This window comes from Schistocerca cancellata, chromosome 2 (genome assembly GCF_023864275.1).
Source record: "Schistocerca cancellata isolate TAMUIC-IGC-003103 chromosome 2, iqSchCanc2.1, whole genome shotgun sequence".
Classification (NCBI taxonomy): Eukaryota; Metazoa; Arthropoda; class Insecta; order Orthoptera; family Acrididae; genus Schistocerca; species Schistocerca cancellata.
This window is the reverse complement of record NC_064627.1, coordinates 1151297755-1151428538: the sequence shown is the minus strand read 5'-3', so window position 1 is coordinate 1151428538 and position 130784 is coordinate 1151297755. Positions and strand designations below refer to the sequence as shown.

At 43.6% G+C, this 130784-nt stretch overlaps 1 protein-coding gene across 1 annotated transcript; it reads right to left on the bottom strand.

Annotated features, from left to right (window-relative positions):
* Positions 1-31637: 31637 nt before the first annotated feature.
* LOC126163196 (cytochrome P450 9e2-like) lies at positions 31638-122172 on the bottom strand. Its single transcript, XM_049920149.1, has 8 exons — positions 122086-122172; positions 112592-112964; positions 104626-104763; positions 97881-98089; positions 97600-97792; positions 48927-49148; positions 38034-38297; positions 31638-32733 (listed from the first exon to the last, which is right to left on the bottom strand). The coding sequence occupies exons 2-8, from the start codon at positions 112962-112964 to the stop codon at positions 32561-32563; spliced, it is 1572 nt and encodes a 523-aa protein (XP_049776106.1). The 5' UTR covers positions 122086-122172; the 3' UTR covers positions 31638-32560.
* Positions 122173-130784: the final 8612 nt, after the last annotated feature.

Sequence of the window (130784 nt, the reverse complement as noted above, 5' to 3'; positions counted from 1 at the left end):
TGCCTCGGTTTCGGAAGCACCAACAATCTGCCCCCGTCCGGATGCACTGGGCTCCGACATAGTACACTGACAAACTACACGGGACCACGGCTGACACGTGCATAGTGCTGACGACGTTTAAATGGCTCTGAGCACTATGGGACTTAACAGCTGTGGTCATCAGTCCCCTAGACCTTAGAACTACTTAAACCCAACTAACTTGAGGACATCAAACACATCCATGCCCGAGGCAGGATTGGAATCTGCGACCGTAGTGGTCGCGTGGTTCCAGACTGTAGCGCCTAGAACCGCTCGGCCACCCCGGCCGGCACTGACGACGTTGTACAGGTGCCGTTCGTTGTCACATACAGCACCGGAACCTGCACGCTTGGCTAGCATTTGCATTTACGCTCATGCATCATTTTTCGCTGTGTTACCATATTTTTGTACATCGGCTGTATATGCAACATGCCGCGTACGGCTCATGTATTTTCGTGAAGACCTCAAACGCATAGATTATTTTTTTACTAGCCCTGATACAATGAAAGGTATCTTCCAATACGCTACTCCAGGTGGGTGTAACATGAACGTGCGCAACGGAAAATAATGAACGCTAAAATGATGATTTGGCCCTGTCTGACTATCCCCCTGAAGCAGTTCTTAGGATCTCTTAATGCTCTTTTATAACATGTAAATTACATTCTAAACATAAATGAATGATGAAGGCAACTAATACTACTAAATTATAAACGTTTTTGTTCAATATACATTTATTATAGATTAAAATAACCCTTTAAGTACAATTGTCTATATTTCCTAACTAAAGTTATTAATCAGTTGCCCAACTCTGCCCCTTGTTGTGACTGCGCGAACTAATATCAATAATCCGAAATGAGTGACATAATCTAGGCGCGCAGTCAATAACCGCGCGACTGCTACGGTCGCAGGTTCGAATCCTGCCTCGGGCATGGATATTTGTGATGTCCTTAGGTTAGTTAGGTTTAAGTAGTTCTAAGTTCTAGGGGACTAATGACCACAGCTGTTAAGTCCCATAGTGCTCAGAGCCATGTGAACCATTTGACTGACATAATCTACGTACCAAACACTAGAAGACACTACTTTCAAAGATAATCTACGGTGGTGTGGAACCTCAGTGGAAATAAAGTAACGTGATCACAGCTGTTCAGCTTTATAGCCCTAACAGGCCGAAGCAATGTGCGATATCACCGTATGTACTGCGTCCGGTGTGTCGAAGTGATGGTTCGTCGGCAACGAAGGAAGAACTCCAGCCACAAAAAACTCTTTCAAACACTAGGACTGCAGAAGGCGGTCCTCTGACTAATATGCTGTAATACTGTCTTCTTCTCTCTGTGTTCTACAGACGAGAAACGCGAAATTCCAGTCACAAGGACGGAGTTCAGGTAACGTCTCAACGTAAGTAAATGCAGAAGTGCTCTCAATAACTGAACGCTGCTTGCTCAATGACGAATTCCAACCCAGAAGTGAAGTCCAGAATCGTATAGGTTCGCAACAGTACAGTGCCTAACTGTTCTAAGTATAAACTGTCTGCACAGGATGGGCGTATGGGCAGGCGGTGGGTGTTGTGGAATGAATAGGGTGATTTTTAGATAAAGGCCATTTATTGGCTAAAGCATGTTGAAATGGGCTGCATAGGCCTAGGGAGCTGAGGGTGAGCCAGAGCTTAGAATTTGGCGAACATTGTTCGCGAGGCTAACGAAAGTTGTTGTCTGCCAAAACTAAGTCCACAGTGCCGCAGCACCGGGAGAAGCGGGAGATGTTCGGTGCTGCAGGGCGCGCATCCGACTCGCGGGTGAGCAAGAATACAAGAGAGCGGGCCCGGCGACGGGCGGCCGGGTATATTCGACGCACCACGCGGCTTCCTCCGCCCTGATTGGTCGGGATCGAGAAAACCGTGCGGGTGGCATGGAACTTTCCAGAGCGTCGCCTGCTAAGCCGCGCCTGGGGCGGCGTCACCTCGTAAGCAAGTGAGGGAGGCGCGTGGCCGAGATGCCCTTCTTCGGCACTGACTTCCTGTTGCTAAACCGTGGGACGAAAGAATTTATAGGCAGCTAACACTGCCGGCCGTGGCTTGGCCGTAATGGAAAAATTAAGTTACCGTTTGAAAGCTCATACAATAAAGTAAAACCTCCTACTGTCTGGGTCATCCTTTACATCTCCACAGAGCAAAGACAGCAAATCCGTCTGTACCAACAAAGCTGATACCGAGCGACCGTCACACACGGGCGCTCACAATGGAAGACCTCGTCTCTCCACTGCTGGCTTCCCAGCAAGACTCGGCTCGCCACCCTCGTAATTCCGAAAACTAATCATATTCCCAAAACCACGGAGTATTCTCCCTCTGTACAGATTCTTCCGAACGGCGACCAATCATATTTTAGTCCTTTGTCGCCCAGTATTGCGAGGAAAAACCTATACTCTCAGCTGTGTCCAAGACTTTCAGCGTTCAAAAGTATTATCCAGTTATCCTTTGGCCCCTACTACAACAGCGGCCAGCCGTCACCATATTGTGGTGTCCCAGTGCTCAGGTGTAACTGCGTCCGTCTGGCTACTTCCTGTGTTTAAGCAGGACCAACACACCTGTGTGGGCCTTCCACCCAGAGCCTGAGTTCTGCCTGCCGTTTCGTCTCCACTGGCGTTGGAACCTCTACCAGTATAGGCAATCATTCATTACTCCGTTTTTATAATAAAGACACTCCGTCACCTTTCGTGCAATTATTTACAAGGCAATACGTGACAATGTCAGTGTCCTTTACATATTTACATATATGATATACAACCTATCACATGATACGTAATTATGTTTGTAGATCATGGCAAACTATGTGGATGAGTTCTTGTAAGGTGCGAAATTATAGCCACCTTACAATACCCGCTCCTGGCGAATTATTTTGTACTAGGATGGGGTAATTCTTATAGCATAATCTCATCCAATACAAAATCATATAACCATCAATTGTCTGTACTAGCGAGCTAGTAAGAATACGAGGACAGAGAAACACTTGAATCATGATATGTTCTTCTACAGTCATTCTGCATTCATTCATGGGTTTACTGCAATAAATTTGCTTATTACATGTTTATTATAATCTGTCTACACCTTATGTTTGGAACATTGTTCTGAGACATGACAACTGGAATATACAGTATCAAAAAAAATTTAACTAACATTACAAAATTTTTAGTCTCCTTCAAAAGAATGGCAGTTTCCATCTTTCTTTAGACTTAAGACCCACGATCTCTGTCATTCATCCATCCCTAAGACATAGGTTGATGCAAGAAATATTAAATAAAGTATCCTAATCTTTTAAAAGTGGTCGTCCAATAAATTACATGTGCTTCATTTAGCCATTACTTCACAAAACAAGCAGTTATGTCAATTATTCAAGAGGTTATGTATTGGTCATTATACAATTATATAAAATTCTGTGAAACATCGTGCGTAATTTGACTTGGTTATATTTATGCTCGTGGCGCTTACATAAAAAAACCGTCATTTCAGAGTTCGGATCGACCACCAATTTTATCTAGTGTGTTTGTTTACAATGTCTAAAATGTAATACATAAAAAACATTAAAAACCCATAGCATCATTAACAAAGAAAATGAAAACAATAATTTTACATAAATACATACACAAATAAAATTCTGTAAATACATAAATATATAAAAACAGTGAATGTCATCACATCATTATCAAAGATATGTCAAACAATACTTTTACATGAATACACACACAAATATTTTCTTAAGACTAACCTGAAAAATAAGTACAAAATGCTTACACAGTGATGTATATGAGAAACTACTAGTTTTTTGGTGTAACTGTTCAGTGTGCACTACATTATACACTTTTTTTTACCAAGAGTCACACACTGATTCAGGTTGTACAACACACTTTCATCTTCATTTGTGTACGGGCATGGAAGCTACAGTTTTTTTTTTTTAAGTTTAGGACAGGAAGATTGTTCGAGATTGACATGTTGCCTTTACAAGTCAGTCTTTGGACCCATAGCCCATCGTTGATCCTGTCAGCTTACCAGCCTCTCGCAGAGCGCAGAGTTGATGATGTGGAAGGGTCCTCACAATATATAGCCAGGTAAGTGGGTGTATGTTTTGAAACAGCTAAGTTTCTTGTCGAATTTGCACACAGTATGGGGGAGGTACAGTCAAGCAGGATCTTTATAGGTCACGTAGAATTTATGAAACGTCCCCTTTGAACAATTATACATGACTGTGCTCAAACTGACACACAATATTTTTTAGCGCAACGCAATCTGACTTTCAGAAATCCCTACAAAAGACTGGCCCTGACTAACATTAACCTATGCGTTTCACAAATCGCTTACCTCACCAAAAATCTTGGTTACTCGAAGTACTGCAATACAGCGAGCGCCACTACTGCCAGCTAAATAAAAGATTCAAACTACTGAAGGCACTAACTACTGATAGGCATAGTTAGCAAATGAAAGATTTTAATAGATAACAAACAATGTATTTACCTTAATAATCATAATATATATGCCATCCAGTCTTACAAATTTCAAATCTCCGCCATTTCTCTCCCCACATCCACCACTGCTGGCGGCTCACCTCCTACTGCGCAACGCTACGCGCTGTTCACATCCAGCTGCCCAACACTACAATGGCAGACAACAATGCAAACTAGCCACAGACTGCACACAGCACAGCCAGCGATTTTCATACAGAGAGCGCTACGTGGCGGCGACGTTACCAATATAAGAACCTAAACAGCCTACTTACATAGCCTACTTACAAATTGTTCTGCGTCAGCTAAGAGAAGTGTAACTGTATCTAGTCTTCAGTTCTTCGTGTTCCTTCTTTAAGTATGTTTGTGTTACTACTCTTCTGTTCTTCATGTCGCTTCTTTCTCTTGTTATAACTATTGTATTTTGGATAAGGATATCGGTAATTGTGGACAGGTAGGTTATCTGTTTGGTGACATTTGTTTGGTGACATTATACATGGAACTTGAGTCGTTGTGTGTGAGGTCAGATTCCTCAGAAGTCAGTGCGAGGTGACTGACTGCTTCAGATTATGATGTTTATCAGTCTGTGTCTGGCGGAGGACCGCAGAAGAAAAACAAACATAGTTGACAGTTCCGTACAACTATTAGCAGTTGCTGTAGGTTTAATTGACTGTATTGTATGTGCAATTGGTTTATCTCATCTCCATCGTGTAGTACAACAGTGGAGACAAGTCATTAGTGGCCGTTTAAGCACCACCTCTGCTGCGCTGGCCTCGTTACCTGGTCCAGTGGTACACCACTGTCTGCCGCCAGAGGGTCTCCAGGCAGCTTATGAACAGCCCACGTCCACATGCTGCTCGACAGCGTCCCTTGCTTCCGGTCCATTCCTCACGTTGTTGCTTCAAGTGTGTCTCACAAAGCTTTTGTTTGTGCGTCCTGTGGCCACTAATGCCCACAACTAGTTTCCAATTTAGAACAAATACTATAAAATACATAACACAAAATTATGAAATACAATTTTTTATGCATTCACTAGTGAGGTCATTTACCTTTACATTTGTTATTGTTTGAGTTGTACCATCAGCCAAGATGCTCACGTATTTACTATTATTATTATGATCAAAATATCACGTACAAAGTTAATGTTAATTATAAAAGAACATTCCTCAACCTATATACTTTATTTATCAAACATCTGTTGGTACCTGTATACCTATGAAAAATACATGTTCGTTAGTTGTCCATACCACAGTAATATTATAATCATCACCAGACCCAATCTTAATACTTGCAAACTACTTCTTAAACTATTTGTTACTACTTGTTAACTACTGGCTAGTAGGATGTTTATATAAGTCTAACTACCACACTATCTAAAGAAACTACTCTGTCGTTGGGTATCACAAGATTGTCCGATCTCATGGGTCTTGGTTTCGTTGTGGATGTCGTCATGAATATCTGTGAGCAATAAAGTGCACGTGTGCACACACAAACATACACAAATGAGTGAGTAGGTGGGCCTCTTCTTCATTTGATGATTCTGGCATGCTTCCTGTGGACAGTGATACTACATAGCAAGTTTGGTGCAATTACCGGTAGATTCTTTAATCACACATTCACGTATCTTTTCTCATGATTTTACTCAGTAATACCTTCTCTGTCACTGCCCTTTCTCTTACAGCTGCTGCTATTACCTTTCTCTGGTGTTCTTCCTATTTCGTTACTAAAGTTACTTTCTTTTGACTAGTGGTACCTGCAAATATAAAGATTTTAGTACATTATGTAAATCGCTGCTCATCAGCAAAACTGCCATGTCCTTATGTATTACCCTCTGCTTCATGTGCTTTGAACGTAGAGTTCGCATTTTCCTTTATTACATTTTACGTGTCTATCCCCTCATTACACTTCCATTTCATGTCGCTCTAACACACAAATAATATATCGGTGCGCTCATATGGAATACCGCAGAACTGGCCACCATGTACACAATTTGAACAGCATAAATAACAACATTCCCATACAAATAACGGTGCGCTCTCACGTAGACACGTGGAGCTGGCCACCTGTCGAACTCCCGTTTCTCTGAATGGAGACAAAACACACTTGGACGGCACTCCTGCGTGTCACTGCAAACCCTATTAGCAAGTCACTCATTTATGATCCCATTGCTAAACATGTAAAATATACATTCATTTCTACAATTACTGACGTTCTCTGCTATTACGTTCCACATCAGTTGGTTAACAATTATTTTTTATCTATTCACACATATTTACAACATTTTTGCAGTACCACACGTTTCTAAATTTTACTTTATTCCTTCATGGACAGATAGCACATCTTGAAATCTAAACACCTTCTAAAATTGTACACTCAGCTTGCTGTGTACATAGTTCAAATGGTTCAAATGCCTCTGAGCACTATGGGACTTAACATCTGTGGTCATCAGTCCCCTAGAACTTAGAACTACTTAAACCTAACTAACCTAAGGACATCACACACATCCATGCCCGAGGCAGGATTCGAACCTGCACATAGTTAAAGCCTACACAAAGAAACATACCCATTCCAGAGAATTATCGCAAATGTACTGTAGAGCGACTCAAGAGTAACTAACTAACTGAACATTTCCATATCCGACTTGGACTGTAGTCGCATTGAATTTCCTTTTCGATGCGGCTACAACTCTCTTCCATGGTAAATGTTATCTTTGACTGAATTAATTTCTTGGATTTCACATTCGTTCGTATGATTTTGAATTTATTCTATAGATGTTTGATAAAGAATCTGTGATAATCCTTTCCTTTTATCTTCACTTTTTGTATGCTATTCTCAGTATTTGAGTGATATACGTGTTAATCAAAATATTAACAATGTAGATTCTATCATCAATAGTTGTCGTCACTGTCAAAATGATTCACTTCCCTAGTTTAAGTTTCCACAAAGTTTGTTAATTGGAGTTTTCTCTCCTTCGAGCATTACAACACTCAGGGTGTTCCTTTTCCTGTCACTTGGCAGAGTCGGGGACTAGGTAATGTTTACACCTAGATAAACTTCTTATAAAAATCTATTATTCCTAGAAACCCCCTCAGTATTTTTCTGGTTGTAGGAGTGGTAAACTTTGCAATTGGGGCCAACCTCTCTGGGTCGAGACTAATTCCTTCTCCTGTTATCACGTGTCCAATAAAGCTAACCCTACTGCTCCCAAAACAAGGCTTCTCAATGTTTGCGGTGACCCCATACCTTTTGAAACTGCTTAACACTTCCTCTAAGAGTTTGTTATGTCTCTCCCAGATATTTTATGCTATCAATATATCGTCTACATAACACGTGAGATTCTTTTTTAACTCTTCACTCAGTGTTTCTCTAACACCCCTGATAAATGCAACTGAAGATATATTCAAACCAAAAAGCAGCTTTTTGAATTGAAAACACCTTCCGAAGGCAATCAAGGCCGTGTATTTTCGGCATTCAGGATCGAGCTCTATCTGCCAAAAGCTCTGCCGCAAATCAAGTGAGCAAAACACCGAAACCCCGTGAAATCTGTGAAGCACCTCCTCAAGCCGTTCGGGGGCGATCTGTCTCTGGCACAATAACTGTATTTATTTGCTGTGAGTCTAACATCAGTCTAATTGCACCGTCCTTTTTGTCTACTATGCGTAGTGGGCTACTACACTCAGATCTCGCGGCCTCAATTACACCTTCGTCCTCCATTCTTCGTAGTTCACTTAGAACCCTTTCCCGGTATGACCGTGGGATGGGGTAAGGGGGTACCCGAAACGGTCTATGTTTCTTTACGACAAATGTATATCGATACCCCTTAATGCATCCGGTTTTGGATACGAAGATCTCTGCGTTATTTTTGAGTCCAAGCTCCAACCCTTTTCTATCCTTATTATCTATGTTATCCAGCTTCTCGAGTTTCGAATTAATTCTACTGTTAATTTCATTAATATGTTCACGTTCTGACTTGAACTCTGCTCTACTCTCATTATCTTTTTTACACTCTTCCCTCTGAACTGAATGTTCGCCGTGAATTGTAGTTTTAAACAGTTCGACGGAATTTGAACTTTTATTGCCTACTCATCAAATCTGATTTTTCTTTTATTCTCTTTCCCTAACGTTAACTCCCCTCTTCCTAGATCGATGATAGCTTTCTGCACTGAAAGAAAATCTACACGGATTATTATATCAGCTGTTAGTTTTGGTATTATGAACAGATTAGCAGTCATATTTTGTCCTTGGTAATCAAAGTCTAGACGTGTTTGTTGCGATAATTCCATATCCTTTCCAACTAACGCATCTCTTACCTTTGTTTTCTGTACTGTGAGCATAGTGGGTTAACTGAATCCTTGCATTTAGCGAACAGCCTATCTGAAATAGCTGAGAGTTCGCTTCCACTATCTATTACAGCAGTACCCATAATTCCGCCAATTTGTACTTTTACCACCGGATAGATCGCCTGTTTGGGTAACGTTTCCTTTCCATCAAGTAATATCTCCCTCATGTCCTCATATTCTATAATATTTATATTATTACTTCCAAGACGGTTTACGGGAGCATTTTCTCTAGTGCCTGTCGTCTGGCCTAGTCACTGTTCATTTCCCATGTTATTTTGGCGTACTCTCCCAGCGTTGGGTGGTCTAATTTCAATCGATTGTTCCCAATTCCTTTTGTTGTTCATTCCACCCCATCCTTGGCCAGACCGTTGACGATTTTCTCTATTGTCGTCCCATGACGCTTCACTATTTTGTGGCTCCCAACTCCGGTCATTTTGTTGCGTATATTCTCTGCCGTAGTTCCTCCACTGTCCATTATTCCCACTACGATCTTTCTGGTCCATGTTTTGGTGAGGCGGACGATTTAAATTGTTTTGCCAATTATGACCTCTGATATTCCCTCTGTTGTTCTCCCTTCTTTCACCTTGCGCGTCTCTCTGCCTACGTTCTTCTCGCGCCTGCTGCTCATTGAAAGCGAACTCCAACTCTCTGAGGGTACCTTTGGACCCTTATACATCACTTCCACATTGGCTGACGAGCGTTTGCTGGTAGGAAGTTGGCAACTTCATGTAACATAATCTTTTGATCTCAGCCGGTGTGCATGGGTCGTGCAAATACTGATTTTTCTTGGTCAAGTTTTCGAAAAATTTCACTGGACTACGGAACACTGAACTTTCCAAGTCTCTGCTCATCATTATTTCCTGCTTGATCATCCTATCCTGCGTCTCCTTGGACCAGTATTTGTTTAAAAATGCGTCGCGAAACTCTTCGTATGACGTGCACGTTTTTGGAATGTTCCGCGTGCATTCGGCCGTTGTTCCCTCGATATGTGAACATACGAAGTCCAGCTTGTACATCAGAGGCCAGTGAGGACGTAATGATAAATCAAATTGACCAATAAAAGTTTTCGGCTATAAAACATTACCCTCGTCTTTGTAATGCTGAAATTTTCGTACAGAGATAAATTGCTTAAAATGGAAAATTTGGCGCTAACGTTTCCGGTCTACCATTACTTTTGGCATCCTCTCTTCTACTCGCTGTTACGTTCTCATCAGTAGAAAAATGTTTCGTGGTGCGCATTATTGGATAACAACTATCCATATGACATATTTCGTTGCTGCTCTCCGTATTCACTATTTGCGACCTAGTTGTGCCCTATGTAGACTCGGGGCCCATGACTTTAGCGATATTTCGTTGCTCTGCAGATACGCTCTTTTTTCAGTCTGTAGTTGACGAGCAACTGTTATATTCGAGCACATTCTAATATCGTCTGGACTTGGATATGATCGTGAAGAGTTTGAACTGGCTCTTTCGGTTTCTGTTGTTTCAAAATCGCCTATCATTTCTTTTCTGAGAGGTGATATTTGCCTTGGTTGCGACCTGACTTCCTGAGATAATTACTTAATTTCGCTTCCTATGTTCTGTTTAAATTGGGAGAACTCCGCGGCCAATGCCTTATTTGGTGCAATTTTTGCCTTTTGCAGCTGCGTTGTTACTACTTGTTTCACGCGCCTCTGCAACTTCGTTAATGCGCTTCTACCTATCTTTGTCGTCTTTTCTGTCTTCTCCAACGTTTCAATAGCAATTCGCTTTGCGCCCCTCGCTAGTAATCATGCCTCGTTCGCGGTTCTTCTGACCTCCGCAACCTCTCGTTCTAGTTTTGTTCGGAGCTTCACTACCTCATTTTTCACTTCTCTCGTCTAATTTTTTATTGACTGAATTTCGGCACTAACGTACTGAATTTTACTTCCCATTTCAGCAATAACGTTTTGAATTTTACTTCCCATTTCATAGCGTACTTCATCATTCCCCCTTTTTATTTGCTATCCCAATTCAGAGCTGACGTTCTGCATTTCATCACTAACGTTTTGAATTTTATTTCACATTTCACTTCCCATTGCTTTTAGGTATGAAAGGATGTCCAACACACCTGTGTTATCTAAATCTTATCTTCCTCTACTCTTAGGTGATCGTCTCCCCTTTTCCCTTTCCATTTCTTGGTATACAAGAAAGTCATCACCGCGTGCCCCTGATATGCTGCCTCGTGACTATGCCACTGACGGTGATCTACGACAATTCTTAGTTGTTCTGCGTACACTTGGACTCCCTACATTATATTCCCGTATCTTTACGATTGCCCCATTCCTCACAGTTCCTCATCTTCGCTATGAGGTTGCGCACCACGGGCTTGACTCTGTCTATCATCCTAATAAAACTCCCTTGGATCGGTATTCCCCTCACCAGTGCCTTGTGCTGTTAACATAGTTGACTCTTTCTCATACCATAGGCTTTCTTGACTGCCCCGTGTATCTGCCGTTTCTATATTGTTACAACTAGTGCTCTGTTGTGCTACTAAGCGCTCTTTCGCTCTAGTTAACAGGGACTGATCCCTGATAACAACTCTCTCTTAAAGGTATATAATCTACACTACCCACATTTATTATGTAATGGGCACGTAACATAAAACATCTACAACAAAGAAGCTAAACTAATGGCAACGTCGTGATCCCTTCATACCATGTAACTGTTTACAAGTTCCTCAGCAGCTGCACACTTTTAGAACAGTTGGATGAAAATCTTCTTGGATTTGCTGTAGGACAATTCCCCCCTCCCTCCCCCCTCTGCCCCATAGTAAGAGAACACATTGAGTTCTCTCTGCAGATTTTTCCTGATCATGCTTTTTGTGAGGAGAGAAATGATCAGTTTTAGACATTATAAATATTTAATCAATGTTATTTCATATCTCTTATTTATTTTTTTAATCATATTTATTTGTTTTATTAGATTTATTTCTTATTTTTATAAATTTTTAATTCCAGTTGCAGGAATTTCTCCCTCTGTAATTCCATACGAAAGACCATAAATTATTATTTTAGTCGACACATCCTTCTCTTCAAATAAAATAACTCAACAATTTTAATGTATTTCTTGCTAAAAATTGTATGTCAATAAATTCATTACTTTATTTTTATGATTCTTCATTCGCTTGTATCTTAGATTAATACTTCCATCTTCAAAGAACTGAATATCCCAGCAAGTGATTCATTTATAATATGTGTTTGGCAAAACAATTTTAAAATTGTTATTGAGCACCATACAAATTTTTGTCACCTTATCTAGTATTCGAATATTCACATCCAGTAATGCTATACCAAACACTTACCTATAACTCCCTAATTCTTTTAAACAACTTTCACTTGCTTTCATTTTTAGTTTCTTGGGTAGAGTATCTACAAAGTTTTTATTAAGATTAAAAAAATGTAACAAATGGATAACAGAGATAGCAAAAACGATGTAATTCAAGCTATCGAATTATTTGAGCCATAAATATATTTTTAAAAGTGAACAAAACTAGTTAAATGAAAAAGAGAGAATATTTTCAACTAGAGGTTGTTTAAAAAAATAATTATGCTGGTGTAAAAACAGAAATAGAAAAATTCTCGTAACAAGCAGAAAAGACACTTAAAAGCATTAATATATAAATCTAAGAATAACCAAACAAAATCTACATACAAATACAAAAATTTATATGATTATTATAACTTTGTTAAAAATATTAGATAAAGAAGAAAGGGAGGATTACTTACATTTAGTAAAGGATGATATCATGAAAAAATATTTTTCAGATTTGTTATTTGCTGACCCTGATTTTCAGATTTTTCATGATTCTCAGAAATATGAATTAAGAAGAAAGCTAGATATGAAATAGATTTACATAAAAAGGAGAATAAGAATCAGTTATTGCATTTATATAATTGTTTTAAAGAAATTCATGTACAAGTTTTAATTTTATATTAGGACGTATAGAAAATTTATTTTATTTTTAGTATCCATATGGCACTGTACCATAATATTCTAGAACTATTCTTTTATCATACTGAAGTGAGAATTCTTTTTAATTATGTTGTTGATAAAATTTTTTCTGTTAACAGCTCTTGTTATCTGGCTGTATGCAAATTATATTTTTTTCTTTCACTTCATTCTCAATTAATGTTATCATAGATTTGTAATCCAGCTTTTCAATATTCTTATAGTTTAAAGTAAACTCCTTTATCTTCATCACAGTGTTTTATCAGTTTTCTAAAATCAGTAACTTTTATGTCTAGTTGATTAACAATTTTTTAATCTAGTTGTTGCCTTTTATGTAATGATTAGTGCTATAAAAATATTTGTAGATGTTTCACTTCCAACATAATAATCTTTGAAGCTGCATGTCATGTGAACCATATTCCCATCAACAGAGTTGATATCAATATTATCTAATTGATCATCCACATGTATGTCATAAACATGTTGTAAATCTGTAACATATTGTGTTTAACTCATATTTTGTCGTTTCCCCATTTTTCCCCCTAATGAATTCAGACATATCTTAGAAACAGCTCGTTTTCTTGGATTTTCCTTCGTCTTATAATCCAATTCAGTACTCTTTTTTTCTTTCACTCTTTTGATATATAACATCTTGGATTCAAAAGGATGAGGATTGTTTCTTAACTTTATTTTCATCTTTTACATAATTTTTAAACATGTGGCTTTTATTTCCAAAACCCCACACTTCATTAATATCTAAAATTTTATATCCTTTCTCAACAGTTTTTTTTATATCTGTTGTCCAAATTCCAATGAAACTTCTTTTGTGATTGTTGTGACTACATCTGTTTATTTTTTTTCTTCTGCATATTTGATTTACAAAGAAACCAACAGTTTTTTCATGTTTATCTCTCAGTGTACATACTGGCAAAACAGTATCATACATTCCTTACAGTGCTGATACTTTACAAATCCATACTACTTTTTTGAATAGTTTCTTCATCTGTATATTTTTGTTGGTTACCTGCATAACAATCATAACATTGTATGGTTGGATGGAGACTATCCATGTCAGTGTATTTTATTTTTGCCTTAATGCCATCTCCTTTGGCTCTTAATTTCATAGTATTTGTGTGACTGCTATAAAGAAACATCTCTTAGATTCAATGGTTCAACAACTTTGAATAACTGTCTTAAGTTTTTTATATGCTGCTGACTTAATCCAGTCACATTCCCAAATTCCATTCCATTAAATTATATCCAGAAATTCGTGTCTCAATACTTCTTGTTAGAGTCTTTTGATATACATCACCCACTGTAACATTTCCAATAATTTTTTACAACTGTGCCAAATCAGCAATGGCATTCATCAAAACCACCTACTCTCTCTTTCAATCTATATATACTTCACCACTATTAAGAGCATGTGGAATGCTATCTTCACAAAAATCTTCTTTTTGTTCTTTATCCAATACAGCAATTCTTCCACCAGGAAAATAATTAGACCTGTATGTATATTCAAAAAACCTCCAGCAATTTTTCAGTAACAGAATGAATGTGTAGTATCTATTTCTAGGAACTGTTTTCTAGTCTGAAACAACATCTTGTCAATATACCTTCAGAAGAAATACAGTGTTCATTAATTCCTCATATTGAGTGCGTAATTTTCTTTAACTTCTTGACTGTGCCATTTGAGAAATATTTCTCTTTGTTTGGGTTTCATAGCATCAACACAATAATGTTTGACATCTGGTATAGGTCCTACATACTTTTCATCTTCTGTGTTATTGACAGATGTGAAAAGCAAACTTTCTTCAATTCTTTCAAATCAAATGCTGTTGGGAACGTGCTAATTGGGTCTTGTGCAAAATTAGTGCCATCTATAATTTTTAGTTCGAAATGCTTCATCTCCAAGAACATTCGTTTACTTCCTGTACAGATGCTATATGGTTTTATTGTATTTTCAACACAATTTGTAACAATTCTGATGTTTATCAAGTACACTCATTGACAAAATTCATCATTTGACTGAAATTAATGAACAATATTACCATTAAAATTGTGAACTGTTATTGGATAGGGAATACGTATACCAGTTACTTATTGAGCTATATAATCAAACCACAGGTATCTCTTAGTGTAAGTGAAAAGAATTCCCATGGGATTCACTTTGCACATTTGAATTGTTTATCTGTAAATAATTTTTCTTTCATTTACAGCTTTGGAGAACACAATAATCTTGCTATTCTTCATTAATATAACAACTACGTTCACTACAATTTTGGCATTCTTTCAAAGTAATTTCCTCACCAAACTTTCTTTTTCATATACCAGTCTTTTGCATCCTGTATCGAATGTAACTATGAATATTTTTAATATTAACTCTTGCTGACAGTTTATACATTTTTCAGAGCCACAATTATGTCCAGATGTCAAACAAATCCGTTTATGTTATTCATATTCAACAGACTTCCTGGTAATTGTTTAACAATTCTTCATTGTAACAATGTTTAATGCAGTTTTTTCAATGTATTGTTTCTACAGTATTGTGTTCTTCCCTTTTGCATAGTATACTGACTTTTCTTTGAGCTTCACAATATGTTTGTTCTTGTTGTTATATCACTCGTTACATTTGTTACAGAAATACGATGATCCTAAGAAAATTGACATACTTTATTTACATCAAAACAGTTTTCATTATTATACAGATATATTTCATTGCTTTCTCAGATCTTCTATAGATAACCGAACTGAAATTCTCAGCACATACAACATTTATTTGGATATCTAGCAGCTGCTCAACATATTTAATATCATGAAGACTAAATCTTCCGTTATATTCTCCTAAATGTTTACATAATATGCTGCTTAACTTTTTCTGTAATTTGTTTATATCTCCTTCAGTAATTTCCTTAATCTAACCTGTAGTTACCCCCAACCCAATATACTATTTCTGTGATGTTAGAACAACTATTATTGTTCTAGAGCAACACAGATTATCATTATTATTAATTCTTGTAATACATCTATTGGTCTTTTTGTCATTAGCTAAATTTGTTATTTTCTTACTTCTACTGCCTCTAGGAATTGCTGACATCCGAATATTAAATGTAGTATCTGGTATATAAATAGCAAATTTGACAAAACATTTATGTTTCGATTTTTATAGTTAACTTGTCTGCTTTTCTGAAATTAATTCTCTTTTTAGCCACTTCTACCACAGAACTGAGTGCCTTCATTACATAACCTGTTTTTTCATTAATGGTATCGAGTTTCATAATATTGGTATCATTAAATACAATTTTGTAGTCACCATACCATGCCATAAATTTTTTATTAATTCTTGATATTATTTCATTAATTTAAAATACTTTTTTGGTTTACCCTCTTTCTTTTGCTCGAATACTTGCTGCTGAAGGGAAATATTTAATCCTTTACCATTATTTCTCTTATTTGTGGTTGAGCTTTCTCAAAAATATTGTCATCAAATTTGTAAATGTACTATGTATTAGACACACATTTTCATCCTCATTTAGTGTTTGGAATAGTTCAGTATGAAATGCAGATTCCTAAAACATAACGAAATTAACTATTTCTAAGTTTATAAATTTGCTGTAGCCTCTAATGGCAAGATTTTTAGCCATAGCTTTTAGCTTAATCACCTTCATTTAATTGACATCTGAAGCATGGTTAGTAGAGATAGACAAATTATGTAATATAATTAAATTGAACTATCTTTTCCTAAGCTGCTGTAGTCAAATTATTTCTCTCTCAAACATCATAAAGTTGACTGACAGTCACACCCCTTGCCCTGCATTTAATAGAGAAAATTTTTTATTGCATTTGAGAAAAATAAAAAGATAAAAGAATATAGGATTAATTTAAGAAACTCTACACAGTTAAAAAAATAGCAAATGTAGTGATTACTTAAATTTCATTTTCTGTTAATTTTCTACATCTGGCTGACAGTAAATGTTTTTGAGATCTCATTTAGTTATTTTTTCCCATATTTAGATACCACTTTTCAGTTTTTTATATCTTCTCATTGACCAATCTTTGATCTACTTGAATGCTTTCCCTAGATGTAAGACTGAAGTAAAAACAACAAAAATATTTAATTTCTTGACATTTAATACATTTTTCATATTAGTTTATTATCACCAATGACACTTTTTACCGAAAATCATTTTTAGAATGTTCACCACTCGGAATTCATTTTAAATGATTCTTATAATATTTAGATGTAATACATATTCTAACTACATAAAGCATTTTATTATACTTCTTTTATGGTATTTGATAACATTCTTCACAAATATATGAATCCTTATTCTCAGTATATTTATGTGAGTCAATTATCAGTTTTATTGTTGTGGTCTTCAGTCCTGAGATTGGTTTGATGCAGCTCTCCATGCTGCTCTATCATGTGCAAGCTTCTTCATCTCCTGTAACTACTTCAGCCTACACCCATCTGCATCTGTTTAGTGTATTCATCTCTTGGTCTCCCTCTACGATTTTTACCCTCCACTTTGCCCTCCAATACTAAACTGGTGATCCCTTGATGCCTCAGAACATGTCCTACCAATTGATCTTCTAGTCAAGTTGTGCCACAAATTTCTCTTCTCTCCAATTCTATTCAATACCTCCTCATTAGTTATGCAATCTACCCATCTAACCTTCAGCATTCTTCTGTAGCACCACATTTCGAAACCTTCTATTCTCTTCCTGTCCAAACTATTTATCGTTCATGTTTCACTTCCATACATGGCTACACTCCATACAAATACTTTCAGAAACGACTTCCTGACACTTAAATCTATACTCGATGTTAACAAATTTATCTTCTTCAGAAATGCTTTCCTTGCCATTGTCAGTCTACATTTTATATCCTCTCTACTTCGACCATCATCAGTTATTTTGCTCCCAAAATAGCAAAACTCATTTACTACTTTAAGTGTCTCATTTTATAATCTAATTCCCTCAGCATCACCCGACTTAATTCGACTACATTCCATTATCCTCGTTTTGCTTTTGTTGGTGTTCATCTTATCTCCTCCTTTCAAGGCACTGCCCAATCCGTTCAACTGCTCTTCCAAGTCCTTTGCTGTCTCTGGCAGTGTTTCAATGTCATCAGCGAACTTCAAAATTTTTATTTCTTCTCCATGGATTTTAATACCTACTCCGAATTTTTCTTTTGTTTCCTTTACTGCTTGCTCAATATACAGATTGATGAACATTGGGGATAGGCTACAACCCTGTTTCACTCCCTTGCCAACCACTGCTTCCCTTTCATGTCCCTCGACTCTTATTACTGCCATCTGGTTCCTGTACAAATTGTAAATAGCCTTTCGCTCCTTGTATTTTACCCCTGGCACCATCAGAATTTGAAGGAGAGTATTCCAGTCAACATTGTCAAAAGCTTTCTCTATGTCTACAAATGCTAGAAACATAGGTTTGCCTTTCCTTAATCTATTTTCTAAGATAGGTCGCAGGGTCCGTATTGCCTCACGTTTTCCAACATGTATACGGAATCTAAACTGATCTTCCCTGAGGTCGGCTTCTACCAGTTTTCCATTCGTCTGTAAGGAATTCACGTTAGTATTTTGCAGCTGTGACTTATTAAACTGACAGATTGGTAATTTTCACATCTGTCAACACCTACTTTCTTTGGGATTGGAATTATTATATTCTTCTTGAAGTCTGAGGGCGTTTCGCCTGTATCATACATCTGGCTCGCCAGATGGTAGAGTTCTGTCAGGACTGGCTCTCCCAAGGCTGTCAGTAGTTCTAATCGAATGTTGGCTACTCCCCAGGCCTTGTTTCGACTCAGGTGGTGGATAGTGTTACTAAATCCTTCGTTTATAGATTAATGAACAATAATCTTTCTTTTGAGAGGAATTTCGCACTTAGGATCACAAGGTAATGTCAGTCTAACAGGTTTCTAACCTTCACTGAACTCCCAATTTTAAGACCAACGTAGTTCCTTTATGAATGTAAGAAGCGATTATTTAACGTTTGCGTGTGATTATTTGTGTCCACTACAACAGACGTCATCCTAGGAGCCTTGTTGGAGTGAGTTTCATAGTAAGATCTCACACTGTCGCAGGACCTTTAACAGGCTCTATTACAGATTGTGATTTGGGAGAAGAACCGCCGGTGTGCAGTCTGCAGTTACACGTCGCTATGCAATGCCCATTATGTTAGAAAGCAAGGCAAAATGTTTCACTGCCGCTCGTCTCTCCTACATTTTCCACTAATTTAAACGTATCCATAGTGGATGTTGTAGAACAAAGTGACTGCAGTAATCTAATATAAAAAAGTTAATATTTATTTGTTTCTTTGCTCGTCTTCTGAGCGTTCCTGTACCATTTACCCAATTACAATGAAACTTGGATGAACTGTGTTCCTTGCACCCGAAGGTTTCTGAACTAGTACAAATGTACTCCTGTCGCCAGTCTAAAGGTGGGGTGGGTTCAGGACGAGAACCTATTATAATATGTAAAAATATTCGGTAACCACCGATTTTGCTATCAAGTCTGTAGTTTCCGGGGACGCTAGGAACATTGGTGACAGCACCGATTGTGTTCCACTGCAAGAGAGGCGGGAGATTGGGGAGGGGAGGATTAAAGAAGATTATGACAGTGGCATATCTCTGTGAGTCATGAGGCCATTTCTACCAAACGTCGCACAGACATCACTTGCTACATGGAAATAATTACTGTGACAGACACTCCAAGCAGCCACATGGCTGAGGGCAGAGAGAAGAAAGTGTGACAGTAGCACAACTCAGGAATGTCTGGAGCAATTTCATTCAACTTTTGTGTATATATGACTCACTATTTGCATAAAAATACTGTGGGGCAGGGAACCTCTGCTACCCATAGGGATGGAGATGGGGAGTAGACTAATGACATGGAAAATGTTTGACATCAATCTGTTGGTATGTCTTTCCTTTACCTGGTATATTAAAAGAATGAAGCACAATATTAATCCACCTCAGTTGTGCAATGGAACCTGGCTCGCTAACAAAAACCGAGCCAATCAAGACAACGTTTTTGTATGGTAGGTCAAAAGGAGAGTCAAGATGTGCTGATTTCACATATTCCAGTCATTCCAATCGACATACAATTTAATTTCAGCCGACTGTAGTTTCCCGTTTGCATTGAATTCTCCGCAGCTATCAAAAGGCACAAATTAAACCACTTCAAGTGTGTGGATTATATCGAAGTACTTTGTTTTCTCTGACAGAATTACCATGTCATCGGCGAACCTCAAAGTTTTTATTTGTTCTCCATGGATTGTAATACCTACTCCGAATTTTTCTTTTGTTTCCTTTACTGCTTGCTCAATATACAGATTGATTAACATTGGGGAGAGGCTACAATCCTGTCTCACTCCCTTCCCAGCCACTGCTTCCCTTTCATGCACGTCGACTCTTATAACTGCCATCTGGTTCCTGTACAAATTGTAAATAGCCTTTCGCTCCCTGTATTTTACCCCTGCCACCTTCAGAATTTGAGAGAGAGTTTTCAGCCAACATTGTCAAAAGTTTTCTCTAAGTCTACAAATTCTAGAAACGTAGGTTTGCCTTTCCTTAATCTATTTTCTAAGATAAGTTGTAGCGTCAGTATTGCCTCACGTGTTCCAACATTTCTACGGAATCCAAACTGATCTTCCCTGAGGTCGGCTTCTACCAGTTTTTCCATTCGTCTGTAAAGAATTTGCGTTAGTATTTTGCAGCTGTGACTTATTAAACTGATAGTTCGGTGACTTTCACATCTGTCAACACCTGCTTTCTTTGGAATTGGAATTATTATATTCTTCTTTAAGTCTGAGGGTATTTCGCCTGTCTCATACATCTTGCTCACCAGATGGTAGAGTTTTGAAAGGACTGTCTATCCCAAGGCTGTCAGTAGTTCTAATGGAATGTTGTCTACTCCTGGGGCCTTGTTTTGACTCAGGACTTTGAGTGTTCTGTCGAACTCTTCACGCAGTATCATATCTGGCATTTCATCTTCATTTACACCCTCTTCCATTTCCGTAACATTGTCCTCAAGTACATCGACACTTGTCTAATAATAATAATAAGAAGAAGAAGAAGAAGAAGAAGGAGTAGTCTGCAGAAGAAGAAGAATGAGAGTCAGTTCACACATTAATTGCATGGAATTTTGCCTACAGTTCTGCAAGCACTGGTCCGTGGGGACAGGCAACCTGTGATTATAGTCACATCCATAGACGTATCGAAAGACTTAAGCAAAATCGTACCACCTGCTCTTGTTGAATATCATAGAAGTCATATGGAGTAAATTTCTTGGAAAAGATTTTTTGTTGGTACTGTATTTCGGAACAAAGATGTGTTAATTACATCAAGAGATGGAGCTAATGGTAAACGTCGGGAATCAGCAATAGCCGTTAGTCCCAAAGCATTTGAACAGTATAAGACTGTGAAGGTCGTAAAAGTAGTCTCTTCGACATGGCAGCAGCTGAACTGTGAAGGCTCTGTCATTGCAAATGCATAAACTATTGAAGCTCTCTCTTCAACATCTGAACTCTTAAGTCTCATGGTATTCGTGTTTGAAGGATTAAAACATATTACAAGTTGAAAAATAAGTATTACATAGAATGAGGTTCTCACTCTGCAGCGGAGTTTGCGGTGATATGAAACTTCCTGGCAGATTAAAACTGTGTTCTGGACCAAGACTCGAACTAGGAATCTTTGCCTTTCGTGGGCAAGTGTTCTACCATATTTTCTTTTCCGTTGTTGATCGCTGTTGCTGGTCGTTGCGGACGTCACATGACATCCCGTCAAGTTCGTTTGTTGATCCTTCCACTCAGCTTTTTATTACAGAGGCCAACCAGCTCTCTGACCGAACACGCTGAGCTACCGTGCCGGCAATACTTTCCATGTAACCGTTTCTTATAAGCTTTAAATTGAGCATATATTTCACACAAATCAATTTGAGCACTAAGACGTGGGAATACCATGTGTAAACTCCTCTTACGTGGAATATCTCTTTATAGGAGTATTGCTAACAGACGTACGTATAGTACACACACACACACACGCCTAGACACACACTTAAGTCCGCCTCAGAAACTCCATGTTATGATAGATAGATCATCGAAGACTGGCTTAACATACCAATCTCTTCAGGGCGAGCCATGTTGCACTGTACAAGAGAAGCATGTTAGTGACACATGGACACTTTAAATATACACTCTTTGCTGGTTCCTGAGAGGTTACCTTCATCATATCACCCTTAAACATGTTGTCAGTGAATGCACTGTTGGTGCAAAAGATACTGATGTCTCAAGGGAATGGACTGTACACGGCTGTTATGCAATCCTCGATGTATTTCAGTTTGCTGGACAGTTAAACCCTCTCCATGTCGCTGAAAAGCACCCTTGTATCCCGCCAGATATTCTCTATTTCTACTACAACTTCGAAGTCTACGTCAGCTGCTGAACGCTTCAGTCCGCTAGCTACTGACTGAAGCTCGATGAGTGATGCAGCAACTGGATGTAGATGGAGCACAAAGTGTTGAAACAATTCCGTGTCCGGCTCTGATGTATCAGGAGTTGCATCAGAGATAGCTGTACAGTGGCTTTGATATCGTAAAGTATGGAAGTAGTCGATGGAACAGCTGGAATTGCTGGAAAGGTTCTCTGAACGTGACATGTACTGTAAGGGAGGATGGTAGTGTTATCAGTTCAAGAGCACATGACCAAAGATATCGAAAGGAATCAGAGATATCCTGCTAGGACCACAACAGTTATGTGTTGCTCAGCCGGAAGTATAGGGGTAAGACGCAAAAATTAATTCTCTAGGTTCCAGTTTCATTGACTTCAGCACATAGCTGGCTAATTTACACGCACATTCAACGATTATTGTATGTAAGATGTCTGCACTTGGATATCCTATGGGGACATCCGATGCTGCGTGTACAACTTAAAACTCGTTGTGAGGTGGGGGATCCCTTAGTCAGATCCGAAATTCTGCTATGTGATTATTATTTCTATAGTTAATTTGATGATTTAAATGCAATATTCAGTGTTGATAGTACAATATTCATGATGATTTAAACGTAAAATTCAGTGTTGATGGTATAATATTCATTTTAAAAGCATAAAACGATACCTAGCGTTGGACTTGACATTTACTTAGCAAAAAAATTTTCGTTGATTTCGATACTGTATTCACCGTTTTGAACGCAGAGTTCAGTGTTGCCGGTACAATATTCGTTGATTTCTGCATAAAATGGGAGTGAAAATTCAGTTATTTGTTGTTTAGTCCAATTTTCTTGTTAGAAAGCATTGCATTGTGGTAGAAGAAGAAACTGTTGCCTGGTTCATTGCTTCAATTTCCGAGAACATTCATTGTAACAAACAATAACAAGCTATTATATCACTGCATTTTCTCAACTTTTATCAGCCCCCTAGATACTATCCACTCACAGATAGTTATAAAGAGGTGTAGGATGTCTGAGCATATTAGTTGTCGATGCAGAGGATCCTGTATAGGACCGAGCACATGTCCCGCCCCCGCATGCAGTAGATCTCTGCTGTGGCAATGACGCATGATACATCCACGTGATGTCCCGTTAGGCCTCTGATTGCCCTCTCGAGGTGTAACGTTCGCATTCCTTCCACCAGATGGAGGCAGTGCCTTGCAGTAGCACCGCCAGCCACCATGGCGTCGTCTGTCGTAATGTTCCGCATGCACACAGTATACACCACGTGAGTAGGTAGACTGAGGCTGTTCAGACATATGATAAATACCACGTAGGCGTAATAGTGGAAATGTAATACCCCCACACAAGGAAACGACGGAGAAACGAAATCATCAAGGGCTGCCCACAGGGCACACTGTGTGGCCCAATTTCATAATACGTGAAACACCAGAGGCTGCAGATGATCTGCGAGTAACACTGGCTGTCAACTTGAGAGAAAGTACTCAAAACGCTTAACGATAAGAGCACACATAACAGTTTATACGTTGCTAAAAGTAAAACGAATAACTCCACAACCTGAATAATCGGCCAGGCATGAAGTCAAAAGTTTACAGAATTGATTATCAGCATGCGGTGCTGACTTCAGATAATACGTTGGGCAAATTGCTTAGTTTCTTAATTGTTTAAAAGGTCCTTCGATGATGTCAATTGCTAATCTCATTTTCTCGTTAATATTCGACAAGCTGTTAAATTTCTTATTGGTTTTTAGAAGCTATTTTATTGATGTAACAAGGTTGTTGACTTTTATTTAAATAGAAAGTTATGCACGTTTTCAGCTGTGAACGCTGCTTTCTTGTTTTCCGTATCAGCAGCGAATTCGAATGCTTTAGGCTAACTGCAGCCAGTTCACCACTATTTCACCATAATACAAGACGAGCTACTCTCCTTTGAACTTTTTCGATGCCTTACGTCAGTTCTATCTGATGCGGACCCCACTGCAATAATCCAGAAGAGGGCGGACAAGCGTAGTGTAAGCAGTCTCTTTAGTAAACCTCTCACATCTTCTAAGTGTTCTGCCGCTAAATCGCAGTTTGTGGTTTGTTTTCCCCACGACACTGTGTATGTGATCGTTCCAGCTAAAGTTATTCGTAGCTGTAATCGCTAATTATTTAGCTGAGTTTACGGATTTGTGTGAGTTATCGTGTAGCTGAGATGTGGCGGATTCGTTTTAGTGGTCATTTGGATGACTTCACACTTTTCATTATTTAGAGTTACTTGACAATTTTCACACAATACATATACCATCTCTAAATCATTTTGCAATTAGTTTTGATCATCTGATGACATTACGTGACGGTAATATTTTTAATCCTGTCGTGCAATAAAACTTAAAATGACGCTAAAACATCAGTCAGACACTTAAAACGAGTTAAAAGGTAAGGAATAAATAAGGTATCGTCACACTCACAATAAAAGCTGGGCTGGGCTGTGTGGGTGCCATAATAGCGTAATAAGACTGGTTTCTGTTAATCAGTTGATCGTTCATAAAATATGTTTCTCTGTACCGGAGTGTTTCACAATTTGGCTGTCCTCTACAAGATCACAAGATTCAGCCTTTTCCACATGCTGGCCCTGTGGAGTACATACAAACTGCTCAAGGTCGGGGAGCGGTGCCCACTAGATTTTACGTGCCCTGCAAAGCCCGAATCCTGATTAATTTTCTCATACTTGTTAAGCGAATGTTCACTAAAACTGGTTCAAAATTTTCTACCAGATTGCCCCACGAGTGAAGCTTCACATTCGACGCACTCTATTCTGTAAACACCGGATTCAGCGTATTAGATATTTCATTATGGGTGTACTGATGCTCTACTTTGTCGACGAAAAGGCGACGACGTCCACATCGTATTTTCTAAATAGATTTGCAAGGCTATAGGATTAGGTGCGTACAAAGAGGATTTTAACAAATGTCGTACTCTTGGTTAACAGACCTAATGCGAGTTTAGATACATCAAGACTGGTATACTGAAGCGCCAAAGAAACTGCTATAGGCATGCGTATTCAAAACAGAGATACGTAAAGAGGCAGAATATGGCGCTGCGGTCGGCAACGCCTATAAGACAACAAGTGTCTGGCGCGGTTACTGCTACTACAATGGCAGGGTATCAAGAGTTAAGTGTGTTTGAACGCGGTGTTATAGTCGGCGCACGAGCTATTTCACGCAGCATCTCCGAGGTACCGATGAAGTGGGGATTTTCTCGTACGATCATTTCACGAGTGTATCTTGAAAGTCAGGAATACGGTAAAACATCAACTCTCCGACATCGCTGCGGCCGGAAAAAGATCCTGCAAGAACGGGACAACGACCACTCAAGAGACTCGTTCAAGAAGTGTAACACTTCCGCAGAAAATTCTGCGTATTTCAATGCTGGACCATCAACAAGTGTCAGCGTGAGAACCATACAACGAAACATCACCGATACGGGCTTTCGGAGCCGAAGGCTCTCTCGTGTACCCTTGATGAGTGCACAACACAAAGCTTTACGCCTCGCCTGGCCCGTCAAAGCCGACGTTAGACTGTTGATGGCTGGAAACATGTTGCCTGGTTGGACTAGTCTCGTTTCAACTTATATCGAGCGGATGGACGTGTACGAGTATGGATACAACCTCATGAATCCATGGTCCCTGCACGTCAGCAGGGAACAGTTCAAGCTGGTGGAAGCTCTGTAATGGTGTGGGGCGTCTGCAGTTGGAGTGATATGAGACCCCTGTTACGTCTAGATATTCCTCTGACAGGTAACACGAACGTAAGCATCCTGTCTGATCACCTGGATCCATTCATGTCCATTATGCATTCCGACGGACTTGGGTAGTTCCAGCAGGACAATGCGACACCCCACACGTCCAGAATTGCAACAGCGTGGCTCCAGGAACACTTTTCTGAGTGTAAACACTTCGCTGGCCACCAAACTCCCCAGACATGAACATTATTTTGGGCATATCTCGGATGCCTTGCAACGTGTTGTTCAGAAGAGATCTCCAGTCCCTCGTACACTTGCAGATTTATGGATAGCCCTGCAGGATTCATGGTGTTAATTCGCTCCAGCACTACTTCAGACATTAACCGAGTCCATGGCACGTCTTGTTGCTGTACTTCTGTGTGCGCTTGTGGGTGCGCTATACGGTATTAGGCAGGTGTACCAGTTTCTTTGGCTCTTCAGCGTATAATGCTAGTTGTAGGAACCTAACTCAGCCGACTATGGCACTGGAGTCATCATGGCTCCATAAACCTGTCGGAACCTTCCAGAACCTCACCAACTCTCCCCCTGCACATCTCGCAATGGCCCGTGCCGCAACAGATGTTTGTTCACGCTTCTGACAGATGGTGACGTCAAAGTGTATTTTGCAGAATATTAGAATGTGTTTTCCTTTTTATTTTTCTCATTTGTTCTGCATTGTTGGCCTTGTTGCGCTCAGCTACAGCTCAAGAATCACAGCGATTGCTTTGCAGTGGCACTTCTATTCACCTTTCTCCTTCTGCAGATTGCAGAGATTAAGAGCAGGGGGGCGGTATCAGGGAAAAGGAAGTTGTTCCTGTCCTCACTGAGGCTCATCTCTTCGCTCGTACCAGAATGAAGCTGAGGTTCGTCGTGATGCGCTGCATGGGGGCTTAATTAAAAAAAATATGAATGCAATGCAAATACTTTTAGTAGCTGTATGTCCGATTACGCAAGTCTCGTAAACGGCTGGCCCTGACTAGTATTATTACGCAATCTGACTGCATGAAACAACAACAAAGAATGAAATGAAAATTTTCATTAACACAATTAATTAATTAAGTCCCCAGCAACTATAAAATCTACGAAACCAACAAAGCACAAGTGTAGCTGTTCTGTATGTGGTAGTATGACTCAACGCACATCTGGCACGGTTCTTCTTCGACAAGACAAGAATTTTTAAATACCAATTATACTGACGTGATAAAAAAAATTAGAAATACTATAATTGCGCAAGAAAACCAAAATTACACTCTAATACAAGAACACAAGCCAGATGCTTTGTTGACTGAACCTGTAATGACACATTATTCAGGACACTGAAAGAATAAAAGAACATAGTGTTGTATTACCTTCATATATATTGACGAAAAGCACTCAAATCATTACAATATCTCCATTAGAATAACATCTGCTATCTCTCCCATCAAATAACTGCATAAAATATGGAACAACACTCTCCACTATCACATCTCACTCCGACTTCACGACAAGCAGTGTCCGCCACAACTTCTCGGCAAGAACTGCTTGCCGCTACGTCTCAATAATCACTGCCAGTGGAGGCGGCGGAACAATACTCTCTGGTGCGATCTCTGGCGCTGTGGCTCAGTGTAGCCACCTTTCAGCGCCTGACTGTCACGACGCAGGGCTCTCTCCAGTTTGTCTCTCGGCGATACCAGCTGGCAGTTTGTAGCCCGATCTTCTGCCCGTCATTGTGTTTGGATTGCACCGCAGAGCCTTCTCACGCCCAGTTGTGCTGTAGATTATTGTCAAATGCGCTCTACACTTTCCTATTAACACTTGTCTACTGGCACACTTGCGGATGGCGTAGTGTGGCGTCCTGGGTTCTTCACAATCACAGGTTAACATGGCGAGTTGTGTAATTTTAGTAAGTGGGTTACGGCCCATGTCCCGTGAGGTAGCGCATTACTCCCTTCGCAGGTGAAAAGTATGACAATCTTGGTCTTCCCTTTACATTGTTTCTGCTCTCACATTTGACGTCATTCCAAGTAGATATTCTCATTTTCTTCTTTGATGTGACTCTGCCAATATGTCTTACTAACTTTCCATATTTTGTCGCACTGCCACTGCTAGATCTAAAGGTCGTATGTCTGATATGAGTAGAAATACTTTAGTCAGTGTAGTTCAGTCCACGCTCTGCAGGTGCACGTGTGTACCCTTTGGCGCTTGCCTAAGGGTGCGTGCAGTCTTTAGCTTTCTGTTTCTGTGATGCCATACTCCCAACCCATAACCCACACAAAACGGTGAGTATTTTTATGATATAATGTATCTTTGGCAAACCATTCATTAAATGTGTTCATTGAATTTCAGAATCTCTACGATTAAATTACACTAACTCCACTGACGTGTCTTGCAAACGCTTAACTTATAAAAGATTAAAGTGAAAAGGCACTCTGATTAAGTGAAACTCGACGGTATTTAAAAGGAAGGACAACAACACTTCAGCTCTCAACATGGTCCACAGTAAGCCACACGAAATATGACCAATTTAAACAGGCAGTTTAACTCCACTAGCTCTGTAACACAGACGTCGCATCTTTTACGCATTTCACATACAGCTGCTATTGAAGTCTGTAATGAAACACAATATCTGCTTCCATTAAGGTAAACTTCAGTTCTTTCGGAGCGAACCTCCACAAATAGCAAACACACCAGACCTTCTCGGAAGGAGAAACTAGGCACAGCCCTACTACTTTAACAAAACAAGGCTCAGAAGCCACAGAAAGAGTCCCACCAAAATAGTTGAATCGATAGCGAAGTAGCACTCAGTGTCTCCACGTGCTCGGCGCAGGCAAATTTCCAGAGTCTCGTCGCCACCACAGCCAACCCGGAACACCGTCATCGCGGGATGAGGTCTGTGCTCCGCAAAAGCCTTCTACTGTCGCCTCTCCACAGCGGAGGTCAACCCGCCTCGCGGCCTGCAGGAACTGCTTCCAGATCGGAGGGCAAATTCCAGCTGTCAACAAAGCCACGGAGCCACCAAAGATAGTGCTCCGTTACCGCAATCGATTGATCAAAGCGAACCGGTACAGCTCAAGTGGAGAGAGAGAGAGAGAGCCAAGATATAAAACACGCATTGGTGTCGCAGTCATTACAACAAAGGCGTTCTCGCTGAGGCAGGTCCTTCTTATAAAACTGCAATCGCCAACTTTCTCCCAAAAATGTGAAAATATTTTGTTATGGGCGACCTTCGTAGGCGGAAATGATGGCCATAATTAACTACGAGAAAACAGAGCTCGCACGGAAAGATTTAAGTGTTCGTTTACCTTTGCGCTTTTCGCCAGTGGAACTGTACAGAAGTAGCTTAAAGTTGGTTCAATGAACCCTCTGCCAGACACTCAAGTTATGAATTGCAGAGTAATCATCTAGATGTAGATGTAGACAAAAGCTACTAAAGCAATCTCCATGAGCTCAAAATAGTCCTGGCACAGTTAAATAAAGGATTCTTACTGATTCACATTGATATGGTACTACAGCCAACTGAACAGTAATTTGTAATAAGTATGTCACTAATCCTCCATTGAGGATCCAAAAAACTGATAACTAGTGTCACATGAAACAAAAAAAGGAATTGTAGTATGTAATTAATATTTTCAGTTATAATTCTCCTTGGAAAATTATATTAATCGTACCAATAACAATATTTACCATACAAGTTTTCATAAAGAACGCAATCAGTCACATTTTATGATGTTTCAGTTTTTATTACACTATGACCGGCACGCGCCACTGTTACACGACTCCTCGACCTCTCCCCCAATGCTAACGAATAACCACAAAAAAGGTGTACCACCTGAAGACGAGTCGCTAGACGATTAGGAACCGGTCATGGTGTGACAAAAACTGAACCATCACAAAACGTGACTAGTTAGAGTTATTTCCGAAAAGTTTAGTCATCACAGTCACACTTTTCCACATCTATAACGAATTAAAGTTTTATAATTACCATAAGTAAAATTAGTTCTCTGTAATCTGAAAAACACAGCTGACATTTTAAAAGTATTCCAGGTACTTCCATGTCTAATTTAAATCACTGAGTAAACGCATCAGGACGATGGCTCATTGCATACACGACAAAAGCCGTAAATTGCTCGATAAGGAACTTTCCTTTGAGCGCTGTTTGAACACAGGAACTCTGGAAGTGCTCATATTGTTATACTAAGATGCAGGAAGAGAAAGAACCAGTCAGAGATGTGATGGGCATGTCACAAGCAGACACTTGTTTATTACGAACAAAATATACTTTATTGCTAAACAGCAGAGCATATGTTATAGAAAGGAAAATACAAATTCTTAGCAATAGTTATTAGCATACGCGCAAAAGCAGTTGGCCTGTAAAAACTACGTCTAACTAAACTTTATCTCCTTTCTCATTCTGTATGTGAAGATATTGCAGCAAGAAAGGCAGTCCTATACCTTTATGAATAGCGCTTTTAATTTCTTTTTGTTATCTATCTGACTTGATCTTGTTTACAACTACCATTGTATTTAAAAAATGTTAGAGGTAACACGTTTAGAGAGTTGTAAAGGACTTACTTGGCTTACGTCGTTATATGTTGCAGCTAATGCTACTGATCTTTGTCGTTCTGGAACATTAATGAAGTCTGTATGTAATTTTTTTCCGTAGTTTTGTGTTTGCTTGTATTGCATTATAATGATTTTATATACACAGATGCAACGTAAAGTATTATTTAGAACTAATATTGTTATTTATAATGTAATTTTGTTCCCATATAATAGTTAATTTCGTTGTAATTCGAGAAGCTTCGGCCCGCTTGGAAGATTAATATCTGTGGAGAGTGCTGCAAAGAGACAGTTGAGGAGCGGCAGTGAGTGATAGTATGAATGGCGTCATTTCAGGCGGTGAACTGTGTATTATCAGGTTCTTCATGCTCACAACTGTTTCTCAAATTTATGTCAGCGACGAGATCCTAAACAATTTAATTCTGGCCTTCTGAAAAATAAACGTTCAGGCTGCACGTAAGGGCCAGCCGTCCACTACTGTGTTCTTAATATCGAATTTACTCGATCGGCCTGTCCCGTCCTGAAACACAAAAGTTTTGTATGGAGTATTTCGGTGGGACAGCGAACAACGAGGCAACGTAGCATCGACGTCACAGATCCTGCAGAAGTCGTCTCAGGTAGGAAGCAGGTGTACGCACATCTCTGTAAACGTGTTGCCGATTTTCAACCGACATTGCATTACTGCGAGCCATCAGTATGATTCCCATCGATTAACATTACTGAAGTGCATTAGTAAATTCAAGTCCGTTTCCAGTTTAGTGTTCAACAGTTCTTGTCGAATAACACCTCAGATTAAACTTCTCTGTAGTAAAAGGCTATTTCAAATGCCATAATTTTACCTATTTGGCTCATAAAGAAGTGTGTTAAGGTAATTTTTATGCCTAAGCGTTTACAATCAGTTAAGTACGACTATTCTCTAATGCTGACATTAGCTTTATTGCAATCTGGGCTCATTTATTTGTTTGTTTGTTACTGTATCAGTAATTAAAATTTCTCACCAATGATATTCTGGAATCTAAAAGATCTAAATTGCCAGCATTAATAATTATTTACTTTGATGAAAGGACATTTCCGTATAACAAACTGGCACTGCCTACATACATTTTCAGAGTTGTTTATTGTTACAGTAGCTCTTGCTAAATAGTATTTTATCTGTTTTTGTGTCCCACTAACATGTATTTATATTGTGTGTGATTGAAATGTGTATGTGTTCCATGTCTGGTATCTCAGCCAGTCATTCTTAGAGACAGACCTAGACCTAACTGATGATTAGAAATATTAGGCTAATTCAGGACAGAAGCAGTCTGCTTAAGAGTTGGATTGCATGAACAGGTGTGTGACGTTTTAAGCACAACATTTCACGAGGTGTTTTGGTGAACGTCTTATTACAGAAACTTTACGTGCTACGTACAAGAAGGCTCTTTGAAATCTTACAAGTTAATTGACAAGGTGGGGGAAAGTATTAGCTGAGTATTTGCTTGTAGGACATTGTGGATATCGTTATAGAACACACAGCCGAGCGAGAGTGCGTGCAACTTTTCATAGACTGTCTTAACCGAAAAACAGTACCGAGGAGAAGTTATGACCGTTTTAGTGTGATGAACGATGTATTTGGGTAGAGTCTGTCAATACTGAACGCTAGGAATAATGAATGGTAACTCTCTGAAATGTGTATTAATAATGCAACATAATGCCTGTAACAGAGAGAAAGAATCCGACAGTATTTGACTACAAGATTAGTGGCGAACATATTGTAGATGGTACATTGTTTAAATATTTGGGAGTAGTTCTAAGAAGCGATATGATGTGTTGCCTAACGGTTGGTTATCAAGTATATCGATCCCGAGCGGGTTTGGTGCGTTGTGCACCTTGCTGCAGATGGAAACGGATTAGATTATCTTTCGACGTGGCGGATTTGCCCAGTGACAGACTCGACAGAGGCGCCTACGACTGGTCAGAGCAGCTGTGTCTCCTACACAGCCGCCCTGCGTCGTACGCCGAGCCAGGCGCCCCCCTGGATGGAGAGCGTGACGCTGCTGGGCTCGATCTGGAGCGGCACCGGCGTCCTCTCCACCGCCTGGAGGCTGAACCTGGACAGCAGGTGCACCAGCACCACCTTCGCTTCCATCAGCGCGAACCTCTGGCCTGGAACAAAAGAACTCTGAGGTAAACACAACGCATGACCGTGTTAATGGCTCCTTCCTTCACTTCGTGCAGGGGAAGCTGCCCCCATCGCACCTCCCTCAGGTTTAGTGGTAAGAGGACCCAGCGGACAGCCCATCCGAAACTGAAGAAAGTGTACTGGACTCTGAAAATAAAAAAGCAAAATAGAAATTGTCAACGGTCGAAGGGCAAGAAGTGCAATATAGAGCAATCTGGTTGAGAAACAGCGTCGTTGTTAAGTGGTTGCGGTGTTGGACTGCCACGCGCGCGAGCCGTGTTTAAACCTCCCTTGTGCCAATTTGCTTTGGCCCTTTTTCCCTCGGCCCTTTATTCAAATTGGTGTCCGTGACATGGTGTAACGTCAGTTTGCAAGGACGAGGTGTAAGGTAGGGACCTATTAAGGTAGTTCATTCTGCCCAGTTAGCAGCCGAAAGGTTTTGAATGGGAACCGCAAACATTTGATGACAAGGCGACAAGTCAACCGAATCCGCCACCGGAAAACACGTCTGCCGTATCAAAAAATAAATGAAATGATCGTATGGCATTGTTGGCCGGAGGTCCCATTCGGGTTCGGCTGCCAAGTACGAGTCTTATTTCAGTCGGCGCCACATTGGACGACTTCCGTGCGGACGATGAGGATAAACATATCACCCCGTTCACGAGAGGAGAAAATCTCCAGCGCGGCCGGCAATCGAATCCGGGTCCACTGCGGGGGAACCAAGCACGTTACCTCTGAGCTAATGAGGCTTACTGCTGTGTCAGCCACGGCATTAGTGACAGTACGTTTGTCACGTGACAGGAATCTCTTATCGACGCTCCTAACTGTACGACTGTTAAGTGAGTGAGATATGCCTCCTCGTGCGACACAGGTGTTCGTATGAATGTGAATGTGCTCAGTCCCTAGGAAATGATGAAAACGTAATAGCTTGTCACATAAGCTGCAACAAATGAACGCAACAGTTTCACAATCACACATTTTGTCTGTGCTCTGTCAAAACATATGTCTTTAACGTTTTCGAAGTTTCTTTTCGTTTTGGAAGTCTTGACCCTTGAGTTCCTTTGTTGTAACATAGTTCACACCCGTTTACTCGTTGGTTTCATTTCTGTGAGACGTCTATGTGGTCTGCTCCCATTGTTCACAACATTTACTTGCGACGGCAACGTATTCTTACCACATGATTCATATTCTATAACCAGTGTATAGTATGACACTGCAGAGACTACAGAAAGAGAATAAACATTCCAATGACCAGACGACGGTTCGTAATGTTGTAAAAAAAAAAAAAAAAAAAAAGCACGAGGCAGCTTTGAACACAGCTGGCCCGCACGGTAGTCCAACACCATAATCAATTAATCACGACACCATTGCTGATCTCACGCTACTCTTTATTAAACTTCTCGTTCTTGGGCTGTTCACTGTTTCTATTTTGCTTTTTATTTTTCACACCTCAGTACACCTCCTTCCTGTTTTCATGCTTGATCTGTGTCCAGTTTTTGTCGGGCCGTCCACTTGCCCATCTCACCATGAACTCTGAGAGGGGAGCGGTGGGGAGTCTCCCTTGTTAGCAGAACCATTCCACACTCAAGAATTAAAAGCAAACAACTTGCGTATTTATACACTAATATTTGATTGTTACTAAAATGTTTTCGATTTATTAGGCCATCATAAGGTAAGGATGTAAACTTTGCATTATTTGGATGTTAGAAACTGTTCGAAATATTTGATCATGACATTAGGCATTAAGCGTGAAATGTGTAAATCAACCCTTGCGTGCCACACTTTTACAATAATTTGTAGCTTTATCTTACTATACTGAACAACTGCATAGAGGAAGGTTGTGAATGTTCATAAATTACAAAGTAAATACAGGCCATTACAGGCGACACAATTTTCAAATAAATATGACATGGTCGTTAATTTCTAATACAACTCACAAACTTAGACAAAGTTAGAATGGTTTTGCACTAGGGAGACACAGGTACAAGGTGAATATTCACTGAATTAAAGGACGCAGCTTGTATGGAAATAGCATCTAGAAAGTCGAGACGTTGTTGTAGAAAGGAAGAGTACAAGGTGAATCAATTATGCTGCCGAGAATATGTGTGTTCTAGTTCCAACATTACCAAAAACTACAGAATGTATGAAAACAAATTTCTAATGATGGAGGTCTCAGCATTCCAATAGGAGGAACAGTATAGCAGTACCACAAAATTAAATGAAGAATGGTGTGTGTGTGTGTGTGTGTGTGTGTGTGTGTGTGTGTGTGTGTGGCTAGATAGCTGGTTCACGTGAACGTTGTGAGAGAGGAAGTTCTCATTTGCATCTGCTCATTTAGAACCTGATGAGGCTTTTGCGCCTAATGTTCATCGACATCAAGTCTAAGTTTTCTTTCTTTGTTCGCTGTATATAGTAAGGGAAATAGTTCCTTACTACTTAACACCTAACAAAGCATTATAAGAAAGTTCCTGGTGAAAGCGATATACGGCAGCATACATCGTGATATGAACGAGTACACGCTCGGTAACAGTACAAACTCAAAATTTCCTGCAGACTTCTACAGATGTGTGCTAAATTTGGTAAAACTACAATCATGTGGCTAATGCTGCCTCGGTGGGTGCGCTAAGAAGCGTAGAGAAAAGACGTCACCCATGGGAACTGTAGCTTCTCTTATTGGTTATAAATGGAGGCAAGGATAAGAGTTCGTCGCCAGTGTTGCAAATGTCAAATACATATTCTATCTACATAAATTCCCCGAAAAATCAGTGTTGATAAGTAAACCTAACAATAACCTACTGTAAAGAATCACGTTCGTCAAACGTTAAACCTGTTGTCATACAATCTCTTAGTCAGTTCGTGTGCTAAGATAGGAAGCGGTATCTAGGTGGTAGCGTTAGCCGTTGCCGGTTTTGCCAATGTGTCTGTTGATATGAAGTGTTAATTGTATGTTAGTTGTTCAAATAAGAGTCTAATTCCTATTGTATTTCTCTATTTCATTTGCATGAAGTACTCTCGAAGTCAAAGTCAAAATTACTGCGTAAGCTATTCACAGAGGAAAATATGTATTTATTTACAGCCACTGTATGAATGGAAATCGGAAAGTCACCAGCAATGGGGTTACGAAAACAATAGTTGTACTTTTGTTTGATAATCGTTCATCCTGTAATTTTTATATTTATTATATCGTTAGTATTTGCAGTAATCTTGCACAGTTAGTTCATCAGTGCGGTTTACCTTGCAGATAGGAGCAACTATTACTTGGCATAAAATCTTGCCTAAAATCTTGACAGGTGTCGCAAATGTAAACCACCCTAAGCGGCAGACTATCCTCCATCCTATGTAGTCTCCGTCAATTGGGCCTGTAAACACTGAGAAGAGGCTTATAATTGGTCCATGGGGATGGTGCATCATCCATTTATCGAAAATTTAGGGTGTTCCAAAATCATCTTTACGCCTTTTTTGTTATTTCAGAAATGGGGATAAGTAGAAAAGTGCGTATTGCAGCATAAAATGTTCAGACGTGTGTGAATTCCTAAGGGACCAAACTTCTGAGGTCATCGGTCCCTACACTTACGCACTACTTAAACTAAGATATGCTAAGGAAACACACACACCGATGCCCGACGGAGGACCCGAACCTCCGAAGGGATAGGCCGCGCAATCCTTGACATTGCGCCTCAAACCGCGCGGCCACACAGCGTGGCGTATTGCAGCATAGAGGCGACAGCCACAGAAAGGTTCAGTGGCCTTATAACAGAGTCCAACACGTGCGCCATCTGTGGTACGCAGGAAATCTAGCCGATACTCTAGTCCCACCCGTGGCCAGGCTAGCATGTCGTTAAGGCGTGTCGTTGCCGTTCTGATGCAACCTTGCAGATCCAGGAGGTCCTGCATCGCGATCTGCTAGACAGCATCCCTCACAAAGCCACAGAGGAAAAAAAATCTAATGGCTTTGTGTCTGAAGGCCTCGGGGGGCCAGGAGATGGGCCCTCCTCTGCCAAGCCAGCGACACGGGAATGTGTTGAGAGCCTTCCCAACGACAGAGCCCTAGTGAGAAGGGGCACCATCTGGCTGCAGCACGGGATCAGCTTGCAGTTCTTCGACCTGTGAAAGTCTAAACTGATCCAACATGTTCAGCAGCGGTTACTGACTCGTCTGCGAAGAAAAACGACTGTGAAGCAGATCACACCACACGTTTACCTTTGGAAATTTTGGAAATTTGTAATAAGATCGTGTGGGACCAAACTGCTGAGGTCATCGGTTCCTACGCTTATACAATACTTAATTTAACTTAAACTAACTTACGATAAGCACAACACACACCAACCCATGCCCAAGGGAGGACTCGATCCTCCGACGGGGGAGTGTACCTTTGGACTGTCGCGCACAGTTTTCACGTAAAGCGGGATTTCATAGTCCCACACCTTCAAATTGTGTCAGCGGACCATCCTGGACAGCGGACCATCCTGGACACATGAAAGCAGGCTTGTTCCGAGAGCATAACATTTCTCAGGTGGTCTGGGTCGTTGTCAATGCGACTCGGCATCCCAGTTTCAAACGCTTTGCGCTTTGGTCTGTCATCAGGTTGAAGCGCAGGCAGCGGCTGCATCTTGTAGGCATGGAGGTTCAGCCCCTCGTGTAGCGCGCCGTGATTGGCGGTAGCTGCAGCTGTTGAGATAATTGACAGACTGACTTGGTTGGGCTGCAGATAAATGCCTGTTGCTCCCGCGCCACATCTGCTTCGCTCGTCCTTGGCACGGCCAACAGTCATCCTTTGCACACCACTTCCGGCTTCCTTCAACCTCGAGTACCACAGTCTGACGGTCGGAAGCCACGATGATGTGCTTCTGTAACCTATCCGGAATTTCCGCTGGGCCTGGGTGTCAGATTTGGTCTCTATCAAATACTCCCGACACTGTACCATATGATGGGGAGTGGTCATTCTCGTCAATAACTGTGCTGCAGAAACAAAAAACAAACAAAATTTTATGTGTGTGTGTGTGGACAATATGCCGGAAACCATATCTTTATATCTATCCCCGTTTCTGAAACATACGTGATCAAAGTTGTAAAGAGCATTTTGAAACACGCTGTAAATGTTCAGGTTTCTACTTCTCCTCCTCTTGGCCAAATCCGGAGGCTAAATCTTCGGCATCAGTATGATTTGCGCCAGATACCGCCATCGTGTCATATCGTCGCGGTAATGCGACTTCGCTTTTGGCCGTGACGGCAAGTAACATGATAAAAATATTAAAAAAAGGTAAGTATATTGCTCATTCCTTACCAATACAGATGCGAGGTCCAGACCCGAACGGAAAGTAAGTGAATGGCTTGATGAGGTGCTTGTTCTCTGGACTGAACCTCTCCGGGTCGAAACGCTCAGGCTCGGGAAAGTAGTTGGGGTCGCGGTGGATGGCGTGCACGGGCACCCAGATGACGTCACCAGGGTGCAGCCAGACGCCGGCGCCGCCGCCTGCGGCCGGCAGCTGGTAGGAGCGCACGCACACGCGGTCCAGCGCTGTGCCCGGCACGTACATCCTCAGCGTTTCTGTGGACGTAGAAGGAACTCTGTAGAAAACACAAGTGTGGTGCAAAAAGGTAAATTTCTCGATAATTCACTGTCAACGTACGAAGAAGGAAGGAAGTTTTGGGTCAGACGTCCTGTCAATATCATTGTTAATACACCGTCGGAAAAAAATAATTAGTACACCTGGAAAGCCGATGACAATTTTGATCTGATGACACCCTATGCTACCTGGGGAACAGTAGATGCACTGAAAATGGTTTCAATGTCGTCCGCCAACAGATAGCGTAGTGGCGTAGCTACCAGAGCGCCGTCTGTGACTGTCCTTTAATAGGGAGAGCTCACAACCAGAAATCTCAGTGTGGGGTAAGTGTTTGAAGCAAGCGGGAAACCGTGCCGCGGGGGCGCACTCGCCCTCCCTGCAGCCAACCGAGCGAGTTTGAAAGGGGTCAAGTTGTGACCTTCCGAGTGGCGGGCGGGATGATCCTTTCGGAAAATTGCCACACGGATTGTACGTTCAAAAAAAATGGTTCAAATGGCTCTGAGCACTATGGGACTTAACTTCTGTGGTCATCAGTCCCCTAGAACTTAGAACTACTTAAACCTAACTAACCTAAGGACACCACACACAGCCATGCCCGAGGCAGGATTCGAACCTGCGACCGTAGCAGTCCCGCGGTTCCGGACAGCGCGACTAGAACCACTAGACCACCGCGGCCGGCGGATTGTACGTGCTGCGGCAGATGTGCAAAGATGCTGGTATCAGTGGTCACGTGAACATTCCCACACCCGTAGACGATGTTCTGGATGTCCACGCAGTACAGATGCGCACCAGAATCGTCGTATTGTAAGGGCAGCAGTGACAGATCGTACGGCTGCCACGGCACGGTTAAGGGGGGTAGGGTAGAATTTTCCAAATCTATTAAAAACTATGGTAAAAATTGAGGCAATTAACTATAAAATTTGTGTTTTTGTAAACATGAAGTTTAAAATATAAGAGTTCATTCGTTTTTTCATAAATTAAACAAATTCTAGAGTTTTATACACCTGTGAGTATGGTATGTATGCTGTGCAAAATTCATCGAAGAATCTAACTTATGAAGAAAAGTGTACTTATGGCAACAAATGCAGCCATTAGTAAGTGGAAAAATGATGAAATTTCGCACGTAAAAATATTATTTTGTTATCTGTTCGAACTTCTACTGCAATGAGTGTGAATCCTGAATCGTCCCTGGTGATGCTGACAAAGTTTAATGAATTTATTTGTAAAAGTACAGACACTGGAAATTAAAATGTCCTGAGATGCCTCTCCTGCTCCAAGTCGGCCCGTTTGGCGTCCTGCCCCTCCCCCCCTTAAAGGGACTCGTGAGCCAAGACGCGTCAACACGAACCGTTGTGGACCGGTTATTAGCAGTGAGACTGCGGGCACGCACATCTCCAGCGCCTCTTCCAGCAGCGTCACAGCAACGCCGGACACGGCTCGACTGGCGCCGTCCGAGGGTCACTCGGGAGATGGAATGGCGCGACGTCATCTTCAGCTACGATAGCAGATTCTGCTCGCGTGTACGTGATGGTTGTTTGCGCGAACGATGTAGGACTGGTGAGGGCTGCCTCGTACAGTGCATTCGTCCGAGACATACTGACCCCACCCCGCGCCCTAAGGTTTGGGTTGCGGTGAGCTGCAGCTGTCGTTCACCTTTGGTGTTTCTGGAGCGGACACTAACGTGCTCTCGGTACGTGCAGAATGTTGTTAACTCGTTTTTTTTTGCCGTTCTCGCGACAGGAAGGCGATGAGTTGTTCCAACACTATTACGCTAGCCTACACACTGCCCGTGAAACACAAAGTGCTCTGCAACACGTGCAGCGACTGCCCTGGCCGGGGCGATCTCCAATAGAGCACGCGTGGGGTAGGATAGGACGAGAAGTGGCTCGTGCTGCAGCAGCTCTCACAGAACTCCGTGAACAGGTCGAGCAGGCGTTGCATAACGTGTCCCGGGAGAGTATTCGCCTTCTGTACGATCGACTGGGTGCTAACGTTAGCACCTGCATTGTCGTCCATACTGATATGAGTGTTTCAGCATAGGTCGATTCCTGGTACCTCGGGACTGCTCGTGCCATTGATCTGTAAACGTAATCATTCCACGCACTCCTCACGCAATGCTCTAATAACGAGCCTTGAGACACACTGGGGCACTCAGATGTTCAGGACGGGTGGCAGGGACAGAGCGTCGAGTGGCATTATACTGAGTGCACTATCCGAAAATTACCTCGAGCAATTAAACAGAGAACCGACTCGTGGAGATAACATGACTCTGTAAGCGCAGAACAGGGAATCAGCATCCCTGAATATGGAAGTAAATAGGAATATAAAAAAAGGGAGGAAGGTTTATCTGTTTAGCAAGAGTAATAGGAGGCAGGTTTCAGACTACCTAACAGAGCAAAATGAAAATTTCTGTTCCTACACTGACAATGGTGAGTGTTTATGGAAAAAGTTCAAGGCAATCGTAAAATGCGTTCTAGACAGGTACGCGCCGAGTAAAACTGTGAGGGACGGGAAAAACCCACCGTGGTTTTGGTCTTACGTTAAATCAGTAAGTGGATCGAAACATCATATCCATACATTGTGGGATGATAATGGTATTGAAACACAGGATAACACGCGTAAAGCTGAAATACTAAACACCTTTTTCCAAAGCTGTTTCACAGAGGAAGACCGCACTGCAGTTCCTTCTCTAAATCCTCGCACAAACGAAAAAATGGCTGACATCGAAATAAGTGTCCAAGGAATAGAAAAGCAACTGGAATCACTCAACAGAGGAAAGTCCACTGGACCTGACGGGATACCAATTCGATTCTACACAGAGTACACGAAAGAACTTGCCCCCCTTCTAACAGCCGTGTACCGCAAGTCTCTAGAGGAACGGAAGGATCCAGATGATTGGAAAAGAGCACAGGTAGTTCCAGTTTTCAAGAAGGGTCGTCGAGCAGATGCGCAAAACAGTATGCCTATATCTCTGACTTCGATCTGTTGTAGAATTTTAGAACATGTTTTTTGCTCGCGTATCATGTCATTTCTCGAAACCCAGAATCTACTATGTAGGAATCAACATGGATTCCGGAAACAGCGATTGTGTGAGACCCAACTCGCTTTATTTGTTCATGAAACCCAGAAAATATTAGATACAGGCTCCCAGGTAGATGCCATTTTCCTTGACTTCCGGAAGGCGTTCGATATAGTTCCGCACTGTCGCCTGATAAAGTAAGAGCCTACGGAATATCAGACCAGATGTGTGGCTGGATTGACGTGTTTTTAGCAAACAGAACACAGCATGTTGTTCTCAATGGAGAGACGTCTACAGACGTTAAAGTAACCTCTGGCGTGCCATAGGGGAGTGTTATGGGACCATTGATTTTCACAATATATATAAATGACCAAGTAGATAGTGTCGGAAGTTCCATGCGACTTTTCGCGGATGATGCTGTAGTATACAGAGAAGTTGCAGCATTAGAAAATTGCAGCGAAATGCAGGAAGATCTGCAGCGGATACGCACTTGGTGCAGGGAGTGGCAACTGACCCTTAACATAGACAAATGTAATGTATTGCGAATACATAGAAAGAAGGATACTTTATTGCATGATTATATGATAGCGGAACAAAAACTGGTAGCAGTTGCTTCTGTAAAATATCTGGGACTATGCGTACGGAACGATTTGAAGTGAAATGATCATATAAAATTAATTGTTGGTAAGACCGGTGCCAGGTTCAGATTCATTGGGAGAGTCCTTAGAAAATGTAGTCCATCAACAAAGGAGGTGGCTTACAAAACACTCGTTCGACCTATACTTGAGTATTGCTCATCAGTGTGGGGTCCGTACCAGGTCGGGTTGACGGAGGAGGTAGAGAAGATCCAAAGAAGAGCGGCGCGTTTCGTCACAGGGTTATTTGGTAAGCATGATAGTGTTACGGAGATGTTTAGCAAACTCAAGTGGCAGACTCTGCAAGAGAGGTGCTCTGCGTCGCGGTGTAGCTTTCTGTCCAGGTTTCGAGAGGGTGCGTTTCTGGATGAGGTATCGAATATATTGCTTCCCCCTACTTATACCTCCCAGGGAGATCACGAATGTAAAATTAGAGAGATTCGAGCGCGCACAGATTCTTTCCGGCGGTCGTTCCTCCCACGAACCAAACGCGACTGGAACAGGAAAGGGAGGTAATGACAGTGGCACCTAAAGTGCCCTCCACCACACACCGTTGGGTGGCTTGCGGAGTATAAATGTAGATGTAGATGTAGATAGAGTAAGTTGGCAAGCTCTGAGTGGATGTGCAATTTTTTTCTCAATCAGTGTAGGAGGAGAGCAGCAGCTTTTGGTGGATCAGGATGGGAGGAGAATCGAGCAGTGTAACCCCTCTCCGAAGGGTGTTGTAGTGCTTCACGGAAAACACGGATGCCTAAATGAGGATGGCGTCACGCCCAAAAAAGTAGAGTAGTGTCACTTAACATTATAGATACATATTAATAATCGAATGCCGGCCGGAGTGGCCGCGCGGTTAAAGGCGCTACCGTCTGGAACCGCACGACCGCTACGGTCGCAGGTTCGAATCCTGCCTCGGGCATGGATGTGTGTGATGTCCTTAGGTTAGTTAGGTTTAAGTAGTTCTAAGTTCTAGGGGACTTATGACCACAGCAGTTGAGTCCCATAGTGCTCAGAGCCATTAATAATTGAAATAAATTTCCTAAATTAATCTGATTTTTCCGAATGAAGCTGTCTATATTGCTTAATATAATTCTTTATTTACAAAGACGTTTATGCGGCCCCGCTTAGGAATAGCTTTTATTGCAATTGATACTGAACATTTTTCAGAAATTATTAGTTTTGTTCTGATGATGACAGTAGCCGAAACTTGGTTGTAAGTAGGTATGTATATTAGGCGATTTAGATTACTTTATTAACAATGATTATCGATACATCTTACATTCGCAAAATACCCAATTTCTTGTGATGTATGGGGAAACTTATCCGCAGCGAATAGTTTTCGTTTGTTTTAATCTTAGACAGAGTCCATAGTTGTTAGGAGGTTTTTTTGTTGTTATGTTTGATTGAATGATGTTTGAAGTTATATGAAACGTGCCTTGAAATGGACAAAGCCAGTTGGTGCACTGACTGAGACGTTGGACTTGTATTTGAGAGGAGAAAGTTGAAATCTTTTCCCGGACAGATCCCAGTAGGTTTCCAACATATCGCCTATATCGCTTCGGGCGAAAGCTGAAGTTTAGATTCAAACTTTGTTTGCTCTGCTGCTCTGTGATTGGTGCTGGTCCGTACAATCGGGTGTTTAATTATGCTATATTTCAAACTAATCTGAAAATTTACAAAACTTTGACTAGCCGACTTCATTCACAATTTCATTTAAAGTGGCGATTCACAAAACTGGTTTGTGATTACTGCATACAATAACAAAGGGCCGCCGAAGATAAATCCTAGACTTCGGTGTATCTTTGCTTGCTAATTAACGGTTTGCTCACGAATGTTTTCTACAGTTCTTGTCCAGAATTATTAGTGGTCCGTTGGTGCCATTTGTGAGTGTAAGAAAGAATTGTATAGTTAAACTGTAAGAGAAGTGAATACCGTGCAGATTTTCCTGGAAACCGGGAGACTTGCACCAGTAAAAGAGTGAGACTATTTTTTTCGCCGCTTTTGTGTAGGTAAGTGGATAAGTTGAGTACAACAAGTGCAAGAAACTTCTTATGGCAGAAGAATCTAAACGTAGCTGTAGAACCCATAAAATGAAATTGATGCTCAAAACAGCTCGGAGTATACGCAAGGCGAAAACAGAAATTGAGTGGATGGGACGTATGGAGGGAAACAGCAACATTTTGAACGAATCCATAACATGCAGTAAAGATCTGTCTTTTTAGCTACTGCAATGGTGAGAAAGAAACTGACTCTGTTGGCAATTACCTAGGCCTATAGCAAGTGAAGGTATTCAGTATGCAATGAAGAAAATAAAGAACAGTGAAAGTCCTGACCCGGGGGGAATAACATCTAGGATAATGAAAATGGGTCATACTGCACTACCTGACCACATCAAAGTACTAAACAAGATAGAAAAGACAAAAATATTGTTCTTTCAGGAACTCCTGTACACCAAGTACAGAAAAGGCGCAAAACTGGAATTAATAACAACCACCCAATTGGTCGGACATAGCAGAATTATCAACTATTAATCAAACTAGTCCAGAAGAGTGTTTTAGTAAATCTACAACAACATCAACCACAGAACATGTGCTTCTCAGGAATGGCTCTTCTGGTAGTGCTCTTCTGCAGGTGGTGCTTCTTCCAGCAGAGGAATTAACTAAGTACTACGCCGGTGCTCGTCAGACCACGAAAAGAATATTAAAAATGAAACTTGCGAAGTAACAGAGTCCCCACGACCGTATAACACCATGTTTACCCATATTTTTGGTATTTCAAAGGAATTCACTTCTCTGTACTATAAAAATGTACTCGAAGCCTCAACAAATATAGCTGTAGGTTATAAAATGAGGTGACAAAGTCACGGGATACCTCCTAGTATCGTGTCGGACCACCTTCTTGTCCGGCGTAGTGGGACAGCTCGACGTCGCATAGACTCTACAAGTCGTTGGTTGGAAGTCCCCTGCAGAAATACTGAGCCACGATCCTTCTATAGCCGTGTTGGCAGTACGGGATATTTTCTCTAACTGACCTCCCAGTTTTGTCCCATAAATGTTGGATGGGATTCATCTGGGGCGGTCTGGGTGGCCAAATCATTCGCCCCAACTGTGTAGAATATTCTTCAAACCAATCGCGAGCAACTCTCACCTGGTACCATGGCGAATTTTCGTCCATAAAAATTACATGCTTTTTTGGGAACATGAAGTCCATGAATGGCTGCAAATGGTCCTCAAGTAGCTAAATATTACCATTTCCAGTCAATGATCGGTTCACTTGGACCAGAGGACGCAGTCTGTTCCATGCAAACTTGGGCTGCACCACTATGGAGTGGCTTGTTGACAACTTGGTTCTGTGGTTTCGTGGGGTCTGCGCCAAACTCGAAGCCTACCATCAACAGAAACTGGGACTCACCTGACCAGGCCACGCTCTTCCGTGCGTCTAGGGTCCAACCGATACGGTCAACAGCCCAGGAGAGCCGCCGTGGGCGACGCCGTGCTGTAAGAAAAGCCTCTCTCCTCGGCCGCTTGCTGCCACAGCCCATCAACGACAAGTTTCGCCGCACTGGCCTAGCAGACACGGTCGTCGTACGCCCCACACTGATTTCTGCGGTTACTCCACGCAGTGTTACCTGTCTGTCAGCACTGACATCTCTGCGCAAACGCCGCTGCTCTCGGTCGTTCAGTGAAGGTCGTCGGCCACTTCGTTGTCCGCGGTGAGAGGTGACGTGCCTGAAATTGGGTTTTCTCGGCACACTACGGATCTCGGAAAGAATTACGTCGGATATCTTTTCATATGAATCATGTGGGTATAAATGATAGTCCCGCCAATCCACTGCCGCTTCACAACTTGTGTACGCGATGTTACTGCCATCTGTGTATGTGGATACCGCTATGCCATGACTTTCGTCTCTTCAGTGTATTAGTGTAATAAAGTATGTGTATTCCAGCATCACAGTGCAGGAACAACTGTAATCCTTTCATCATAAGAATAAACGTGATGTAAAGAAACACAAACGCGATAATTGGTCGTAGCACACGTACACCGGCGTTGTTGCGCTCTTGGAAGTAGGTCCTACGTATGTATTAGATATCTTGTTACTAAGTTACCTTAAATGAAACTGTTGTGGATTGGCAAGACAGCCAACCCACTATGACAGGAAGCCGAAAGGCACGCGTTTTACCTCACGCAGGCTGGCGTGAGGTCTGGAACAGTTAAAGGAATTGAGACTAATAAAAAAAGTACGTAGCTGCTGGAATACTTAACTTTAATCCATAATTGGTGAACATCACTCTTGACGGTACATGTTTTACAACATCAATAGTAACTGGTAATGGCGCCTTGCTAGGTCGCAGCAAATGACGTAGCTGAAGGCTATGCTAACTATCGTCTCGGCAAATGAGAGCGAAATTTGTCAGTGTAGCTTCGCTAGCAAAGTCGGCTGTACAACTGGGGCGAGTGCTAGGAAGTGTCTCCAGACCTGCCGTGTGCCGGCGCTCGGTCTGCAATCACTGATAGTGGCGACACGCGGGTCCGACGTATACTAACGGACCGCGGCCGATTTAAAGGCTACCACCTAGCAAGTGTGGTGTCTGGCGGTGACACCACAGAAACTTTCAGATATTCAAATGTATTAACAGCCATTGACGTTTATCTTAATCAAGCTTTAGCTGCGTAGTTTTTATTTCAAAAATCGTGTACAGTCATAGCCTCAGCAACGTTGTGCTCTGATGAAACTTTCAGATATTCAGATGTAATAACGGCCATAAACGTTTATCTTAATCAAGCTTTAGCTACGTAGTTTTTATTTCAAAAATCGTATACAGTCATAGCCTCAGCAACGTTGTGCTGTGATTTGTTAATGCCTAGTATAAAACTGGGTGAGGCTGGTTTCTGTTCGGCAGCGAAACACGCGTGTGGAATACGGTTAAAAAGCGCCGAGAAATAGGCTGTTTTTAATGTTTTTCATGAATTTACTGAGATAATCGGCTTTGAAAATTTCCCAGCGACTGTATGTAATACAGCTGACACACAAACACACATCGTACGTACAACGCAGTCAGTAGCGTAGTAGAACGGTAACCAGGTAATGGTTCGTTGCTTCAAATATCTCCAGTATCATTTTTTCCTCGTTCAATTTGAAACACCTACATCTCGTACTTATAAAACTCATCACCATTTTTTATGAATAAAGCACATCTTCTTGTTCCCAATTACATATTGGACGCGAAATTCCTGTTTTCATTTCAAGTACAAATTCTTAATTATAGATGTTTTATGAAAGACTGTTCATAACAGTTGCTTAAGTTAAGAAAACGTAACAGTTCTTAAGGCAAAAATGAAAAACCAAATCCTCTTTATTTGGAATGTGTCCATCGTTTTATGCCACAGAGGTAGATAACTATCGTACTCGTAGACACATGAGAAACAATAATTTTCACATCATAGTGCACGTCATTCAGATGCTGCATTTCTTAATTTTTCTACTGTACCATTACATTATGAACCCAATGGAACTCATCTGGAGCTAAGTTGCGGGATTTGGCCCGAGAAGTAACAAGACTGTTAAACTGCCAGATGTACTGGAACTAACGCACGCAGCTTTTTCACGTGTCAGTGGGAACGCTAGCTGGATATAGAACGGCTCTTTATAAAAGAAGCACAGAAAATGTGGGGCCTGGTTGGCTTCGTGGCTAGTTATCAACGTAGCAGGCGACACTTCCAGAACTGAAATGTAATGCTCGGATTCGGATAAGGAAGGAGATAAGAGATTGTCAGACGACTGACTGTAATTAAAACTTCAATGGCTTCAGTATTCGACAGTACGGTGAAATCCCTGCAGTATGCTTTTGCATTAAACACAGCTCTCTCAGAAAAATTGCCCTATGTTTAAGCTGGAAATTTTCACCACTCTTGTTTGTAATTAGAATACTATGTCAGGTGAGAACGAGTGCATTTTATGCTTTCCGTCTGGTCATCTAAGAAGCGCGCTGTAGTGCTGGAGTTTCTGGGAATATAATTTCATTCTCTTTAAACGTTGAATGACTTTCGAAGCTACACTGCTTCTCTGCTCTTCTGTTTTTACGTCTGAACTGCAACTGCTCATATCATGGCAGGTTATTTGGACAGCTGGTTGGCGAGTGGTGTGCAACTTTAATGCGACGGTAAAGCTGATTGTGCCGCATTATCACTCGGCCTACGTGCGTGGGACACAGCATAAAACGAATCCTTATGGTCCTACTTGACTGTACTGGTCACAGCTTGGGTTCCGCTTCAAGTGAAACGAAATCCAATGAGATTCAAGCAAGGGCGAAAGAATACATGGCGTAATGTTTACATCAGGTTTACTCTTATGATGAACAGAGTATAGGCAAGGGAATTAACAAGTGAAGAGGAGTCAAACACAGGATGTAACTTCACCAAAGTTATTCATATCAGTTTTGGAGGCTGGCTTTAGAGAAAGCACTGGCGCTTGTGGTTTATATAAAAGACCTTGGGATTACACACAAATAGAAAAGAAAATCAGAGTGACACGCACGGGGACGGCAATCAGCAGGCCGAGTGTAAAAATAAAAGGTAGATTCATAAAGTAAATTCATACAAAATAAAAACGGTATGAAAGACTCCTTGACGTGAACCAGATAGTTAAAAGGAAGTGGAGAGGTCAGTCAAACAGGTTGACAAATGGAGCAGAATAACGACAGCATGGACTCCTGTAGAAGGGAAGAGGAGGAGGGGAAGACAGATGGGCTGAACACCTGCCCAATCTAACCACACAGGAGAGACCAATGGTGGGAATTCAGAGAGGCTTTTGAGCAACAGTAGGACGCTAGTGATTAGCAAGAGCAGTAATAACAAGTACATAGCATCGACGGATGTGAAGTTCTTTGTTTTCTGGAAAGTGTTAAGCAGAGCATTTCTGGCAAAAACTTTCATAAATCCAAGAACGTGAGAGCACGCACCAGAGAGCACCATGTCGAGGTACTGGCAGCTCGTGACCTGCTCGTAGCCGGGCTGCCCCCCGCTCTTCTGCATGACCTCGTCCACCTCCCTCTGCAGCCGCTTCTGCACGTCCTGGTGCGTGGCCAGCAGGTAGCTGCAGAACGTCAGCAGTGTGGCTACTGACTCGAAGCCGGCGAAGAAGAAGAGTATCGCCTGTGCGGCCACGTCCTCATCGCTGAGACCTGCGTCAGGGGAGAATGTTTCGTATTAAAGCATTCGGAAATAAATGCCGGCCCCTCAAAATGTCGATGGCCCCTTAGCTTCCGTACCAATCTCGTAAATACTCTCAAACTTAGGCACTCTGGCAAAAATATTCAGTTCTATAGCAAACGCTTATTGCTACATTGCAAACTTGTAACGCCATTTCTGGCCCGTTTACTTTGAACAGCAAAAACACTGTACGAAATAAAAAGTCGCGCATCACGAAGGAGTTGCACGAATTGGTCCCAAATTGATATTCACACAGGTATCGACGGTAAATGCAAAATTGTGAACTTCGGTCGCCGATTGCTGAAAGCGTGATGCAGCTGAAGAATTCCACCGGCCAACTGCCTGGGACAGTAGCCAGGGGACATGAGATACCAGGATATAAAGTGTTTGCGAATTTCATTCCGCGTAATGAGTCGGGCAGTAACTGTGTCTCGGAGACTGGCGCGTTAACACTGTACGCTGATGTCAGCGTTTGAGACAGGCGGACTTGTAACTGGGCTCAAAGAAGCCGGTTCGCGTCATCAGCGGATCGCTCGACATTTGAGTGAGAGCGATGCCACTGGCTGGACACTGGCTGGACTGAGTGCACTGTGGCCGAACATAACGTCAAGAAGGAACCGGCCGAGCTAGAGAAAAGACACAACGAGAGGACAGAGGAACGTCAAAGAAGTACTCATAGCCCCGGATTCATCATTATCATCGATCCGACGTGCAACTGGTGCTTGAGTGACGGCAAGGACCGCTAATGGAGGGGTTTGAGGCCTCGGCGCCCCTTGCACCGGCTACCATTGACCTCTGTACACCAGTATGCCCCATTTAGAGTGGTGTCGTACACATCCGCCCTGTAATTTCATTGACTGGCGGAGAATCGCCTTCAGTGGTCAGTCCCTGTCCGAGCTGAGCCCCCAGTGACCAGCAAAGACGCCCCAGACATCAGCGGCAGAGCGACGTGACTGTCGCCCTGCAAATGGACCGAAAACAGGTAGTGGTGGTCTGGGACGGCACTTCTTTTCACAGCAGAACTCCACTTGTCGTCACCCGCGGCGGACTTGCGGCACAGCAGTACGCAGATGACACTTTACGCTCCGTTTTGTTGCCCCTCATGCCAAGCCATCCTGGACTTACATTTCAGGAAGACAACACCCATTCGCACACGGCAAGAGTTTGTGCTGTTAGTCTTCGTGCCCTACTTCGGGCAGCAAGATTGGCAGATCTCTTCCCAATTGGGGACTCTTGGAGCATTAAGGGCAGCGCCCTCCCGCCAGCTTGCGATTTTGACGATCTAACTCGCTTATTGGACAGAATTTGACGCGCTATCTCTCGGGAGGACATCCAACATCAATCAATCAATGCAAAGCCTAATAACTACTTGAATAAGGGCCACAGGTGGACCAATGCGTTATTGACTTGGTGAATTTTAAAGCTCTTTCCCCTAAATCAATCAAAAAATTTTTCTGAACTGGTAATTATTACTTTGTCTGTACATGTGCAGCCTATCTACCGATTTTCGTCTCATTCGGATAATTCCTTCGTGATGTGCGTTTTTTTTGCCTTAGAGTGGATTTCCAAGGCACATAAAAAAAACTTTGATTCTCTGCATTTCAAAGATGAGCGACATATACTGATATACACAACCTTCATTATCTCTCTATTATGACATAAAAATTTTCGCATAGTTGCTGAAAACTGCAAGCTGTACATATTTGTACCTGCCGTGTGGCACTGGAGATTACATAAGTAACTGGCTTACAACTAAAACCGCTCCAAAGTGGAAGATATCTGGATGTAAACAGATGTTTGTGAGATCCTAGAGAGGTTACGCTCTTCTAACAGTAGTTTATCGAAGATCGCGATTGGTAAAAGTGAATTCATTTTCTTTTTCGAGACCGATCCTCGCTGAGATTGCTCATACTTACAGGTTTACATCACTGATGTGTAGTTGTGGAATACATTCTATGCTCACGCGTTGTAACCTTTCTAGAGATCGAAGGCCTCATCTATAAATATCGACAGGGATTCCATAAAGAGAGATCTTGCGAAACGCAGCTCGCTCTGCGCTTCCATGAAATTCAGAGCACTGCGTACAGACGTCTTCAGATTGACGCTGTGTTCCTTGACTTGCGGAAGGCATCCGACACTGTTCAGGACTATCGATTAGTGGACAAAATACGAGCATATCGATAATCGAACAATAACCAGAATGTGTTTTTGATTGTCAAACGGAAGGAGGGTAGCTTCGAGAGGGTTTCTCCCTTTTCCATCCACAAGGGTCTTGAGGGAATTGCAGGAACACTGAAATTTGTGAAGCGACAGCGCAATGGGACTCTGTTAGTTGAGACTTCTAGTTCCCGTCAAGTCACTTCTCTTAGGAAAGCAACCTGTCTCGGAGAGTTGTAACGCTGGAAATGCATATCCTCTTATTTCCATCTAGTGTACTGTAATTTTTTTCCTTGTTTTGTTACCTCAAGATATGACATTTCTGTCTCTTTATATATTGTAATTGTTTTACTGTTTATATATATATATATATATATATATATATATATATATATATATATATATATATATACACTCCTGGAAATGGAAAAAAGAACACATTGACACCGGTGTGTCAGACCCACCATACTTGCTCCGGACACTGCGAGAGGGCTGTACAAGCAATGATCACACGCACGGCACAGCGGACACACCAGGAACCGCGGTGTTGGCCGTCGAATGGCGCTAGCTGCGCAGCATTTGCGCACCGCCGCCGTCAGTGTCAGCCAGTTTGCCGTGGCATACAGAGCTCCATCGCAGTCTTTAACACTGGTAGCATGCCGCGACAGCGTGGACGTGAACCGTATGTGCAGTTGACGGACTTTGAGCGAGGGCGTATAGTGGGCACGCGGGAGGCCGGGTGGACGTACCACCAAATTGCTCAAAACGTGGGGCGTGAGGTCTCCACAGTACATCGATGTTGTCGCCAGTGGTCGGCGGAAGGTGCACGTGCCCGTCGACCTGGGACCGGACCGCAGCGACGCACGGATGCACGCCAAGACCGTAGGATCCTGCGCAGTGCCGTAGGGGACCGCACCGCCACTTCCCAGCAAATTAGGGACACTGTTGCTCCTGGGGTATCGGCGAGGACCATTCGCAACCGTCTCCATGAAGCTGGGCTACGGTCCCGCACACCGTTAGGCCGTCTTCCGCTCACGCCCCAACATCGTGCAGCCCGCCTCCAGTGGTGTCGCGACAGGCGTGAATGGAGGGACGAATGGAGACGTGTCGTCTTCAGCGATGAGAGTCGCTTCTGCCTTGGTGCCAATGATGGTCGTATGCGTGTTTGGCGCCGTGCAGGTGAGCGCCACAATCAGGACTGCATACGACCGAGGCACACAGGGCCAACACCCGGCATCATGGTGTGGGGAGCGATCTCCTACACTGGCCGTACACCACTGGTGATCGTCGAGGGGACACTGAATAGTGCACGGTACATCCAAACCGTCATCGAACCCATCGTTCTACCATTCCTAGACCGGCAAGGGAACTTGCTGTTCCAAGAGGACAATGCACGTCCGCATGTATCCCGTGCCACCCAACGTGCTCTAGAAGTTGTAAGTCAACTACCCTGGCCAGCAAGATCTCCGGATCTGTCCCCCATTGAGCATGTTTGGGACTGGATGAAGCGTCGTCTCACGCGGTCTGCACGTCCAGCACGAACGCTGGTCCAACTGAGGCGCCAGGTGGAAATGGCATGGGAAGCCGTTCCACGGGACTACATCCAGCATCTCTACGATCGTCTCCATGGGAGAATAGCAGCCTGCATTGCTGCGAAAGGTGGATATACACTGTACTAGTGCCGACATTGTGCATGCTCTGTTGCCTGTGTCTATGTGCCTGTGGTTCTGTCAGTGTGATCATGTGATGTATCTGACCCCAGGAATGTGTCAATAAAGTTTCCCCTTCCTGGGACAATGAATTCACGGTGTTCTTATTTCAATTTCCAGGAGTATATATATATATATATATATATATATATATATATATATATATATATATATATAGGGTGTTTCAAAAATGACCGGTATATTTGAAACGGCAATAAAAACTAAACGAGCAGCGATAGAAGTACACCGTTTGTTGCAATATGCTTGGGACAACAGTACATTTTCAGGCAGACAAACTTTTTGTTACAATTTTCAACAACAGATGGCGCTGCGGTCTGGGAAACTCTATAGTACGATATTTTTCACATATCCACCATGCGTAGCAATAATATGGCGTAGTCTCTGAATGAAATTACCCGAAACCTTTGACAACGTGTCTGACGGAATGGCTTCACATGCAGATGAGATGTACTGCTTCAGCTATTCAATTGTTTCTGGATTCTGGCGGTACACCTGGTCTTCCAAGTGTCCCCACAGAAAGAAGTCACAGGGGTTCATGTCTGGCGATTAGGGAGGCCAATCCACGCCGCCTCCTGTATGTTTCGGATAGCCCAAAGCAATCACACGATCATCGAAATATTCATTCAGGAAATTAAAGACGTCGGCCGTGCGATGTGGCCGGGCACCATCTTGCATAAACCACGAGGTGTTCGCAGTGTCGTCTAAGGCAGTTTGTACCGCCACAAATTCACGAAGAATGTCCAGATAGCTTGATGCAGTAATCGTTTCGGATCTGAAAAATGGGCCAATGATTCCTTTGGAATAAATGGCGGCCCAGACCAGTACTTTTTGAGGATGCAGGGACGATGGGACTGCAACATGAGGCTTTTCGGTTCCCCATATGCGCCAGTTCTGTTTATTGACGAAGCCGTCCAGGTAAAAATAAGCTTCGTCAGTAAACCAAATGCTGCCCACATGCATATCGCCGTCATCAATCCTGTGCACTACACCGTTAGCGAATGTCTCTCGTGCAGCAATGGTAGTGGCACTGAGGGATTGCCGCATTTGAATTTTGTACGGATAGAGGTGTAAACTCTGGCGCATGAGACGATACGTGGACGTTGGCGTCATTTGGACCGCATCTGCAACACGGCGAACGGAAACCCGAGGCCGCTGTTGGATCACCTGCTGCACTAGCTGCGCGTTGCCCTCTGTTGTTGCCGTACGCGGTCGCCCTACCTTTCCAACACGTTCATCTGTCACGTTCCCAGTCCGTTGAAATTTTTCAAACAGATCCTTTATTGTATCGCTTTTCGGTCCTTTGGTTACATTAAACCTCCGTTGAAAACTTCATCTTGTTGCAACAACACTGTGTTCTAGGCGGTGGAATTCCAACACCAGAAAAATCCTCTGTTCTAAGGAATAAACCATGTTGTCTACAGCACACTTGCACGTTGTGAACAGCACACGCTTACAGCAGAAAGACGACGTACAGAATGGCGCACCCACAGACTGCGTTGTCTTCTATATCTTTCACATCACTTGCAGCGCCATCTGTTGTTGAAAATTGTAACTACTGTAATTTCGAAAGTTTGTCGGCCTGAAAATGTACTGTTGTCCCAAGCATATTGCAACAAACGGTGTATTTCTATCGCTGCTCGTTTAGTTTTTATTGCCGTTTCAAATATACCGGTCATTTTTGAAACACCCTGTATATATATATATATATATATATATATATATATATATGCATTTATGTCGATGTATAATTGGTTTGTTTTGTGAATATTATTTGTATTTACACGCTGGGTCTGGCCTAGGGAAAACTATACTATCGAACGACTACATCGATAGGTCGTGTGGAGAACGAAAGTGTTTAGGATCTTTGGTAGTGTTAACTCTGCCGCGTGGAGCGCGGGCAGAGGGAGAGTCTGGCTGGAGTAGCGAGTGGAGCAGGTGTGTTGTGTGAAGCTCCCGCGAGTTGCCGCGCTTTCGGGGTTTGGCAGCGTGTAATTGCGCTCGACTTGCGATGATAGTTTCTGACATGGTGTCGCGGACGGGAAACATTAGCTAGCGCACATCAAGAGCCCGTTTCGTCTGGTGACCGTGTCGAGAAGAAGGCGCGCCAACATCCAGCTTCTACAACAGCGACGGCCGACAATGAGTGACTGTCGCCACCTCCTCGATCGACGGCTTCAAACCTTCAATCAACTGACAAGGAAGACTGGAAGCACGTGAAGTTTTAGAACTGTATGGCAGACCTCAACTTTTAAAACTGTTCAAATCACAAAATTACAGCAACGTAGCATGAACCTTTGTTGCTCATTGTCCCAATTGCATTACCAAGCAGGGTCCCTTCCTTTTCCGGAATGAACCCGAGTGTCGTTGAAATTCAAACGCCAGCATTAAAGTAACATTATCCTATTTCACTGCTTTAATTTCAAAGTTCAGTTAAGGTATTCATAGCTGGCTACAATATTCAGATTACACAAGCACAAATTAAGAGTGCGAGTTTTGTTACCGTATTTTAGCTTACCTGTGACTTCAGCTCAGCTTGGTACGTACTAAATTTTACTATTGTTAATTGTTCAGAATCGTTTAATTCAAGTTCAAAGTTAAATCCCTTATTTCTAAATTGCGTAGATTCAAGTAGCTTTTGAAATGATTGTTGAGGTAGTCCAAGACTAACCGTATTTGACTGAATTTCGATGTGCTTCAGAAAGAAAGCTCACTATTAACTTCAGTCACTAAATTAACTTTCGATTTTCCTGTTTTATTAATTCTTTTGCTAAATTAAGTCAGAGTGTAGAGAAATTTATTACTTCTGACAAACTTTCAGTTTTCACACTACACGTGTCAGTGTACAGTTGCCACGCTTCTAGTGCTAATTATATGTGTAATAACCTTTCTTTTTCAGTTACTATAGTAATTGTCCTTAGGACTGGCGACCGTAATTTCCCCCAAATCTCAAATATCTAATTACCGCTAGTTAATTGTTAACGTAACGGCCGCACATTTACTTTCTTTATTAACTTTACCGCTTTTCAAAATTAATTTCCACCAGTTTCATTTGCATTTTTCCTTTAATTTAGATGTAACCCTTTCCTCCCTCTTTACCGACAGTTTAACTTCGGTGACGATTGCTTTTCCCAAATTTCCATTAGGTACACGCGGTTTAATTTTTCACTGTCATTAAGGTCGATAAGTGAGGGGGAGGTTACAGAGTACGCTATCGAGAGCGAGCTCCACTCCACTTTGAACTATAGTAAGGGTGTTGTGACATGTAGGGACTTGGTGGATATCCCCAAAGACGAGCTGAAATCTGAGTGGGCTGACGAAGGTATTGTTGATGTGCAGCATATTATGAAACGAGTCGATGGGGACCTAGTCAAATCCGACTCGTTTATTCTCACGTTCAATTGCCCGAGACTCCCAGAGCATGTTAAAGCAGGTTTCTTACTTTTGCCAGTACGGCCATATTTCCCCAACCCAATACGCTGTTTCAAATGTCAGCGCTTTGGGCATACTACGTTGGGGTGCAATGGGATAGCCACTTGTGGTAAATGTGGTCAGCCTGCCCATGAAGGAGCCGATTGTTCATCGCCTGTGAAGTGTGTGAATTGCTCTGGGAGTCACCCCATCTGGAGCCGGGTCTGCCCCATCTATCTCAAGGAATGGAAGACACAGGATACCAAAACATCTAAGCGCATCCCCTATGTTGAGGCCAAGAAGCTCTTTAAGGCCATGCAGCCTGCTGTGTTTACAACATCTTTCGCTGCCACTCTGCAGAAACCGGTACAGTTGGCCACTGTTGCTACACAAACGGATGTTGCTAGTGTCAGCACTAATACCTGCGTTTGCCAGTGCACTTGTGCTGCTGCGGTTGTTTTGCAACCTGCAGCTCTCCCCACAACGTCGGACAAGGCCGTGGTTACTGATATTGGGGTACTTCCTGCCCCTCACAATATGACACCTTCTGCCCAGGCGAGTAAAGCTCCAACTGTTGACAAGGTTCTGCATTCTAAGCCCCCCAAGACAAAGACTCCGAAGGTGAAGGTTTGGCCACCTGAGGAGACCAGTCAGGGTCAGTCCAATGGCAAGGCCATCGTACTGTCTGACATCACCCTTGGGTCGCCATCGGAGCTGATGGACATTGATGTCGACCGGGGGCGATATTCTCGCCCCAGGAATAAATCTCCGGCCAGTACGGGCTCTCCTCCAAAGCAGAGAGGCAGGGTGAAAATTCAGCCACCCTGATCACTGGCTCCCATATTACAGTGGAACCTGAATGGGTTCAGGACGCATGTGGCCGAATTACAACTCCTTGTACGAGAGCGCCCGTTGTGCTTATGTCTCCAAGAGACACATTTTCGGGCCACTGATGCTCCTTCTTTACAGGGCTATACCGTATATCGAAAAGATGATCTGATGGGGGAAAGGGCAAAGGGTGGTGTTGCGGTTTTCGTCCGTGACACGCACCACTCATCTGAGCTCCCTCTCGTTACGGACTTGCAAGCAGTTGCAGTTGACCTTCTTGTGGGGTGGAGGCTCACAGTCTGTTCCGTTTACTTACCACCTCAGGATGCAATAGACTCTGAGGCTCTCACAGACCTTATTAGCCAACTCCCCCACCCATTTCTCCTTCTGGGGGACTTCAACGCTCATAATGTCTTATGAGGCTCTACGACTACTTGCCCCAGGGGTCGCATTCTGTAAAGCCTCGTGGCGTCCGAAGAACTGTGCATCCTCAACTCTGGTGCTCCCACTCATTTCTGTACTGCTTCTGGGTCGTTGTCAGCTATTGACCTTTCCTTTTGCTCTCCAGCACTCGCGGATTCTGCTCTGTGGGAGGTTGCCGCTGACCTCCATTATAGTGACCACTTCCCCCTTTGGATTCGCCTCCTGGATGAGACTGTGGCATTACCAGTGCCGCCCCGGTGGCACCTCTGCAGAGCTGACTGGACACTTCTCAGCCATTTAGCTGTTTTGGAACACCGTGCCAGCGTCCACGAATGGGTCGACCATGTTACAGCCGTGATCTCCCATGTTGCTGAATTGTCGATCCCACGGTCCTCATCCCAAGAGGCGTCCTGTCCCTTGGTGGACCACTGAGTGCCGCTCAGCCATCCGAGCCCGCCGTGCAGCTCTGCGCTGCTTCAAGTGCCGTCCCTCAGCTGACAATCTTGCGGTCTTTCGGGTGGCAAGGGCCAAGGCGTGGCGAGTGATTAAAGAGAGCAAACGACGGTCATGGCAATCGTTCCTGAACTCCATCTCCCGCTCCACTAGTTCTACAAAAGTATGGGAGGATTTCCGGGAAACGCAGCCAACTACCTGTCACGGCATTGCTGCATCAGGGTTGTCTACTCACGGCGCCGAGAGACATTGCCCAGACACTGGCCATGCATTTAGCGGAATCTACTGCCACTATTAACTGTGATCCAGATTTCTGCCGCTACCGCACTACCATCGAGAGGGATCACTTAGACTTCCGGTCTCCAAATTCTGAACCCTACAACTGCCCCTTCACAATGTGGGAACTGGATTCGGCGCTGTCTGTGGCTCATGATACTGCGTCAGGTGATGATCAAATCCTGTACAGCATTCTGCAGCACTTGTTGCTGCCATCCAAGGAAGTTCTCCTGAATTGTTTTAATATGATACGGTCATCTGGCACGTTCCCTGACTCGTGGAGGGAGGCGATTTTGATTCCCCTCCTCAAACCGGGGAAGGGCCGAATGCATCCCAGTAGTTATCGGAGTATTGCTTTGACGAGCTGTGTCGGGAAGACATTGGAACGCATGGTCAACCGTCGCCTGGTTTGGCTGCTCGAGACCAGGCAGCTCCTTAGCCACTCTCAGTGTGGCTTTCGGAGATGTCGTTCAACTATAGACAACTTGACCCTGCTTGAGGCGGCCATCCAGCAGGCCTTCCTACGTACCCAGCATTGTCTAGGTGTATTCTTTGACATTAATAAGGCGTATGACACTACTTGGCGCCGCCTTATCCTCAATCAACTCCATCAATGGGGCTTTCGTGGCCATCTCCCCATCTTTATTCGGTCCTTTCTTTCCCGCCTCCTCTTTCGATATTGGGTTGGTAATGTGCTATCTGATTTGTACGTGCAGGAGCATGGTGTTCCTCAGGGAAGCGTTTCAAGTGTCACCCTCTTTGCCATCGCCATTAACAGTATCACGTCCACTATCCGGAGTTCTGCCTGGTGCTCCTTGTTTGTGGACGATTTTGCTGTTTTCTGTTCTTCCTCCAATCTTGTCACTGCTAGTCGGCAGCTGCAGCTTACGATAAAGCGATTAGAGACATGGACTGCGAAGACAGGTTTTACCTTTCTGCAGACAAATGTGTGTGTGTTCATTTTAATGAGGTTCCTGGGCCTCACTTTTGATTCCAAGTTGTCGTGGTTGCCGCACCTTAAAGACCTCAAGGTGCGGGCCCTGAAGGCACTGCATATTTTGAAGTGTCTGAGCCATCGGTCCTGGGGAGCAGATCGGGCGCGTCTGCTGCAGTTCTATAGGGCTTTCGTCCGGTCGCGTCTTGACTATGGATGCACCGTGTATGGGTCAGCGAGGCCTGCGTATCTGAAGATTCTTGACGCAGTACATCATGAGGGTATCAGGCTGGCCACTGGTGCCTTCCGTAGCAGTCCCATCCCCAGACTGTGTGCTGAGGCAGGGGAACCGCCGCTGGCCATCCCGCGGAAACTCCTCATGGTGCGACGGGTGTGTCAATTCCTTGCCTGTCCTACCTCCACTGCGTACCCTACTGTTGCCCGACCGCCTATGGAACGTCTCTTTTCCAGTCGCCCCAGGGCAACGAGACCTTTTGGGATTCGTGCCAAGCATTTGCTTGAGTCCCTTGGTGTGGAGCGTGTGGCACCCCAACTCCAGGGTTTTACCCGCCTGCCTCCCTGGTTGCTCCAGAGGACCAGCGTCGTTTTAGACTTGTCAGAGTACCGGAGGAGCTGCACTCCTGCGTTTGTTTTTACCTCCTACTTTTACGATATTTTAAACCGGCATCCCGACCATGTACCAGTATTTACGGATGGCTCTAAACAGGGGGACTCTGTTGGTTGTGCTGTTGTTTTCCCTGATCGAGTCGTCAAGTTACGGCTTCCTGCGGCGTTTACCATCTTTGATGCCGAATTGTTTGCGATCTTGCAGGCATTGGAGCGGATGAGATGTGTTTCCAGTCTTAAGTTTCTCATCTGTTCTGACTCCCTGAGTGCCCTTCAGACCATGAAACACTTGTACCCAGCGGATACGGTCGTCCAGAACATCCACGATGCCCTACTCCACCTGCAACGGCAGGGGAAGGAGGTTTCTTTGTGCTGGGTGCCGGGGCACGTGGGTATTAGGAGAAACGAACTGGCGGATGTGGCTGCCAAAGATGCATGTTCCCTCCCTCACGTTGTTGAATGTGCCGTCCCCCTCCATGCTGTTACCTCCCTCCTGCGTTTTCGTGTTATGCGTCAATGGGAAGAGGAGTGGCTGGCAGTCGGTGAAAATAAGCTGCGCCTGGTCAAGGCCACCACGCGGCCATAGCGTACGTCCTACCAGCCGTGCAGGCGGGATGAGGTTCTCCTCACTCGCCTCCGCATCGGGCACACTCCCTTAACGCACGGTTTTTTAATCCGGCGGGAGGACCCCCCAATCTGCAGTGCTTGTGGCGTCCAGATTACTGTCCGCCACATTTTGCTTGACTGTCCTTTATTCTCTGACCAGAGGGAGGTGGTTTCCTTGCCACCGGATTTGCCCTCTATTTTGCAAGACGACGCAACGATTGTGACTAAGGTCTTACGGTTTTGTGTCCTGTCCAATTTGTTGCCTCGGATTTTAGGGAGAGGATTTTAATGTGCTGCTTGGTGACTGGTTCACCCAGGTTTTAGGTAAGAGGTCCGCCAGTCACCATTACCTACTTGTTTCACTTCGATTTCTGTTCTCTTTTCCTTGTGTTTCCTTTCCTTTCTTAGTGTGTTCCTTCTCCTATTGTTTTGCCTCCGTATGTGAGGATTTGGAACTGCGTCAGGTCTGTGTCTTTTAGCCGTTCTCCTTGTTCGCTGTCCGTCTTCGTCCCTTCACTGCATGTGTTCCTGTTTATATGCTTTTGGGCGCTGATGACCACGCTGTTTAGCGCCCGTAAGCCTCAAACCACACACACAATATTTGTCACCTTCTAGCAGGTAGAACTCAATACGTTGTTCGTCACAAGACGGAATCGACGTGCGTAAAGGCTACTTCAGGAGTGCAGTAGAGACTCAGAGTTGACCGTAAATAAATTTAACGTACTGCGCACAACTAGGTGAGGAGATTCACTACTATTCGGATTACAATACTACTGAAAAAACACTGGATACTTCCTCTATAGTAAAGTGTGTGGGAATAACCATCCGAAGCAACGTAAAGTGGAATGAGCACACCAAAAAATGCTAGGAAAAGCAAACGCCAGTCTGTAATCAAATGACAGAATCTCAAATAAACGTAATTGTTCCACAAAAGAAATGACTCACAGAAGACTTCTAAGACTGGGTCTTGAGTACTGTTCATCAGGCTGGGACACTTACTAGGTTGGATTAACAGAAGAGAGAGGGAAGATGCAGCGAAGAGCAGCGCCTTTCGTCACGGGGTCCTTTGGTCACCGCGAGAGCGTCACGGAAATGTTCGATAAGCTCCTGTGGGGGTCGCTACACGACAGGCGTTAGCGAAGAAAGCAGACAGATTAGAACTGACAGGGAAGTTTATCACGGATGCAACACAGAAATGGGAAACGACAGCAGTGCCAAAAATACTATCCGGTTAGCATCGTCAAGTGGTCTGTGCAACAGACGTGTTGATGTAAGTCATAGGCTACAAATTTTCTGAGTAATTGTTTGTTTTAAGCATGTGACATATTTAAGGATTTGTTAATTGTGACAGGATGTCGAAGACAGCTAGTGTGGGCTGTGGTTTTCTGCTGAAGAAGGAAGACATGTGCAGCTGAAGAAGGTCCGATTGAGTTCAGTAACTTCGTTAGTGCTGCTTGTTTACAATCATTGGCTCGGAAGTGCAAGAAAAGGTGTGTGGGCGAGGTGAATACGAAGTATGGCTATAAAATAACGAAACAGATGCTGTCACAGAGTAAGTACGCTTGCACCAAACATGAACGACCAGTAGCTGTGAAGCGTAAAGCCTTCTCAGTCTAATATGGTGTCTCTGATGTCTGTAGAGCAATCAGTGTTGCCGTTGCCTTCATTTGTTTAAAAGTTGTTATTTTTTGTAGAAAAAACGGTAAGTGTAATGATACAGCAACAAATTGTCGTTACGTTTCATAAGAATCTCGAAAAAACAGCTACTGAAAACTGTCTTTTGGTCGAACAAATGTTTATAACGTACGCGGGTCTCTGAGTGGTTCAAGACTTTCCAAGACGGCCGAGAAGACATTGAGGACGACTCACGCCCGGGACGACCTTCAACATCAGAAACTGATGAAAATATCTACAAAGTTGGTAATCTGATTCGATTCGACCGACGACTGAGTATTCGATCGATGGGTTAAACTATAAGAATAGACAAAGAATGCGTTAGCAAATTGTACATAGCCAGTTTAACGTGAAAAAAGTGAATGCGAACTGTTGTGGAAAATTCTCACAATCGAACAGACAGAAACTCGTGAAAATGTTTGTACTGACACTGTACTGAATACCTGAAATGTACTCACAGTTGCCCAAACGAACAGCCCTCGCATATATGAGGCAATGACGATAGTGCAAATATGTTCCGTATCGGGACTCGAACCCGGATTCCCCACTTTCCGCGAGCGGTCGTGTTTTCTGCTTTGTACCCAAACTTCCACACTTCGTCGATCCTGCGTCACACCCTGTACACCTTCAAACGTTATGTACACAACTGGCCATTAAAATTGCTACATCAAGAAGAAATGCAGATGATAAACGGGTATTCATTGGACAAATATATTATACTGGAACTGACATGTGATTATATTTTCACGCAATTTGGGTGCATAGAACCTGAGAGATCACTACCCAGAACAACCACCTCTGGCCGTAATAACGGCCTTGATACGCCTGGGCATTGAGTCAAACAGAGCTTGGATGGCGTGTACAGGTACAGCTCCCTATGCATCTTCAACTAGATACCACAGTTCATCAAGAATAGTGACTGGCGTATTGTGACGAGTCAGTTGCTCGGCCACCATTGACCAGACGTTTTAAATTGGTGAGAGATCTGGAGAATGTGCTGGCCAGGGCAGCAGTCGAACATTTTCTGTATCCAGAAAGGCCCGTACAGGACCTGCAACATGCGGTCGTGCATTATCGTGCTGAAATGTAGGGTTTCGCAGGGATCGAATGAAGGGTAGAGCCACGGGTCGTAATACATCTGAAATGTAACGTCCACTGTTCAAAGTGCCGTCAATGCGAACAACAGGTGACCGAGACGTGTAACCAATGGCACCCCATAGCATGACGCCGGCTGTTACGCCAGTATTGCGATGACGAATACACGCTTCCAATGTGCGTTCATCGCGATGTCGCCAAACACGGATACGACCATCATGATGCTGTAAACAGAACCTGTATTCATCCGAAAAAATGAAGTTTTGCCATTCGTGCACCCAGGTTCGTCGTTCAGTACACCATCGAAGGCGATCCTGTTTGTGATGCAGCGTGAAGGGTAACCGCAGCCATGGTCTCCGAGCTGATAGTTCATGCTGCTGCAAATGTCGTGGAACTGTTCGTACAGATGGTTGTTGTCTTGAAAACGTCCACGTCAGCTGACTCAGGGATCGAGACGTAGCTGCACGATCCGTTACAGCCATGCGGATAAGATACCTGTCATCTCGACTGCTGGTGATACGAGGCCGTTGGGATGCAGCACGGCGTTCCGTATTACCCTCGTGAACACACCGATTCCATATTCTGCTAACAGTCATTGGATCTCGACCAACGCGAGCAGCAATGTAGCGATACGATAAACCGCAATCGCTTTAGGCTACAATCCGACCTTTATCAAAGTCGGAAACGTGATGGTACGCATTTCTCCTCCTTACACGAGGCATCAGAACAACGTTTCACCAGGCAACGCCGGTCGACTGCTGTTTGTGTATGAGAAATCGGTTGGAAACTTTCCTCATGTCAGCACGTTGTAGGTGTCGCCAGCGGCGCCAATCTTGTGTGAATGGTCTGAAAAGCTAATCATTTGCATATCAGAGCATCTTCTTCCTGTCGGTTAATCGTGTCTGTAGCACGTCATTTCCGTGGTGCAGCAATTTTAATGGCCAGTAGTGTAATTTCCATGCAGTGCAGTACATTTTTAACTGAAAGTAGCTGCCTGGTATCGGCGGATACATACAACACTACAGTGCCCGTGTTGTTAAGGAGAACGATGCAACTTTCCTTCGAACATGAATGCGTGTCCGGAGGAGCAGAGCATCGTTCTCCTTAACAACACGGGCACTGCGATTCGTACTTTGTACACCACTTAAAATGATTTTAATTTTTTGGAAAGTTTAATAACATGTAACGAATGTTGGTGTATCACTTATGATGCAGAAACTAAGCGCCAATTCATGTACTGGGACCGTCCAGCTTCACCGAGAGCAAAAAAGCTCGAATTAGCAAACCAAGATTCAGTCATGGAGTTGTGTATCATCACTTGGTTCCTGAAGGTCAAAGTATTAATCAATATAACTATCTTGAGGTTCTTGCTCAACTCCATGAACAAATAAGAAAGAAAAAGACCCATACTGTTGAAGAACAACTCACAGGTTCTGCATCAAGATGCGCACTGGCTCGTACAGGTTTCTAGTGGGCTAGAGCACTCTAGTGTTAGCCGACCCACCTTATTCGGCTGACCTAGCAACATGTGGCTTTCATATAGTAGTAGTAGTAGTAGCAGTAGTAGTAGTAGCTTCATCCATCCGTACATCTCTTTTTACAAGCCAATTGGACATGTCAAAGTATTAACCAATTTAGAATAAGCTAATTCGAATATACATACATTTACAGATTTCTAGTTAGAGACAATCATTAGATTTACTCCTGGTATACAATACTTTTTTTACAAATAACTTATTCAATAATGTAATGCCACACCGTTCACTCATATCTCACTATCAGTCACTGCACACACTATACAAACATTGTTTCATAACAATTCACTCACTACACACACAAATACGCACACACACTGGTGATCTCTGGGCCATTTTCGGTACCGCAACTTCCCATTTGCTATCCTGAAGAACTGAGTGAGCATTCGTCTATAATGAGTGAGATGTTGAGCTCAGAAATAGGAAGAGGTGCTAGTATTGTGCTTTGCATAGCTTGGGGGTAAGTTTTTCTAGAAAAGGAAGAAAAAAAAACATAATGTGAAGGTGTTATGTGCAATATTGGATGTTGTGTAATCGTTATTATTATTTATTTGTATAACATTCTTTTTACCAAACCCCTACTCTGTTTTATCTAAGTAATCTTTCAATGTATAAAATGTATTGCATAATAGATACTTCTTTAGCTGCCTTTTTAAATAAGTGTATTTTTGCAATTTCTTTAATCTCATTTGGTAATTTATTGTACAGTATTATTTATTGGTAGAAAATGCTGTTTTGAGTGTCATGTTTATTTTTTCTTCGTAAATGTAAGTCTTGTTCCATGGCCATGGACAGAGCTGTTTCGGAGTAATTACCGATGACATTTTTGACGTGTACAACTGACTGTTAAATGTATTCTCACGGAGCAGTTAAAATCCCCCAAGTTTTGAACAGCTCCTTACAATGAGCTCGACTATTATTCTTATGGCTCTTTTCTGGAGTTTGAAAATTGTGTCCAGATTTTACGCATTTGTTCCGTGAATTCTACTATGGCTGACTCCGTATTTTTGCCACTTCGGAAACCAAACTGTGATTTGCTTAAAAGATTTTATTTATTCAGGTAATTCATTAATCTGTCTTTATAGGCTTAACAATGTTACACGGCAGGTAAAATACGAAAACATCACAGACATATTATATAAAATTAACGAACGAAAATAAAAAAAAGTTGTCAGTGGAGAGACTCTATTCCACGTCAGTATAAAACTATAATATGAAGCTAATGCGATGCCCTTGCACCACTTTTTTTTCTTTTCTTTTTCTTTTTTTTAACACGAAGGTGGGCTAAATGAAACAGCTTTATTCGTACAACGGTGGCGTTCTATGGGTAAAGAAAGTAACTAAAGATCAAAATATTAAGGTATAAATATAATGTAAAGACCGGCCTTCCGGTGGAATCAGGCTTACAAGGGGAGGCCGCCAATTGTGAAATTCAGATTCGATTCAAACTGCGCATAATAAAAGCTCATGGCCAGAGGTGTAATGTGGCAAAGCACGAAGATGCACTTCTCAGCCGTTGTCGAGAAAGTCGACAGTTAAAAGAAACGGTTACGGTGAAATACTCTCTACGATTAACAGTTTTCTACAGCATCGTGGCAAGGCGGTAAGCGCTCGAGTTCGTATTCCGAAGGTTGCCGGATCGAATCTCGCGCCAAGCAACTTTTTTTTAATTATTTGTCTTTTTGTAATTCAAATGTATATACACACACACACACACACACACACGGCAATCAGTTGCAATATAATAAGTTGTTGAATGTCGTTTGCCGTGGAAAAATAATACTTGAAATAAAACACAATATCACAAATAATATTCAAGTGGATACAATTTATTGATAAGTTCGGTATACACTCGCACATAATTAACAATTAGTGACCAGAAGTAGCTGGAGTATCGCACGAACCAGAGTGATAGTTATCATAGAAACATGGAGAGCAGAAAACAGCACGACATCGAGCACATCTGATAAACGATGCATTTTTACAAGAACAATTGTTTCTTAAATTATCTGTTCGGAAACACACGTGATTGACATTCTGAAAAATTGTTCTATCGTTCGTTAGGTTTGATGCATACCACGCGTATCGCATCATATCGGCAAAAATCGGAGAAGACAATTGGTGGTGGACGATGGATTGAATATATTTCGTGTGTGTGTATATACATTTGAATTACAAAAAAACAAATAATAAAAAAAAGTTGCATGGTGCGCGATTCGATCCGGGGACCTTCGGATTACGAATCCGAGCGCTTACCACTGCGCCACGACGCTGTAGAAAACTAATAAGCGTAGAGAGTATTTCACCGCAACGGTTTCTTTTAACTGTCGATTTTCTCGACAACGGCTGAGAAGTGCATCTTGGTGCTTTGCCACATTACACCTCTGGCCATGAGCTTTTATTATGCGCAGTATGAATCGAATCTGAATTTCACAATTGGCGGCCTCCCCTTGTTAGTGTAAGAACAGAAAGGAAGCCGGCAGTCAGCGTGGCGACTCGCTGCGGTACACGGAGCAGCTACACGCACCTAGGGGTGCACACAGAGGACGCCGGTTCGTCGCGCAGCAGTGCCGTTACGGGCAGAACGTCATGCGCTCTCCGTTAGTTCTGTAGTCTTTCTCATACGCTATTAGAGGAACTATTGACCTGAAAAGTTTTATTTTTACTTTACGTATAGCTTTACATGTCTGCTTCGTGATGAAGTGCCCAACATCTCGCCAATGCTCATACTTATTATGATTATTGCATTTAAGTATGGCGCTTCGCCGAATTCGAAAACGTTTGCAATGAAAAATATGGGTCGCTATGATTTTCCATTTGGTGCAAATTACACCGTATGTGCCTGCGAATGAAATTTAGCTAACATACTGAATCATTCTTTCGACTGGGGAAGAGGTCTATGTCTCCGGTCTCGCTACAAACTGCATCCGTGAGAGAATGAAATATGCATAACATCATCATATCTCCTAAACCATTCGAGATATGGAAACGAGATTTTGGTAAATAATAGCACACGATGAGGAGAGCATCTTTCCATATGGATAAGATACGGAACTTCCCTATCTACATCTATACAGCCGAAGCTATAATTTTTATTTACTTTTTTTCAATCTAGTACTGTAGTTTTTTTAAAGGTCATTGACAGTTAATGAAAAGAGAATTTGCTGCTACGAAAATAAACGGGCAAGTTCTTCTTGTATGTCACAGCAAACGGACACAATGAGTTTTTCCGTAAGGTATTGACCTCTCTGATCGCCAATTGTTTGTTTAACAAGACACTCCATTTCAAGATTATGCCGCACAAGCTACTACAAGGCAAGTTTGTCCAAATGATTCTCTATTATGGTAAAAGAAGCAAAATTAAAGCTTCCAATAAGAGAAGATGAGGAAAGCGTTTCTGAAGAAGAGAAATTTGTTAACATCGAGTATAGATATAAGCGTTAGGAAGTCGTTTCTGAAAGTATTTGTATGGAGTGTAGCCATTTATGGAAGTGAAAAATGGACGATAAATAGTTTGGACAAGAAGAGAATAGAAACTTTCGAAATGTGGTGCTACAGAAGAATGCTGAAGATTAGATGGGTAGATCACATAAATAATGAGGAGGTATTGAATAGAATTGGGGAGAAGAGGAGTTTGTGGCACAACTTGACAAGTAGAAGGGACAGGTTGGTAGGACATGTTCTGAGGCATCAAAAGATGACAAATTTAGCATTGGAGGGCAGCTTGGAGGGTAAAAATCATAGAGGGAGACCAAGAGATGAATACACTAAGCAGATTCAGAAGAATGTAGGTTGCAGTAAGTACTGGGAGATGAAGAAGCTTGCACAGGATAGAGTAGCATGGAGACCTGCATCAAACCAGTCTCAGGACTGAAGACAACAACAACAAGAGAAAGGTAGCCGTTACTCATAACTGATGATCCTTTTTAAATGAGAAAAGCTTAACAATGATGACAAAGATAGCTCGTCACTTCTGTTGCAATTCTGGCAATAGAAACTTACGAAAACGGTTTTCTCCTTGTTCTTCATCTGCGAAACAGGGATATAATTCGCAACAAATAGCGTACCCATCTTTTTTTTTAGTTCCTACCCCAATTCAGATTAAAGTGGTGATGTTCTTCACCTTAATTGTCTTTTGATGTGTTAGAGGTGGATTACGTGAATTTGTAATCTATTTCAACCTTAAGGAATAGTCTCAACCGGTTTTTAAGGTAACGATTATCATATTTTTGTAACCTAGTTAGCCGCTGTTACACAGGCATCAGATTTGTCATTTCTAATAAACCAATGCTACATTTTTACTTGAGAGAAGAACTGACCGAATAAAACCCTTTCGTCACTCTGAATCTGTGATCACATTGATGACTTGCAGAACCTAGTCAGTTATTCGTTAAGGTCAGTCTCTCTTATGTAGTAAGAAGATTCACTTCCTCACTCCGCACAGAGACAGGAATGGATAGATTGTACGCTGTTTGCTGTGCTTTCTCATATGTGAAATATAACTGAATTGCAGAAAGAAACTCCTTTGGTAAGTTTCATTCCCAGATGTTCATTCTTAAAGATACACTGGCTTACAAGACTTCCCTGAAAGTGTAACAGAGTTGGTGATTTCTTTTTATCTGAGTTCTTAAACTTTTTCGTTAAGATACGAATCATCAGTGACGAGTGTGAAGAAATGCGTACATTTCTCTGACTGCCACGTTAAATTATGCTTTTTTGCCGAAACGCAACATAAACTGCACAAACTAACAACCTTGCCATTGCGAAAGTTTGCTAACCAGGCAATAGGCGACCAGAGAGTTCGATACCATACGGAAAACTTCATTGTGTCTGTTTGTTTCAACATACGAGAAGAAATTGCGTTTATTTTCATACTAGCAAATTCACTTTTCACTACCTATCAATGACTTTTTAAAAACTACAGTGTTGAATTGAAAAAAAAAATCTGTAGCTTCGGCTATACCGACGTAGATAAGAATGTTCCGGTAAGTCAACTATGCGACAAAATACTTTTCTCGTTGTGTGCTATCAGTCATCAAAATCTCGTTTCGATATCTCGAACGGTTTCGAAGATATAAGGGATGTTATGAATATTTCATCCTCGCACGCGTTCTGCGGAAGTGAACGTGCTACATAAATTGCATTTTATCGAGACTGGACACAAATACAGAGCTTCTGCGACGTCTAAAGAAAAATTGCACCAAACGCAAAATCGTAGATCCCTCTGTTTTCCATTGCAAGCTTTCCGAATTTTGCGCAATGTCGTACTTGGGTGTGAATATCACTTTAATTATCACCATTATCCAATTTATTAGGACTTCGCCATGAAACTGACATATAAAGCTATAAGTACTGTGAAAATGAATTTTTTAACGATTATTTTCTGAAAAACAATTGAGAAAGATTGCAGACCGTGCTCCTCGATTCTCTCAGCACAGGGTCGTGAACCGGGACGCCAAAAGCGGGTAAGGAAAGTCTCGCACATTCCGGCTCGCCGCCAGCCGCCTGCCACGGACTGCTGCCTCAGTGGATAACAGGGGGCTATTTTCGGGTCTGGATGAGGCCACCTCGCACAGGGCCCCCCTGCGCAGGGAACCCGCTTTCCTTCTGTGGGCACCTTTAGACACGACACCCCCCGCTACAATCGGGCAACACGGCCGTAGACTCCTCCAACCTGCCTTTGAGGCCGGGTACGTCTTCACAATGGAGGGGTCCAGATGGTTCTGTCACTTGTTCCGGTTCCTTTCCCAAAATGTACGTGTATGTGAAGTTAACTTCTCATACCTGACACGTGTCAACTGTGTGGAAGACCCAAGAAGACACTATGCATATAATTAGCAGACTATTGGAGGTAGCGCAGGTGGTGTTAGAGACGAGTGAATCGTCCCAATAAGAAGGACCAAAAAGTCACCATCCCAGTGAAGATACCGTATGATCAAACCCTTGATCCAGATTAGATTAGATTAATACTAGTTCCATGGATCATGAATACGATATTTCGTAATGATGTGGAACGAGTCGAATTTTCCAATACATGACATAATTAGGTTAATTTAACAACATACTTAAGTTAATATAACAACTTTATTTTTTTGAGTTTTTTGTTTTTCTTTATTTTTATTTTTATTTTTATTTTACTTTTTTAATATTTTTGTTGTTTTTTTTCTTTTTTTTCTTAATTTATATCTAAAAATTCCTCTATGGAGTAGAAGGAGTTGTCATTCAGAAATTCTTTTAATTCCTTCTTAAATATTTGTTGGTTATCTGTCAGACTTTTGATACTATTTGGTAAGTGACCAAAGACTTTAGTGTCAGTATAATTCACCCCTTTCTGTGCCAAAGTTAGATTTAATCTTGAATAGTGAAGCTCATCCTTTCTCCTAGTATTGTAGTTATGCACACTGCTATTACTTTTGAATTGGGTTTGGTTGTTAATAACAAATTTCATAAGAGAGTATATATACTGAGAAGCTACTGTGAATATCCCTAGATCCTTAAACAAATGTCTGCAGGATGATCTTGGGCGGACTCCAGCTATTATTCTGATTACACGCTTTTGTGCAATAAATACTTTATTCCTCAGTGATGAATTACCCCAAAATATGATGCCATATGCAAGCAATGAGTGAAAATAGGCGTAGTAAGCTAATTTACTAAGATGTTTATCACCAAAATTTGCAACGACCCTTATTGCATAAGTAGCTGAACTCAAACGTTTCAGCAGATCATCAATGTGTTTCTTCCAATTTAATCTCTCATCAATGGACACACCTAAAAATCTGGAACACTCTACCTTAGCTATATGCTTCTGATTAAGGTCTATATTTATTAATTGCATCATACCATTCACTGTATGGAACTGTATGTACTGTGTCTTATCAAACTTCAGTGAGAGTCCGTTTACAAGGAACCACTTAGTAATTTTCTGAAAGACAGTATTGACAATTTCATCAGTTAATTCTTGTTTGTCAGGTGTGATTACTATACTTGTATCATCAGCAAAGAGAACTAACTTTGCCTCTTCATGAATATAGAATGGCAAGTCATTAATATATAATAAGAACAACAAAGGACCCAAGACTGACCCTTGTGGAACCCCATTCTTGATAGTTCCCAGTTTGAGGAATGTGCTGATCTTTGCATGTTATGAGAACTACTTATTTCAACTTTCTGCACTCTTCCAGTTAGGTACGAATTAAACCATTTGTGCACTGTCCCACTCATGCCACAATACTTGAGCTTGTCTAGCAGAATTTCATGATTTACACAATCAAAAGCCTTTGAGAGATCACAAAAAATCCCAATGGGTGGTGTTCGGTTATTCAGATCATTCAAAATTTGACTGGTGAAAGCATATATGGCATTTTCTGTTGAAAAACCTTTCTGGAAACCAAACTGACATTTTGTTAGTACTTCATTTTTACAGATATGTGAAGCTACTCTTGAATACATTATTTTCTCAAAAATTTTGGATAAAGCTGTTAGAAGGGAGATTGGATGGTAATTGTTGACATCAGATCTATCCCCCTTTTTATGCAAAGGTATAACAATAGCATATTTCAGTCTATCAGGGAAAATGCCCTGTTCCAGAGAGCTATTACACAGGTGGCTGAGAATCTTACTTATCTGTTGAGTTCAAGCTTTTAGTATTTTGCTGGAAATGCCATCAATTCCATGTGAGTTTTTGCTTTTAAGCAAGTTTATTATTTTCCTAATTTCAGAGGGAGAAGTGGGTGAGATTTCAATTGTATCAAATTACATAGGTATGGCCTCTTCCATTAACAGCCTAGCATATTCTAATGAACACCTGGATCCTACTATATCCACAACATTTAGAAAATGATTATTAAAAATATTTTCAACTTATGACTTTTTGTTCGTAAAGTTTTCATTCAATTTGATGGTAATACTGTCTTCCTCTGCTCTTGGTTGACCTGTTTCTCTTTTAATAATATTCCAAATTGTTTTAATTTTATTATCAGAGTTGCTGATTTCAGACATGATACACATACTCCTGGATTTTTTAATAACTTTTCTTAATATAACACAGTAGTTTTTATAATGTTTGATAGTTTCTGGGTCACTACTCTTTCTTGCTGTCAGATACATTTCCCTTTTCCGGTTACAAGATATTTTTATACCCTTAGTAAGCCATGGTTTGTTACAAGGTTTCTTACGACTATATTTAACTATTTTCTTGGGGAAGCAGTTTTCAAATGCATTTACAGAAATGTCATGAAATAAATTATATTTTACATTGGCATCAGGTTCATGGTACACCTCATCCCAGTCTAACTGCCGTAGGCTTTCCCTGAAATATGCAATTGTTAAATTGTTGACTGAACGTACTACTTTGGAGGACTGTTTAGTATTGCTGAATGGAGCTATGTCATATATTGTAACTAGCTGTGCACCATGATCAGAAAGACCATTCTCAACAGGCTGAGCATTTATCTGGTTAAACTTACCTTGGTCTATAAAGAAGTTATCTATCAGTGAGCTGCTATCCTTTACCACCCGAGTAGGAAAATCAATAACGGGTGTCAAATTGAAAGAACCGAGTAATACTTCAAGGTCATTTTTCCTATTACCCTCTTTCAGAGAATCTACATTGAAGTCCCCACAAATAATAATTTGCTTCCCCCTGTCTGACAGATAGCACAACAAGGAGTCCAAATTTTTCAGAAATAGATGAAAATTTCCTGATGGGGACCTATATACAGTTACAATTATAAATGTGCCTTTATTTAATTTAAGCTCACAGGCACATGCTTCTATATGTTTCTCTACACAAAACTGTTTTGTTTCTATACTTTTTGCACAATGATAACTGCATTCATCTTAGTGCATGGATAGAATGCATATTTCAGGTAGGAAAGGATGTCGTAGTCACTGATGTTATGGTCGTTCACTGAATGAGGGCCAACATCAGATGCATCAACCTCCACCCACCACGTTAGACCCACATTCCAGACCATCCATATAGGAAGATGGCAAGGGACACAATGGAAAATCTGTCATACGCATGGAATGGAATCTGGCGATTCATATATTTGTCGTTGAGCACCAAATACTACTCATCTCTGTCAGTGAATCGAGAAAAGCACTGTGCACTGAACGCCAGGCCACCGACTGGTAACTAAGGGTACATGGCTTTTGGTTGGATTTTGGGGATGGCCTCACATCATCCTGCAATAAACATCGCGTACCGTCTGCAGCCGCTCGCTTGGCAGGTCAGCTTCGACAAAACTGAAGACCACAAATAAACTCCTTAAGGTGAGACAGTGTTGGGGAAATATGCGCCACTGCAACTCGTGGTTCGTGAGAGGTGGGGGGTCAGTTCTTCAATCAGAGTTCCCGAGAAGCTGCACTGGTGGCGAGTCTACGTCTCCATCATGATGATGGCACGTAGAGCAGCTGCTCTAACCCGCACACTGGCCAGCCTAAGGGGTAGGGGGAGTGAGTGTAACTTATTGCACTTTGATAATCATCCCCACACTGATGAAGTACCAAAGTGTATGATGTTGTCATCAGCATCGGTATCCTGAACGAGATAGACGTTGACTTAAGCCACTTGCTAGACCACATTCGAAGATTGCAGGAAATTGCTATGGACATCCATAGATATGCTTTGTAAGAGACAAGTAAAGAATGCTGTCCGTTGACTGTCATGCGTAAAAACAATGCCCAAGCATGTAATCCTGTTCTGAAGTGGGTGTGGAGCCAAGTGCCCTTCTGGGAGGCCGCTGCCGATGACCATTTCCTCAGATTGCTTAATTTTTAAGTGGCTCCTGGCTGTGGCACCGTATTGGGCAATCCAATCCAGTGATCTTTGGTCTTTGTCTGGTACATGCACTAAAAAACACCACATCGTATGCATATGCATGGCAGACAAAGGTAAGATCTCTCAACGTAAACACCTGCAGTCGGCATCATAGTCAATGTAACAGTGGCTCCATGGCAAGTGCATGCATAACCACCGACAGGGGCAACATTGCCTCACAGAGTGAGTGATTGTGAACTTGCCCTCTATATGCCCATTGATCGTAAGTGTTCTTGAAGGAGTGGGAGAAGGTCAGCTGCCGCAGTACCCTCTCATGGCAATCGTGACATACCCTATTGAAAGCGTGGTCAAAGTCCACTGACGGTAAGACCATATGCATGCAACATGACTCCACAAGTGTGATGACGTGATGGTAATCACCAAGAGCCATCTGGATGCTGCTGTTACCACCAAGACACTTCCGGTCTATAGAGACGACTTAGAACAGAACACTCAGAATGCAAGTAGCCAGAATGCTTGTAAGCATTTTGAAATTACCGCTGAGCGGCGTAACTGGCCGTAATGGTCAACTCTCATTCTGGCAGATGGCTTGGGAACCGATACAAGGATGCCGTCGACAAAGGCAGCTGGCATCAACAGGGATCATCAGTCACTGATACATCATAACCCATCAGGGCATCATAACTACATGGAACGTAGGCTAGAACTCTATAGAGAGACCGTCTTCGCCCGGCGATTGGTTGGTCGCCCTTCGCAGAGGGCGTCGGCGACTTCGTCCACTGTTGTTGGGACCGTGAGTGTAGGTATCGCGTCTCCATCGAGGGTCCGAGGCAACGAGAAGAGGACTTCATCCATCTGCATAACATCATGGTCTTCTGTAGTGTAGAACCACCAGTAATGACGATATCCTTTTTGGGCCGTCAGGTGCTGGCAATCTGTTCTATCCAGCACAGGGATCAACGCACTTCGACATCGGCAAAGTTTCCGGATAATGTGATGCATGGCCGGCAGTTCACCCCCATCTGGTCCTGACTACAAGCGCGCACAAGCGTGCCCTAGAGATGGTGTTGTGTACGCGTAGTGACCTTTGCTTGCAAACCGCTGAACCTCGGCCTGACGCTCTGGCGACGGTGGTTGGGAGGATATCTCGCCCAGTAGCGTAAAATTTTATTGCGTGGTGTGCCGTTGCCAACACAGAGCCTCTCGACCACAGTGCATCATCCTGAGCTGCAGAGCAGATTTTGCGCACTCGATCCACGACCGGATCGTGGAAGGAAACGTTGGATGCCTCGTTTCAGAGTTCCTCCAGTTCTCGACCATCCTCTGGCGGCACTCCGGATCCTCGAGGAGCGCGACACTCACCTTCCACACTAGGTCCCGCTTTGCCACACCCTCTGTCTTAGATGTGCAGAGCCAGGCATCATGATCGATAAAGGCCGTCGGCCATATCTCAGCATCAGGCATCTCCTTTGTATGTCTCTGCGAGAGACAAAGTCGGTCAAGCTGACTTGCCAAATGTCCGGTAACATATGTGTATCCCTCTCTGCTGCTGGGAATGTTCCGCCATGTAACGTCAAGCCAAACGTCTTGTATCAGCTGTTGCAGTTCCATGTACGTGCTAGAGTGTGGTATTTGATCCTGTGGTGACAGGATACAGTTGAAAGCGCTCCCTAGGAAGATACGATCGTAGCGTCCCTCGAATAAGGGTGCGACCTCCTCCGCATAAAAGCTCGAATGGTCTCTCCTCTTGTCCGTACCCTCTGTCTTGGGAGAAATACAGCGCAGAGCCGGGCATCGTGATCGATAAAGGCCGCCTGCCTCCACACGAATGGCCGCACTGCCGCCACTATCCGTGCTCGTTGCTAGTAAACATCGCATCCATAAACAGACGGGAAATGGCGGGGGAGCACTTTTTGTAGAAGTGCGACGGCGAGAGCCGCCACCCACAACATGTCACAAAACATCTGCAGCGGATCTTGGAGCAGGAGGTGTTGAGGTTGACGGTGCCAATGTGATATGCTTGGCATGGGATTTCAACACTGCAGTAAGTCGTTTTATGAAATCGTACCAGCAGTGGCGGGACAGTTGAGACTGTTGCCATTGATACGGGTTGTGAATGAATGTCAGCGAAATGTAGGCAAAAAAGTGGTGAAGAAAGAGGCCAGGAAGTGAACTGCGGACGAAGTTGTGCATTTACGAGTAACTAGTTTGTAGGAGGAAAGGCCATCACTACGGAATGTAGAGATACTGGACTACTGGACTACAGCAGCTGAGATGAGAAGTAAACTTCATTGCCTGAAGGGGCTACTGTTTCCAACACCTAAACAGAAGAAATTTAGCAGAGTATCCACAGTTCAAAGAATTAGGCAAAGCAGTTTTGTAACATGGATTAATTGACATAGAGGAACAAGTGAAGTTTTGTTATTTTGGAACTCGTAAAATTGCCATTTAACTTCAAACAATAGAGCTGTACCTGTAGTTTTGTATGATGTGGTATTTATTGATTATATTGTTATATTGGATATTAAAAAAACAGACCTTCAGAAATTGACGAGTGGTTCCTTAACTCAGTACAAGTAAAAACACTCAAATAAATGAATGTCCGCAAATGCTCCCTTTACCAGACATCTGCCCTATTAGGCCTTTGAATCTTCTATGGCTATCAAGATAAAACTGATAGATGGGCGTATGGCGACGGCAAAATGCCAGTAATAATAAAAAAAGTGATGAAATTAGTGTAATGTTATTGCAACGCAATTGTTATTTTACCCAACATTAAAGAGAATGAATGTAGTTGAGGCTACAAACATTACTGTCACCAGCAGTCGTCTTTAACACTAATGTATTTATCCATAATGGGACCTAGATTGGCAGTTTTGGGCCAGTAAGAAAGAGTATTTCTTCCATGTCCATTACTATCGTTCCCGTAAAATTTCAATACTGTTGTGAATTTTCCATCACGAGTTCTTCTATGAGATTCCAGCATGCTCCAAAATCATCCCACCGCTTAATCCGCTCCCTTATCCAACACGATCACGGTCGTTTACGTTTTTCCTTTGAAACTTAAAGCAGTAAATCTGCAGCTGCAGCCCGGCGCTCTTCCATCGCAACCTCTTCTTTCACGCACGTAGCGACGACAGAAAAATCTCGAGAGTGACCTGTCAGCTCACAGACATTCTCACCCTGCTATTCGTAAACGCTTCCGATACAGAATGCCCTCGTACGGAACTATCAGGTAGTAAATGTCAGCGAGAATTCGCCCCTAGTACGAACAATTGTACGAATACTGTCTCAAACTACCTAACTCTCCGAGAACAAAAAGCTCTCACGTGCACCCCAGTCCTTAGGCGACAGGCAGTGGTTCGTGTCCGGGTGGTGTAAGATGCATCTGCGCCATCGGCACGGCACTGAGCAGCACAGGCTCCACATCACGTAACTGGCCAGCTCTCCGAGTGATGGCAGGCTGCTTCGAGTGGGCTTAACTGCTGCTGCTCACTGCTGAATTCGTGGCAGTCAGGGCGTTTGTGTATCACGCCGAATTGTGTGGAAAAGAGGCAATGATTGACTCGCCAGCAGGTCAGGTGTAGTTATTGTCGGTGATTGGTCTGGTTTCGTCACGTTGAAGACTGTGATACAGAAGAGGTGTCGGTTCACTCAGCACGAGGGTCGCTGACCAACCATTGGCTGACTCCAGTGTGACCTGATTACCGTTCCGGTGGTCCATTGCTTGCCCCAAGTTCCATCATTACTTTTTCCCCAAATTACTGTAATGTTAAACTCGTATTGCCCTCAAGTGAAAACCTCTAATAATTGTACTTTAGGAGTGAGGGCTCAGACTGAGCACTATTATGAAGTGCGACAACTAGTGTCAGAAGATGGGTGCCAGACCTGACACGAAAGAAGATTAAGGCCTGACGTCCCCTTGCTGACGAGATCATTACAGACGGAGCATAAGCTCGGAATGGAGAAGGATGGGAAAAGAAAATGGCCGCGCCCTTCCAAAGATACCGCCTAGGGAATCACAAAGAATTCTTCTAATGAGGCAACTGTGTAAGTCCATGTTTTAAAATGAAGAAACCGCACAACAGTTGGTTAATCCACAATCTTTTATTGTGTACACGCCTGGTTTCGCAACATCTGGTGTAAACTGTAATAATGAAAATATCGTATAACACAATAATGGGAGGGGATCCTCAATGCTGAAACGTCAGATAAGGAGCAACGCGACTAAATTCTCTGAAATGCATTAAAATAAATTGAAAGAGAGAACAGGGCATTACTTACAAATAAAATGACTGAACCATCCGAGATTATCCTCACCCCTTTGGTTGCATGGCAACACTGGAATGGGGATACAGAGTTCACAGGTGTAGAGAATAGTGAAAATTAGGTGTTACATTTCCTAAATATGTTATATAGAACATTAGTTACGTCGTTAGATCAATACAAACTGAACGGCAGGGATGTGTGCTATAGGCCTATCTACATACAGCGAGAATAATAGAATCCATGTTTAAATCTCTTAAGCATCACTGATACTGGACTCTTAAATGAGTAGAATATGCATTCGATGCACTTCAGTTTTAGAAATCATGAATTCAAGTTAATCTGGTGTGTGGTTCCACATATGCACTGATTTTCGTATTTACATACGGTATCACATGCGGCATGTTGCTAAGAGATATGTATGTGAGTACTAAACGGTTGCGCATATAGAATCCACGACTCTGTTATTTATTATAATTTTTGAGATTTTTTGGATATGTTACACAGTTTGCGTGTTTTACTCTTACGCAGTTCGCATGTTTTTGATAGTTGAGATTGACCAATAAAAAGAAGTAAAGAAAAATTTTACAGCCTACAAGGAACAATATTTTCTTTCATAGAATATGTCGAGACTGTAAACACACATACAAAAAAGACTGTCAGTTCTAGAAATGAGAGATGACGACAACAGACATCTCTACAGCGTAACAGATGTAACGCAGAAGGCCGGTATTGCTGTCGAAATGGTCCAACTGGCTATGTGTCTAACTAAGCAGGTCAGTTACTTCTAAAGACAGAATAAGAATGTCTCATAATCTTTATTTGTGCTCTTCAAGCGTGTAATTAGTCAAGAATTGCTCTCTTGTTCCTCATATTGCGATGTCATCAAATTGAATAGTTGTTTTGAACGCTGAGTTTAAAACGATAAGTTAATCTGTCCCCGTTGAGATATGTCAACGCCTGTAAGCAGCTAACGGTGTTCATTTCATTGTAATTTCATTCTAACGAGCTGCATGGTCACCGACGTGCATTTTAGTATATATAGTTAAGGCTCACTCGCCATTTGACCATCTTCTTCTTCTGTGCGAATGCACAGTGCCCGAACTCTTACGGGAATCGGCAACGCGCCGCGAGTAATGAGTATAATGGGCGGGGGCACTACGAATGTAGTGCGGGAGAATACGTTGAGAATGTGGGTTTCGCGGGAGGCGTGCCAGAGATAAATCCCTGCAGTCACGCTATCCTCTGTGTCCTCGGTGGCTCAGATGGATAGCCGGCACGGTAGCTCAGCGTGTTCGGTAAGAGGGTTAGCTGACCTCTGTAATAAAAAAACTGAGTTAATGGATCAACGACGAACTGAAACGGGTGTATTGCGACGTCCGCCCCGAGCAGATACAACGAACAAACACGAACAAAATGAGATTAAAAAAAAATGGATGGAGCGTCTGCCATGCAAGCAGGAGATCCCGGGTTCAAGTCCCGGTCGGGGCACACATTTTCATCTGTCCCCGTTGACGTATGTCAAAGCCTGTAAGCAGCTAACGGTGTTCATTTCATTGTGATTTCAAGTTAAGAATTATTTCTCCAGCAATATTATGAAATGATCATTTCCATAGTTGGTTACAACTTATGCAGCATTTTTAACTATTATGTTTTTGCACACATCTGCCACAATTCATCACACTGGTCAGTCAGTTAATTAACGCCAACTGAAGTTACTTAAACATCCATGTCGACAAAAACGATACTTTATGTACCGCACACTGAAATGACAAAAGTCAAGGCATGCGATACGCACGTGAACAGATGCGGTAGTATCGGGTGCACAAGGTGTAAACGGGCAGTTCATTGGCGGAGCTCTCATTTGCACTCACGTGGAAACCACGTGTGTCCCACGTGATCATGGACGCACGACGGGCATCAACAGACTTCGAACGCGAAATGGTAGTTGGTGCTAGACGTATGGGATATTCTATTTCCGAAATTGTTAGTGAATTCAATATTCCGAGATCCGTTGTGTGTCGAGATTACCGAACCGAATTTGAAGCACTACTTCTCGCCACGGACAAAGCAGTGGCTGATGGCCTTCACTTAACGACCGAGAGCAGCGGCGTTGATGTACACTCCTGGAAATTGAAGTAAGAACACCGTGAATTCATTGTCCCAGGAAGGGGAAACTTTATTCCACATTCCTGGGGTCAGATACATCACATGATCACACTGACAGAACCACAGGCACATAGACACAGGCAACAGAGCATGCACAATGTCGGCACTAGTACAGTGTATATCCACCTTTCGCAGCAATGCAGGCTGCTATTCTCCCATGGAGACGATCGTAGAGATGCTGGATGTAGTCCTGTGGAACGGCTTGCCATGCCATTTCCACCTGGCGCCTCAGTTGGACCAGCGTTCGTGCTGGACGTGCAGACCGCGTGAGACGACGCTTCATCCAGTCCCAAACATGCTCAATGGGGGACAGATCCGGAGATCTTGCTGGCCAGGGTAGTTGACTTACACCTTCTAGAGCACGTTGGGTGGCACGGGATACATGCGGACGTGCATTGTCCTGTTGGAACAGCAAGTTCCCTTGCCGGTCTAGGAATGGTAGAACGATGGGTTCGATGACGGTTTGGATGTACCGTGCACTATTCAGTGTCCCCTCGACGATCACCAGTGGTGTACGGCCAGTGTAGGAGATCGCTCCCCACACCATGATGCCGGGTGTTGGCCCTGTGTGCCTCGGTCGTATGCAGTCCTGATTGTGGCGCTCACCTGCACGGCGCCAAACACGCATACGACCATCATTGGCACCAAGGCAGAAGCGACTCTCGTCACTGAAGACGACACGTCTCCATTCGTCCCTCCATTCACGCCTGTCGCGACACCACTGCAGGCGGGCTGCACGATGTTGGGGCGTGAGCGGAAGAAGGCCTAACGGTGTGCGGGACCGTAGCCCAGCTTCATGGAGACGGTTGCGAATGGTCCTCGCCGATACCACAGGAGCGACAGTGTCCCTAATTTGCTGGGAAGTGGCGGTGCGGTCCCCTACGGCACTGCGTAGGATCCTACGGTCTTGGTGTGCATCCGTGCGTCGCTGCGGTCCGGTCCCATGTCGACGGGCACGTGCACCTTCCGCCGACCACTGGCGACAACATCCATGTACTGTGGAGACCTCACGCCCCACGTGTTGAGCAATTCGGCGGTACGTCCACCCGGCCTCCCGCATGCCCACTATACGCCCTCGCTCAAAGTCCGTCAACTGCACATACGGTTCACGTCCACGCTGTCGCGGCATGCTACCAGTGTTAAAGACTGCGATGGAGCTCCGTATGCCACGGCAAACTGGCTGACACTGACGGCGGCGGTGCACAAATGCTGCGCAGCTAGCGCCATTCGACGGCCAACACCGCGGTTCCTGGTGTGTCCGCTGTGCCGTGCGTGTGATCATTGCTTGTACAGCCCTCTCGCAGTGTCCGGAGCAAGTATGGTGGGTCTGACACCCCGGTGTCAATGTGTTCTTTTTTCCATTTCCAGGAGTGTAGAATGGTCAGCCCTAACGGACAAGGAACACCGCGTGAAATAGCCACAGAAACCAATTTGGGACGTAGGACGAACGTATCCGTTTGTAACATGTGGCGGTATTTGTCTTTAATGGACTGTGGCATCAGACGAGGGACGCGAGCGCCTTTGCTGAGAGCACGACATGGCCTGCAGCGCCTCTCCTGTGGTCGTTCTCATATCGGTTGCACCCTAGACCACTGAAAAACCGTCGTGTGGTCAGGTAAGTCTCTATTTCAGTTGATAAGAGCCGATGGTATGGTTCGAGTATGCTGCAGGCCACAAAAAGCCATGGACCCATGTTGTCAATAAAGCACCGTGCAAGCTGGTGATGGCTCCATAATGGAGTGGGCTGTGTTCACATGGAATGGACTGGTTCTCCTGAATGTTCAGCTACGTGAAGGTCATTTGCAGCCATTCATGGACGCCATGTTCCTACACAACGATCGAATTATTTTGGGTGACGATGCACTTGTCTTCGGGCCATAATTGTTCGCCATTGATTTGATGAACATTCTGGACAAATTTAGCGAATGGTTTGGACACCAAGACCCCAGAACATGAATCTCATCGAACACTTATGGGCACAGAAGCGAGAGGTCAGTACGTGCACAAAATCCTGCACCGGTGACGCAATTATGAACGGCTATAGAGGCAGCATAATTCAATATTTCTGCAGGGGACTTCCAACTTGCTGAGTCCATGCCGTGTCGAAAAGTTAAATACGCCAGGCGAAGGGACATCCCACACGATAGTGGGAGCTATCCCAGGACTTTTGTCACCTCAGCATATGTAAGTGTGGAATCAACCATGCTACTAAGAACAAGACCGTGCATTTTCTGTTTTTCATTTCAGCTTTTTCACTGATCACTGTCGTTTCTGTCATACCATTTTATCTTCCGAAGAGAGTAAATTAGTGGATTAGGCGATCATGGTAACTACAGTGTCCAATCACATACCAATAATCCCGTCTGGATTTGTTAGCTGTTACATTTAGAAATTTGGCCAACCAGATGGCAAGATGTCTGTGCTATAACTTTATAGAAAAGGGATTTGTGGAACAGAAACAGTGTACAGCAGGCTAAACGCTCTGCTGTACCAAAATCGTCCACGTCAGGAGTGGCCGGTCTTGCGTTATGGCTGGGTCTGTATATGTGTGGGTGTGTAACACTGAAGTCAAATTATTACAAATATGTGGAGCCCGATTTGTGTCAGACGGTGTCTGTACTCTGAAGGACATGCAGCATCAAGTATAAGAAGCAGCATGTCTTGATGAACATCCATCTGTGAAACTAAACGCGCAGCCTTTTTAAATCTCGCCTTGTCTCTTTGCACGGACGAGATCTCCTCTCAAGAAGTTGTTCGCGTCAGCAGACTCCTCTGTAGTTTTAAAGATGTCGCATCCAGAAAGGATTTTCCGTTCGGTCTTTTCCAGTAATCTGGTGTTGATATTCGGCATTTACATATAGATACATCACGTACGAAAGAGTTAGATGTTTTAACATGGTAGTTTTGTAAGTAAGCCGTTTAGGTTTCTATGTTGGTAACACCACGTAGCGCTGACTGTGCTGTGTGAAGTCTGTGGCTGGTTTGCATTGTTAGAATATTTGCTATTGTAGTGTTGGGCAGTTGGATGTGAACAGCGCATAGCGTTGTGCAGTTGGAGGTGAGCCGCCAGCAGTGGTGGATGTGGGGAAGTGAGATGGCGGATTTTTGAGAATGGATAATCTGGAGGTGTGTCCATCAGAAAAAGGAAATTTGTAAGACTGGATGTCAAGAACTAATATATATATTATGACTTCTGAACATTATTAAGGTAAATACATTGTTTGTTCTCTATCAAAATCTTTCATTTGCTTACTATGCCTATCAGTAGTTAGAATCCTTTATTTAGCTGGCAGTATTGGCGCTCGCTGTATTGCAGTAGTTCGAGTAACGAAGATATTTTTGAGGTGAGTGATTCATGAAAGATATAGGTTATTGAAAGTCAGATTGCGCTGCGCTAAAAATATTGTGTGTCAGTTTAGTGTTGATCAGAATAAGTAAAGTTTTGCTCATCTGTTTGAAAATCAAATAACGTAAGAGGTTTACCAGCACAGTAATTCATAATTTTCCAAAGGGGACGTTTCAATTTGTTTATTGCCCTTAGTAGCTAGTTACATGTTACATACATCATTTGAATGATTCTTTTATCGAAATGACGTGAAACGAGTCAGTTCTAGGGGACTTATGACCACAGCAGTTGAGTCCCATAGTGCCATGAAGGGGCTACTGCCGTACAAGTACTATAAGGTCCACACGACAAAATGGAAGCTACAGTTGTGGAAAGTATGGGTACATAAATGTGTGGCAGTCGGACCAGTCAGTGTTGGGGGAGAGGGGGACCGGGGGGGGGCGCAGGGGAGGGGTGCATACTTACGTCAAGCACAGGACTGGAGGCGGGGAGGGGGGGGCACGCACACGCCAAGTAAACGCATGGGACTGGGACAAAACTGCGTTTGGGGAGGTTTCCGGACAGAAATGAACTCAGCAGTAATGTAAATAAACAACTCAACACTCACGCGTAGGACGGCGCCACACGGAAGTTAATAGTGCAGACGGCCCAGAAGCCAGCTGATCACGGCGGCGGAAGCACTCACGTATGAGCCAGTGAGTTGGGAAACCGAAGTAGGAAGCCGCAGTAGACCAGGAAACGGGGACTTACTGGTCCGTCCGTGGTTCACAAGATCGATACAAAAAACAACTATTAATATAAGAATAAATACACTGAAGCGACAAATAAACTGGTATAGGCATGCGTATTCAAATACAGAGATATGTAAACAAGCACAGTACGGCGCTGCGGTCGGCAACGCCTATATAAGACAGTTGGTGTCTGGCGCAGTTGTTAGATCGGTTACTGCTGCTACAATGGCAAGTTATCAAGATTTAACTGAGTTTGAACGTAGTGTTATAGTCGGCGCACGAGCAATGGCACAGAGCATCTCTGAGGTCGCGATGAAGTGGGCTTTTCCCGTACGACCATTTCACGAGTGTGCCATGAATGTCAGGAATCCCGTAAAACATCAAATCTCCGACATCGCTGGGGCCGGAAAAGATCCTGCAAGAAGGGGACCTGCGACAACTCAAGAGAATCGTTCAACGTGACAGAAGTGCAACCCTTCCGCAAACTGCTGCAGATTTCAATTCTGGGCCATCAACAAGTGTCAGCGTCCGAATCATTCAACGAAACATCATCGATACGGGCTTTCGGAGCAGAAGGCCCACTCATGTGCCCTTGATTACTCCGTGACGCAAAGCTTCACGCCTCGACTGGGCCCGTCAAGAGCGACATTGGACTATTGATGACTGGAAACATGTTGCGTGGTCGGAAGAGTCTCATTTCAAATTGTACCGAGCGTATGGAATCCATGGACCCTGCATGTCAGCAGGAGACTGTTCAAGGTGGAGGAGGCTCTGTAATGGTGTGGGGTGTGTGCAGTTGGACTGATATGACACCCCTGATACCTCTAGGTACGACTCTTACAGATGACTCGTACGTAAGCGTCCTGTCTGATTACCTGCATCCATTCACGTCCATTGTAAATTCCGAGGGACTTGCACAATTCCAGCAGGATAATGCGACACCCCACACGTCTAGAATTGCTATAGAATGGCTCCAGGAACACTCTTCTGAGTTTAAACACTTCCGCTGGCCACCAGACGCCCCAGACATGACCATTATTGAGCATATTTGGGTTGCCTTGCAACGTGCTGTTCAGAAGCGATCTCCTTCCACTCGTGCTCTTACGGATTTACCGACAGCCCTGCAGGATTCATTGTGTCAGTTCCCTCCAGCAGTGACTGATGACCTCAGATGTTGTTCCATAGTGCTCAGAGCCATTTGAACCATTTGAACCCTCCAGCAGTACTTCAGACATTAGTCGAGTCCATGCCACGTCGTTTGCGGCACTTTTGCGTCCTGGCGAGGGCCCTACACGATATGAGGCATGTGTACCCGTTTCATTGGCTCTTCAGTGCATAATAAAGTACAAATATGAGGAATCGCAAAAATGACTCCAGGCCAGCGTGATAGAATACATTAGATTAGAGAGATATAAGACAAAAATACGACTAAAACAGTAGGTACGGACGATTTGTTAAAATATATCTAAAAGTTGAACAATAACACAAGAGGTGAGGCGTGGCGCGAGAATGATGGCAACTGTTAGCATCGGTACTCATGTATAGAGTCGTCTTAAAGAGCAAAAACATGTTAGTGTAAGACGCTTAGTTAGGGTTGAAATGATAAACACAACAGGAATAGCGATGTACACGTATAAGATAGTACGAGGGTTATTCTGCGGTTCGGCCCCCAGTGTCACACCAGATGAGTGTAACCCCTATGTTTGCGTGGTAGGGTAATGGTGGTGTATGCGTACGTGGAAACTTGTTTGCGCAGCAATCGCCGACATAGTGTAGCTGAGACGGAATAAGGGGAACCAGCCGGCATTTGCTGAGGCAGATGGAAAACCGCGTAAAAATCATCCACAGACTGGCCAGCTCACCGGGCGGATTCGTGCCGGGGACCAGGGCGCACCTTCCCATTCCGGAAAGCCGGAAAGACGTAATAAAATATGTGACAAGGTAAAACGAGCCATGAAGCAGGACTAGGGAAAGTGAGTGAAGAAGTTAAGCCTAGGATTACTGCAATGACTGAGTTGTTGGAATGAAATGAAGTAAACTGTTTTAGATACGCGAGCGTGTTACCTTTTCATGTCACTGAATATAGTACTACAAAAAAAAAAAAATCAGTTTTCTCAGCAAATGCCTAAAAGTCAACGTGACAGAAAGTATGACAGTAAAAAAGATAAAAAATAAAAATGCTACGAAATTAGGGGGTACTGCTAGGATTCAAAAAAATATCAAAAAATTGGTCACTAAGACGACGACAGCTGACGATGGCAAGAATAAGATGGCAACCGCCGAGATCGGTAATCATGTCCCATCTTTAACAGTCAAAACAAGATGTTAATATAAAAAGCTTAGTCAGAATAAAACTGTTACACACAGCAGGAATACCAGGGTAGACGTACGAAGCAGAACGCTGCAACAACCGTTATAAAATTTGTAAGAAGTGAAAGTGGCTCTAAATTAAAACTAACTTAAGTTGAGGTATAATTTGCATAAAATCGCTGTGAGACAAAAGGGCCATTGGATGCATTTGAACACATTGAGGTGTATTGGCCACAATTTTATTGTTCCAATACGCCTAACGCATTTCTACTCTAAGTAACAACATTAAGTATTTTCCTTTGAGAATGGCGTAGTGTCGAAATGCGGAAGACGTATTGAAATAACAAAAATACAGTCAGCTATTTCAAAATGTTGAAGTCCATACACCTCAGTGTGTGATCTGCCCTAAAGAGTCCCTGCTGTTATGCTTGTGGTCTATGTTCATACTGCACTACTGTACAAGTCCAAGAGAGATTTGTCCTTGCTTTTGTGCCTGTGGTCTTTGTTTCCCGTACCACTATACTGCACGGTGGGAGTCATTCACTATTGTACTGAATGCAAGCTGTGCGTGCATTTCATTTTTAAAATGTTGCTGTTGGCTATGGTGAACTGAACGCTTGCGGAATACGCCGTCATGATGCTATTGTACGGAGAATCTCGGCACAGTGGGGATGCTGCTCGTCAGTTGTATGTGGAACGTCTTGCCTAGCGCCACTCCCTATTTGCTACAGTGTACCATCGCGTTTCGGAGGGAATGCAGTCATCATCAGCAGAGCCGACTGTTCTCCTCGACTGAGGCAGCAGACACCGAATTTGAAGAGTCTGTACTCCGTGCAGTGGAAGAGAAAGCAACGACGAGTACCAGAAACATAGCGGGTGGTCTAATGTGGTTCACCAAATCGTCTGGAGTGTTCTGCATGAACAGCAGCTGCATCAGTACCACCGCCCCCCCCCCCTCTCTCCCAGAAGGTACAGGTAATGCAGACAAGAGATTTTGCGCCATGAAGTCTCTTCTACAGATGGTTCTTGCACCATGGTGTGGACGGTTCCGATTTCCCACGGCGGATCCTTTTCAAAGATGAAGCCAAGTTCAGCGGTCAAGATCTTTTCGGCTCCCACAACATTCGTGTGTCGGTTGATGGAAAAGCGTATGCTGCACGAACAAGCGATTTGAGGAGCGATACGGTTTGGAGATTTGGACAGGGAGCCATACCTTTTTCCACCACATCTCAGGGGTGCCTCGTACTTGGGACTACTGTACGGCGAACTGCATACTCTCTTGGAAAATGTTCCTCTGCATTGGCGTCAAAACACGTGGTTTCAGTACGATGGCACGCCATCTCATTTCTCACATGTGGCTCGAGATGTTCGAGATCACAACCTTAGGGTCGCATGAACTCCTGGATTTACGACAGCCCTGTGGCATCCGAGGAAGATCAACTGGCTCGGTTGTTGCTGCGGCAGATGATGGAGGACCAAGGATTGGCGATCGTGTGTGCCGGAACATGTTACGGAGTTACCGTGTCTCTGCTGACGTTGGTGGCCGGCACATGTAACCCTACTTGTAAGTGAACCGAAACGAAATGCAGCAGCAGTCAGCGGGAAGAAGTGTGTTGTGGTGTTTTGTGTTTCGTAACCTTCTTGGCCCCCCCTACAAGTCCTCGATGTAATGGGAGTTTAATTACAGCCTCTATGAAAATATCGCTTCCCTCCTGGTTTGTGTCATACATCTCTGCGGTAATGCAATAAAACTTCCCGAAGTAGTTACTCTGCAGAAGCAACGAGGACGAATATCTGTATCTGCCTGACATGATTTATGGAACCAAGGAAAAACTTGAGCAGGTCCGAAGGACTCTGCTTCTTACAAACTTCAGTCACGTTACTTTACTGGAGTTTCACTTCGCTTGGTTCTTACAAGAAAACGCGAACCAGTGGTGCCCACGAATACGTTCCAGAACTCGTTGAACGGAAGTCCAAACATTATGGGAATCAGGCAGCAGCAGTAATCTCCAACGTCTGGCTGCAATAGTGGGTGGTTCAGCCCTCCCTCAGAATAGTATGCACTCCTTATCTGCTAACGGGGTAGGGATCGGTTGGTAGGACATGTTCTGAGGCATCAAGGGATCACCAATTTAGTATTGGAGGGCAGCGTGGACGGTAAAAATCGTAGAGGGAGGCCAAGAGATGAATACACTAAACAGATTCAGAAGAATGTAGGCTGCAGTAGGTACTGGGAGATGAAGAAGCTTGCACAGGATAGAGTAGCATGGAGAGCTGCATCAAACCAGTCTCAGGACTGAAGACCACAACAACAACAACAACATCTGCTAACACAGTCGTAAAAGATAAAAATGTTATACAGGGCTATTACAAATGGTTGAAGCGATTTCATAAATTCACTGTAGCTCCATTCATTGACATATGGTCACGACACACTACAGATACGTAGAAAAACTCATGAAGTTTTGTTCGGCTGAAGCCGCACTTCAGGTTTCTGCCGCCAGAGCGCTCGAGAGCGCAGTGAGACAAAATGGTGACAGGAGCCGAGAAAGCGTATGTCGTGCTTGAAATGCACTCACATTAGTCAGTCATAACAGTGCAACGACACTTCAGGACGAAGTTCAACAAAGATCCACCAACTGCTAACTCCATTCGGTGATGGTATGCGCAGTTTAAAGCTTCTGGATGCCTCTGTAAGGGGAAATAAACGGGTCGGCCTGCAGTGAGCGAAGAAACGGTTGAACGCGTGCGGGCAAGTTTCACGCGTAGCCCGCGGAAGTCGACGAATAAAGCAACCAGGGAGCTAAATGTACCACAGCCGACGGTTTGGAAAATCTTACGGAAAAGGCTAAAGCAGAAGCCTTACCGTTTACAATTGCTACAAGCCCTGACACCCGATGACAAAGTCGAACGCTTTGAATTTTCGGCGCGGTTGCAACAGCTCACGGAAGAGGATGCGTTCAGTGCGAAACTTGTTTTCAGTGATGAAGCAACCTTTTTTCTTAATGGTGAAGTGAACAGACACAATGTGCGAATCTGGGCGGTAGAGAATCCTCACGCATTCGTGCAGCAAATTCGCAATTCACCAAAAGTTAACGTGTTTTGTGCAATCTCACGGTTTAAAGTTTACGGCCCCTTTTTCTTCTGCGAAAAAAACGTTACAGGACACGTGTATCTGGACATGCTGGAAAATTGGCTCATGCCACAATTGGAGACCGACAGCGCCGACTTCATCTTTCAACAGGATGGTGCTCCACCGCACTTCCATCATGATGTTCGGCATTTCTTAAACAGGAGATTGGAAAACCGATGGATCTGTCGTGGTGGAGATCCTGATCAGCAATTCATGTCATGGCCTCCACGCTCTCCCGACTTAACCCCATGCGATTTCTTTCTGTGGGGTTATGTGAAAGATTCAGTGTTTAAACCTCCTCTACCAAGAAACGTGCCAGAACTGCGAGCTCGCATCAACGATGCTTTCGGACTCATTGGTGGAGACACGCTGCGCCGAGTGTGGGAAGAACTTGATTATCGGCTTGATGTCTGCCGAATCACTAAAGGGGCACATATCGAACATTTGTGAATGCCTAAAAAAACTTTTTGAGTTTTTGTATGTGTGTGCGAAGCATTGTGAAAATATCTCAAATAATAAAGTTATTGTAGAGCTGTGAAATCGCTTCAGTCATTTGTAATAACCCTGTATATCTATGGAGATTGAAGCGACGAATGAAAATTTGCACAAAGCCCAGAATTGAAACCTGGTTCTCCCGCTCACAAGGCAGGTGCGCTGCACGGACTGCTGTAGCACGCCTCCCTCCTCACGCTAAACTCCCATTCGCCCCTCAGCCTGCTTGGTATCCCCTTAAACTCGAACAGCACTGCAGAGCCTCTCCAACTGTATTGGAAACGCGCCTCAGCAACGATCGAAACGGGGGAGCCTGAGGCACGAATGGGACTTTGGACTGAGGACAAAGGCGTGCTGGGTTAGCCCGTGCAGCTGTCCAAAGCCACTGTGCCAGAATGGCGTAGTGGTTAGCGCATCTGCCTAGTGAGTAGAGCAGCAGACGCAGGTTCGAATTCTGCCCTCGGTGAAAATTTTCATTTCTGGTTTCAGCCTGCTTATAAGGATCATAGATGTCTGAGGCTTGAAAAGGTGGGTGGAATTATATAGTTTCATTTGAAAATATATGGTTCCTCTAATACTATTTTTGTTTTATAAAAATTGTTTACAACTTTCGCAAAGCTTTAGTCATTTGTATAGGGTGTGAACGTGTAAGCGTACTGTCATGTCGCTGGCTTAGTTGTGGAGTACCTTTGCGGGCAGCCGTGTCTGTAGTGAGTCGAGCGCGGGACACGGTACTGTTATGTTGTGTAGTGTGTAGTTCTGCATGCAAGAAGCATTGTTAGTATTCAGGTTGAAGTGTTGCTACAAGTGCTATTGTAGTAAAGTGATGACATATGGATATGGTTCAGAGGAAAGTGCGTCAAAAAGCAATTGAAAATGAGCAGTGGCGTTAATAACGTATTTATGTTTCCTCTCGTTGCGTGTCGCACAGCATCGATCATCCGCGCCGTGTTCGGTCTCCCAGAATGAACCGATGTGAATCAAAAACTTCGGTTACCATAAAAGAGTGCAGTCAAGTGCCAGTGTCGTGTAGCGAGCGTGAGGACGTGCGTTCGGTCATCGCGTTTCCGCATCATCAACAATCAGCCGCGCCGCGACGGTTACGCGCACGCTCGTACAAGTGAGAACTGAGAACTGAAAAAATTAACTCTACGAACAGTGTCATATCATTACTAGTGACAAGGAGGAGTATTACCAGATATCTGTATGTGTGACAAGCGTAAGAACTTTCGTTCGATCACTCGGCTTCCGCATCATCAACAATCACCCGCGTCGTGTCGGTTTCGCGTACGCTCGTGCGAATGATATTTTGGACTGTTGCTGTTAATCATCAAGATTGTTAATTGGGATAAACATTTACGATTTAGAGTGTTAACAGTGCAATCTGTGGTTTCCATATCGTCTCAGAATGTTGATGTTCATACCAGACATAGGACAGTGTTGTGTTTTACCGTTGAGTGGCTTCCCTAAACCCGCTTGCATATTTAGATAGATAATTTAAGGCAAGCCAGCAGCCAGCTGTGGAGCAGAACAGTAGGACCGCCGCGGGATTACCAGGTACGTGGTGTGGACAGGGCCCACGGTCGAAACGACAAACAGTTTAAAGGTACCACCCCACCCATTCGTACTCCCGGGCGTGTTACAAACGGTATAAGCTGCCAAAAAAATCCTATTAGTAAAATGCAAGTAACTATTGATTTAAAACGTCCAGTAATATGTTTGTCCATTTCCTTTGGCTGTATCAGAAAAAAAGAAGCATTTTACCGCGGGATAATGTTTTTGTACCAGGAGACACTGGGCAGTGTGCGCGGGTTAGACGTGACATGCGTAAAAATTATGGACAGTAGGCTGGGAGAATTCATTAAACAAGATCTGAACAACATGGGATGCCTGCTCCACCCCCTCCCTCTACACCGGTGCGTATATGTAAGCAGTCGGTTCGTGTTATTTACCGCTGTTCGTAGTCACTATGGGCTGCGTGATTGAGTCATTGTAATACGCCAGTCTCCGGTCACCTACGCAGACGTTACTACAGCTTTGTTAAACGTTAGAATGGGAAGGGACTCTACTATCGCTGAACTACGCGATATTCATTTAATTTACGAGAAGGCAAAACGTGTTGACGGAGCAACTGTACGAATTTATCGAGAACGCTTCCCACAACTAAGACTTCCTGCACGAACGACATTTGTTCATGTTCATCAAAGAATTATATCACAGTTCTCTACTTCTACTCGATTATTTTGCTGTTCATTGGTAATAAAATATAGTAGCTATCTTTAACTTTTTACATTTAATTCTGTATGCGAAACATATTTTTTGTTCTGATGTGTTTCCGTTTTATTATTATTAATAAATCATGACAGAACACGACTTACGAGTACGTATTTAATTTGCAAAGGTTGAGAGATGCTGTCTCTTTCCCGCCCCGCGCCGCAGGCAGAGGCCCACAACATCAAGATTGTGCACTGGAAGCTGAGGAACAAATTCTGGTCCGCATCCACGAAACTCTTACTTAGAATACTGAGAGCACCAGCCGCCGGGTGCGTGCGTCGCACACTGTCGTTCGTCACACTTTGAGAGAGGAGGAGGCGTCTGCGGCCTCACCACATTCAACGCGTACAAACGTTGGAAGAGCAGTACTTCCCTCCAGCACGAGAACTGTAAGAGTGGTTTTTGTTTCAAAGTCCGCAGCATGATTTTGTAAGCAAAATACTCGTCACAGATGAAACGTGTTACCAGTCGCGACGGAATAACTGACTTCCATAACATGCACACGTAGAGTGTACACATTCCGCGCCAAGTAGTAGCAACAAATTTTCAGCGCTCCTTTTCCGTAAATGTGTGCGAGGCCGTATTGGATGATTACATTATTGGCCCTTATGTTTTACCTGCCCAGTTGACTGGTAACAGTTACCGAACCTCTATAAAGGAAATATTGCTACCAGTCTGATTAGATGTTCCGTTAGCCGTGCGTAATAATACCTGGTTCCTGCAACATGGTGCTACGAACATTTTTTAATAGACGATTTCCAGGACGACGAACAGAACGTTTTGAGCAACGTCGATCGCAAGCACGCCTTACTGATTTAAATCCGCTGGATTTTTACTTTTGAGGCCATATAAAGGAACTTGTTTGCGCTCAGCAGGTAATGTGGAAGAACTTACGCAAAAGTTTTTCGATGCTGCTAATACAAGAAAGGCAAACGTGGATGTGTGTGAACGAGTGCGACGAAACTGGGTTCCACATAATGAAGCGAATTTTGGGCATTTTGAACACTTATTGTAGTATGGGTGTAAGAGGAAACAAAGTAATGTGTGTTCGATTTTCGTTACGGTACCATTGTAATATAGCACTCCGTTTCAGGCCACGAGTGGCCTACCGGGACCATCCGACCGCCGTATCATCCTCGGTGAGGACGGTACTTTTTTGCAAAAAGAAAAAAGAATTCAATTTTCGTTATGTTAATGTTGTAACAAGAGGGCACAGTTCATTATATTTAATCACAACGAATTAAAACCCAAATGACTTTACACTGCTTGTTTCGGTAGCACTTGACCACCGCGACGCCTCGCGGTAAACGTCGAATCTTTGCGCTTCTGCGGATCGTCCGTTACCTTCCTCTGGCTCACCCATCGATGGCGGCAACACACAAACAAGGTCGTGCACTGTCAGTTGACACCGTAAACAGAAATGCGTGTGCTGTCACTTCTACAAATATCTGTCTTTTACGAATACAAAAATAGAGAACACAATACAACGTTATTGTATTAGACCTTTTTTGTCTAGCCCACTGAGATATGCCGTATGTATAATTTTGGCAGCCTTTACCGTTTACACTCTGCATATGGACATAAAATGTGTACGAGATATGAATGAAAGCGATGTAGACTAAATACGTTCTTTTTTGTATGACATATGTCATGACTAAAAAATTTCAGAAAATAGATTCGTTTTAATGTCTTAGATATGTCATCAACGGAACACATTTAAAGCATTTATTTGGAATGGACAGAAAACATAAACAGAATTATAGATCACTCCTCCTTTGAATGTAAAGATGTGGTACACTGATAAACATGAAAATCGCTACGTTCATCGTAGCCTCTTTCTAAAAAGAACTGTACCGCAGATACTTTTCACTCCACCGACAATAACGGGACCAAAATGGTGACCGTCCACACTGCTAGTAAGGCCCAAACAGATGCAGATGGAGAATGACATTTCTGCGTCTGAAGGCCGCTCGAAGCGTCAACAGGTATGAGGCCCCTTCATCGAGAGATCGCATAGAGCTTCGTAAAGGCCCTGCAGCCAGGACACTTAACATGTATATAGACAAAGGTGGCCGCAGTAACGTAAGTTGGAAGGCGCAGCAATCCGTCGATTGTATGTCCAACTCGACGAGCATCGTTCATAGCAGTTAACAGAGTCTGGTGCTTCTTACGGTCACAGAGGTGGTTCGTAGAGACTCTGAACCCCACTGCTTGCTGCTGCCCACCACTGCTGTGCAGCATTATAATGCACGCCTCCACACGTGCAGGTGCATTTATGAAGCTCAGAAAGAATTCCTTAAGGGCGTTTAATATCCAGAATTTATAAGTCGTTTGTTCCACTGTCAGTCTTGACTCGGGCCAGAACTATTCACCCATGTTGCTGGCTCAAGTGTACCTGAGGAGTGCGGTGTAAAACTGTGACATGGATTGTCTTATCGAATTGTCGCCAGCATCTCCGTTAACGGGCGGGGATGCTACTACTCACTGAATTTGTGCATTGCGATCTGTGTTTACGTTACACAATTTTACGACTATCAAGTTCTTTCCATTAATTATATTTTCCTTTGACGTGACACACGGTCATGAGTGGTAGCGTAGGTAGCTCCTAATGAATGTAACGTCTTCCACGCCCATTAGCGTGCTTGGTGAAAGGGATACCTCATGAAAATGGTTACTAATAAGAAGACGGGAAAATAATACACTACTGGCCATTAAAATTGCTGCACCACGAAGATGACGTGCTACAGACGCGAAATTTAACCGACAGGAAGAAGATGCTGTGACATGCAAATGATTAGCCTTTCAGAGCATTCACACAAGGTTGGCGCCGGTGACGACACCTACAGCGTGCTGACATGACGAAAGTTTGCAACCGATTTCTCATAAACAAACAGCAGTTGACCGGCGTTGCCTGGTGAAACGTTGTTGTGATGCCTCGTGTAAGGAAAAGAAATGCGTACCATCACGTTTCCGACTTTGATAAAGGTCGGATTGTGGCCTAAACGATTGCGGTTTATCGTATCGCGACATTGCTGCTCGCATTGGTCGAGATCCAATGACTGTTAGCAGAATATGGAATCGGTGGGTTCAGGAGGGTAATACAGAACGCCGTGCTGCATCCCAACGGCCTCATATCACTAGCAGTCGAGATGACAGGCATCTTATCCGCATGGCTGTAACGGATCGTGCAGCCACGTCTCGATCCCAGAATCAACAGATGGGGACGTTTGCAAGACAACAACCATCTGCACGATCAGTTCGACGACGTCTTCAGCAGCATGGACTATCAGCTCGGAGACCATGGCTGCGGTTACCCTTGACGCTGCATCGCAGACAGGAGCGCCTGCGATGGTGTACTCAACGACGAAGCTGGGTGCACGAATGCCAAAACTTCATTTTTTCGGATGAATCCAGGTTCTGTTTACAGCACCATGATGGTTGCATCCGTGTTTGGCGACATCGCAGTGAACGCACATTGGAAGCGTGTATTCGTCATCGCCATACTGGCGTATCACCCGGCGTGATGGTTTGAGGTGCCATTGGTTACACGTCTCTGCCACCTCTTGTTCGCATTGACGGCACTTTGAACAGTGGACGTTACATTTCAGTTGTCCGTGGCTCTACCCTTCATTCGATCCCTGCGAAATCCTGTATTTCAGCAGGATAATGCACGATCGCATGTTGCAGGTCCTGTACGGGCCTTTCTGGGTACAGAAAATGTTCGATTGCTGCCCTGGCCAGCACATTCTCCAGATCTCTCACCAACTGAAAACGTCTGGTCAATCGTGGCCGAATAACTGGCTCGTCACAATACGCCAGTCACTACTCTTGATGAACTGTGGTACCGTGTTGAAGCTGCATGGGCAGCTGTACCTGTACACACCATCCAAGCTCTGTCTGACTCAATGCCCAGGCGTATCAAGGCCGTTATTACGGCCAGAGGTGGTTGTTCTGGGTACTGATTTCTCAGGATCTATGTACCCAAATTGCGCGAAAGTGTAATCACATGTCAGTTCTAGTATAATATATTTGTCCAATGAATACCCGTTTATCATGTGCAATTCTTCTTGGTGTAGCAATTTTAATGGCCAGTAGTGTAGAATTAAACTACGGTCAGAATTTGTACACTGGCTTCTGGATAAGAGCGGCAAAGATCTTTGAACTGTATTTACATCTCTCTCTGGAGCCGGTGGTCCCGTCTTTCTTGCATTCCTCGGAAACCAGGTCTCCACGGCTTGCCTGCATCAGTAGATGGATCACATCGGGGCGAACAATTCCGTGCTTCTCTCGCGTACGAATAGTCTCGTACACCATGGATTTGAAGAACTCCATCGCCTTCCGGTCGAAGAATGATATGCCCAGCAGCTGAGATAGACATGGAAATTAGGACACGTTTCGAGAATGGAGGTAGCACACGACGATCAGGTAACACAGCTCAGTGTGGCGCACTCACCTGCATGAGCTTAGGGGCTGTCATGAAGCCGCCGGCGGCGAGCGCTCCGATGTTGGTGACGTCACGGCCCATGCGGTAGAAGGTGTTGTCCGGCTCTGACAGGGAGTCCACCTTCACACCGAATGCCGTAGTCGCAATGACGTCATTGGTAACACGGGTGAAAAAGTCCTTCATCTCCAAAGTCAGCAAATCCTTGTCGCCAGAAGAAGCTTAAAGAAAATACACAATACTGATCAACTTCTTGTTCTGTGGAAATTGACGGCCACATACCTCCTTCATTTCCCTTCATTCTTGGAGAGGACGTTGTGCAATTAAATCCAGTGTTCTGCTACATTTACGGAAATTATAATATGCGATTTTCGATTTATAGTAGTCCTCTGCCTGTCGAACTTTACTGGGCTATTACGAAGTGTCACCTTCCTTTATAACTTTAACCAACATTTCGCCGTTGGAGTCTCCTTCATAGGTTGGTTTCTCTCTTTCGTAGCTCTACACCGAAAGAACGTAGCCAATAAGTGAGGCAACTGTGAACGGAAAGTATTAGTGTACGCGATGAAGAGTTTCTGTTACTTTAAACACGATGTTTCGATGTACTCATTTCTTTATCTGGGCTGTTCATATTATTGTAATCGAAAACAAACCTTAAAGCTTGCATTCGCAAATTTAGGAACATGTATAAATTTTAAGTTTCATTTCTGTACTTCCGTCTCAAAATACTGCTCATCGTTTTCACGTTAGATGAAGAAATACCTTTCTTCTAAAAAGCAGCAAATCATTTTGTGAACGAATTATCCAGATCACTGCATGGTGACTTGTTGACTGACAATGGATGACGGAAACGACAAGTAAACTGCAAAACCGTCGCAGAAAACTGGATAGTATTATATAACGTCCTCTCGACGAATCAAAGAAGTTATGGTAAAATTAATTTTGAACAAAAACAGTGATTCATGCAGAATTCAAAACATGATTACTGCTAGATTACGGTTGGTAAAAACGTTTGTTTTCACTCCGACCGCAAAAGTTCGTTATGCTATTGTACTGTTTCACTTAGAATGTTGGTTTCTATTGAAAATATCACCATCAGGAAGAGAATTTTAATCATAAAAATAAGCACAAAATCAATTTCGCACTTCCCTTAACGACATGTAATCGCTTTAATGCCACTCTCGTAGAAGCGAGTAAGGGAGTCCTTTCATCCCTCTCATATTTAGTGTGAGCGGCCGCTTGCCACGTGCACGTAATTTGTCAGTGGTGCGTGTACATACAGGGTTATTACAAATGATTGAAGCGATTTCACAGCTCTACAATAACTTTATTATTTGAGATATTTTCACAATGCTTTGCACACACATACAAAAACTCAAAAAGTTTTTTAGGCATTCACAAATGTTCGATATGTGCCCCTTTAGTGATTCGGCAGACATCAAGCCGATAATCAAGTTCCTCCCACACTCGGCGCAGCATGTCCCCATCGATGAGTTCGAAAGCATCGTTGATGCGAGCTCGCAGTTCTGGCACGTTTCTTGGTAGAGGAGGTTTAAACACTGAATCTTTCACATAACCCCACAGAAAGAAATCGCATGGGGTTAAGTCGGGAGAGCGTGGGAGCCACGACATGAATTGCTGATCATGATCTCCACCAAGACTCATCCATCGGTTTTCCAATCTCCTGTTTAAGAAATGCCGAACATCATGATGGAAGTGTGGTGGAGCACCATCCTGTTGAAAGATGAAGTCGGCGCTGTCGGTCTCCAGTTGTGGCATGAGGCAATTTTCCAGCATGTCCAGATACACGTGTCCTGTAACGTTTTTTTCGCAAAAGAAAAAGGGGCCGTAAACTTTAAACTGTGAGATTGCACAAAACACGTTAACTTTTGGTGAATTGCGAATTTGCTGCACGAATGCGTGAGGATTCTCTACCGCCCAGATTCGCACATTGTGTCTGTTCACTTCACCATTAAGAAAAAATGTTGCTTCATCACTGAAAACAAGTTTCGCACTGAACGCATCCTCTTCCATGAGCTGTTGAAACCGCGCCGAAAATTCAAAGCGTTTGACTTTGTCATCGGGTGTCAGGGCTCGTAGCAATTGTAAACGGTAAGGCTTCTGCTTTAGCCTTTTCCGTAAGATTTTCCAAACCGTCGGCTGTGGTACGTTTAGCTCCTTGCTTGCTTTATTCGTCGACTTCCGCGGGCTACGCGAGAATCTTGCCCGCACGCGTTCAACCGTTTCTTCGCTCACTGCAGGCCGACCCGTTTATTTCCCCTTGCAGAGGCATCCAGAAGCTTTTAACTGCGCATACCATCGCCGAATGGAGTTAGCAGTTGGTGGATCTTTGTTGAACTGTGTCCTGAAGTGTCGTTGCACTGTTATGACTGACTGATGTGAGTGCATTTCAAGCACGACATACGCTTTCTCGGCTCCTGTCGCCATTTTGTCTCACTGCGCTCTCGAGCGCTCTGGCGGCAGAAACGTGAAGTGCGGCTTCAGCCAAACAAAACTTTATGAGTTTTTCTACGTATCTGTAGTGTGTCGTGACCATATGTCAATGAATGGAGCTACAGTGAATTTATGAAATCGCTTCAATCATTTGTAATAGCCCTGTACATACATACACACGAGTGTAGCAGTCCACCGTTATTGTTGAGAAAAAAATTAAGACGCCAAATGCAGAGTTATCGTGTTAAATTGTCTCTTTTTTAAGCTTGATAGAGGAATACTTTTTTTTCAAAAATGTTCTGTGTTAGAAGAAAAATCTGTGTGGGTTATTAGATTATGATAACTTCAAAGTTTGTTATCTTATGAAACAATAATTCAAACCTAAAAGTGGATTACATTTTATGCAAAAGTATGCAGTGTCACTTCGTCTGTCAAGGTTTGCACATACAATGTACTTCTCTGGGCGGTCATGTTCTTTGATGCTGCACGGATTATCGGTCGGGCACACAGTTTTAATATGCCAGGAAGTTTCATTTGGCCATGCTGTCTCTATAGCTGCAGTCCATAATTGCGAAAGTACTGACAGTGCAGGATTTTGTACGCGAACTGACCTCTTGATTATGTCCCACAAATGCTCTATGGAAATCGTGTCGGGCTATCTGTGTGGCCAAATCGTTCACTCGAACTGTCCAGAATTTTCTTCGAGCCAGTCGCGAACGATTGTCGCCCGATGATATGGAGCCATTGCCATGGGAACATGAAATGCATTAATGGCTGCAAATTTTCTCCAAGTAGCAGAACGCAGACGTTTCAGACCCAGTCCATTCTGTGTAAACACAGCCCACACCATTATGGAACCACCACCAGCTCGCACAGCGCCTTGTTGACAACTTGTGGCTCCGTGGTGTCTGCTCCACACTCGAGCCATACCGTCAGCTCTTACCAAATGAAATCTAGGGTCCAACCGGTACGGTTACGAGCCCACGAGGGGCGCTGCACGCGATGCGGTTTCTGTTACCAGAGGCACTCGCGCCGGTCGTCTGCTGCCACAGCCCCTTAACGGGACGTCTCACCACACTGTCCTTACGGATACGTCCATAGTACGTCCCACAGTGATTCCTGCGGTTATGTCATTCATTGTTGCTTGTCTGTTAGCACTGACATCTCTACGCACAAGTCGCTAGTCTCGGTCGTGGTGAGAGGTACGCACGAAATGTTGTATTCTTGGCACACTCTTGACATTGTATGTCTCGTAACATTGAATTCCCTGACATGGAATGTCCACTGTGTGTAGCTCCACTACCATTCCGCATTCAGAGTCTGTTATTTCGTCGTGCGACCATAATCACGTCGGAAACATCGTCACATTATTCTCTCGAGTCCAAAAGACAGCTGCGCCAACGTTCTGCCGTGCACACCCTGCGTACGCGACACTACCGCCCTCTGTACATATGCCAATCGCTGTCTCATGACTTATATCACCTCGGCGTTGTTTCGAAATACAGCATCTAAAACGTTAGAACCATGTTCTGGTTGACGCTCTGTTGCATCTACCGCAAGACTGACTGATCTTTCGGATTTAACACGACAAATAACTGAATACAGAATTTTGTTCATGAAAGACACACACTACAGACAATGCTATTTATATATGTGTAACAACATGGCTACATTACGAGATCCAGATCGGAGGTGACATAAAATAAAGACTCGCCAGACACAGAAGCCACCTCAGAAAATTTACAGCATCAGAAAATTCACAAAACATTTTTTTTTCTACAGACGTAATATTCCTAGTGACAACTGGTGTGTGTGCATTCCAGGTACTTGCAGAGAAACTTTAATTTGGGATACTCATTACGTTTGGTGTCAGTACGATGCCACAAAATGTAGTGTTTGTAGAGGAAGGCATAGAAGGCAGGATTAAAGCAGAATATAGGCTTTGTATTAGGAATGGTAGAGGAGAAAGACTAATTGAGTTCTGCAGTATATTTCACCTTTTAGTTGCGAATACTGCGTTCAAGAATCACAAGAGGAAAAAGTGTACTTGGGAAAGGCCGGGAGATGCAGGAAGGTTTCAGTTGGATTACATCAAGGTCAGGCAGGGATTCCCATATCAGATACTGGAAGAAAAGGCGAACCCAGGAGGAAATATGGACTCAGATCACAATTTTGTAGTTGCTCTAGTGATGAAGGTTAGGCCGAAGTTCAAGAGACTAGTCAGGAACCATCAATGCGCAAATAAGTGGGATATGAAGAAATACGCTTCAAGTTCTCCAGAGCCGCAGATACTGCGATAGTGAATAGCTCAGTAGGCACCTCTGTTGAAGAGGAGTGGGCATGTATAAAAAAAGGCAACAGCAAAAGCTGGAAAAAAATCTTTTTATGCCATGAAGGTAGCTGCGAAGAAACCAAGGTTATCAGAACCAATACTTCAATTGATCGTCGAAAGAAGGAAGTACAGAAATACAAGTCACTTAGGAACGACAGAACTAGGAAGTACAGGGACGTTAAAGTGGAATGACTGCATGAGAAATATGAAGAAATCGAAGTAGACGCGGTTGTCAGGAACACTGAGGCAGTATACAGAAAAGTCAAAACGAACTTCGGTAAAGTTAAGCGCAAGGGAGGTAACATCAACAATCCATTTGGGATTTCACTCTTAAATACAGAGGAGAGAGTGGACACGTGGGAAGAGCACACTGAAGGCCTCTGTGGTAGGAGAAGAAACAGGAATCCACACGGAAGAGACGGGAGACCCAGTATCAGACTCAGAACTCAGAAGAGCTTTGAAGGACTTAAATTCAGATAAGGTGGAAAGGACAGATAACAGCCCAAATGATTTTATAAAATCACTGGGGGAAGTGGCAACAAAACGACCAAGCACTTCGATGCACAGAATACGTGACACTGGCGATACAACATCAGACTTCCGGGAAAATCTGCCACACATTTCTAAAGACAGCAAGAGCAGATATGTGCGAGAACTATGCCACAATTAGTTTAATAGCCTGACAAGAATAATTTACAGAAGAATGGAAAAGAAAATTGAGAATGTGTTAGATGACGATCAGATTCACTTTAGCAAAGGTAAAGGCGCCAGAGAGGCAGTCCTCACTTTGTACGGTCGATAATGAAAGCAGAGTAAATAGAAATAACGACACATGTTCATGGGATTTGTCGACCTGGAAAAAGTGTTCGACAGTGTAAAATGGCCCAAGATGGTCGGAATTCTGAGAAAAACAGGGATAAGCTATAAGGAAAGATGGATAATATACGGTATGTCCAAGCACCAAGGCGGAACAATAAGACCACAAGACAGAGAACCAAGCGCTCGCACTAAAAAGGCGTAAGACAGCGATATAGTCTTACGCGCCTACCGTTCAATCTGTACCTCAAAGAAACAACGACGGAAATAAGACAAAGATTCAAGAGTAGGATTAAAACTCATGGTGAAAGAAAATCAGCGATAAGATTGGCTGTTGACATTGCCATCTTCAGCGAAATTGAAGAAGAATATTACTGTATCCGTTGAATGGATGAACAGTGTAAAGAGTACAGAATGTGAATTTAATGTAAACCGAGAAAGACGAAAGTAATGAAAAGTAAAAGCAATGCACAGCGAGAAACTCAATATTAGAATTGGTGATCATGAAGTAGAGGAAGTTAAGGAATTTTGCAATCTGGGAAGCAAAATAACCCATGATGGACGGAGTAAGGATATAAAAACTAGACTATCGCTTGCAAAAAAGGCATTACTGGCCGAGAGAAGTCTACCAGTATCAAACATAGGCTTCAATTTCAGGTAGAAATTTCTGAGAAAGTACGGTTGGAGCACAGCAGCATTGTGTGGTCGTGAAACATGTCCTGTGAGAAAACCGGAAGAGAAGAGAATCGAAGCAGTTGCGATGTGTTACTAAACAGGAATGTTGAAAATTAGGTGGATTGACAAGGTAAGGAATGAGGAGGTTCTCCGCAGAATCGCTGAGGAAAACGCTGACGAGAAGGAGGAACAGGATGATTGGGCATATGTTAAGACATCAGGGAATGACTTCCATGGTACTAGAGGGGGCTTTAAGAGAGTAAAAATTGAGGACGTAGGTTGCAAGTGCTACCCTGAGATGAAGAGATTGGCATCGCGGGCGGCATCAAACCAGTCAGAAGACTGATGACTAGAAAAAAAATGACATCATCGCCATTCGCTACGTAACTACAAGTAAGACAGTACATTGTATAACACCAGGAATATGTTTTAGCTTATAGCCGTTGAACAAGGGACTGTCAGTGTGGAGTAAATACTCACCCTCGTAATCAGCAGCTTTCACAGCCAGATAGTCTGCTGCCTGGTGAGCGATCTCTGTCATCAAGGTGAACATGTTCCTCATCTTCATTGTAGTGAATGCCGGGCTGAGTGTGGTGCGCATACCGTGCCACTCCTTCCCTGAGGAGAGGGAGCAGTCTAAGTTTTGCGTAACTGACATGCAGTTGAAAGAACTGTTTTAACAGATGTGTTTCACTCACTTTTCTAGCAATAAATTTTTACTTTTCGAGGATGAAAACTATGACGTACTTTCCTAAATATTTGCGACCAGTACATGGGAATCCAGGTTCAAGTGGCTGATTCAGGAAACATTCAAACCGTAAGATAACATTCGTAACTGAAGCACACTACAATTAGGGTAGAACGTATCGCTAAGCATTGCAAATTATCAGCGACAGCGCTTCTTAATTGCTGGAATGTTTTGATGTGTCATCAATGATTTTTAAGATGAATGAAACTTATTGTACAAGTTAGATAGTTAATCACTAAGTTACTTGTTTTATAGATTGTAATACAATAAATAATACTAATTGCAGTAGTTTTGCATTTTAATTAAAGGAGTGTCCATACCACAATTTTAAATGATTTTCTTTCTGGATTTTTGGGATCACGTAATACACAGTTCATGAAGAAGTCACTACGCAATACATAGAACGCTGACACAAAAAAGGATAGAGATTTAAAATGAGTAGAACACTAGAAATGGCAGTATTAAATACAAATAAGTAACATCAACCCGAAAGGCTCTTAACTACTTTGAGGAACAGCATAAAAGGCGCATATCATAAGGCAGCCTTACAGTTGAAAATCTGGAAGTTATCATTCTAATTTTTCAGTTCTGCTACAACCCTATTGAATCACTACGTGCTGGTCATTGAAAAGCTTGTAAATATTTATTGTTATGCAAAGTATAATTGCAGCTATGAAGCGGGAACGATTCTAGTTTTCATTTAAACTCTTTGGTTGTGTAAAAAATTTCTTTTGTAGGTAGGTTACCAAGGCCTTAAGAGCTTTATACAAAACAATTTTCTTAGAGAATGTTAGCTTCTCTAGGAAAAGACGCTGATTGTCTTTCCTTCAAGAGCTGTTTTTGTAAATATCGCCATTACTGTGAGACTGGTGTGCGTTCTTGATAGAAAAGTCGCATGGGTCCGTTCTGCGGAATTGCTGAAGCGCTTGAGCTAAGCTAATTTTGCCATTACTTTCCCTGGAGTTGTATTAATCGGTTACTTTTTTTTGGTTTCTTTTCGAGAATCGTGTCTGAAGAAACAATGATGTCGTAAGGGATTCTTTTCCGTTCTTCTTTTTTTGGTATTTCCCAAGAGATAAGCTCATCCAGCTAAACTGCAAGATTGTTTTTCTTTGTAATTTTTATGTCTTTCACTCCAAGAAGTCTTCCTTAAATGAAGTTACATGATTTTTGAAGATGATGTATGTAGAATTTCACGCTGTTGGTGACGATAGAAAGGAAAAGGCGAATAACTGTTTTAGCAGGTAGCCTACTGTCCAGAAATAACACAGGAGACACGGGTCTTTGCTAGCATGCCCTCGCTCTGCAGTACATGTTGGAGAGGTCCATTCTCCTTTTCCTGACAGCCAAAGAACATTTGGAGTTCACCTACGTATGTAGCATGTAAGCTGACAGGTTACCCGTCTAAACGAAAGGACCTGTGTGTTTAGCTTCAGTGATGGTGTAAGCTAAACATCTACAACTACATGGATACTCTGCAAATCAGATTTAAGAGCATCGTAATATCGCCCTGGGCGTTGAGGCAGAAAATAATTATATTGAAACATACAAGCATGTGATGACAGCCAAAATGCCAAAAAAATGGTTAAGTTTCAGGAGTTATAAGAAAAACTGAAATCTTTAAAATGTGAACAACTACAAATAAAATTCTAAATTTCTCCCAGTTCCAGAAGCAGCACTTTGGCACCCAAGACTGTCGGGCGCGTCTGAAATACAGATACGTAATACATTACACCTATACGCAGTTCTGTGTGTTAAGTGATGAAATTAAACAGACGCGGTGAAGAAAGTTAGTATCGTCCATTCAACTGACTTTCATTAAAATATTTTTCTGTGGAAAGAATGGTATTTGGAGACTTTTAGAATCAACATTTATCTCCGAGAAAATGTGTTTTCTCCGCAAGAATCTGACTTCTGTAGATCCAGTAAGCAGGATGCTGCGCAGGTTCACGTAATCAAGAACTAGGAACACATCAACAGTACAATGGACTAGGTTACTATGTCTCTTCAATCAAACAGGTCAGATTGGACCTAATCGGACATCCACCTGTGTATTCACTTCGAAGTAACTTCTTTGCAACTCAAAACACCACTTGTCACTGAAGTTATGTACTGAGTGGTTATAATTAAACTTTTCCTATTTAACACGTTACAACACGGAAACGTATTACCGTACGAGTACCAGACATGGTTGCATTAATGTCCAGAGTATGGGGAGCATCATTTTCACGCGCCACAGCGCCAGCGTCCAGTTCCAATTGCGGCCAACAGGTGCTGTGATCAGACATCGCGGTTCACAGCCTCTCACACACCTGACCAGTCGCTGTGCACCTGTTTACGCGTCAACACGAGCTCCGACAAAAGGAGCAGGGCACTGGTGGTGAGGTTCCACTATGAAAACCACAATAACGCTGCAGCTGCGCTTCCAGAGAGTCGCCGGCTTAAAAGATTACGGAAGGGTCCTCTTCCTCCACTTGCTGTGCGGATTGAAGAAATCCGAATCAAATGGATAAATGTGCGTCGCTCCAGGAAGAGGCCGAAGGCCGGTTGCAGCAAGGTGGCGCCTGATGAAAGCGCTAGTGCTATGAACCGTGGACCTTGCCGTTGGTGGGGAGGCTTGCGTGCCTCAGTGATACAGATGGCCGTACCGCAGGTGCAACCACAACGAAGGGGTATCTGTTGAGAGGCCAGACAAACGTGTGGTTCCCGAAGAGGGGCACCAGCCTTTTCAGTAGTTGCAGGGGCAACAGTCTGGATGACTGACTGATCTGACCTTCTAACACTAACCAAAACGGCCTCGCTGTGCTGGTACTGCGAACGGCTGAAAGCAAGGGGAAACTAAAGCCGTAATTTTTCCTGAGGGCATGCAGCTTTACTGTATGGTTAAATGATTATGGAGTCCTCTTGGGTAAAATATTCCGGACGTAAAATAGTCCCCCATTCGGATCTCCTGGCGGGGACTACTCAAGAGGACGTCATTATCAGGAGAAAGAAAACTGGCGTTCTACGGATTGGAGCATGGAATGTCAGATCCCTTAATCGGGCAGGTAGTTTAGAAAATTTAAAAAGGGAAATGGAGTGAGACAGGGTTGTAGCCTCTCTCCGATGTTATTCAATCTGTATATTGAGCAAGCAGTGAAGGAAACAAAAGAAAAATTCGCAGTAGGTATTAAAATCCATGGAGAAGAAATAAAAACTTTAAGGTTCGCCGATGACATTGTAATTCTGTCGGAGACAGCAAAGGACTTGGAAGAGCAGTTGAACGGAATGGACAGTGCCTTGAAAGGAGGATATAAGATGAACATCAACAAAAGCAAAACGAGGGTAATGGAATGTAGTCGAATTAAGTCGGGCGATGCTGGGGGAATTAGATTAGGAAATGATACGCTTAAAGTAGTAAAGGAGTTTTGTTATTTGGGGAACAAAATAACTGATTATGGTCGAAGTAGAGAGGATATAAAATGTAGACTGACAATGGCAAGGAAAGCGTTTCTGAAGCAGAGACCTTTGTTAACATCGAGTATAGATTTAAGTGTCAGGAAGTCGTTTCTGATAGTATTTCTATGGAGTGTAGCCACGTATGGAAGTGAAACATGGACGATAAATAGTCTGGACAAGAAGAGAATAGAAGCTTTCGAAATGTGGTGCTACAGAAGAATGCTGAAGATTAGATGGGTAGATCAGATAACTAATGAGGAGGTATTGAATAGAATTGGGAAAAAGACGAGTTTGTGGCACAACTTGACAAGAAGAAGGGACCGGTCGGTAGGACATGTTCTGAGGCATCACGGGATCACAACTTTAGCATTGGAGGGCAGCTGGAGGGTAAAATCGTAGAGGGAGACCAAGAGATGAACACACTAAGCAGATTCAGAAGGATGTAGGTTCCAGTAAGTACTGGGAAATGAAGAAGCTTGCACAGGATAGAGTAGCATGGAGAGCTGCATCAAACCAGTCTCAGGACTGAAGACAACAACAACAACAACAACAACATTGGAGACAGTGCTGCGTGCAATTGCCAGTCGTCAGGCAATGCGCGTGTTTTGTCACGAGAGGTGAACATCCCGTGGTCCACTGTACGGAACGTGCTTCGAACCATTCTCGAACGGTATCCATACAAGATCCCTATCGTACAGCAGCATGTAATGTGGTTGGTTTAATTTGCTATGAAAGCTGTGCTGATGCTCAAGACCATAAAAGTGGGTTAAAAGCTGTGAGCTGTCTGAGGAAGTTAACCTTGCATTACTGAGCAACTGTTTCACCAGGTATCCAGTCTAGCTTACCAAATTCCCAACCAGACTAACATTAATTATAATCTTTTAATAGTCATACGACAATCGGTGATATATATAAGAGAATTTAAATAAAAAGAAATAAATCAGTTTATATTTGGAAATTTATTTTGACATTGATCATTGAAATTTCAGCATATTAAACGCGAGTCATAACTAAGCTGGTGCCTTATTTAGGACTGTGAAAATGTGAGTTTGTAATGTTACGGAACACATCAAATATGGAGCTAAGATTGGGAGACTGCATACAACACTGCATTCATAAAATAACACACGAAGAACGTTGAAACATATGCAAGAGGAAATTAACCACGACCAACTGATTCAATTTTCACCCAAAGAAGTTACGTTCGTAGCGCAATCCTGTCCGTCATGAAATTACCACGCACTGGTATACTAAATTCATACTAACTTTCTGTGAAATCTTCCCGAAAAGAATAGCTGAGGGCTATTTGATGCTTACACCATATGCTTCACGTGGTCAACTTGGTTTACACAAAGAGTGTAACTCCACAATAATTTTGATAATTAAAATAAATTACATCGAAACGCGATTTACTAAAGAAAAACCTCGAACTGGTTACTATCGTCTTACTATTAACCTGATGGGTCAAACAACTGTATAAGCACGTGGTACTGGTCTCACAAAGTACACGCCACGTGGGTTGAACATAAAGAAAAGTTTCTATATTGAAAAATTTTGTCAAGACGAGACGTTATAATCTCACGCACATTCGCATTTAAGATTTATGATCTTAGTTAGAGTTACTGATCAACGCGTGGTTCCACTTTACTCACAAAGTAGTGACAAAGCAACTACCGGAAGATATTCTGAGCTTCACACGCGAATTACACTGCGTTGCAATTTAAGATAATATTAGATATTTTAGAGCTAAACCTGAAATAAAGGTGATTAAATTTTCAGTTAGGTTGAACTTAAGAAATCCATTGTCCTACGGATTTTACCACTTCAGACGCTCGCCACGGACAGACTGCTCTGGTCCCTTCCTGAGGGTGACTCAAAAATACAAACGGAGGTGGCCAGAGAGGCAGCTTCCTATACCAACATGACAAGGGACGGACAGGACCATACTAAGGATAGAAACCTCTTTGCTTTTAGAAAGCGTAGCTACCTGTTCCGACGTTGGTCCTACTGTTCTACTGTTCTGTAGCAGACAGGCTTGTCTGCTATCATCAAGCATGCAACTAGAAATACATTTGCTCATTCATCCTCTCACACAGAAGGGAAGAGGGATGACAGTATCTTATCATATACAGTATATAAAAGAAAGCGGATGTAGGTTCCGTATGAGACTGTGTGACATGAATTACATATAAACTGTGTTTTAAAGTGTAGTAGTGTGACAGATCGTTCTTGTTTATGTGTAAAAGTAACACGTTCCACTGCTCAGTCTCCTCCCAGATAGTCAGAAACGCCACAGTAAATTTAGAAGAGGAATTTATGCCGTAAATGACAACAGATTTAAGAAATTAACATGAAAGGAATCCAACAGAGACCTTTCAAGCTTCCACCACAGGGCGCACAACGACGTGTTGACTTCGTTCTCAACTTTCTCGCAAGGATTGAAGTTGATGAGGGCTGGCCCTGGAGCGTCCTACGGATAGACAGAGCTCATTTTCCTCTGACTGGTGAGGTGAATACGCAGAATGGCCGAGTGTGGAGATGTTCACCTCCAGTCGCTGTGCATGAAGTTCCTGTGTATGGTGAACTTGTCACTGTGTGGTATGGCTCCACGGCTACGCTCACCACTGGCCCGTTCTTTTTTGAGCAGTCTGGCCCTCAAGGACCAAAGACGTGCAGAGCGGCTGGCCAGCGTCGCTGCGATGTGCTTCGCCAGCAGGTCACGCCCTTCCTACAGGAGAGAGTGACGCACTGAACTCGACAGATTTCATGCAAGATGGGGCCCCACCGCACATCGCTCGTGAACTTCACCTGCTTCTCCGAAACACATTTGGAAACGATTTACAAGCCGATCGTTCCCAAATGCTTGGTCGGCACGATCACCTCATCTCAGTCGCTGTCGTTTCTGGTTGCGGGGGTCCCTGAAGGACAGGCTTTACCAGGGGAACGTTCACACGTGTGCTGATCCAAAGCGCATCATGCCGAGAGACGTAACCACCATAGCTAATGACGTGCTTTGTTCTGCTGTGCCATATTGACCCCCTTTTGTAGCAGTAATGGTAACGGTATGTAATGGTATTATGTACCACAGCAGCACATTAAAAGTGTTTCAGTTGAATTGAATTATTTCTCTTTGCCATTTCCTTGACATTAATGCTACCAAGTTTGGTACTCGTACGGTTATTAGTTTCCGTGCCGTAGCGTGTTAAGTAGGGAAAGTTTAATTTTTTTTCATGTCGTACCCCAGTATCATTACGCCATTGACATAAGCGTAAGCAAATATTCATACGTCGCAGTATACGGACGGGCCCAGATAGGTCATTGTTAGCTTTTAGTACCTAAATCGACGAAACGGAATCGTTGTAGGATCAGTTTGTTGTCGGCTTATCTATCTGTCTGTCTACCTGTCCGAGTGTTAAAACTCCTTTTTCTCACGAATGGGTGACATATTAAGCAGAAATATGTCACATACTGACGTCTGCGGTCTCTCGACAGTGAAAAACATCGAAGCTTACAAGACAATGTAATCAAAGGGTATGGCCATTTATGTCACATATTTTTGTACTCGCAAATCCACTCATCAAAACTTGTAGGGTACTTACCATTGACTCAGAATAATAAAACTTGGTAAGGAGCAGGGTTTCACAGTATAAGTAAAGGAAAGAATCCGAAAATTGTCAATATGTAATTATTTCACACGAAAAAAAATTTCAGTGTCAAACTTGAAATTAAAACAGTCAGTAGTTGTGCATTCAGGCTGGTTGGGTCTCAATGCTAAATGTCAAATATTAGACAAGGAATGACTTTATTGCCCATACGACGCGTTTCGGAATTTATCCATCAGATATCGTTCCTGGTCTAAGCAATAATGTCATTCCTTGTCTAATATTTGACATTTACCATTGAGACCCAATGAGACTGATTTGTTGCACAATAATGATCAGCCACCTGCATGACTTTATTTGGGATTTATATTATTTAAATGAAAACCTTTCGAAAATCTTGTACTCCCAGGAATCTTATCAGTATCTGTGTCGATAACGGGCAAAAGTGAACGAGGTTCTCGATTCCCAGGATGGATGAACTGCCTGTATACACACAGTAAAGCTTTTAAGGAACTCTCACTGCGCGAGTGTCACTCGCACGTGGTCAGTCTTTAGAGTTAAACTGAATCATGCAAGATGACAGAAAAGTATTACGCTGCCACAGTGAGCATAAGAGGTAACGCTGACTGGTAAATAAAAATTTAAATGGACAACTTACCTTTCAAACCGATAAGCATCCTTTGTGCCAGTGTGTTCGACTTGTCAGCGTTGAAGAACTCCATGTGGTCGGTAAAGTGGTCAAAGTCCTTGACCGTGATGGCACGGATGATATCGGGATCTCTCACCATCACAAATGGCGTCGTGAAGTAGACGCCAGCGTACGGATGCGGCTCGAACTTGCGGTAGAGTTCGGTGAGGGCGTCAGCCATGGACTTCCTCCTGAGCACCAGGTCCAGCATGTTCCCCACTAGGGGCAGCGGGGGGGTGGAGGGCAGGCCGCGGCGGGCAAAGTGCGTGGAGTAGCGGCGCCACCAAAGAGCGACCGCGACGGCGGCGAGGGACACCAGTAGCGTCCACCAGTCCGCGGCCATCTGAGGACATCGGAGGGATGCTCCGGCGGTAAGGCGGAGGTGGAGTAACACAACCAGTTACTAACTGCAGTAACGTCAAATGTCGTGTATGGTTGGGAGGCACTGTGATAAAAGGTACTATTACAGTTCCATTCGCGTTGTTTGTTATCCTTGTTAGTGTAGCGTGCCTGCACAGGGTTGCAAAACGTGCACGTCTGAAATTCCGACACTGTTAACGATAACGAGACTGCCTCGATTCCTTGTTGTCCCGTTTTGCCTGTTCTGGGAATCCCGGTAATGCTGGGAGCTTTACGTGATGAATTTAAAGGGCTACTGTATAAAAATGTAGAGACTGTGACATGTCGAGTCCGGGTCGGTGAGGGCAGCGTAGACGAATAGCCGAAGTTATGAGGACGATCGCTCGGAATTAGCAGGACATCCGGGTCCGACTCTCGGCCTAGCACACTTTGATATGCCACTGTTGGGTAGTAGATCTGCACCCGATATAGCTGGAGTCAAGAAATTCGCATTCAGCGAATTAATTTCAAAAATAATGTTGTTTATTTCTGCTTGTAAATACGTGCCACATTATTATCCCAAGAGATGTGGTCAAGACATAATGGAAAGATTCTTTTCCTTCGCCTGATGTGAGCGTTACGTTTTAAATGTATCAGTTTAGTCTATGTGATTGAGTGTGTGTGTGTGTGGACTTCTAGTGACGCGCCTGTGCTGTTGATGGCAGTGAGAGAGGCAAAGGTGCCAGCAAGAAGCTTGTTCTTGTGGAACTGCACCAACAGGGCCACCGAATTTAACGCCGCCATCCGACTTACAAACCAGCGACATCATTGTGATATACACTCCCTGTTTCAGCTACTGCAGAGAGGCTAGGAATTTAATTCAAAAGATTAGTGCAAATTCTGAACATCAGAAACTCTGTGCCTTTCACTACACCAGCTCTTCTTTACCAGCGGTATTTGAGCCGTCTACATTTCCAGAACATCATCACAAAAACGTGTATTACTGACCTTGGGTACAAAAGTCTGGCTGGAAAGCTACTCAATCACAGTGCTTCTTTTCGTTACGAAACGTACCAGTTCTTGACGTTTCATAAATGAAATCTGATCCCTCACATCGAATACTCAGCTTCAAGATCAGTTCCGTAACTGTAATGAATAAATATACCGCCTGGGGCAATCTGAATGTTTTAACCGGATTCCATCTTTGTTACGGGTTGTCCTGAGATCCAGAGATCTAATGAAAGAACAGAAGAAGGTGCACTAACACAAATCTGATCGCAGTGTGACGTAAGAAATAAAACACGTGGCACTACGGAATCAAAAAATGAAACATCATCAAACAATTCCTACCCAATTACTGCCAAACGCAGGTCATCAGCAGGATGAAGATTCAGTTAAAACTACGGAAGTTGCGCAAATATGCTATAAAGAATGCTATGTACATCAGTTACATGTGTAACGCCCCTTACACCTCCATTTGCACAACATAAGTTAAATGCATAAATTTTCCTTTAGCTCAATTTGTACAACTTCCGTAGTTTTTAACTGCACATATCTCATGAACTTAATTCAGTCTCATGGACATCACCTCAGAGGTCACAGTTCCAGAGAGACGTAAAGTCAGTCTCGCAACTGGCGCAAGTGGGACTAATTGAAGACAAACAAACTCCAGGAATTGCTCACCACACAACTATACGTTCTGGAGAACGAAGTTAATGTAATGGTTCCATCTACATCTACATCTACATCTACATTTATACTCCGCAAGCCACCCAAGGGTGTGTGGCGGAGGGCACTTTACGTGCCACTGTCATTACCTCCCTTTCCTGTTCCAGTCGCGTATGGTTCGCGGGAAGAACGACTGTCTGAAAGCCTCTGTGCGCGCTCTAATCTCTCTAATTTTACACTCGTGATCTCCTCGGGAGGTATAAGTAGGGGGAAGCAATATATTCGATACCTCATCCAGAAACGCACCCTCTCGAAACCTGGCGAGCAAGCTACACCGCGATGCAGAGCGCCTCTCTTGCAGAGTCTGCCACTGGAGTTTGTTAAACATCTCCGTAACGCTATCACGGTTACCAAATAACCCTGTGACGAAACGCGCCGCTCTTCTTTGGATCTTCTCTATCTTTTCCGTCAACCCGATCTGGTACGGATCCCACACTGATGAGCAATACTCAAGTATAGGTCGAACGAGTGTTTTGTAAGCCACCTCCTTTGTTGATGGACTACACTTTCTAAGGACTCTCCCAATGAATCTCAACCTGGTACCCGCCTTACCAACAATTAATTTTATATGATCATTCCACTTCAAATCGTTCCGCACGCATACTCCCAGATATTTTACAGAAGTAACTGCTACCAGTGTTTGTTCCGCTATCATATAATCATACAATAAAGGATCCTTCTTTCTATGTATTCTCAATACATTACATTTGTCTATGTTAAGGGTCAGTTGCCACTCCCTGCACCAAGTGCCTATCCGCTGCAGATCTTCCTGCATTTCGCTACAATTTTCTAATGCTGCAACTTCTCTGTATACTACAGCATCATCCGCGAAAAGCCGCATGGAACTTCCGACACTATCTACTATGTCATTTATATATATTGTGAAAAGCAATGGTCCCATAACACTCCCCTGTGGCACGCCAGAGGTTACTTTAACGTCTGTAGACGTCTCTCCGTTGAGAACAACATGCTGTGTTCTGTTTGCTAAAAACTCTTCAATCCAGCCACACAGCTGGTCTGATATTCCGTAGGCTCTTACTTTGTTTATCAGGCGACAGTGCGGAACTGTATCGAACGCCTTCCGGAAGTCAAGAAAAATAGCATCTACCTGGGAGCCTGTATCTAATATTTTCTGGGTCTCATGAACAAATAGAGCGAGTTGGGTCTCACACGATCGCTGTTTCCGGAATCCATGTTGATTCCTACATAGTAGATTCTGAGTTTCCAAAAACGACATGATACACGAGCAAAAAACATGTTCTAAAATTCTACAACAGATCGACGTCAGAGATATAGGTCTATAGTTTTGCGCATCTGCTCGACGACCCTTCTTGAAGACTGGGACTACCTGTGCTCTTTTCCAATCATTTGGAACCTTCTGTTCCTCTAGAGACTTGCGGTACACGGCTGTTAGAAGGGGGGCAAGTTCTTTCGCGTACTCTGTGTAGAATCGAATTGGTATCCCGTCAGGTCCAGTGGACTTTCCTCTGTTGAGTGATTTCAGTTGCTTTTCTATTCCTTGGACACTTATTTCGATGTCAGCCATTTTTTCGATTGTGCGAGGATTTAGAGAAGGAACTGCAGTGCGGTCTTCCTCTGTGAAACAGCTTTGGAAAAAGGTGTTTAGTATTTCAGCTTTACGCTTGTCATCCTCTGTTTCAATGCCATCATCATCCCGGAGTGTCTGGACATGCTGTTTCGAGCCACTTACTGATTTAACGTAAGACCAGAACTTCCTAGGATTTTCTGTCAAGTCGGTACCTAGTATTTTACTTTCGAATTCACTAAACGCTTCACGCATAGCCCTCCTTACGCTAACTTTGACATCGTTTAGCTTCTGTTTGTCTGAGAAGTTTTGGCTGCGTTTAAATTTAGAGTGAAGCTCTCTTTGCTTTCGCAGTAATTTCCTAACTTTGTTGTTGTACCACGGTGGGTTTTTCCCGTCCCTCACAGTTTTACTCGGCACGTACCTGTCTAAAACGCATTTTACGATTGCCTTGAACTTTTTCCATAAACACTCAACATTGTCAGTGTCGGAACAGAAATTTTCGTTTTGATCTGTTAGGTAGCCTGAAATCTGCCTTCTATTACTCTTGCTAAACAGATAAACCTTCCTCCCTTTTTTTATATTCCTATTAACTTCCATATTCAGGGATGCTGCAACGGCCTTATGATCACTGATTCCCTGTTCTGCGCTTACAGAGTCGAAAAGTTCGGGTCTGTTTGTTATCAGTAGGTCCAAGATGTTATCTCCACGAGTCGGTTCTCTGTTTAATTGCTCGAGGTAATTTTCGGATAGTGCACTCAGTATAATGTCACTCGATGCTCTGTCCCTACCACCCGTCCTAAACATCTGAGTGTCCCAGTCTATATCTGGTAAATTGAAATCTCCACCTAAGACTATAACATGCTGAGAAAATTTATGTGAAATGTATTCCAAATTTTCTCTCAGCTGTTCTGCCACTAATGCTGCTGAGTCGGGGGGTCGGTAAAAGGAGCCAGTTATTAACCTAGCTCGGTTGTTGAGTGTAACCTCCACCCATAATAACTCACAGGAACTATCCACTTCTACTTCACTACAGGATAAACTACTACTAACAGCAACGAACACTCCACCACCGGTTGCATGCAATCTATCCTTTCTAAACACCGTCTGTACGTTTGTAAATATTTCGGCAGAATTTATCTCTGGCTTCAGCCAGCTTTCTGTACCTATAACGATTTCAGCTTCGGTGCTTTCTATCAGCGCTTGAAGTTCCGGTACTTTACCAACGCAGCTTCGACAGTTTACAATTACAATACCGATTCCTGCTTGGTCCCCGCATGTCCTGACTTTGCCCCGCACCCGTTGAGGCTGTTGCCCTTTCTGTACTTGCCCGAGGCCATCTAACCTAAAAAACCGCCCAGCCCACGCCACACAACCCCTGCTACCCGTGTAGCCGCTTGTTGCGTGTAGTGGACTCGTGACCTATCCAGCGGAACCCGAAAACCCACCACCCTATGGCGCAAGTCGAGCAATCTGCAGCCCACACGGTCGCAGAACCGTCTCAGCCTCTGATTCAGACCCTCCACTCGGCTCTGTACCAAAGGTCCGCAGTCAGTCCTGTCGACGATGCTGCAGATGGTGAGCTCTGCTTTCATCCCGCTAGCGAGACTGGCAGTCTTCACCAAATCAGATAGCCGCTGGAAGCCAGAGAGGATTTCCTCCGATCCATAGCGACACACATCATTGGTGCCGACATGAGCGACCACCTGCAGATGGGTGGACCCTGTACCCTTCATGGCATCTGGAAGGACCCTTTCCACATCTGGAATGACTCCCCCCGGTATGCACACGGAGTGCACTTTGGTTTTCTTCCCCTCCCTTGCTGCCATATCCCTAAGGGGCCCCATTACGCGCCTGACGTTGGAGCTCCCAACTACCAGTAAGCCCACCCTCTGCGACCGCCCGGATCTTGCAGACTGAGGGGCAACCTCTGGAACAGGACAAGCAGCCATGTCAGGCCGAAGATCAGTATCAGCCTGAGACAGAGCCTGAAACCGGTTCGTCAGACAAACTGGAGAGGCCTTCCGCTCAGCCCTCCGGAATGTCTTTCGCCCCCTGCCACACCTTGAGACGACCTCCCACTCTACCACAGGTGAGGGATCAGCCTCAATGCGGGCAGTATCCCGGGCAACCACAGTCGTAGTCCGATCGGGGGATGCGTGGGACGAGCTGGCTGTCCCCGACAAACCCCCATCCGGACCCCCACAGTGATGACCATTGGCAACAGCCTCAAGCTGTGTGACCGAAGCCAACACTGCCTGAAGCTGGGAGCGAAGGGATGCCAACTCAGCCTGCATCCGAACACAGCAGTTGCAGTCCCTATCCATGCTAAAAACTGTGCAAAGAACGTCTGAACTAATCTACAGAGCGCAAACAAATCGACACAAAATTTAAACTGTTATTAAAATACAAGATTGCCTAGTAAATGCAGTAATGCTGCCACTTGAGCACTGCTGACACACTGCTCGGCGGCGGAAGGAGACTACGCGATTTTACACTATTCAGGTACTAAAACGCGATGCTGCAACTATCAAATACTATAATACGCCCAAAATTTATGAATTAAACAATGCAAGTACCAAAAACACGCAAAGAAATTAAGAATGTAACAAATGAGTGAGCTAGGAGTATACGACTTGCTGCTGCAGCTGCTTATCCAACGGCGGCAGGGAGCACACTGACTGTGACCAACCGACACTGGCCGTTCAAAACATAAACAGAAGACAGACGACTACGCGAATTTACACTATTCAGGTACTAAAACGCGATGCTACAACTCTCAAGTACTATAATACGCCCGAAATTTATGATTTAAATAATGCAAGTACCAAAAACACGCAAAGAAATTAAGAATTAAACTATGTAACAAATGAATGAGCTAGGAGTATACGACTTGCTGCTGCAGCTGCTTATCTAACGGCGGCAGGGAGCACACTGACTGTGACCAACCGACACTGGCCGTTCAAAACAAAAACAGAAGACAGACGACTACGCGAATTTACACTATTCAGGTACTAAAACGCGATGCTACAACTCTCAAATACTATAATACGCCCGAAATTTATGATTTAAATAATGCAAGTACCAAAAACACGCAAAGAAATTAAGAATTAAACTATGTAACAAATGAATGAGCTAGGAGTATACGACTTGCTGCTGCAGCTGCTTATCCAACGGCGGCAGGGAGTTCCATGTCCGTTTCCATTATATCAGTGTATGCTACAAATTGTTTTGCAGAGTGAACAGATATTTTGTATGTTTTTAGTTACCGCTCTTTCCTTGTGTGTCTTCCCCTTTTCCTTCTTGCCATGTGATAGTCTCCTCGTAAGTGCAGGTAGAATACACGATTATCTATTTTTTAAATTTGATTGTTTGCGCATCCGTACACGGTTACCCTTCGGTCTTTCCTTTTTAGTACCCCTCGCAGTTCTCCATACACACCCCTTTTCTTCACACTTCTCTGCCCAATCTCAATTTCGTGTCTTTGGATAGTGATTTAATCATTTGCGGCAACCTCCTTCTAATGTCTGCCTCTAAAATTTTTCTCAAATTTCGGTATTCAGCTCGTTATTATTTTTCCCCTACTACTCTGACAACTATTCTCTCTTTGTGCATGCACTTGTAATCAAACACATACGCTGACTAAATTGCGTATTCCATTCGACAACTACGTAAGACTTACTACAGAACGCTTTCATTGTCAGTCACAGCTGAGTGTGATTGATACAGCTGTTATCTGGTTGGACAGAGAGCCTTGTTGTCCAGCTGTGTCTGCCACTCTCCGTCAGAAGACAACGTCATGCCCACGTACCACAAACAGGTATCTGATATGTTGGTCAGTTATTCCCTACTTAAGAAAAGCACTCTCCCTGCCTGAACTGTAATTTTCTGATAAGCATGAGGCAAGGCCATATGCGACTTTCGACTTAGATACCTCGTATGGGCGTGTACCGCATCCGGGCGAGATGTTAGCATCACCTGAGCGTCCAGTAGCGGTATTCTTGCGTTCCTGGTAATCTGTACGCCTTGTGCTACGAGGTGAGTAGAGGTATGGCCGCGGAGCCGCGGCGTCTGATTGGAATGTCTACTCAGAAGTTGTTTGCAACGAGTTTCCAAGTGATTCGCTGCACTAACAATGAGAGTAGATGGCACTCAGATTTTTGCAATTTTTATGTTTATGGTACGTGAAGCTCACAACTCAGATATCAGTCAACGAAACTGTTCAACGCTCAAAATTTCTCGAGGAAAACGACTTTGAAGTTTTCCGAGCAGCTTTAGTTCCCTAAAGATAAAAGCTAGAAGTTTTTTTTTCCCCTCGGTGGGTGACGCGGTTACGTTCTGGAACTTTCCCTGCCATATGAGCAGCCCCGGTTTGATTCATGGCTGGTGCAATTTTGCAAACAAAGGTACTTCTCATACGAACATTTCCGTGAAGCACGAAATACGTAAGGATGAAACAATCGACAGCGCTCGAGAGTGCTATTCCCTAGAGCGAGTCTTTTTTTTGCTGATAATATTTTTCGCTTTTTTCCTTTCAGTTCGAATAACTACACCATTTAAATATAAAATTTAAGAAATACATATCAATTAACAGAAATATGTTATCGTAATTTGCTATGAATAATGCGTATTATTATTTCTAATTACACACTGCACACCTAATTCCAGTATTATCTGTATATTAAGTGCTTATCTTTTATAAAATATTGTTAGTAACGATTTTTTAAACTAAAATAAATGTTTTCCCGCTTTTTGTATTTGGGAATTCTTCATGCAAATGCTCGTAGAACATGCAACTTCCTTTAAAAGTTTGCATCAGTCAGGAAGGGAACCCGGTCCACCGCCATGACAGGCGATCGGTCTATTACGGGATCACGTGACCCATTGGAAAACCGAACTAGATTTAGCAAATTAAAGATGCTCGGGAAACTTCAAAGCCGATTTTCTCCACAATGTTTGAGAATTGGTAAATTGGCATTTGAGCTGTACTTCATGCAACACAAACATAAAAAATTACAAAAATCGTAGTGCTGAGTGGTGTTCTTGCGAAACTCGTCTGTCTGCTGTAACGATCCTGGACTGTGGGCGACGAGCCCTGTCAACAACACTTTCTGCGGCTGATTTCTGCGGACTGAACCACTTACGAACAGCCTTTGACGTGGCGGTACGTGAAAAAATCGGTGCCCCTGTGACCTCAGAGTCGAAGTGTTCAATGCATAAGACAATCAAACGGTGTGACCACCTTGTGACTTTGTGGTTAGCATTGCTGAATATTGATCACGAAACTCCGGTTTCGATCCCCAGCGTGGTTGGCGATTTTCTGGGCGTGGGTGTTGTCATCATCATCGACGCTTAAGTCGGCAAGTGGCGTCAACTAAAAGGACTTGACTTGCAACAGGTGAACGAACTCCCCAGAAGGAGATTTGCGGGCAAAAATGTCATGCGCGTATTCCAAGCATAGTGTGATTGTGATCAAATTGACTAATATCGAGCATCTTCCTTAGCCCGCGGGCGCCATCATACTGGTTTCCAGTGGAAGTTCTGATGACAGCCTTGTAACTTGACGTACCGAACTTTCCCATCGCAAAGGCGACGTAAATTCCTTACTTTTTCGTCAAGGATTACATCTTCTGCAGTCTTTTGCGTGACCCAGTGAGACGCAGACAGTGCACAGATAAGCCCCTTTAGACGATAAACAGCTACTGACTACTGTCAAGGACAACCGCGTGAGCGTCTCGATGCGAAAACACGGTAAACATTTTCAGATCAAACGGCGAAACGTAACAGTCGACGAAAAATTGCAGTTCATTAATTCAGTAACAAGGATATGGGCAGGTTAGCGGTCACTCACCTTGTTGTGAACAGTGCGCAAACCAGCGGCCTGGCTTGAAACGGGCTTCTGTTGACGCGGCCCGCCCGCTGCTGCTGTCCGCGTGGAGGGGGAAGGCACTGACGTCACGCCAAGGCCGATCCAAATTATCTTACGCATCACCGTGCTGTACGGAGCGCCAGAGAACGGCACCAGCTCCCACACATTCCTGCTTCACATCCAACACATTCTCTACGGGTGATCTATAATTCTTTGCCCTTTACAACCTGTAATTAACCACCAAAACTTCCTAAAGACTAATAGTTGATAAAATCCTTTGACGTACTTCAGGAAATATGCTTTCACGTCGGTGCTCTCACGCATGACCTGCGGTCATAATGTTCACATAAAAAGATCTTAACTTCTTGGCGATAGAAAAATATTGTAACAAAATATTACAGCTATGCCAGGTTAACTGGTTAGTGAATTCGCGAAGACACGCGAAAGGCCTTGCGGTTAGAGATGGGTCGAACTCGTTTATTTCCGTGAACTACTTCATTCATTTCACTCTTTGCCGTGAAGCGTTCAAATGAAGGAGTTTAGTCATGAAGTACGGAAGCCTGGCGAAGTTGCCCAGTTCGCCGCTCAGCCGCCGCTTCGCGTCGCTCGTACAATAAAGCTTCGTAATACTTCATAATTTTACCAACAGATGGCCGAACTATGTAGTAACATGCACCTAACGTTTTACGCTCTTACAGCATCTGAGTTAACTTAAACAGAGCATGGTCGAAGGGGATAAAGGAAAGATAAACAGAGAAGCCTGTCACATATAAAGAAGGTATTACATTTAATCTCGCTCGACATTTTCTCATGAAGCGCCCAACTATCCGCTAAGTGAAACCTTATTTGTTGTATTCATGGACTGAAAACTAGGGCTACCAACGAAATGCAGCCCAGTTTTATGTTCCTTTTAAAATTTAATCCAAAACAGAATAAGTATGTTTACCACTGTCACAAAGTCTGTATACGTACAGAAGTTTTCCTGTAGCTTTTATTTTCGTTGAGAAGTTTAACCCTCCAAATTCAAAACGTAAACTGTCACCTGTAGTCACTGGTACGATTTCAGGTAAAATCCCTTTTTATTTTATTCGGAAAGCAGTTTTTGTGTCTGTTCACTCTTATACAATGGCCAGTAACTCGCGATCGCGTAAAAGTAGTGAAATTTCGGGTTTCTTCTCCGATTTAGGTGATGGGAAAGCAAAGTGCAACTGTTGTTGTAAGTGTATACCATATAGAGGAGGAAATACATTTAATCCGGCGCGTCATGTTCGAGTGCTGCATCCAACAGTGTCACTGTCAGTCAGGCGCTCAGCGCCCCCTGCTCCTGCATCTTCCGGTATTTCTTGGACAAATAACCCGGACAATCCGGAACCAACATCAGCAATTGCGAGATGCGAACAGCAGTCGGTGCTAGAAAATAACAGTATCACTTCATTATCAGACAGCAGACATCAATATCACGGAACATTACCTATGTATTTTCCGAAACCTCTTTCGAACAAAAGAAATCAGGAGATAGATTTCGCACTTCTGGAGACTGTTGTAAAGGATTATTTGCCCTTCAACACATTTCGCAGAAGGAACTTCACTGGATCCCCGATTCAAATTACACGGTTTTTATGATAAAAATTGTGCTGAGAAGATGAAATTAAACCTGGTCAGGCACAGTGAGAAATTTGTAACGAACACATCCACTGCTACTGCAGCAATCTCAGTTCCAACCACTGAATCCACTTCTAGTCTCTGGCTCGAATTTGATGAAGTGTTTTCCAGGCTGCAGAGTAATCCACACCCGCCAGCTGCTGCAACAGTGGAAGTGGACAAATACTTACAAGAGCCCCTGCTACAGAGACAAGGCAGTCCAGTGGTGGTTTGAACGGCTGTCATTATACCCCTCGCTCTTTGAACTTGCAAAAATACGACTGTGTACTGTTGCAACCTCCACGCCGTGTGAAAGAGTGTTCTCGAAGGTAGGACACCTTATAACTGACAGAAGAAATCGCTTGACAGGAAAAAAAGTGGAACAAATTATGTTTGTAGACGGAAATCTCTGAGCATACGCCACAGCCGTTGATGTTTATTCATAAATACATATGTATTTTTTAAATTTAATTAGGACAATCGTCAAATTGACATTTAGTGTAAATATTTCAATAATGTGTACTGCTGCCGGAGCAGCGCGAGTGCGGCGCCGCCTGCTGCCAGCAGCAGCCGGGCCTCGCCGGCCCCTCCCTCTCACCCTCTCCCTCCCTCACCCCCTCCTCACCACCTCCCTCTCCCCCTCCCTCTCCCCCTCTCTCTCCCTCCCTCTCTCCATCCCTCTCTCTCCCTCGCTCTCCCCCTCCCTCTCCCCCTCTCCACCTCTCTCCCCCTCTCTCCCTCCCTCCCCCTCCCTCCCTCTCCCCCCTCTCCCCCCTCTCTCTCCCCCTCTCGCTCCCTCCCTCTCCCCCTCTCTCTCCCTCCCTCTCCCCCTCTCTCTCCCTCCCTCTCCCACTCTCTCTCTCCCTCCCTCTCCCCCTCTCTCTCCCTCTCTCTCTCCCTCCCTCTCCCACTCTCTCTCTCTCCCTCTCTTCTCTCTCTCCCTCTCTCCCCCTCTCTCTCCCTCCCTCTCCCCCCTCTCTCTCCCTCTCTCTCCCCCCTCTCTCTCCCTCTCTCCCCCCCTCTCTCTCCCTCTCTCTCCCTCCCTCTCCCCCTCTCTCTACCCCTCTCTCACTCCCCCCTCTCTCTCCCTCTCTCTCCCTCCCTCTCCCCCTCTCTCTCCCTCTCTCTCCCCCTCTCTCTCCCTCTCTCTCCGTCCCTCTCCCCCTCTCTCTACCCCTCTCTCACTCCCTCCCTCTCCCCCTCTCTCCCTCCCTCCCTCTCCCCCTCTCTCCCCCTCTCTCTCTCCCCTCTCCCCCCTCTCTCTCCCCCTTTCTCCCCCTCTCTCTCCCCCTCTCTCTCTCCCTCCCTCTCTCCCTCCCTCTCTCTCCCCCTCTCTCGTGACGCAGCCGTCCGCCCGCCAGGCTGTAGGAGGCGGCCACCCTGCTGCAGCTGCAGCTGGCCGCGCGCCCCCCGCCACGTTTACCTATCGGACGCTACAGGTGTCAGTACCGCTGCCACTGCACTTTGTTATGTTTCTGTAAGTGGCTGAGAAACACTTCCTGCTGCTGGTATTGGAAGCTGTGGGGCGCTGCTGAAACATTTAGACGGTGTATTTTAGCGGAATCTAGGTCGGGTTATTCTACCGGTACTGTTTCATGCAAGCAGATTTGTTCATTTGGTAAACAGACACGTTGGTTATAGAACTCTGCTGGCAGTCGTTTTCCTTAATATACTGTTACATATTTCGTGATTTGAGGTGGTGCATTCTCAAAATCGTTTATCTGTGTACTAGTTGGGGCGTTGAACACGTTCAGTGAACATTAACAAACGAGTAAGTAGCAGAAACTGCAGAAATTAAACTGACCTCAGCTATTTATTAACATTTCAGTTTTTGGCAGATTCGTAAATCTAAAATCTTTAAAATTTTGCCCTATGGGTATTCAGAAACTATTAACAACTATTTTGCTTACTAGTCAACTGTGAGCAAAGACGCACAACAATTATGTGTTCAACTGGACAATGTAGAAGTGAATAATATAACATATACGCTGTTAGACGTGCCATGTAAAGATGAGTCCATGCTGTTTGTGTGGTATACCATTCAAGTAGACTAAAAGGGGCTCGGACTACTGCTTGCTCCGCAAAGCCTGTGCGTTATCACAAAGAAGTAAAGCAACAATTAAGTGAAGATTACTGGAAGAATTGAAACTACAACTATGTAGAGCAGCAGTCATCAGGTTCAAGAGGGTACGTACAAACTCTACCACGCTATTCCCAGGTTCGCAGAGGTCCGCTCTCACAGACGCCAGAAGCAATGTCTGAATAAAGGCAGCTGCAATACATACACTGGCGATATCGACATCAGGCAGAAATGATGTACGTATAGTCGTCAATCCATATTATACTGTCGATATACAGACCATGTTGATGAAGTTTAGTCTGTCACGGTAGCTGCACAGTCAGAGCGGTGGCTTGCTAACCGAAATGGGCTGGATTCGATTCCCGGCAAGGTGGAAGATTCTCTCTGCTCGGGGCCTGAGCGTTGTGTTGCATTTACGTTCATATCGTCATAGTTGACATTCTACTACTGAGATGGCTGAATGGGCACGGTCCGAAAGGCAATAATTGGAAAAAAGCAAAAAAAAAAAAAAAATGCTGCTGGTATATCGATCTTTCATAATACTCTTTGTCGTATACTTCTACTGGATATGAGATGTAAACAGTCCCTGATTTTTCGCCCACCCCGTCCAGTATTATGGCGAGAGTGTGAGGTTAAGTCAAACGACGATCCCGGAACCCTGCGGCGCGGCTGCTGTTGTTCCTCACGTCCTGGACGGCGTCAAAACTTCCCCAGCCCAAGGCGAAAGCAAAGGGTGCGAGGCGCAGGGGCAGCTGCCCAGCAGGCACGCAACACCTGTCCCTCCCGGGTTTGTGGCGTAGGGCGGGTGCGGCGCGTTGCTGGCCGGCTTCGGCCGCGACGTGCTGTGCTGTGCCTGCCCCGCGCTGCTGCTCCCCAGAACGCAGGGACACGCAACCGAACATCTGTGTCTCTGCTGCCGGTGGGTGCCCGGTTTGCCGTCGTGGTATCTTGTCCCGAGTCGGCTAGTATACCTCGCCGCGCTTGTTGGTCTTCTGAGGCGTGTTCCGCCGAGCCCAGGAGGTGGTAACACGGCCTGGGTCAGGTTAGATGGGTGCAGACCCCCGAACGACTAGGTGACCGGCCCACCACCTGACTAGGAGTGGGTCCTCGGCGGCAAGGTGGAAGCTCGGGCTACCAGGGGGCGAGGGGCCAGAGGCGCATCCGCCTCTGCAGAGTGCGGGGCATACCTGCCGATACGGGGAGAGTGAAATTGGCGGTGACCGGGAACTGGAGGGGACCAGTGCACTGGAAACGGCGCGTTGAACACGGGGTCCTTCCAAAAACCATTACCTGGCCAAGGCATCAAAAAAGTTCAGGAGGTATTTGCCACCACTGTAAACCCAGTTAGAGAAAAAATTAAAATTAACAGAGTTAAGGCTACAAAAAACGTAGTTATAATTGATGTTGCCTCAGAAGATGACAAAAATAAACTATTAACTAACCAGAAGCTATGTAAGTCACTTAGGTGTGAGCCACCCCGTAAAAGAAATCCACTTGTAATTTTGTATGATGTCCCCACGTCATTAACAAAGACTTATACGAAACCCTGCATCAGCAAAACCTGCACGACATGGAAATGGAGACTTTTATGATAGACTTTAGGTTAAGATTCAGAACAGGACCAAGGGACCAGGACATAGTTCATAATGTTGCTCAAGTCTCAGGGGCTTTGTGGAGGAAATTAACAGCTCTGAGTAGAGTATACATAGGGTTTCACGCGATAAATGTGAAGGTATACCTCGTGGTACCTCGTTGCCACAACTGTGGGGACATGGACCACATACACAAATACTGCAGTAGGAAGCCGGCTTGCTCCAAATGTGGATCTGAAGACCACCTGAGAGGGGACTGCACTAAACGGGGCGTCTGTATACCATGCACACGCAGGTCCAAAAGGACCTGTGGAGCAACCGGAAGAAATTGTCCGACGTATAAATTGCTGGAAAGCGCCTTATATCTAGACTAGATTAACGCTGATGCTGTCTCCGAAATAGATACAAGAAGATCCCCAACTAATAGTAGGACGAATCCTGAAAGGGCATGTACAGTCATGCTCAAAAGTATCCGAACGACCTGTATGGCATTTCGCCTGATTCGCATGCAACCCACATAACGCAGCTGTCTAGCAGGACCACTAATCGCTCCTTGGTACAGTCGTTTGACTATTGAAAATAGTTCCAACAAGTCACCACTAGAAAACACTGCTCTGTATCGCAATAACTCAAGATGTAAAGTAATACCAAGGTACTACAAATATCAGGGAACACCTTTCCACAGATAAGACCGTCCTCAGGGCTTGTAAGCTCACATTTATTACATACAATAAATGACATACCTGAAATGTTACCACTCTCATTATTACGTCAGATAGGTATTGCACGTGGTAAGTTCGTCGTATTCATGATTTCCTCTTCAAAGTAACGTACCGTACTTATTATTTAACACAAAATGAGATTAAAAATGTAAGTTATTCATGAGCAGCTAGTGGAGAATATGTATGAACTTCAAATGACACGACGAACCGTCTCGTTCTGCATATGGATTCAAACCCAAGTCATGCAAACTAAGATTTCGTGACTGACGGAACCTAACAGTCATTCCTCATTAGGCATACAGTGAGTGATATACCTCGATTTTAGACAGTATAAGGTAGCAAATATCAACTTTAAATCGCATAACGCAAACATTTTTAACGGACGCGAATTCCTACCCAGCATTTATTGTCCCTGTTAACGAACTACGAGAGGTCTTAAATATTGCTTCTTCACAAGTAACTTACTTGACTTGCCGTGAGGTACAGCTTTGTGTTGGACCGGGATTCGAACCCAGAACCTAATCGGATAGATATCGACGCACAATCAACTGTGACATATCTGATTGTCTCGGCAGTAGCTAGATGTTTTAACTGAAATGATGAGACGAAACATTAATTTTTTTTCCTTCCCAGGACTCCAACCCGGCGCCTATCGCTGTTATATTCTAGAGAAAACGAACGTTAAATATGGGTTTGTTGTACCAGCAGCGACATGTGAGCATGTTTGAACTAGAAATAATATGACGAAGAGTTCAGTGCTGACTGGGAACAGAGCTCCACACATACCGTTGTTGACTACACACAAAGAGACGTCAGCTACCGAATTTTTCTCCAGCTCGTAATAACATCTTGAACTTACAGTGATCTCGCAAATAGTTCTGTGTCTCACTGGGAGTCAAAAACGTCACATATCGTTAGTGTTGACAACGAATGAAAACACATTACAAATCAAAATTGATATCCATCAGCAGATAGGTGTTCTCATGTTAGAGCTTGATAATACATAATGAAATCTTTAGTGCCGGGCCAGGATTCGAACCCATTCACGCGCAATATGTGGAGATGTTGAGGAATCTGCAGTTTTGAACAAACAACAAATTGTAGCCGAGCAGTATTGTCACGAAGGGATCAAATTCCGCGTTAAGGACGGTCTGAGTTGCATTTCCAGTTCAGAACCGGTTTTATCGACATACAGATCCTCAGATAAAAGATGGAATAAGTGTCCTGTGAGCCTACATAGCGTTTGTTTCATCACTAGAAATAAATAACTAGTATTAGAAGAGTTACTGGTGATAGAGTTTCTACATGTCGTCACTCCAGACTTTATTGTGGTTCAACCTAACGTCTACTTTGCAGAGAAGGAAAATCATTTTTAATGTTAATTTCAGACCACAATGTCATTGTATCTTCTTCACTTGGTGTAGCCAGAAGAGAATGGAATCTGTCTCTCCCTATCTAAACTCATTGACAGAAGTTGCAATCGAGCCCAGACCATAGATATACAAACATATCATCAGTCCAACAGACCACCAAACCCTCTTCTCTGTGGCCCATTTTTCTATCGTAACACCGTTTCGCCACACTGGTTGAGAATTCTGACACACAGGCTCCCTGTAGTAATTTGCAGTATGTTCAGTAAATTCATTTACTTGGTTGACCGAATCAAATGGTTCAAATGGCTCTGAGCACTAAGCGACTTAACTTCGGAGGTTATCAGTCGCCTAGAACTTGGAACTAATTAAACCTAACTAACCTAAGGACTCACACACATCCATGCCCGAGGCAGGATTCGAACCTGCGACCGTAGCGGTCGCTCGGCTCCAGACTGTAGCGCCTAGAACCGCGCGGCCACTCCGGCCGGCGGTTGACCGAATCACCATGAACTAGCTGCCTCAGCTACCCAGCGCATACATTCGACTTCATTTTGTAATCACCGAATTAAAATCACGTAACTGCCACCTACGCAGAACCGCCAACAGTGTAGGATGCAGAAATTGAAATAGGTAGTGTTTCTTTCCACTTGAGCTACTCTATTGCGCTATCTCTTTGTTGAAAATGTCGTGCAGTGCAAATATGGCATTTCATAAATAAAGTTTTGTATTCCTAGAAACCCAAAATTTGCTTGTCAGCGGCGGGAAGAGGAGTTACCTGTTGTGCAGCATTGTAAGTTTTTCACCATTGCACTATGAGCCGAAAGCATTTTCTTGCGATTTCCTTATCGATGTTCGATCTGACTGCTTGTAGCTCTTCCACAGAAGGGATAAAAACGGTACAGTCAGTGAGACTGGAACTGCGAACCATAACAGACGCTTTTTTACAGGTCAGCACGTTACCACACAGCTGGCGAAGAAGTAAGTGCATTAGCTTCCTCTTACGAGATCAATAGTGACTAGAACTTGTAAACCGCTATTTAAAGGACGAGATTAGTTGTAATTTCCACGTGCAACGACTTTCCTGGGCTGAAAACCGTAAATTTACGATCTTTTGTTACACCTCAAGCGATAATAACTCAGATCATTCAATGGAAATGACAGGAAAAATCTATTGAACTTTGAGGCTTAATTCCGTGCACACCAGGAAGTAACTCGTCGATCACAGGGTTGCCAAACATACCTTGCCTTGTTGCCAAATCTCAGTTACAGTACC

Bases quoted from the DNA above. Each gene is read 5' to 3' on its own strand.
- LOC126163196 (XM_049920149.1), bottom strand. From the start codon at position 112,964: ATGGCCGCGGACTGGTGGACGCTACTGGTGTCCCTCGCCGCCGTCGCG. The intron at 97,793-97,880 runs GTGAGTGCGCCA...TGTCTATCTCAG, and splicing joins CAGCCCCTAAGCTCATGCAG to CTGCTGGGCATATCATTCTT. The intron at 49,149-97,599 runs GTAAATACAGTT...CCCCTGACGCAG, and splicing joins CACCGGCTCCAGAGAGAGAT to GTCTCAGCGATGAGGACGTG.